The sequence below is a fragment of the Loxodonta africana genome, chromosome 8 (assembly GCF_030014295.1).
Source record: "Loxodonta africana isolate mLoxAfr1 chromosome 8, mLoxAfr1.hap2, whole genome shotgun sequence".
In the NCBI taxonomy this organism is placed as follows: Eukaryota; Metazoa; Chordata; class Mammalia; order Proboscidea; family Elephantidae; genus Loxodonta; species Loxodonta africana.
Window position 1 is genome coordinate 19,625,910 of NC_087349.1, and position 144,179 is coordinate 19,770,088.

Below are 144,179 nucleotides of genomic sequence, written 5' to 3' on the forward strand. Positions count from 1 at the left end.
GAACTGGGTACCTCATGCTATTTAGGGCTGGGAGCCATTAAAAATTCTAATCCTAGATTGTAATTAACTTTCCTTGCTCTGCCGCCCCGCTCACTAACCAACCTTCTGATTATAATTTGGCTTCCCATATATCTTGCCTACAGGGAGAGAATGTACCGTTCAGGTCGACGTGAGGCTCCAATCCACTCAATAGTTACACGCCATGGTGTAAATTAATAAATTTGTATTCTGATTTTATCATCTGTCGCCTGAGCTGCATAGGCGTGAGTCAGCAACCCTGAGTCTAATCAACGCAGACACTGAGAATATTAAGCTTGTGAGCTGAGACACTAGGAGCTAGACCCAGGATCAGAGCGAAATCACCAGGGTAACACTGCCCCAGAGGCCCCCTGGCCCCATGGAGAAGGCCTTCCCACCTGCCACGCGACAGGGACAGGGACTAGCATTGACTTCTGACATTACAAAGAGCTGCAGATTCAAAAGCATGGCTCAGTTCTGCTCAGGTGAAGGGGAATAGGAGATGATCACGACATTCATATTGAACATTATTTATTGGCTTCTGAGCACACGCCAGATCCTGTGTGAATCCTAGACAGGAAGAAAGATCCACAGTCAGGTGACGAAAAACAAAAACAACCCAAAAGGCCAACAATGAGTGTGGAGGAGAAAGGGAAACAAGAGGACTCTGCTGGTGAATTCCTGGCCCACCTAAGTGCTCATGGTCCAGGATACAAAATAAAAGAAGGCAACTTTAAAGGCCAAAAAAAAAAAAAAAAACCAAAAAGCCAAGAGAAAGAAACCCAGGGAATGGCAGAGTGAGGACAGGAATGTGGCCAGACTTGAGACTCTCCAGCCGGAGGAGTGATTTAGGGCCTATAGGGCGAGGGCAAGCTCTTTGAAGTGAGTTCAAACAGCAAAGGGGAGATGAGCCCTTTAGGGCCAGCAGGGCTAATTTAGCATCCTGCCATCTAAAAGATCACCACTTCGCCCTGGGTTTCTGGGTGACCAGAATCTAGAATGCCACAGATTCCCTTCTGGGATCCCAGTTATATCAAACAATGAAGGGAAGGAAGTGATAAGAACTATAACAAAAATTAACCCATTGCCATTGAGTCGGTTCCGACTCATAGCGACCCGATAGGGCAGAGTAAAACTGTCTGGTAGGGTTTCCTAGGCTGTAATCTTTACAGAAGCAGACTGCCATATCTTTCTGCCATGGAGCTGCTGGTGTGTTCCACCGCAGACCTTCCAATTAGCAGCCGAGCGCTTAACCACTGTGCCACCAGGGCTCCTGATAAGAACTACAGTATCTGGGAACTCTTGGCTCAGTGATGGGAGGCGGCCCTCTACTTTGTATTCTGGCCCCCTCTTCCCCCTGCAAAAAAGAAGGTCAATACTGACGACCGTAAAGGATTTGTTGCTTAAAGAATAATATGTTCAAGGAGAGAGCTAAATTCAAGGAAGCTCTGCATCATCTTTTTGACTTTGATCTAAAGGCAAGCATTGTGTCCTTCAGTGCCTCCCTTGGGCCCCACCGGACCAAGGTCACAGGTTTGGATGGATGTGGAGGAGGTTAAAGAACCACCTCAGTAGCTCTTTGTTCTAAAAATGAGGTAGAGGTAGGAGTGTGGAAAGAGAGACATACAAAATGCTCAAATAGCAGGACTAACATACAGTAGGGAGGTAGAGCACTCCCCACTGGAGCATCAGCAGAATGCACCAGCTCCAGGGAGGGGGGCTGCAGAGGGTCTGCCGTGTTCTTGACAAAGCCTGAGAGCCCTGAGTCTAAAGTGGAGGAATTAGCCTCTTTAACTAAGGTTGCTGCGTGTGCGCACCTGTGGGTATAATTATATGTAAGCGAGTGGTGGTCCTGGTCTAGTAGAGGTGGTTCCGCACATGCTCCATGATGACCTTCAAACCCAGCCAGGTCTCCTCTGCAGTGGAGATGATTTGGTTGGCTGGCAGCAGGAAGCCATAACGCCCAGTATCTCTCAACTCGAATGCGAAGGCATACTTGATGCCGTTATCGTATGCCCAGTCGGTGCTGCTCCCGCTAGCTGGGTCTGTAAGTTAGAAGAGAGAACACCTTTGAAGCCTGGTTCCCTTCAGGGTTAGGTGGGGAGGGGCCAGAAGCTCTGCCTGCTGGAGGTTCCTTAGGGATCCAGAGTCCTTGCTACAAGTCATCAAGCCTATAACGCATAAACCTGAACCTGATCCAGTCTTCACCAGCATCCAACAAGAGACTTTAAATGCTCATTCCCACCTTGGCAGTAATTCACTGTAGAGACACCTGCAGGTCACTGAAAACCAATCTACAGGGAGTGTGGTAGGCTGCTTCCAAGATGGCCCCAGTGATTTTTGGCTCCCAGCCTTACGCTCTGGTGCGGGCCTTCTACACTGAGTAGGGCTGACCTAACCTAACAGGATGTTGTAACTAACAGGATGTTGCCAAAATGAAGGCGTGTGACTTCCAAAGCTAGGTCATAGAAGATAGTGCCGTGTCTGCCTTGCTCTCTCTTGGATCATTCACTGTGGGGGAAGACAACTGTCGAATTGTAAGGCCACTCAACTAGTCCTATGAAGAGCACACGTGGGGAAGAACTGAGGCACCCTGTCGATCACCAGCACTGACACGCCAGGTATCTGAATGGGCCACCTTGGAAGGAGAGCCTCCAGTCCCAGTCAAGCTTTTGGATGACTGATGACTATAGCCCTGGGAGACATCTTGACTAAAATTTTGTGAGAAGCCCAGAGCCAGGGCCTCCCAGCTAAGCTGCTCCTGAATTCCTGACCCACAGAAACAATGTGAGGAAATGAATGTCTGCTATTTAAACTGCTAAGCTTTGGGGTAATTTTTTATGTAGCAATAGATAACTGATACGTGGAGAAAAGGAAGCACAGCCCTTGGGACTTCCTTTTGCCAAAAGCCTTGGGGAAGGCAAGAGGCCTGTTTTTCTGCTTCTACCCAGTCAAGCTCTGTTGTTGTTGTTGTTAGGTGCCGTGGAGTCAATTTCAACTTACAGCGACCCCATGTGACAGAGCAGAACTGCCCCATATGGTTTTCTTGTCTGTCATCTTTATGGAGCCCTTGTGGCACAGTCGTTAGGAGCTTGGCTGCTAATCAAAAAGTCAGCAGTTCGAATCCACCAGATGCTCATTGGAAACCTCACAGGACAGTTCTACTCTGTCATCCTTATGGAAGCAGATTGCTAAGTCTTTCTCCCGAAGAGTCTCTGGGTAGGTTCGAACTGCCAACCTTTCAGTTAGCAGCTGAGTGCTTAACCATTGCACCACCAGGACTTCAGTCAAACTCTATTAGAGCAGAAATTGGCTAAAAGCGCAAAGTGTAGATGATATTGAATAATAAAATAATGATGCCAATACCTGTAAAACCCACTGCCATTAAGTTGATTCTGACTCATAGTGTATCTATAGGACAGAGTAGAACTGCCCCATAGGGTTTCCAAGGAGCGGTTGGTGGATCTGAATGGCTGACCTCTTGGTTAGCAGCTGAATGCTTAACCACTGCGCCACCCAGTCTCCATGATGCCAACAGCATCTATCATTTATTAAGCATCTACCACGAGTCAGTCATTATATTAGAAACTTTACATTTATGATCTCATTTAATCTTTAAAAACTCAGTGAGGTAGGTATTATTGTCCTTGTTAAACGGATGAGGAAGTCCAGGCTCAGAATGGGTAATTTACCTAAGGAAAAAGAGATGGTAAGTGGCAGAGCTGGAATTTAAACCCAGGCCCATTTGATCGCAAAGCCTATGCTTCCCTCAGCTTACTCTAGGACCATTTGATATATTACATTTCTGTTAAATGAAAATATGGGTCCCTTTGCTTAGCCCTGGTGGCACAGTGGTTAAGCCTTGGGCTGCTAACCAAAAGGTCAATAGTTCAAACCCACCAGCTGCTCCGCGGGAGAAAGATGTAGCAGTCTGCTTCCATAAAGATTACAGCCTTGGCAACCCTGTCCTATAGGGTCACTATGAGTCAGAATTGACTAGACTAAAGTGGGTTTGCTTTTCCATTGTTCCTAAGGGTCGTTTCTCATGAAACGGCTGTGGGTTTTCTATAAATGTTGCTTCCTGTGAGGTTACGTGCTCCCCGAGGGTACGGAACTGGCTTTCCTATACTCTCCACAATCCCTGCGTGACTCTCAGGCCATAGCCTTTCTCTATCCTGAGAAAATGCCAAATAAACAACAGATAATGGCGCCAGAAGGTTCTAGGGTTTATTTCTATGGCAAGCTCAAGTATTTCAGAATACACCTAAGATTGAGGCAGGAGGCAAAAAGGCCTCTGCTGAGCTGTCAAAGCGGCCGAGTTCATGAACTTCACTCTACTTGCCCCCCTGCTCAAACCCACCTATTCCTTCTTTAAACACAAGCAGGAACATACTATAAACACCGTTGTGCATGCAGCATTTTTCAGTTCACAACTGAAGGTTTTTCCCTATCAGCGTAGAATGTTCCGTCTGTATGAACGCGCCAGATCTATTTATTAAGCACTCTACTGATGGGCATTTAGATTCTTACCAGCCTTTTGCTACTCTAAATAATGCTGCCATGAACATGCTTAATATTCACGATTTAGACTAACCGACCACAAGTATCCCAGCCTCCACCAAACTGAGTCCAGCACGACTAGATGATGCCTGGCTACCACGCCACTGACTGCTCCGACAAGGATCATAATAGAAGGTCCTGGACAGAGGTGGAGAAAAGTGGAAAACAAAATTCTAACTCACACACACACACAAAAGACCAGGCTTACCGGTCTGACGGAGACTGGAGAAGCCCCGAGAGTATGGCCCCCGGACACCCTTTTACCTCAGTACCGACATTGCTCCTGAGGTTCACCCTTCAACCACAGATTAGACAGGCCCATAAAACTAAATGAGCACACCAGCCCAGGGGCAAGAACAAGAAGACAGGAGGGGACAGGAAACTGGTAATGGGGAACTCAAGGCCTAAAAGGAGAGAGTATTCACATGTCATGGGACTGGCAACTAATGTCACAAAACAATGTTATTAATTGTTTAATGAGAAACTCATTTGCTCTGCAAACCTTCACCTAAAGCGCAATTTAAAATATATATGTATATTTATATTCACGATTTATCCACAAGTCAAACAAGCCCAAAGAACTTGTTTCCAAGCCCTCCGTAGGTCCGAATCAGTGAAGAGGTGGGGAAAGGACTGCTAGAGGTAGTTAGTTGGCCTGACAGCAGTTCAAGCCTGACATGAGGAAGAAGACATAAATACTTTCAAAGCAGAGATAAGATTTAAAAAAGCAAAAGAGGCTGTGGCCACTTAGCACAGGGAGAGAACAATCCCATAGGGCACAGTAGGTCTTCAGGATATCATAGATATGTAATAATGGATGCTCAGCAGACCACTTGCTCATGAAGAAAGGGGCTCAAATCTCTTCTACATGCTGTTGAAGAAGGCAGGAAAGTATGAAACCCATGTTAGAATTATTTTCATTTAAAATGGTTAATACAGGAAAAGTTCCAGTACTTGAAGGGAAAAACATCAATTATTTATGTAGCACAGACCATGACGCAGGGGGTTAGAGAGAGTACTGTTGGGCAAACACTGATGACTTTTTTGGGAAGCAAGGAGGGCAGACAGTCCACAAAGAACACAAAGGAGGGACTTTTGAAAGCGGTAAGGAGTTTTCTGTATCCCAGACAATCCTCCGGAGACCCTCCCTCTTCTTCTGTCGGTGGAATCTGGTAAGCATCTCTGAGCTTTTTCGCTGGGGAGAATGTCTTTGATGAGGGAGGACAAGGCCCTTACTTAAACTGGTGTTTGGCCCCAAAGCCTGGACCCTAGTGACCCACAAAGATCTTTCAAGAAGACCTCCTCCTCTGAGGGCTTGCACGAGGCTCTTAACACTCTTTAAAAAACCCCAGTGCCTTCGAGTCAATTCTGACTCATAGCGACCCTATAGGACATAGTAGAACTGCCCTATAGAGTTCTTTAGTCCCTGTCTAAGTTCTGACTAATTAAGCAGAGGGTGGAGAAACCCCCCTGACGTGTTCTCTGGAGAGCTCCATTTAACAACAACAATAATAATAAACCATGAATAATTAATGGCTGTTGCTGCAATTAGCGACACAAACACCAACATCATGCTAATGGCTTCATGCAGCCTGGTGGCATAGGAAACACAGACAAGAGTGAGGAGATCAGAGTGGAGAGGAGGGCCGGGTGGGATGGACCCCTGAAGGGAACGGCTAGGGAGGTGAAGCAGGTAGGGTGGGCAAGTGAGCTCAAGAATCGAAGAGAAAATAAATGTCAGCAAGTTTGCAGGGGCTCTGAGGGTGGAATAACTGTTGGAAAACAGTTGGAGGAGGAGGCACAAGAAGAGAAAAGAAGGCACTAGCTTGAAAAAGGAGGGAAGAGGTGCTTCAGTGGTAGAACTCTTGCCCTTCACCCAGGAGACCCAGGTTTAATTCCCAGCCAATGCGCCCCATGCTCAGTCACCACCTGTCTGTCCTTGGAGGCTTGCATGTTGCTATGATGCTGAACAGGTTTCAGTGGAGCTTCCAGACTAAAACGGACTAGGAAGAAAGGCCTGGTGATCTGCTTCCAAAAACCAGCCAATGAAAACCCTATGGATCACAACAGCCCCATCCCACTGTGTGTGGGGTCCCCATGAGTCAGGGGTCAACTTGAAGGAAGCTAACAACAGCTTGAAAGAAATCAGAGCTGTGCTTCCTGTTCCTATGTTCATGTTTGTATTCCCATTTACAGCTGGGCTTGTGGAGAATTGCTGCATTTTTTCCAAAGGGAACATTTCAAGACAGACTCACAAAAGAAGAGACCTGGAAGGATCTCAGCAGGAACTGACCAAATCGCTGAGATGAAATCAGGGCTTCAAACCAGTTTTGTTCTGGCTCAAACCCCTGCTGATAATTTGCGTTTCTAACAAGTTCCCAGGAAGTTATACATAAGAATCACTGGAGATCTTATTAAAATAGGTTCTGATTCAATATACCTGGGGTGGAAACGCAAATTCTCAGCAGGGGTTCGAACCGGAATGAACTGGTTCAAACAGCTGGATGAAACATCTCTGCGAGAAACCAAAACAAAGGCACCTCTTTCCTCAAAGTGAGCTTGTGGTAATGAGCCTCTAGCCCAGGTTTGGGGACTTGGTAGATTTGGGAGTTTTGGGGGGTTTTTTTGGCTTGATGCTAACCCATGTTGGGGGCCCCCACCCCAGCTCTTTCTGCTCCAACACTTGTTCATTTTTGATAAAAGGTGAGGCCATCTCTCCTACTCCTCCAGCCCTACCCCCATCTGTCTGCCAATCCAAAGCTGAGTTTCCTCTGAAAATGGAATGGGCTTGAGGACATTTTGGTAAACTACGTCAGGATCTTTAATGCCAGGTAAAGAATGCAGACTCTACTATGCTGGAGGACTGAACTCCTCCTGGGCAAGAGGTAAACAGAATAATAGTGGTGGTAATCGTGACGAAGACCACTGCAGAGGCCACTGTAACGCAGGCTTGACGTAAATTCCATCTATTACTAACAACAAAAACAATCACAGGAAGTCCAGCTGGCAGCTCTCTCCCACTCCATTTCGAGATCCCCCTCAAGCATTTTCTAAGTAACTAATCAGGACAGCAAGTACTTACAGACAGTGGTGCAGATGGGACCCACTTGGTACTGAGTGCCCGACAAGGAAGCCAGAGCTTTGGCTGCACGCCTCGCCACCTCATCCTGAGAGAGAGAATCAGCAGAGTGAGAAAGAATGGATCCTGTTAGCCCGACATTCCTTCGCTGCTCTGTACTGTGATGGTTTGGAAGAGTCTCTGCACCCTTCCCAATTTTCCCTTCTGGTTTCTTCTTTCCCACCCAACCAGAGCCCCGTCAACCAAAAACCCCAGTACTGTCAAGTCGATTCCAACTCATAGCAACCCTACAGGACAGAGTAGAACTGCCCTATAGGGTTTCCAAGGAGTGGCTGGTGGGTTCAAACCGATGACCTTTTGGTTAGCAGCTGAACTCTTAACCACTGCACCACCAGGGCTCAAGCCTGATTATAAATGAGGGACATCGGCTGCTTCCTTCAACTCCCTCTCCTGCCACAAGCTCAGTTCTTCACTTCCAGTTTGAGGAAAGTAGTGGAGAAGGGTAAAGAGAGGTGCAAGATGGCGGTAAGTACTCGGCAAGCGTGAGTATTGCAGACTCAGATTGGAAGAGCTGTGTTCAAGCTCTCCAAAGATCTGCAGGGCTGCTACCCAACCCATTAAGAATATGACAAAGGCACCATCACCTCCACCTGCCCTGACGGAGGGGAATGTCCTGTCCATGACATGAGAGAAGGTCATGTACATTCAAGAGGAAACCATCTAAGAGGTGGGTATTCCAAAGTAGAGGTGGAAGCAGGGCCACCCCATATGGATGTGCCCTGCTCAGGCACCTGCTGAAGAAGACCAGTGGAGGCCTAATTGAGTCCACACCTAGCCATGAGCCCTGGGTCGGCGTGTATCTACTTAGAGGTTCATGGGCCTATGGGGCCTTGAGCAGAGGGGTGCACTCAAGCCGACTGGCACAGAGGCAGTGGCTGTCGTCACCCTGCAAATGTGATCCCTACTCCACCCCAAGTGCCTCTCTGCGTCCTGGGGCGCATCTCTGTAACTGACACAGAGTGCCCTCCTCACACCCTCCTCAACAGGAACAAGGAACATCTCCCCCTGCCCAGTGCATTGCCGAGCAGTGGGCCCTCGATATGTTTCAGTCAGACAAACAAGCGAGAAGGAAAGGCAGGTAGGCAGGTGTGGCTCGTGGAACTCACAGCAGACACAGAAATGAAGAACACCATCTTCTTCCTGTCCCCAGGAAGCCTGATGGCACTTTCCAAAGAGCAGGGAGAGAAGAATCAAAACCAGATGCCATTCACTGAGTCAATTTCAACTCACAGAGACCCCATGTGTGTCAGAGTAGAACTGTGCTCCATATGGTTTTCAACAGCTGATTTTTCAGAAGTAGATATCCAGGCCTTTCTCCTGAGATGCCTCCGAATAGACTCAAACCTCCCACCTTTCAGTTAGCAGCTGAGTGCTTAGTCGTTTGCACCACTCAGGGAGAGAAGACAGGACCCTTAATGAACCAACCCCGGGCTTCTGACTTTCTCTATGAAGATGTAGACCGACCACTTTGGCAACACCTGGAGGGTAAGGCAGGCTGGGTTTGGGTGGAAGGAAGCCACTTACCAGCTCCTCAGCATCTGGGGCCTTGCTGACCGTGTACCCATATGGGTACATCAGCAGCTGTGAATAGCTGTGCAGGTCAATGAAGCATTTGAAATTCCCATGTTCTTGGATGAAATTTACCACCGATTTCACCTCCACTTCTGAATTGGCATGGGGCCCATGGTACACTTCAGAGCATGGGTTGTCACTGGATCCCTCTCCTGTGGGTGAGCCCAAGAAGAAACATCAACCCATAGGCCAAGGAAACGGATGCAAGACACTCAATTAAGAGGAGGGCTACGGAGGTATCAGCAATGGGCAGGCCACTGCTAGGCCCTCCTGAGAACCTGCCGGGTGGTGCTATATAGGGGGCAGGGCACAAGAGGGGGCTGCTGGGGTATTGCTATGCTAGAGCTAAGAGGAAAAACTGCTATGACTCCTTTAAATGGATAACGTTGACCTTCTCTTGCACCAATAACAGCTGTTATGAATAATTAATATCGTACTTGACAATGAGTTGTAATTAAGTATTCTAGATAGTTAATATGAATACCAATTAATAGTGAAAATGACTCCATTTATCCTAGCGTCAACTCATTTTCTTGGTTCAGATCCTAACAGCCAAGTGCTGCCAAAAATAATCTATTGTTGTGGCTGAAATCTCTTGATTATTTGACATGTATTTAGAAATACTGTCTTCTGTATTACTTCACAATACAGCTCCCCAAGGTATCCGGTATCCAGCAGAAGGACTAGCTGGCCTCGCTTGGATGCCCTCAGTTCCCACATTTGTATCAGCTCCTTCCCCTCAGTCACAACGTTTTCCCCTCACTGGTTTTTGTGGTATTTGTAGGCAAGTATGAGAAGAAGGCAACAGAAACAAAACATCGTGCTGCTGACAAGTAGTGAAGGAGAACTACATGCATTTGGCATTGGAAGGTAGGTTTGGAGCCATATGATCTTGAGATTGTTTCTGACCACCATGTTTTTATTTCTGATAATGTAATTCATTCACGAAAGAAGAATAAATAAGAAATAAATAAGATAAGATATGAGAAAGTCGCAGGCACTTTTGTAGGGGTGTGGTCTTTAAACAGCTGGAACTCAGAACTCAGGTCTCTAACTCTCATTCTCTTTCCATAACGTTAAGTTGCCAACGTTCATACATATTCACACATCGAAGGGTAAACTGCTGGACTTTGATCTTCATGACACGACCTGACGCCCTAACAGTGGGAACTGTTCTGTTCTCTTTGAAGTTGCTTCCAGGAGCCCCCTACCCAGCCCCCCACGCCCCAACCCCCCACCCCCCACAGCAACTTGCCCAGGAGAAGGTGATATGGCCAGGGAATAAAGAAGGCCCTGGAGTTTGTACATCTAAGACTACAACAGTGGGTTATAAAAGATTAGGGGAAAAAAAAAAGGTGCCATTGACTTCAACTCATTGCAACCCCACGTGTGTCAGGGTAGAACTATGCTTTTGTTATGAATTGAATTGTGTCCCCCAAAAATGTGTGTTGTAAATCCTAGCCTAGGGTGGTTATAATCCCATTTGGGAATGGGTTGTCTTTTTTACTTTAATGAAACAGGGTTAATGTGGGGTGTGTCTTTTGAGATATAAAAAGAGATTAAACAAGCAATTGAAAGGAGGAGAGATGGGGTAAGATAGATGCCAAGACACATGGAGATCTCCAAGGAGCCAAGAAGCAGAAGCTGAAGAGACAAGCACCTTCCTCCAGAGACTAGAGAAAGTAAGCCTTCCTCTAGGGCTGGTGCTCTGAATTCAGACTTCTAGCCTCCTGAACTGTGAGAAGATAAATTTCTGTTTGTTAAAGTCATCCACTTGTGGTATTTCTGTTATAGCAGCACTAGATAACTAAGGTTTCAATAGCTGACTTTTCAGAAATAGATTGCCAGGCCTTTCTTTCAAGGTGTCTCTGAGTTGACTCAACCCTCCAACCTTTCAGTTAGCAGCCAAGTACATTAACCATTTGCTCCACCCAGGAAGACCATAAACATTAGTGTACATTGTAATCCCAATGCAAAGAGGCTCTGGCCACCATTCTCTCAGAAGGGCAGGAATTCCTCAATTATTCCCTTTCAAAATTAGAAAAATAAGATAAAAAAATCAAACCAGTTCCCCCCAAAGTCTCTGAATGAATCAGCAATGGAGCTAGACTGGAAGCTGGTTCCTCACTGGAGCTCAGGGTCCTAGTAGAACAGGCTACTCCAGTGGTAGCAGGATTTGAGAACAGTCCTCCCTCCTACCTGCAAAACTGGCATTCCAATTTCTGTTTGGGTCGGCACCAATGCAGTTGCTTCCAGGATTTCGGGACCGTGTCTTCCTCCAGAACCGGTTCTGAAAAATCCATGAAACATTCAGAGATCGGTCAGGGTGCTTGAGAGGGGTCCACAATGGAAAGAGCACTGGACAGGCAAGCTGCTGGGGCTCTGGATGCCCGAGGATGCACTGAGCAGTCTCCTTTCACCCCCAGAGAGAGGAGGGGTAGCCGTCTCTGGTGCTAAGAGAGGCATACCCCAAAACTCCCTGATGAGAATTCAAAATGCCAGGACCAGGCTGACACCACCTAAACCCATCGACCAATTCTTGGTTTTAGACAGACATCATGTGCTTCCATCATCAGGGAGGCAGAGCTCCAATTTCATTCTTGCTGAAAAAACTGAACCCGAATCAAATGCAGCCTCCAGATGTGACCTCCTGTTATAGGAAATAAGGTGATAAGGAGATTAAATGGCACAAAGCAGCCAGTGGCCAAATTCCAAACATGAGACATTCTGTAGGGCAAATCACTTGGTTTCTCTAGCAAATGAGGGGCTTTTGGAAACGGCATGGGAAGGAAGGCCTTTGGTAGAATAAGAGAGACTTCAGAGACAGACCAACCAAATGCAGTGCACAGACCTTGTTTGTATCCTGACTGGAACAAACTGCCTCTTAAAAGACATTTTTAAGACAACTGGTGTTATTAGACAACATTAAAGAACTGGCTCTGTTTTAAAGCTGATAGTGGTGAGATGTCTTTTTTTTTTTTTTTTTTCCTTAAGGTAGAGATGCATACCAAAGTATTCTTGGGTGGGATAACATGATGTCTGGGTTTGCTTTAAAATACTTCAAGAAAAAAATGTGGGAGCGGGAAATGGACTGAAAGAATATTGGGAAAATGTGGATAACTGTCTGGTGGTGTAGTGGTTAAGTGCTAAGGCTGCTAACCTAAGGGTTGGCAGTTCGAATCCGCCAGGCGCTCCATTGGAAACTCTATAGGGCAGTTCTACTCTGTCCTATAGGGTCGCTATGAGTCGGAATCGACTAGACGGCACTGGATACTGGGTGGGTCTAAGATGGTGTCAAGGGGGTTCATTACGCTTTATTCTCGCTAAGAAAAATGATTTCCTGGTGATTCCCAACTGTGAGAATGACTGGCAAATGAAATCCCAAGGAAACTGATGACGAGCTTATCCGTGGAAATATTCTCCTGGGTCATAATGCTGCTTAGGGACAAAGCAAGATATTCATCAAGAGCCTTAAGTTCACGCCCAGCCCAGTTGGGTTGACTCACTTTGGTCTGAGTGTATACATATCCATCGGGATTGGCCACGGGCAGCAAGAAAATGTCCATTTTCTCCAGGATGGAGGTGACGGCTGGGTCCTTCTTGTAGTCAGATACAATCTGAGCACGGACAGGCTTGTCAGCTATGCCTTGTCTATGCACCTCCCCCACCCCCCAGATGCCCAGCTCTGAGAACAGCACCCTGGGAGCCTCGCTGCCTCCCTCCCAGCTCTCTGCCAAACCCTCTGAACCATCACTCCCTGCGTGGAACACAGCTGCATGAGTGACATCTCCCTCAGTCAGTCCTGGGGCCCAGGCTAGTCGTTCCTTCCGGAGTAGGGGCGCCGTCGAGTTGATTCCAATTCATGGCAACCCCATGTGTTACAAGAGTAGAACTGATACATAGGGTTTTCTTGGCTGTAATCTTTATGAAAGTAGATCGCCAGGCTTTTCTTCCACAGTGCTGCTGGATGGATTCAAACCACCAAGCTTCTGGTTAGTTGTCAAGCACAAACTGTTTGTACTACCCAGGGACCTTTAGGAATCTTATTCCCTATTGCTGAGCTGAAAGGGTCCCGGCCTACTGCACCTGGACCGAGCACCTCGTCCCCTACACCCAGCCATGTGGGACGCTGCGGGGGAACCCCAGGCCCACCAGAACTCCTGGCTAATCCCAGGAGGCATGACCTTCCTCGCCGTCCAGATGCCTGTGGCCTGGGAGATCCACTCTCGGGAATGGATGCCTGCATTCAGCCAGATGGCCGGCCGCCGCTCACCCGCTCCAGTGCTGAACTGTGGCAGGAAAAAGGGCAGAAGTGACCGCCAGGCCGCGTCTCCACCTCCCTCTCCCATCGCACTCCTTTTCATTTAATCCATTTAAGACCATTCAGAAACCAAGTGTTCTGGAGGGCACCATCTATTCATTGGGCTGCTCAATTGTTTGGTGGGGCTGAGCCCCAGCTCCAGGCAGCTGGAGCATCTCCCATTGCAAGCACCCGTGGAAGGAAAACAAACGCTATTGTGGACTGTAATGACACTGTGATTAGCGATAATACGTCTCTTTGTCAATGGCATTAATGGACTCTGTCTCCTGCCTTTGCCATGGTCAGAGCTTGGAGCTATCGAAGCCAGGGTCTCCATCAGTCTAAATGCAATTATTTTACAGCGACCAGCTCAGTGGCACATACCCTCTCACTGGAAATTTGCTGATTGCTGTAAGTCTGTGTTCTTCTGGGCTTAGAGGATTCTAAGGGTTTGGCAAATTGTTCGCACCATCAGTTAGTTGTCCGATGGTTGGTATCTCCAAATTTCTTGTCACTCATTGGACTGGATTATTTACATACAGTAAAACCAGTGAAAGCCAGAACCTGTGTAAGGCAGAAACCTGTCGGGAGAAGGAAAACTCAAATATTCTCCACTAAAAAGAGCAATAGTAAAGTGGTAAGACTGCACCCTATCAAAGACGGAAAATTTATAAGACCCACAAAAGCAAGACAGTCCTGTTGAGTTCCGGCTCTCACAGGTTTCGCTATAACTTATATAATGATCATTGTTCTCTATCTCCTTTGCCAATATAACCTGAATCTGTTAGAAATATCTGGAAATTAGGCTTTGTGCAGCCAAGGGCCCATAGGCTAAAATTAGCATCCGAGGTTGTTTTTCCAATAAGCCAAACCAAACCGGAGGCTGGTAACACAGTGGTTAAGAGCTACAGTGAGTTTTGGTTGCTAACCAAAACGTCAACAGTTCGAATCCACCACCCGCTCCTTGGAAGTCCTGTCGGGCAGTTCTACTCTGTTCCATAGGGTTGCTACGAGTCGGAATCGACCCGACGGCAACAGGTTTTTTGTTTTTGAAACCAAACCAGTTACCATCAAGCCAACTCTGACTCATGGAGATTCCACGTGCTTCCCGGTAGGACTGCTTGCCCCAGGGTTTTCAGTGGCTGTGAGATTTTGGAAGTAGGTCACCAGACCTTTCTTCCAAGGCACTTCTGGGTGGACTCGAACCACCAATCTTTCAGTTAGTAGCCAAGTGCATTAACTGTTTGCGTCACCTAGGGACTCTGCTTTTCCGGTGTTGTTGTTAGGTGCCATCGAGTCGGTTCCGACTCATAGTGACCCCATGCACAACAGAACGAAACACTGCCCAGTCCTGCACCATCCTCACAATTGTTGTTATGCTTGAGTCCATTTTTTTGCAGCCACTGTGTCAATCCATCTCGTTGAGGGTCTTCCTCCTTTCCGCCGACCCTCTACTTTACCAAGCATGATGTCCTTCTCCAGGGACTGATCCCTCCCGATAACATGTCCAAAGTATGTGAGACGAAGTCTCACCATCCTTCCTTCTGAGGAGTTTTCTGGTTGTACTTCCAAGACAGATTTGTTAGTTCTTTTGGCAGTCCATGGTATACACAATAATCTTTGTCAACACCACAATTCAAAGGTGTCAATTCTTCGGTCCGCCTTATTCATCATCCAGCTTTGGCATGCCTATGAGCAACTGAAAACATCATGGCTTGAGTCAGGCGCACCTTAGTCCTCAGGCTGATGTCTTTGCTTTCCAACACTTTAAAGGGTCTTTTGCAGCAGATTTGCCCAATGCAATGCGTCTTTTGATTTCTTGACTGCTGCTTCCATGAGTGTTGATTGCGGATCTAAATAAAATGAAATCCTTGACAACCTCAATTTTTTCTCCCTTTGTCATGATATTGCTTATTGGTCCAGTTGTGAGGATTTTTGTGTTCTGTCTGTTGAGGTGTAATCCATACTGAAGGCTGTGGTCTTTGAGCTTCATCAGTAAGAGCTTAAGTCCTCATCACTTTCAGCAAGCAAGGCTGTGTCATCTGCATAACACAGATCGTTCATGAGTCTTCCTCCAATCCTGATGTAGTCCAGCTTCTCAGATTATTTGCTCAGCAGACAGATTGAATAGGTATGGTGAAAGAGTACAACCCTGACACATACCTTTCCTGACTTTAAACCACGTAGTATCCCCTTGTTCTGTTTGAACGACTGCCTCTTGATCCACGTACAGACTCCTCCTGAGCACAATTAAATGTTCCAGAATTCCCATTCTCCACAATGTTATCCATAATTTGCTATGATCCACACAGTCGAATGCCTTTGCATAGTAAATAAAACACAGGTAGACATCTTTCTGGTATTCCCTGCTTTCAGCCAGGATCCATCTGACATCAGCAATCATGTCCCTGGCTCCATGTCCTTTCTAAATCTGGCTTGAATTTCTGGCAGTTCCCTGTCAATACACTGCTGTAGCCACTTTTGAATGATCTCCAGAAAAACTTTGCTTGCATGAGATATTAATGATATTGTTCAATAATTTCTGCATTCCATTGGATCACTTTTATTGGGAATAGGCATAAATATGGATCTTTTCCAGTCGGTTAGCCAGGTAGCTGTCTTCCAAATTTCTTGGCATAGACAAGTGAGCACTTCCAATGCTACATCCATTTGTTGAAACATCTCAATTAGCATTCCGTCAATTCCTGGAGGCTTGTTTTTTGACAATGTCTTCAGTGAAGCTTGGACTAACCTTCAGTACAATTGGTCCCTGATCATATGTTAACTCCTGAAATGGCTGAATGTTGACCAATTCTTTTTGGTATCAAGACTGTGTAGTCCTTCTAACTTCCTTTGATGCTTCCTGCATTGTTTAATATCTTCCCCGTAGAATCCTTCAGTATTGCAACTCGAGGCTTGAATTTTTTCTTCAGTTCTTCCAGCTTGAGAAATGCTGAGCATGTTCTTCCCTTCTGGTTTTCTATCTCTAGGTCTTTGCACATGTCATCATAATACTTTACTTTGTCTTCTCGAGCCGCCCTTTGAAATCTTCTATTCAGTTCTTTTACTTCATCATTTTTTCCTCTTGCTTTAGCTACTCAACATTCAAGAGCAAGTTTCAGAGTCTCTTCTGACATCCATTTTGGTCTTTTTTTTCTTTCCTGTCTTTTTAATGACCTCTTGCTTTCTTTATGTGTGATGTCTTTGATGTCATTCTACAACTCATCCCATCTTCGGTCATTAGTGTTCAACACATCAAATCTATTCTTAAGATGGTCTCTAATATACTAAAGGTCATACTTTGGCTCTTGTGGACTTGTTCTAATTTTTTCAGTTTCAGCTTGAACCTGCATATGAGTAATTGATGGTCTGATCCGCAGTCGGCCCCTAGCCTTGTTCTGACTGATTATATTGAGCTTTTCCATTGTCTCTTTCCACAGATGTAGTTGATTTTATTCCTTTGTACTCCATCTGGGTTCATATGTATACTCGCTGTGGTATTTGCAATGAAGAAGTCACTGATCTTGCAAAAGTCTATCATGCTGTCTCCGGTACTGTTTCTATCACCAAGGCCATATTTTCCAGGTACCAATCCTTCTTCTTTGTTTCCAACTTATGAATTCCAATCAGCAGTAATTATCAGTGCATACTGATTGCATGTTCGATCAATTTCAGACTGCAGAAGTTGGTAAAAATCTTCAATTTCTTCATCTTTGGCCTTATCGGTTGGTGAGTAAATTTGAATAAAAATTGTATTAACTAGTCTTCCTTGTAGGCATATGGATATTATCCTATCACTGAAAGCGTTGTACTTCAGGATAGATCTTGAAATGTTCTTTTTGATGATGAATGCAATGCCATTCCTCTTCAAGTTGTCATTCGTGGCATAGTAGACCGTATGATTGTCTGATTCAGAATGACCAATACCAGTCCATTTCAGCTCACCAATGCCTAGGATATCATTTTTGAAGATTTCCAATTTTCCTAGATTCATACTTCATACATTCCAGGTTCTGATTATTAATGGATGCTTGCAGCTGTTTCTTCTCGTTTTGAGTCATGCCACATCAGCAAACAAAGGTCCCAAAAGCTCAACTCCATCCATGTCATTAAGGTCGACTCCACTTTGAGGAGGCAGCTCTTCCCCAGTCATCTTTTGAGTCCTTTCCTACCTGAGGGACTCATCTTCCGACATTATATTATATCAGACAATGTTCCACCACTATTCATAAAATTTTCACTGGCTAATTCTTTTCAGAAGTAGGCCACTGGGTCCCTCTTCCTCGTCTGCCTTAGTCTGGAAGCTCAGCTGAAACCTGTCTGCCATGGGTGACCCTGCTGGCATTTGAATACCTGTGGCATAGCTTCCAGCATCACAGCAACAAACAAGCCCCCCAGGACAACAAACTGACAGATGCGTGGGGGGCTTTTCCAGTAACCACCCCTAAAAGCAGAGTAGAGTTTGTAGAACTATTCCAGTTTGTCTTGCTATTTAAAGAAGATGGGAATGAAGGGAAATACTGTGGTCCATCTGAGAGCTTTCTGGGATACTCATCCCTCTCCACTGATCTTGCCTTTCAGTCAACTCTTAGTAGGGGGTGTGCTCATTCTAACTCTCCACACGAAAGGCAAAAGGAGGGGACTCAGTCAGACCAAATCCTAACCTGGGTAAGATGTCTTCCAACCTTGCTCTCCTCCCTGACACCAGGGAGATCCTGACAAGCTGCCTCCTTCAGAGGCCTGAGGCCTGGATCCTGGAAGTGCCTGGGGCCTCACCTTCAATACATACAGTGGCCGGTTCTCAAACGAATGTCCGATCTTCAGCCTGCTCACAAAGTCAGGGAAATCTGCAGCCATGCTGGCCATCTCGCGGTAAATCTGAGGTGGAAAAAGCGAACCCAAGGGTATTTAAAAAAATCTGTTCAGCTCTGAGTGGGTGCTTATGAACTTTTATCTTGTCGGTCTTAGTGATTTCTTCCCTAGCCTTGGGGTTGACAATATCATCAGCATGGAATCCTTATTCTAGGGAAACTACCTAAAGAGTCCTTTACAATTTTCTAGAGAATTACACATTTTATTCGCCCACAAAATTGTAGTCCTCTAAACTAGAGAGATTTATGCAAATATTCCTCCAACAGCTGCGGTCCTCTGCACCTCAAGAGACTGAATAACAACTACAGCCCCACTTAGCCAAGGTTCTTGAAAGCAATACTCTCTCAAGTTTTTCATCATTTTCTCCATCAGATAAAAAAAAATTAACATGCACTATATATATATTTTTTGTATATAGATGGAACCCTCGTGGCACAGTGGTTAAGAGCTCCCTTGCGAACCAAAATGTCCAACCTCACCAGCTGCTCCTTGGAAACCCTCTGTTCTATAGGGTTGCTATGAGTTGGAATCAACTCGACAGTAATGGGTTTGGTTTTTTTATATAGATAGATAGATAAAGACAGACATACATATAGCTGTTAGTTGCCATCAAGTCGATTCTGACTCATGGCAACCCATGTGTACAGAGTAGAACTGTTCCATACGGTTTTCAAGGCTGTGACTTTTCAGAAGCAGATCGACAGGCCTGTCTTCCACGGCACCTCTGGGTGGGTTCAAACTGCCAACCTTTTGGCTAGTAATCCAGTGCTTAACTGTTTGTGCCACCCAGGGATTTTCTCTCTGTCTCTTTATACATGTATATATGCACATATATATAATATATATATTATGCACAAAAAATAGAAATAAAAAGGTTGAGTTCATAATAAAGATAAATACCTGTACAAATATAGATAGAACTTGTAACCGTTTCTTCCTCCATCCCAATGGACCATCCTGCTTATACCCTGCAGTAGAGGTACCCCAGTAAGGAAATTTCTCGAAAGGCTTTATGAGAGCAAGGGAAAAACTGTGAACAGTGGCTAAGAAAGCTTTCATTTGCTTTCAGGGAAAAAAAAAAAAAAAGTATTCACCCATCTTAGTTGCTCAAGCCTTTTGAGGGTCAACAGCAGGAAATGGAAATAAACATACATATTTAGTCCTTAAAACTGGAAGAAGCAGCTATATAGAGGAGGAAAATGTGCAGTCAATATAGAATAAAATCAAATGTAAGGCTTTATCAGACTTGCAGTCAATATGGCAGACTGAACAGAAGCAGGAAACCCTCCCAAACACACAGGCAAGCCAGATAATATACAATCACAATGTTTCAAATGCACAATCGAGTTTAAAATAAAAAAAGCAGCACATGTAGGTGCCAGAGGGGAGGGCGAGAGATGAAGCCGCAAGGCCATCTTTCTGCCTCAGGAATAGGAGTAAGGGACATTGGACCCAGTGTGGGGCAAGAGCTGCAACTGAGCTCCTTACACAAAAGCAAGAGCTGGGAATTGGCAGTTCCAGCCATGAAGGGGGCCTGGAAAACTCTACCCACTGACCCTAGAAAGTGAAGCAAAAGTAGGATGCCTCCCTGAGCCATGAGAGAAAAGAGGGTCAGCCAGGAAAAGTTAAAGCATCATACTGTGTCCAGAAGTGGGCTCACATTCACACTGCCAGCACCAGGGGAAACAAGAAACTAATAAAAATAACAACAATCACAGCAACCACCCCAAAAAGTCTATATCCAGAAACCCTGGCAAAGATAAACTGAAATTCCCATGAAAGAACTAAGAAAGCCCGAGTGCCTGGAAGTTGTTTTCAGAAAGCACTGAACATGATCAAGCTAGGAGAGAGACAAGACTCCAAAATGCACAGCAAAAGGCCTCACATGAAATGAGAGAAAGCTATAAAAGAGATTGCAATGGGCACCGAAAGCCAGAGAACCAGAAGTGAGTGTCTGATAAGAAAGTGAGGCTCCAGGAGCAGGCAGGTGAGGGGATGGGCCTTCCTGAGTCTTTGGTGCCCTTTGTGACTGGTTAGCTCAGCTGGGGAGTGCTCCATGTTAATGAGGCACACATCATGGGCTTGATTCCTGTGTGGGCCCATTCACTCTGCTTTTGTCCATGGCCCCAGACTGAACTCCTAACTTCATCCAGCTGTTCTGCAGATGTGTGTCACTGGTCACAAGAGAGATCAAGGGGCAGTGCAGTTGGAAGTATGCACAATAAACAAAACTTCCAATAACCATGGGAAAGGAGTGGAAACAGTTGGTCAACCTTTGAAACAACCTCATCTAGAAAAAAAACAGCTTAAAGTATATTGCCTTAAGAAAAGGATATAGGAACACCATCTCTGTATATAAAGAGCCTCATGTATTAAGGTATATTCAGGATAATACCAGCTTAGGTCTGGGATGTGTTCCTGAGCTCTGGAGAGTTCACAGACTAATGGAGAAGACAGTGGGGGACATAAGAGAGCTATGAGGTGTGTGTCACAGTTCCAGCACAATATCATATTAAATGACTCTGCTTCAAGCTTTTCATTTGAAGGGTTGACTTACCTTGAAAGTCAGTCAGTCATCTATGTAAAGTGGTTTCTAACTAAACACAGAACCAAAACACATTATGGAACAAATACACGTTGTAAGTGGTTGTGATAAATGAATGGAAATATTTGGTTAACCTTGGAAGTAACCACTTGTCTAGCTGCCTGGAATAACTAACATTTTATCCTGAGTGAATAAAATAGATGGTGGTGGGTATAAGAAGGTTGAATTACAAGGACTGGAAATGATTGCAATTATTTCATGGCTTCCTTTAAGGGGTTGCTTAAGAAATGAAGGACACATGTTGGAGAAGTGTCCAGTTTGTGTGTCACCAGGGACGGATTACCCAATAAGCAAGGAACGCACAGGCTTATCTGTGCCTACTTACTAATCTACAGTGCACAATTTCACCAGTTTTCACCACAAACCCATGTGAAACTGTGCAATACAGATTAGTAAGTAAACACAATTAAGCCCATGTGTACCTGCTTACTGTAGGCCCATGTGTACCTGCTTACTGTAGGCCCATGTGTACCTTGCTTACTGTAGGCCCATGCATACCTTGCTTACTGTAAACCCGTGTGTACCTTGCTTGCTGTAAGCCCCTGCATACCTTGCTTACTGTAAACCTGTGCGTATTGTGCTTCCTGGTTAATCTGCCCCAATCACTGTGCTCTTAGGTGCTGGTGGGAGTCAAACTACCCAAGACTTAGCATGGAATGATATTGTGCCAAACAGTAGTATCTCCTAGAGGTAAGGAGAGGGGCTGTACAAACGCAGGAGGCAGATAAACTTGATAACCTACTCTGAAGCACTTACCGCTGACAGAGAATGGTAGGCCCCATAGTTGAAATTATCACCACTCCGTTCTTTCCTTTCATTGTGTTGCATTTCGTCATCTTCATCATCTAAAAGGGACTAAAACAGGCACGGCAACTTTGTGAGAGTGGCCCGTGGAGATAGAGTTTCCTGTTTTTTCTACCATCTCCTAGAGTGTGGGCTGACCAAAATGGCGGCACCGTCAGTACACATATCAAGCAGCACAAATATCAAAGTTTAAAAGGGGTCAGATTTCTTCCATATATTTATAAAAATCTTACTTCTTGGTACCCAACTTACATCACCCCATTCAAAATCCACTTACTCCCTGGAAGCAACATATGTGCTATTTGGTTATTCTACACTACGAATTCTCTAGACATCAGCCCGCATCTGGTATCCAGTGCCTCTGAAGTACACCACTTGGGAAACCATTCAGAAACAAAGAAATTCTTATAACCACTCATACTTTGAAGGTTCCTGGCAGATGTCTGTGACATATGAAGATGATTAATAAGCTCACAGCTGCTCACGCCATCAGGAAACTCCGAGCCAAATCACCAATTAGTCCATAACCCACCTCGGTGAGGGAGAGAACATGACACTGCCCTGCTGTTCAGATATAGGACATGAGGCCAGTATCTGGCTTGGACGGTGATGTTCCCTCTGCTGGGGGCTGTTGGTAACATCCCCCTTTCTCAGAGGGTGCATTTTATGACTGGTCTCCCACACCCTCTCCCTACTCTGCTCCTCCCCCTGACTTCAGATAAGAAGAGGGAGAAAACAATATCTGTGGGGCATCTATGATATACCAGACACTGTTCAACATTCTAATCACTTAATCGTCTCAATAATCCTGCGAAGTAGGTGTCACTGTTACCATTTTACTGATGAAGAAAACTGAGGCTCAAGAGGTTAATAGTTTGTCCGAAGTCACATAGCTAGTAGTTAGCAAAATCAGGGTTTGGATCCAGATTAGTATGTTTTCATAACCTATGTATGCCCTTTCTACTAAAACATGTTGTTCCTCGAACACGTCACTGATTTACTTTCAGATACCTCAGTTTTTTTCAGCTGTAAAATGCAGAAGGGTTGGACCAGAACTTGAAAGTCTCTCAAATACACTTTGGATTGGCTGAAAGACCAGTGAGGGGTCCTGGCCTACCCACCTGCAGGTCTTCAATCATCACTGAGTACTCTATGCCCTGGGACTTTAGGAAGGATTTGAGTGGCAGCAGACTGACAGACGGGACCAGGACATCCACAGGATGACCAAAGGTGGAGGGAGTGTTCCAGAAGTTGAGCTGAACAGAAGAGAAACAAAAACAGGGTAAAGGACAGTTCAGGTAAAAGGCACAATGAGCTTATTCTTCTAGAACCACTGCCAAATGACAGGGTGATCCCTGATGGGTTGGCTGTCCAAGAGCAAACTCTGCCCATTTCATATTGTATCTGGCCAGTCCTGCCCAGTTCAGTCCAAGAACCAATAAGCCCATGTCAGACAGCAGGATGGAGCCCACGACTTATGCCTCCCATCTCCAGGACAGCACTGCTGACCAACCACACCTCTCCCCCATGACTGTCTCAACATGTAAATGGCATACTGACTAATACAGTATTATGCACAGAAAATCTTCAGGCATAATCATGATCACAATGCCGGTGGCACGGAAGTCTTCTCCCACCAAAGTCAGAAGATGCCCAAGAGGACTAAGAAGAAGAAGGTACCATAAAGTTGTTCGAATTCACTAGCCGAGTCAGTTTGTCGATCTTGTCTTCATTTCTGACATTGATCCTAAAAACTTGGTCCCTGGAGGGGGAAGAAAAAGGAAGCAGAAAATAATGGTGAGCTTGCAGCTGGCAAATAAGCCCAAACCTACTACCCCAGACATAACTGGGCTGAATAAGAGGAAATAGTCTGGTCTTTGGTTATAACATATAGCCATTAAAAATAAGACTACGTGGCAAATATGAAAAAGCACTTATGGTATAACTTTAAGGGAAATATTAAGTGAAAGAGCAGGACACGAAATTGTATGTATGCCATGATTACAAGTATGGAAAAAGCAGATGCACTGGAAGAAAAACAGACAACGGAAATATACCAAATGCTGACAGTGCTTATGTTCGGGTCATGGGATTATGGATGACTTACTCTTTTTTTCCCCCTTGTATCTGTGTTCTGTAATGTGGTCATATTACTTTATAATGAAAAACATATATATTTTCCAGAAAGGAATGTTCCTGAGTCACACGCAAAGCTAACTCAAGACATAAAGAAGCACTTCGTCAATGTCAGGGGCCAGGGCTGAAATGTTGGCGGAATCACCAGGCTGGGAGGGGCTAGGGGAGAGAACAGAGCCTGTACCCTTGGAGGTTTAGCTACTCTCCTGTTAGAAGAGAGCAGAGATGGGGGGGCACTAGGGGAGGGGAGCCCTCAATCCCTTCGGCTCCAGAATTCTATACAAATGTGGATTACATAGGGCCGTGAATATTGCCCAAGGGTACTGATGCCGGGCACCTGTGACAGATTCTCCCTACAGCACCCTGAGAGGGCCTGAGGGGACCTCCCCCGGCCAGACCTGCCTTTGCTGTTTGTCCTGCACTTGTTTGGTATACACGCCATTCAGCAACAGGGGAAGAGGCCCCCAAAGCCTGGGTGTGGGTGGGAGAAGGCCGAGCCTGAAAAGCTGCCTTTGTGTTCCACGCCTGCTCAGGGAGCCAGGGGATCCATTAGGCCGTTGCTAGGTGACAGCCCGAATGAATCCGCACTCGACGCTGTCACATGCGTCATCACTTTGACACGAATGAACGCAGGAAGAGCGGCTAGAGAGGGCTGTGGGCTGAAGGACCTGTTGACAGAGAAAATGGGTCTGTCACCAGGAACTAACCATGCAGCCTCACGTGGCAGCTCAGCCTCTCTCTCCCTGTCAAAAAACTGGCTCCATCCAGATAGGCCTCAGGGCCTAACTTTGTTCTGGAAGGATTTGGGGGCTCTGGGGAAGACTTGGTGGTGCAGTGGTTGCTTGGCTGCTAAGCAAAAAGTCAGCAGTTCAAATCTACCAGCTGCTCATTGGAAACCCTATGGGGCAGTTCTACTCTGTCCTATAGGGTTGCTATGAATCGGAATCGACTCATTGGGTTTGTTTTTTTTATTTTTTTCTGCTTGAGGGGGAGGTCCAAGCCAGCCCCAAGGAGGCAGGCCAGGTCTACTGCAGAGCTGCTGCCATTACAGATAGCAGGTCTAGAGGAGCTACCAGGGCTAAAGTTTCCCTTGAACGACTCATTGTCTCCATAAGGTCCTGCAAGCGGGTAGCCCATCTGCATCCTCTGAGAGCTGCGGAGGCGTCTTGGAGAAACCACTGGCTGGGCAGGCCTCAGTCTACACCCAATAGGCTTGTCCAGAGCTTGACCACAGCCCTGGGACTGTGGGACCAGGGTATGGTAGATGACGGACCAGACTACCATTCCCTGACATAAGCAAGCAGCTTCACAAAAGACGGACAGGTTGAAAACAGAGGGAATCTCTCATTCCTGACTGAACACCAAGGCCAGTTATCCAAACTCATGCTCTGTCACAACCTACACCCAACAATTCAGAAAAAGGAGTGTATTAAAGATGAGCAATCCAGACTCAAACTGCTATGCGTACACCAATATTCACTGCAGCATTATTGACAATATTGACAAAAGGCAGTAACAACCCAAACATCCATCAATGGATGAATAGATACACAAAATGTGGACTATACACTGTTGTGGCTGTTGAGTTGACCCTGGCTCATGGTGACCCCACATACAACAGAACAAAATGCCTGGTCCAGTTCCATCTTCATGATTGCTGGTATACTTGAGTCCATTGTTGTGGACACTGTGTATTTTGAGTGCTTTCCAACCTACGGGGCTCATCTTCTAGCACCGTATCAGACAATGTTCTGTTGTGATCCCTAAGATTTTCATTGCCTAATTTTCAAAAGTAGATCACCAGGCCTTTCTCCCTAGTCTGTCTGAGTCTGAAAGCTCTGCTTAAACCTGTCCACCGTGGGTGACTCTGCTGATATTCGAAATACCAGTGGTGTAGATTCCACATCATATTAACACACAAGCTACAATACAACAAACTGACAGACGGGTGGTGAGGTATATACATACAATGGAATACTATACAGCCATAAAAAGGTATAAAGTTCTGATACATGCTACAACATGGACCTTGAAAACATTAGGCTAAGTGAAATAAGCCAGACACAAAAGGGCAAATATTGAATGATCCCATTTAGATGAGAAATCTAGAATAGGCAAGTTCATAGAGACAGAAAGTACAACAGAGGTTACCAGGGGCTTGGAGGAGGAGAAATGGGGGATTATTGTTTCATGGCCACAGAGTTTCCGTTTGGAGTGATGCGAAAGATCTGGAAATGGATAGTAGTGATGGGTACACAACATTGTGAATGTTCTTAATGCCACTGAATTGTACCTGCAAAAATGGTTAAAATGATGAATTTTATGTTGCATAAAATAAAAAAAAAAATTATTTTATTTTACTACTATTTAAAAAATGGGCATTCTAGAAAGAGTCTGTGACTTGACATCTCCACCAGCAAAATTCTTGTTGAGGTTGTCGGTTGTCACAGAGTCAATTCTGACTCATGGCAACCCCATATGTACAGAATAGGCATTTGTAAAATACAACACTGCCCAGAACTATAACAAAAAAAGAAGGGAGGGAGAAGGAACAGGAAGAAAAAAGAGAGGAACGTAACAATAAGTTCTTTGGAATATGAAAACCCTGCTGCACATCCACCTAGATAACGTATTTTGCATTTCCCGAGGTGAAGACTTCATACTAGAATATGCATACTCTGGAGCGCAGACCGCAGCAATGCAACACAGCGAAATCTGTGACTCTAGCTGGCCCAGATGGTAATTAAATCCACTACGCATTTCATCATGCTGTCATCAGTCAAGATACAGACGCTAAAGAAACACGCGTAATGCACAGAAGGGCAAAATGCAAAGGCTGGTGCCTCTGCCCCTCGTCCACCTCTCTCCTCTACACCCTCTTAGCTCCAGCCTCCTGAGACTCCCACATCACCATGTACTTTTGCCCTCCTATGCCTCTGCACAACTTGTGGGTGACAAAAATGGTTTGTGCTCAACTGGTAACCAAAAGGTTGGCAGTTTGAGCCCACCCAGTGGCACCATTCAAGAAAAGGCCTGGAGATCTATTTCTGCAAAGATTACAACCTCAGAAACCCTTTGGAACAGTTCTACTCTGTAACATACAAGGTTGCCATGAGTCAGAATCGACTCGATGGCACAAGACAACAACAACAAATGCCTTTGCACGTGCTTGTTCCCTCTGCCTGCCTGCCTGCCCATCTCTTCTCCTTATCTGCCTGGCAATCTCCCATCCAGTCTTTACGACTTAACTCCCATCATCCATGAAGCTTTCTCTGCTGAGGCAGACTTAGATACTGTCTTCAGATGGTCTACCAATTGGGGGAAAGATCTACCATTATCCCTATGAACATAAGCACATCAATACCTGAAAGTGGAGAGAAAATAAGTGGGGTGCCATAGGAAGGGCAGCCTTTTTCTTGCCTTCATTGGCCTTATCCCTGTTTCAAAAATGCCTGCGCAGGTCATGAGTGTGGATGGTTGAGCACAGTCTGTCTCCACTGTCTGGCAATGCACTGTAGACCTTAGGTCCTTTCTGAAGATGGAAGACTGGCCTAGGGGGCTGGGGAGCATGTTGGGATTTGCAGGTAGCCATGTCCACCCCTCCTGCTCTCTGCTCTATGGGTGTTCTTACGGCTTTTCTTAAGTCTTTCCCTCTTCTGTACCCAGTGCCGTCCAGCTGTGCCAACGTAATGGTTGGTGAGACCCTCTCACTCACCCTCATACTTGTCCCATGTTCTGGATAGTCAATAATCACCTGGTGACTGAGCTTCTATCACTCCCTTGTACCAAGCAGGCGGCCAAGGGTGATGTTCTTTGGGTCTTTCTTACCTATTCTTTGTCTCTTTCTCACCTGCATACTCAGCCAGGCTTAGCAGCCACCCTAAGTACTGAGATGGTCTCACACAACTCTGAAACATCTCCCAGGTGCTGCTGAGGCTACATCCAGTTCCGTAACTACTTCCTGCCCTCTGCCTGCTCCCCACCTCTAGGCACCTGGCCACCATCCATCCTTCAGGTGACTGAGGACCAGGTCAGAATACACCAGCTGAGCAAGAGAGACTGGGGAGGTGTACAAGTTGGGTGGAAGGAAGACTGGTTGGTGAGGAGAAACCCCCATCTTCATCTCAATTGCCATTCCACCCCTCAAAGCCAATCTAAGTCCTGGCTTCCCCACCAGCCACCCAAGGGGAAGGCCAGCTTCCCCTTGCTCTAAATGTTTATTGAGCCAGGTGTCGGGGACATATCTGTGGGCCCCAAGAAGGATTCCACAACCTTTATGGGTTCCCTACTGTGAGAAGAAAACAGATTCTGGGAAGAGGACGACACTCTTGGTTAAAACCAACCGCGATTAGCTCAGGCGCCAGCCCCATCCATGCAGAATGGCGGTGAACGTTCCAGGCCCAGCCCAGCTGTCTCAGGGCCAGGTGTCTGCGCTTTGTAAGAGAGGCCTATGTCCTGAGAAACAGAGGTTTTTCAGGCACATGAAGAGCCACAGTGGGCGCCTGACAGCTCTGTACATCAACCCACATGGCAGCGAGGGTAGCTATTACACACCTCCTGCTGGGCTGCCAATGGAAAAATCTTCTTCTCAGGCCACCTGCTACACCTAACCCCTCCGAGCTATTTGAATAGAGACACAGGTGTGTTCAGAAGTCATCACCATAAAAATTGCTCAATCCCATATAAGTCATTACCTGAATAAAGGACCACAAAGTCCCTTTAGCCTGATAGTGATAATAGAGAGTAAGCTAACAACCACAGTTAGATCTGTGAGATACAGGACTCTTTGTGGAGGGTAACTTGTGTTCCAGCATAAGGTTATGGAATCTTGTTTTGCATTCTGAGTTCCAGCTCCCCTGTTTACCAGCTAAGTGGCCTTTCTGAGGCTGACTTTTTTCATGTTTAAATTGAGGAAAATAACACCCCTGCCTGGCAGGGTTGTTGTGTGATCCAAAAGATAATGTACATGAAAGCTTTTTGCAAATGGCAAAGTATTACGTGGTAATGAGTTATTATAATTCCATCTTCTAGCAGGGCACCGTGGCATCCTTTCATCTGTCCCACCTCCTGAGTGTCCTCTCCTCTGCATACTTCAAAGCATTCTGTGTGGAGCGTGTTGAGCAAGTGTGCACACACACACAACGTACCGGTGTGTCCTTGCACGTCAATTTTCAACGCTGGGGTGAGGTAAGACCAATCAAATCCCAAATCCCCAAAGCCAAACAAAAAGCACCCGTTAAACGCCCTCACAGTTAACAGAGAGGTGAAACCAAGAGTCTGAGATTCAGGTTTTCCCTTCAGTATGGCAGAAATTAGAAACGATTTCTGGCAATTAGTCACGTAGGAGGAAAAAAGCAGATGATGCCTGCAACTATACAAATAAGAACTAGGAAGAAGACGACAAATTGGCAGGAGGCTAGAGAGCTGGGAAGGGACCATGGAGATCACATTGTCCTAACTTCACAGATGAGGAAATCACGCCTCAGAGAAGAAAAGTAACTTGTCTAAGAGGATGCAGTGGCTGAGTGGGGTCAGAAGCCAAGGTCTTCTTTCCCCAACACCATACGGTTCGAGGGATAACCAGCTGTTCATTTTCAATTTCATTTGTTTCCCATGTTTCTGAACTAATCAAATAAGTCCAAAAAAAACTTACCCAAAAAACTTCTCTCGGCTGCAGATGCTGGGTCCAATAAGGGCCCCAAAGACAAGTATCCACCTCATGTCCCAGGAGTATCAATCACACACTGGCTGAGTCAAGCAGTATTTATAAGGAGTCTGAAGCAGACTCATGTCCTCAAAAATGCTAATGTCTTTGCCAAGCACCTTTACGGCTCTGACTGTAGGCAGGCTGGCCCCTGCCATTCCTTTTGCATGATAAAGGTCAAGCCACATCATTTACAATTCAGGAACCTGCTCCACAGGCTGGAAAAGTCTGTGCCAAGGGTACCATGTTGCTCATCCCTTGGCATTTAAATAGTGTTTTTTTTTTTTAGTAAATAGGAAAGTCCCACAGTGCTGGATTGGAGTTCATACTGATAGGAGAAGTCAGACTGTCAACCTGGGATGGAGTTATTCTAGAGTAATATAAAAGTGAAGAGTATCAAAGCAACCCAGTTTCCAAGGCCACACCAGAGCAAGTCATAACGAGGTCCCTGGGTGGCACAAACCATTTGCCCTAGACTACTAACTAAAAGGTTGGCTGCTTTGTGGAAGAAAGGCCTGGCAATCTGCTTCCGTAAAGATCACAGTCAAGAACACCCTATGGAGTTCAGTTCTACTCTGTAACAGATGGGGTCGCCATGAGTCAGAACCAACTCAACGGCAATGGGTTCGGTTTTTTCGGGTTTGGGTCCTAATGAAGAAAGTGGTGGACTCTGTTACAAATCTGGAGCCTGATTTTTATGACTCCACTAAGAAAGCAGAAATGTATGAGGTAACTGGTATAGGAAGAATACGTTACTCTGAATAAATTACCGGTTTCCTTTGGGGTCTCAGCTAAAAATAAGGCTTAATGATATTATTATTAATAAGACATTTTTACATTGGCTAGACTTTGAGTCTAGTGGTCTTTCCATCAAGTCCAATAGAATAAACAGAAAACAGTCATGATCTCCAGAACTTCCTCAAGAGCTCTGGGACCTTTGGGTCTGTCCTGGGAGCCTCAGTATTCACAAGTCTCCCCTATCCCACCATCCCCACAGTCTATATTCATGCCCAAGGGGAGTGGACACCATCAACGGTCATAGTTGGGAGCTGTGGAGCTGGGGCCTCTAGCTCTTCTCCCTCCCTCAGGGCTCTTTTGTCCTTCCAACACTGAAATTGTACCCCTACATCCACCCTGTCCCCACAAAGGTTGGGCTCTACTTTACCGAGAGATTTCAGCTTTGAAGCCAGTAACAAGAGAAAACTGAGACCTGGCTCTGCAAGAGATGTGAAGATAAAGAATCAAGTACCCAGAATTCTAGGCAAGCTGAAATTCATTTCCCACTCTTCTCTCCCAGGGAAAACCATCAACATGAAGAAAATCTAAATCCTGAATGGAAGTGAATGTCTACAGAGAAATCGTGTGAGATGAGACTCAGACTCGACAGGGCAACCGGGGCAAGGAGTGTTGTTTTCTTTGGTCCCCGCCAGTTTTTATAATGCAAGAAATGGAAAAGCAAAAGGCAACAATAGGGGCTAGAGGGCCCAGCCCCTAGAACAATGCCTGGCACAGTGCAGCTGCTTAATCAGCATTTATGGGGTAAATGTACTCTAAAGTCCCTTTACAGCTCCAAACCAAAACCAAAGCAGTTGCCCATCGAGTTGATTCTGACTCATGGCGACCCTAGATGTTACAGAGTAAAACTGTGCTCTGTAGGGTTTTAGGGCAGACTTCCAAGGTGCCTCTGGATGGGTTTGAATTGCCAGCCTTTCGTTTAGTAGTCAAGCACTTAACCATTTACAAAAAAGCTCTAAAGACTGCTCTGTTAGGATGAACGGGTAACGTAGAGTGGCTCGGTGAGTTTTATGCCAGCATAAATGGAAGAAATGATGCTCCCTGATCAGGATTAGAAATAGGAATGATCACAGTCCAACTCTGATTCAAACCAAAGACATTTTAATGGTGTTCACTTCCCGGAACCCTAATATGGGTGGTCTCGCACGTGCTCCGTGATCTTCTTTAGGCCCAGCCAGGTCTCTTCTGCTGTGGGCAAGATTTGATTGGCTGGCAGAAGGAAGCCATAGTGGCCCGTGTCTCTCAGCTCAAAGGCAAATGAGTATTTGATGCCATAGTCATAGGACCAGTCAATGCTTCCGCCACTGGCTTGGTCTGAAGAGCAAAAGAAAATAAAGTCTGGTTATGCTTTGCTGAAGATCATTTCAAAGAGGCTGCAGCAGTGTATCGACAGGGAACTGCCAGAAATTCAAGCCAGATTTAGAAGAGGACATGGAACTAGGGATATCATTGCTGCTGTTAGATGGAGCCTGGCTGAAAGCAGAGAACACCAGAAAGATGTTTACCTGTGTTTTATTGACTATGCTAAGACATTTGACTGTGTGGATCATAACAAATTATGGATAACATTGCGAAGAATGGGAATTCCAGACCACTTAATTGTGCTCATGAGCAATCTGTACGTGGATCAAGAGGCAGTCATTCAAAGAGAACAAGGGGATACTGCACAGTTTAAAGTCAGGAAAGGTGTGCATCAGGGTTGTATCCTTTCACCAGACCTATTCAATCTGTATGCTGAGCAAATAGTCCGAGAAGCTGGGCTATACGAAGAAGAATGGGGCATCAGGATTGGAGGAAGACTCATTAACAACCTGCATTGTGCAGATAATACAATCTTGCTCGCTGACAGTGAAAGGGACTTGAAGCACTTACTGATGAAGATCAAAGACCACAGCCTTCAGTATAGATTACACCCCAACATAAGGAAAACAAAAATCCTCACAACTGGACCAATGAGCAACATCATGATAAATGGAGAAAAGACTGAAGTTGTCAAGGATTTCATTTTACTTGGATCCACAATCAACACCCTTGGAAGCAGTAGTCAAGAAATCAAAAGACACATTGCATTGGGCAAATCTGCTGCAAAAGAACTCTTTGAAGTGTTGAAAAGCAAAGATGTCACCTTGAGGACTAAGGTGCGCCTGACCCAAGCCATGGTGTTTTCAATCACCTCATATGCATGTGAAAGCTGGACGATGAATAAAGAAAACTGAAGAATTGATGCCTTTGAATTGTGGTGTTGGTGGAGAATACTGAAGAACCAAGGACTGCCAAAAGAACGAACAAATCTGTCTTGGAAGAAGTACAACCAGAACACTCTTTAGAAGCAAGGACGGCGAGACTACATCTCACATACTTTGGACATGTTATCAGGAGGGATCAGTCCCTGGAGAAGAACATCATGCTTGGCAAAGTAGAGGGTCAGTGAAAAAGAGGAAGACTCTCCACGAGATGGATTGACAAAATGGCTGCAACAATGGGCTCAAGCATTGCAACAACTGTGAGGATGGCACAGGACCGGGCAGTTGTTTCATTCTGTTGTGCATAGGGTACCTATGAGTTGGAGCCAATTCAATAGTACCTAACAACAAAAACAACATGCTATGCCCACTGGCCCCTCACAACCACATAAACTCTATATTCAGTTCCACTACCATCACAGATAAGTTAGGCCCCTATGGTTGTGGACTACGAGAGCAAGGACAGTTTATTAGAGAGTTGTGCTTATGAGAAAATACAAGAATAATTTGAAAAACAAAAAGCATTATTCAAATGGACACTCTACCTAGCCTTCCTTTGGTGTTCTTGGGAGGCCCTGACTTCACCCACCCATCTGGAACCCTGATTCCTCTCCTAATTGGCATCTTCTGCACCTTAGGAAGGCCACACCACTTCCCAAAGTCCTTCTCTAGACCCGTGCTAGGCTTACCCATTGTCTTCTCTCAGAGGAGGAACTACAAATGGATTAAGAGATTTGGCCCCTGCCTTCAGGGAACTTTCAGTACAAGGGTGGGGTGGGCTCTGCACCGATACGAAATAACAAGCCCAGCGCTATCGAGTGATGAGTTGAACCTATACAGTAATGTGCACCTGAGATATGTGTCACCGCTGACATGACAGATAATGAGGGAAGATGGCATTAGCCTACAAAGGCTTGGAGCAATGACTTGGATCAGCTGAGCAATGGACTGGCCTGGGGGCCTCTCCCGCAGAGGGCAGATGGAGGGCATGGCTGGGGCAGATGGAGGAAGCCAGCTAGTCCCTGAAGAACGTGGCCGGATGAAGGGGCAGACCAGAGAGGTTGTACTGGGAAAAGTAGGGCTAGCGGTTAATTGTCAATTAACCCTGTGAAGGCCAGTGACAATGTCTTTATCTTCACCCACAGCAGCTATGGTAAAAAAAAATAAAACACCTGATAAATAACAAACACTAAATGGTTGCTGACTTGAACTGAACCTGCCCTGGGTACCAAAATTACTTACATCTTTTTTTTTTGGTGCGGCTACACGACACAGCTGATCCCATTGACAGGTCTATACCCGTAACCCACTGTCATCAAGTCTATTCCAACTCACAGCCACCCTATAAGACAGAGTAGAACTGCCCCATAGCGTTTCCAAGGAGTGGCTGGTGAATGCAAACTGCCGGTCTTTTGGTTAGCAGCCGAACTCTTAACCACTGCACCACCAGGGCTCTGACAGTTCTACAGTGGACACAATACTGGCTTCAGATTGAATCCTGACTCTGCAAATCATTAGCTAGGTGGCCTGAGGCAAATCAGTTCATCTCTCTGAGTTTCCTGTTGCTTCGTCTGTCAAATAAGGGTAACAATATTATTTATTTCACAGGGCAGTGAGGATTAAATGGGAAATGGTTATGATTACAACACTTGTTGAACGCTTACTAAATGTGCTAGGCTTTATGCTAGACACTTGCTCTGCACTGGCTTATTTAACTCCCAGCTCAGTCAGGAGAAAAGTACTAGTATTATTGCCATTTTACAGATGAGGAAACTGAGATTCAGAGAGATGAAGTGAAAGAGCTATGATAATGTACAGAGTAAGTATTCAACACATGTCAGTTATAACTATCATTATCTGTACATGACTAGGATCCTACCAGAAAGGCTGGGCCACAGTAAGGATCAGCTGTGTCTGGTGGAAAGCCGTTCACCAGGAAACCAAGAATCAATATTCATATCATGCTGTAGAGTTAGTGAACACTTTTATTCTACATTCTATCTTTGGAGACTCTCAACAACCCATTTCACAGATGAAGAAACCGAAGAAAGTTGAGCGACCTGCCCAAGGTTACTTGGTCCCAAACTGGCAGAGCTATAACTCAGACCCAGGCTTCTGTTCCTGAGGTCTGGGTTTTTCCCCCCACCTCTCCCTGCAAAAAGAACACAAGAAACTTCTCCTGGACCAAACACTGACTGTGCAGGTCCACAAAGCCCCTCCAGCCTGGAAGCTGCATGGGAAGTGTCTCAGCCACCACAGAAGCACAGCCATCTTGGGTGGAGTGAGGAGGCAGGTGTTCAGCCCTGGGCTGCATACCAACCTGGGGCAGGAGGCAAAGAGGACTTAATTGGGACTGAGGCAGTGTTTGTCCAGGCTGGGATGAGGCCAGGATAACAGACCAGCCATGCGTAGGGCTGCAGCCAGAACCTGCTTGGCCATTTATGGTCACGTTCCAAAGGCTCACACAGCAAACTCTTCTGCTAGTCTGAGATTTGCCTGTTAGAAATAGCTCAGTTCTCTCTCTCATCCGACCTTAGCAAGGAAGACGTACTAAACCTCAGCCTTTCCAAGTCCATCTTGTCTGTAAATACCTCCAGAACCAAAACCAGGTGCTGTGGCATCGACTCACAAATCATAGGGCTGTTCTCACAGGGCTTTCAATGGCTGATTTTTTGGAAGTAGATCACCAAACGTTCTTCTGAAGTACCCCTGGTTGGTCTTGAACTCTCAATCTTCTGGTTAGAGGCTGAGCGCATTAACCACACTACCCATGAACATCACCTCCAGATAAGGAGTGTGAAAAACTAGATTCCTTGGACTAAAATGAATGAGACCCTATGTGAGGGTCTTAGTGGTGTATGGTGCCATCCTGCTAACGTTCTGGACTTCATCCCCGACTCTGAGGCTGTCAACCAGAGAAGGACACAGACCTTTCAGCCCAAAGTTGTCATCACGGTCGCCAGCTTGGACAAAGTCTCCCCCTTCTTCCCCACCTCCACGTTCAGAGGTCTCCCCTTCCTGGTTTCTCCCAATGAAGCGAGAACAATCCTACATGGACCATGGTGAAAAAGATCTGGGCTACGCTAAGCAGCTGAGTTTTCCCAGAGAATGTACCAATGCCTAAAAAATGTGTGACAAGAGCTCCGAAGTTGTACATTCCACATGATTTGGTAACCTTGCCTTGGAAATACACTCCCAAGAGAGAATCTAAAAGGTAAAGGAATTTGTACAAAGATGTTCACTACAGCCCTATCTTGCAAAAAGCTGAAACGAAAGGCTCAATAATTGGGATATAGCAAAATAATGGAATAAGAAATACCTCAACTGTAAATACATGCAATGATATAGGAAATAATGTTAACGGAAAAAAGCTGGCCACAAAATAGAACACAAATGTTGATTACAACTAGATAAATGTACTTGTGTTCGTTGACAAAAACCATAAATGAAATTAAAAGTGAGAAAATATAATGGTCATTGGGTTATTTTTCTATAAAGTCTCTTAAATGCATCACAATAGCCAAATAATAATAACAATAATCTGGGGGTACGGGGCATAAAGGAAACTTTGTAATCTATAATTTTACCAGATCAGTTGTGTTTGCATTTCCATTAGGTGACCCAGTCAGTGTTGTGATTATGGTATGTAAAATATTTCTCCTCCGCTCTCCAAGACTCCCGTTTAGCAAAGCTAACAGGTGTGCATTCCCTCAGCTCACCACCCCCACCCCACCTACAGGTGTAGCAACAGCTGGGCCCACAGCATGTCTGAAGACTTACTCCTCTTGGTCAAGCCTGATCTATCCACCTCTGCCTACCTCTGCCCACCTCTATCCACTCCTGTCCATATCTGCTCACCTCTGCCCACCTCTGCCCAATTCTACCTTCCTCTGCCCACCTCTGTCCATCTCTGCCCACTTCTGTCCATCTCTGCCCACCTCTACCCACATCTGCTCACCTCTACCCACTGCTATCCACCTCTGCCTGCTTCTACTCACCTCTACCCACCTCTGTCTACCTCTGCCCACTTCTGCCTGCCTCTATCCACCTCTATCCACGTCTTCCCATATCTACCTACCTCTACCCACCTCTGCCTACCTCTGCCCACCTCTACCCACCTCTTCCCACCTCCATCCAACTCTGCCCACATCTGTCCACCTCTATCCACCTCTGTCCGTCTCTGCCTACCTCTGCCCACCTCTACTCACCTCTTCCCACCTCTGTCCACCTCTGTCCATCTCTGCCTCTCTCTGCCCACCTCTAACCACCTCTTCTTACGAGTCCACCTCTACCCACCTCTGCCCACCTCTACCCACCTGTCTGCCTCTGTCCACCTCTGCCTACCTCTACCTACCTCTGCCCCTGCCCACCTCTGTCCACCTGTGTCCACCCCTGCCCAGCTCTGTCCATCTCTGTCCATCTCTGCCCACCTCTGTCCATCTCTGCCCACCTCTACTTACCTCTGCCCACCTCTACCCACCTCTGTCTACCTCTGTCCACCTCTGCCCACCTCTACCTACTTCTGCCCCGCCCACCTCTGTCTACCTATGTCTGCCTCTGCCCAACTCTGTCCATCTCTGCCTGCCTCCACCCGCCTCCGTCTGCCTACGTTCACCTCTGTCCGCCTCTGCCTACCTATGCCTACCTCTGCTTGTTCTGTCCCAGCCCATCCTCCTCAGCTCTGGAACTGTTACTTCACTGGTGATTCCCCCCTCTCCTGTAATTTTCACATCTTCTACTCGTTTAGTTCTTTCCCACCATCAATAAGTATATTTCATATCTCAAAAACCAAGTCTTCCATTTTTCTCTCATTCCTTCCCTTCTCATCTAGGCTCCCTGAAAGAGTAGTCTCCGTACCGTCCCCACTTCCTCCTCCCATGCATACTTCCAGCTGCCCTCACCACTCTTCAGAAACTGCTCTGGTTACCTGGTTATCATCACCAATAAGCTAGTGGTAAAAAATCCAGCAGAAAGTGTTCTGTCCTTGTCTTCTTTGGCCTTTCTGTGGCCTTTGTCATTGTTAACCATTGCCCCTCTTTTTAACAATTGCTTCTCCCCTGAAATCCAGGTTCTCTGCTTCTTTGCCTGGCCCTGCTGTGTCTCACTCCCTCGCTGTAACCTCTGTCTGCCTGGCACCTGGTCCCCTCCTCCATCCCCCATCCTTCTCACTCCAATATTCTCATGCTGTCCTATCCCAATCACTCTCCCTGTGTCAACTACTCCCAAATCTTTCTCCGCAGAATCCAGGGCCACGTTGCCCAGCGCCTGTGAACATCTCTGCCTGAATGCCCAAGTCCCTTGTTATGCATTGAATTGTGTCCCCTCAGAATATGTGCTGTAATCTTAACTCCTGTACCTGTGGATGGAAACCCTGGTGGCATAGTGGTTAAGAGCTACGGCTACTAATCAAAAGTTCGGCAGTTCGAATCCACCAGGTGCTCCTTGAAAACCCTATGGGACAGTTTAGGGTCACCATAAGTCAGAATCGACTCAACGGCAATGGGTTTGGTTTTGGGTTTTTTTTTATATCTGTGGATGTAATCCCATTTGGGAGTGGGTTTTCTTTGTTATGTTAATGAGGAGGTATTAGTGTAGGATGTGCCTTGAGTCAATTTCTTTTGAGATACAAAAAAAGCAGATTAGGCATAGAGAAGCAAGCAGAGATGAGGGAAGACAGATGCCAGGCCACATGAAGATCACCAAGGAGCCAAGGAATAGAAGCTGAAGAGACAAGGACCTTCCCCCAGAGTTGACAGAGAAAGCCTTCCCCCAGAGCCAGTGCCCTGAATTCAGACTTCTAGCCTCCTAAACTATGAGAAAATAAATTTCTGTTTGTTAAAGCCAGCCACTTGTGGTATTTCTGTTATAGTAGCACTAGGTAACTAAGACAGCCCTCAAGCTCAATCTGTCTAGAACTGAGCTCTTACCCTTCTCACCCTACCCCTCTGTCACTTCCCCGGAGCCTTTCCCAGTTAATGGCACCACGCAATGTCCTTCAGTGAGAAACTCCACATGCAGTAAATGACCAACACCACAACACCTCCCCCATCCTCATGGCACTGCTCTGGTGGGGGCCGTCACTGTCTCCTGAGCTCCTCCAGGATCACCCCTCCTTCCAGCCCACCATCACTCCACTCTCCATACTGCTGCTCACTCACTCATGCCCTGCTAAAAACTTTCCAGTGGCTTCCAGAATCCTCTAGTAAAATGCTAAACTCCTTAACACAGCACACAAAAGCCTTCACTCCCACACTCCCCTCCTTATATTCATTCCAGCAGCCCCCAACACACTCATAGTTCCCAGAGCTGATCATGCAATTTCATACTTGTATGCCTTTGCATGTGCTGCTAACTGGCCAGAATGCTCCCTCCCTTTTCGCCTTCTCTAACTACCTGGTGGTCAACCTTCAGAACCCTGCCCTCCTCCCGTATGATGCTTTTCCTGATTGCCGCTGCCACTGTCAAAGCTTCACAACTTTCTAATAGTTTGGTACCATGTTTAGTCTACTATCGCACACATCACTGTAAATTTCATTGGTTTTCCTGTTTATCTCCCACATTGAACAGTGAGTTCTTTATAAGTCCAGTACATCTCTAACATTTGGCATGTTTAGCATATGGTGGTGGTGGTGGTGGTGTTGTGTGCCCTCAAATCAATTTCCACTCATAGCAATCCCATGTAACAGACAAGAACTGCCCCACGGTAGATGCTTGATAAAAGTGGGATGAAACAGTGTAGGTTCCTACAAGAGGCATTTGTTTCCAGAGGATCCTCTGGCATGGGTTGTTGTTGTTGTTAGGTGCCATCGAGTCAATTCCAACTCATAACAACTCTATGTACAATAGAACAAAACGCTTCCTAGTCCTGTGCCACCCTCACAATTGTTGCTATGCTTGAGCCCATTGTTGCAGCCACTGTGTCAATTCATCTCGTTGAGAGTCTTCCTGTCTTTCACTGACCCTCTACTTTACCAAGCATGATGTCCTTCTCCAGGGACTGGTCCCTCTTGGCAACACGTCCAAAGCACATGAGATGAAGTCTCACCATCCTTGCTTCTAAGGAGCATTCTGGCTGTGCTTCTTCCAAGACAGATTTGTTCGTTCCTCTGATAGTCCATGGTATATTCAATTTTCTTTGCCAACACCATAATTCAGAAGCACCAAGTCTTCTTCGGTCTTCCTTATTCATTGTCCAGCTTTCACAGGTATATGAGGGGATTGAAAATACCATGGCTTGGGTCAGGCACATCTTGGTCCTCAAGGTGATATCTTTGCTTTTTAATACTTTAAAGAGGTCTTTTGCAGCAGATTTGCTCAAGGCAATGTGTCTTTTGATTTCTTGACTGCTGTTTCCAAGGGTGTTGATGGTGGATCCAAGTAAAATGAAATCCTTGACAACTTCAATCTTTTCTCTATCATGATGTTGCTTATTGATGCAGTCATGAGGATTTCTGTTTTCTTTATGTTGAGGTGTAATTCATACTGAAGGCTAAAGTCCTTGATCTTCATCAGTAAGTGCTTCAAGTTCTCTTCACTTTCAGCAAGCAAGATTATGTCATCTGCGGAGCACAGGCTGTTAATGAGTCTTCCTCCAATCCTGATGCCACGTTCTTCTTCATATAGTCCAGCTTCTCAGATTATTTGCTCAGCAAACAGACTGAATAAGTATGGTGAAAGGATACAACTCTGACACACACCTTTCCTGATTTTAAACCATGCAGTATCCCCTGTTCTGTTCAAACAACTGCCTCTTGGTCTATGTACCGGTTCCTCATGTGCACAATTAAGTGTTCTGGAAGTCCCATTCTTCACAATGTTATCCATAGTCTGTTATAATCCACACAGTTGGATGCCTCTGCATAGTCAATAAAACACAGGTAAGCATCTTTCTGGTATTCTCTGCTTTCAGCCAAGATCTATCTGACATCAGCAATGATATCACTCATTCCACATCCTCGACTGAATCCGGCTTGAATTTCTAGCAGTTCTAGCAGTTGAGTTTCTAGCAGTTCCCCGTCAATGTACTGCTGTAACTGCTTTTGAATTATCTTCAGCAAAATTTGACTTACGTGTGACAAAAAAAGAAAATTACAGACCAATATCTCTCATGAATAAAGATGCAAAATTTCTCAATAAAATTCTAGCCAATAGAATTCAGCATCATATCAAAAAATAATACAACCTGACCAAAGGGATTCATACCAGGTGTGCAAGGATGGTTCACCATTAGAAAATCAATCAATGCAATCTACTGCATAAATAACTCAAAAGAAAAGAATCACATGATTATCTCAATCGACATAGAAAAGGCATTTGATAAAATCCAACACCCATTCCTGAGAAAATTTTTTTAAAAAGGCCAAACGCATTGCCGTTGAGTCATTTCTGACTCATAGTGACCCTACATCAGTCACATAGGCATAGATGGGAAATTCCTCAACATAATAAAGGGTATCTATACAAAACCAACAGCCAACATCATTCTAAACAGAGAGAGGCTGAAAACATTTCCCTGAGAACAGGAACAAAACAGGATGCCCTTTATCACCACTCCTACTTAACATTGTGCTAGAAGTCCTAACTAGAGCAATAAAGCAAGAAAAAGAAATAAAAGGCACCCAAATTGGTAAGGAGGAAATAAAACTATCCCTATTTGTCCCTATTTAGGGTCGTTATGAGTCGGAATTGACTTGACGGCAATGTGTTTGGTTTTTGATTGGTTTATTTGTGGGTAACATGATACTACACATACAGAACACAAAAGATTCCATAAGAAAACTACTGGAACTAATAGACTCAGCAAAGTAGCAGGATACAAGCTCAACATACAAAAATCAGTTGGATTCCTATACACCAATAATGAGAACTACAAAAAGGAACACAGGAAAGCAATACCATTTATAATAGCCAGTAAAAAAATAAAACACTTAGGAATAACTCTAACCAGCGGCATAAAAGACCTATAAAAAGGAAACTACAAAACACAACTGCAAGAAACCAAAAGAGACCTACATAAATGAAAAAACATACCATGCTTATGGGTAGGTAGACTCAACATTATGAAAATGTCAATTCTACCCAAAGTAACCTACAAATACGATGCATTCACGTAAGTCAAAGAAAAAAAAATTTTTAACATAAGCTCTTGATTTTCTTTCCTTTTTTTTATTGTACTTTAGATGAGATGAAGATTTACAGAGCACATTAGTTTCTCATTAAACAATTAATACACATATTGTTTTCTGACATTGTTTGCCAACCCAAGACATGTCAACACTCTACCCTTCTTGACCTTGAGTTCCCCATTACTAGCTTTCCTGTTCCCTCTTGCCTTCTGATCCTTGCCCCTGGCTGGTGTGCCCATTTAGTCTCATTTTGCTTTATGGGCCTGTCTAATCTTTGGCTGAAGGGTGAACCTCAGGAGTGACTTCAGCACTGAGTTTAAAGGGTGTCTGGGGGCCATACTCTCAAGGTTTCTGTAGTCTCTGTCAGACCAGTAAGTCTGGTCTTTTTTTGTGAGTTAGAATTTTTTTCTACATTTCCCACCATCTCTGTCTTGAACCCTCTATAACGATCCCTGTCAGAGCAGTTGGTGGTGTTAGCCAGGCACCATCTAGTTATGCTGGACTCAGTCTGGTGGAGGCTGTGGTAGTTGTGGTCCACGAGTCCTTTGGACTAACCTTTCCCTTGTGTCTTTGGTTTTTTTCATTCTCCCTTAATCTAGTCAGGGTGTGACCAGTGGAGTATCTTAGATGGCCACTCGGAAGCTTTTAAGACCCCAGACGCTATTCACCAAAGTAGGATGTGGAACGTTTTCTTTATAAACTATGTGTCATGGATTGTGTGTCCCCCAAAAGTATGTGTATCAATTTGGCTAAGCCATGATTCCCAGTATTGTGTGATTATCCACCATTTTGTCATCTGATGTGATTTTCCTATGTGTTATATATCCTATCTCTATGACGTTAATGAGATGGGATTAGTGGCTATCACGTTAATGAGGCAGGACTCAAGCTACAAGACTGGATTGTGTCTTGAGCCAATCTCTCTCGAGATATAAAAGAGATAAGTGAGCAGAGAGACATGGGGACCTCATACCACCAAGAAACAAGCATTAGAAGAATATCTCCGGGGGGAGATTGATGACAAGGACCTTCCATCTTCTTTTGATGCTTTCTGCATCGTTCAATATTTTGCCCATAGAATCCGTCAGTGTTGCAACTCAATGCTTGAATTTTTTCTTCAGTTCTTTCAGCTTGAGAAATGCCTAGCATGTTCTTCCTTTTTGGTCTTCTAACTTCAAGTCTTTGCAGATTTCATTGTAATACCTTACTTTGTCTTATCAAGCCACCCTTTGAAATTTCCTGTTCAGTTCTTTTACTTCATCTTTTCATCCTTTTTCATCTATTTGCTTTAGCTACTCTATGCTCAAGGGCAAGGGAACTCTGGGACATTCAGCTATGGGTCTTAAGCTTCTGGATTTGTCTATAAGGAATGGATTGTGCCTTTGGGAAGGAGTTCTGGTGGCGCACAAGTCAGGGGGGTAGAAGGGGGTACTTGCCCCATGCACAAGTCCAAGGGGGCACCTGACAAAGTGTGGAATCACATTCCGAGGCACCACAAATATGAAAGACACCTGACTGAGACAGCAGGACAAGAGGAAGTAAGGTGTTTCGGCTGACGTGTTGCTGCTATCAATGTCTGTTCATCTTGAAATGGGGGGCAGGGGTATCATGACTTAGAGATTGCTCCTGGGTGCTCAAATGGAGGGGGGTGCAATTTAGAGGTAGTCCCTGGGTGCTTGTTACCCTCACTATACCCCTGTGGTGGCGCAGTGGTTAAACGCTCAGCTGTTAACCGAAAGGTTGGTGGTTTGAACCCAACAGCTGCTCCTCAGGAGAAAGATATGGTAGTCTGCTTCCATAAAGATTACAGCCTTGGAAACCCTATGGGGGCCATTCTACTCTGTCCTATAGAGTCACCATGAATCGGAATCGACTTGACGGCAATGGTTTAGTTTTTTTGTGTATGTGCTTTTGGAAGAAATCCCTGGGTAGCAAATGGTTAACATGCTCATTCCTAGACAAGAGGGTGGTGGTTCCAGTCCACCCAGAAGCTCCTTGGAAGAAAGGCCTGGCCATCTACTTGCAAAAAATCAGCTATGAGTCAAAATCTACTCAACGGCAACTAACATCAACAGCAACAACAAAAACCCTAAGGAGCAAGGTTCTACTCTGACATACATAGGGTCACCATGAGTCAGAGTGGACCTGACAGCAACGGGTTTAGTTTTTGGTTTCGTAGCTTTGGGGGATTCAGAATCTGCACGAGGATGCATTAGGATCGCCCACAGCACGGCCAGTAGTTTCTTGTTTTTATCCTCATCCACTGCTGTATCGAGAGAAGGGAGTCTCTGAAAGTCTGACAGCAGGCAGCCCAGACTTATCCCTGACTTTGCCCTTATTCCTGACTTGTCCTTTTTGTCTTCCACACTCAGCAGGGACAAATGGCTGCCACAGAGTCTATCCACTGCACCATCTGGGTCCTCTTAGAGTCAGACCCCCGTGTCCCCAGGCACTGTCCATGGGATATACAGGGTATGAACCCCTTTCAGCCAGGGAAGGGGAAACCAATAAAGGAGCAGGAGTTTGGACCAGATGTCAGCAAAGGCCCATTTCCAGCCAAAAGATTCCACATAATGAGAGTGGGCTCTAAGGATTTCGACAAGCATAGCAGCAAGCACAACACCCAAACATTCAGGAAGTTCTTTGCTCTAGATATCACACGATTAGTATCTCCTGGAGGAGAGCTTGCCTTACTGAGGGCAAGTGGGGAATGCTGGGGTCCATGCATGAAGGCCTATCCCTTTCACAGCAGGGCATTTAAAGGCTTTGGCTCAAACTCCCGTGGTGCGTGCCATCTTAGTGGGTCATTTGTAAAAACTTCCAGCACATTAGATACTTACAGATGACCGAGCAGATAGGTCCCACTTTATAACTGGTACCATGCAGGCTCGTCACCAACTTGGCAGCCTTTTGGGCCACTTCATCCTAGAGCGAGAGAACCAACGAGACATAGATGGATAGTGTTGTCTCGGGAAAATGGATGCCCATCAGCAGACTGTAGACTGGGATGGTTTGATTAACTGAACTCTCTGGTTAACTGAGGCTTAAACACAACACCCTTTTCATTTCAACCATTTTTACAGAGAAGTACGCACAAGTTCACTTTTGCAGGCTTTGAAAGTGCAACATAAAGACCCTAGTTGTTTATTGGATCATCCAGGTACAATATACCCAGGGTCATTATTTTACCACCAGCTCTCTTTGTTCGGGACTGTGGGTAGAAACAGGATTGGTGTAAGAGGCTAAGGAGGATGTATACTGACCCCAGGATGTACCTAGGAAGTTGTATTTTTTTTTTTTTTTTACTATATCCCTACACTGGCTTGTTTCCTTGTGACTTTCTTTTTCCAAGAAGTAGAGCTCAGCAAAATATTTTCCATTATTTGAGGGTTCCAATTTTGACTGATTGAGGCTTTACTGTCCTTGCTAGGGATAAATGTAAGGTCTTGAACTTGGGTCCAGGAAAACAACTGTACAATTACCAGATGGGGGAATTCTGGCTCAGCAGTAGCCTCGGAGAGCTTGGGGGTTTCAGCTGTCAATGAGCCCAACATGAGTCAACGGCACGGTGCTACTGCCAAAAAACTAATGTGACCCTCGACTGCGCAAGCAGAAGTGCACGGTCTAGATGAGGGCAGTTATGGTCACGTTCAGCTCCATGCTGATTAACCCCTAGTCCAGGGTCTCCATTCACTGCTGGGAGCTAGCCTTAAAGAACACAGACAAACCAAAGCATGTCTGGAAAACAGCAACCAGAATGGTGAGGGAACTTGCAGCCATATTGTGAGTGCTTGAAGGAACCAGGGGTGCTTAGTAGGGCTAAGAGGCCTTGGTGGTTCCATGGTGAAATTCTCACCTCCCACGCAGGAGACCCGAGTTCAATACCCTGCCAATGCACCTCATGGGCAGCCGCCACCCACCTGTCAGTGGAGGCTTGCCTGTTGCTGTGATTCTGAACAGGTTTCAGCAGAGCTTCCAGACTAAAGCAGACTAGAAAGACCTGGCGATCTACCTCTGAAAAATCAGCCAGTGAAAACCCTATGGATCCCAACGGTCTGATCCCATTGTGCATGGGGTCACCATGAGTCGGGGGATGACTTGAGGGCAGCTAACAACAACAACAAGTAGGGATAAGGAAACATCTAGGGGAGTAGGTTACTGGTTTTCCAGTAAGAATGGGTTTGCCTCTCAAAGGGAAATATATTTGGTCTATGAAGCCAGAAGATATATCAGGGCTGATAGGTAGAAACCACAGGTGGAAGGTTTTGGCCCTCCATAAGGAAGAACTCCAATAATTAAGCCTGTGCCAACATGAAACATGCTTCCTCGGAGGCAGGAAGCTGTCCCTTCTTGAGGTATTCAATCATTGGCTAGATGACTGGTAAGTTTTAATACCAGCTTGAGATAATTTAAGATTATCTAGATCTACTTACAACCCGCAATATGCAGATGAAAACAACTTTGATTGTTGAAAGGAAGAGGACTTAAATCACTTACTGATGAAGATCAGTATGGATTACACTTCAACATAAAGAAAACAAAAATCCTCACAAATGGAACAATAAGCAACATCATGATAAACTGAGAAAAGTTTGACGTTGTCAAGAATTTCATTTTACTTGGATCCACAATCAATGCCCATGAAATCAAACAACGTATCGCATTGGGCAATCTGCTGTAAAAGACCTCTTTAAAGTGTTAAAAAAAAAACAACAACAACAACAACAAAGATGTCACCTTGAGGACTAAGGTGTGCTTGGCCCAAGCCATGGCATTTTCAGTCACCTCAACTGCATGTGAAAACAGGACAATGGATAAGGAAGACAGCAGAACTGATGCCTTTGAATTATGCTGTTGGCTAATGTTATGAATTGAATTATGGCCCCCCAAAACGTGCATCAACTTGGCTAGGCTATGAATGCCAGTACTGTGTGGTTGTCCTCTGTTTTGTGATCTGATGTGATTATCCTATGTGTTGTAAATCCTGGTGGCGCAGTGGTTAAATGTTTGGCTGCTAACCAAAAGGTCAGCAGTTCTAATCCACCAACATCTCCTTGGAAACCCTATAGGGCAGTTTTACTCTGTCCTATCGGGTTGCTATGACTTGGAATCAACTTAATGGCAACAGTTTTTGTTTTTGTTTTTTTTTTGGTCTTTTTATGTCTGTGGTTATGATCCTCTTTGGGACTGAGCTGTTACGTTAATGAGGCAGGACACAATCTACAGGATTAGGTTGTGTCTTGAGTCCATCTCTTTTGAGATATAAAAGAGAGAACCAAGCAGAGAGGACTGGGACCTCGTTACCACCAAGTAAGAAGAGTCAGGGGCACAGCATGTCCTTTGGACTGGGGGTCCCTGTACTGAGAAGCTCCTTGCCCAGGGAGAGATTGATGACAAGGACCTTCCCCCAGAGGCAACAGAAAGAGAAAGGCTTCCTCTAGGGGTGGTGCCCTGAATCCAGACTTCTAGCCTCCTAAACTGTGAGAGAATAGATTTCTCTTTGTTAAAGCCATTCGCTCGTGGTATTTTCTGTTACAGCAGCACTAGATAACTAAGACAGTGAAAAATATTGAATATACCATGGACTACCAGAAAAACAAACAAATCTGTCTTGGAAGAAGTATAGCCAGAATGCCCCTTAGAAACACAGTGAGGATAGTGGATAAGAGGATAGTGAGATTTTTGTCTCGCTTGCTTTGGACATGTTATCAGGAGGGGCCAGTGTAGAAGGACACCATGCTTGGTAAAGTAGAGGATCAGTGAAAAAGAGGAAGACCCTCAGTGAGATAGACTGACGCAGTGGCTGCAACAATGGGCTCAAATATAGCAACGATTGTGAGAATGTTCAGGCAGTGTTTCGTTCTGTTGTGTGTAGGGTCGTTATGAGTCATGGGGTCGTTATGAGTCAGAACTGACTCAACAGCACCTAACAACAATAACAAAAGGTCTACTTAAGATACCTTTTAGGTTGCTTCCAACCCTGAAATTCTTTTTCTGTAATTAAAAAAAAAAAAAATACTCACCATCAGAACCCTGAAAGCTGCCCTCCTGGGCTAAAATCCAACTGATGAGATGGAAAACATACCTGAATTGCCATAATAAATTCCATTTCTGCCTGGAGCTGCTGACCATATCTATTTGAAGGTAAAATTGATCAACAGGTGCCATCTGAGGGCTTATCCCTAGTGGTTATCCCTAACATACAGGTCTCAAAAACCAAGCCTAAAAGCGTAGTTAAAAATATTGGCACATACTCTTTGGCTGTGGATAGCTCTTGCTATCAACAGCCCCCTGAGATGTTACCACCTGATCTAAGGCCACTACCAGTCTAATTACTCCTGAAATGAGAAAGATGGCAGAAGGCATCAAGTTAAGGAAGTGAGTGTTTTACTCCCAATATCATATACCAGTGCATCATGATGGCAGGTCCTGGGCCAAAAGCACCACAAAAATAATAAGCTAGGAGCTGAAATAGGGCATTGCTTAGCATAAGCATCTGACTACACATCCAAGAGCCTCAGGTGCAATCCAAGTAGTTATTTCCTAAGCAACAGAAAGCACACCCTGGGAATTTAGGGTCTAATCGAGCTCTGCTCATCCAGTTAAGGCAACAATAGTATCATGAATTCTATTTCCCAAGGAAATGTAATTTAGGAAAGTTCATAATCAGTCTTTCAAACCTTTGCCTGCATCATAATCTTCTCAGTGGTTGGACTTATGTCTCATTCATCTTTGTAACCTATCACTAGTATACCGTGACCTAGCACCTTACTTTATGACTGAAACATAGCTGTCCACACAGTGGATATTTGTTGCTGAACTGAAATGAAGTTTCAGTAACTTACCAGCTCATCAAAATTATCCGTCTTCGTGCATGTGTACCCATAGGGGAACATCAGCAGCTGAGAATAGCTGTGGAGGGTAATGAAGGCCTTGACATTTCTATGAGTCTTGATGAAGTCCACAATGGATTTCACTTCAATTTCAGAGTTGGCACTGGGTCCATGGTAGGAATCAGAGCAAGGGTTGCTACTGGCTCCAGGTCCTGATAGGATACAGAAGAAGCCCAGTGAGAACAGAGAGCTTTAGGGGATGTTATATGGAGGCAATGACCACACATCATTAAATTCCTCCTCTGGAATTCAGAGTAAGATTGTCATTGCATTAGACCAAGTCGCTACCTACGACATAGTCAAGAAGCCTAAATAAAATGACTCTGGCCTTCTCTCTGTTGTTAAAAAAAATATGGCTCCTCTACGTGGCAAAAAGAGTTATCAGATTAATCACCTTTCTGTGGAAGCCACTGGAAGAAAAGCTAGTTTTAATATTGTAGATGGAACTCCTGCATTGGTGGGAGTTTAGCAAGTTCATCTCTGGGATCACTTCCAATTCCTGGAGTCCAAGAGTAAAAGATTCTATACATCTGTACTCTAAGGCACAAAGCCACAAATGCAAGGAACCTCTGACACTCTTTCTACAGTGAGGAAATCACAACTACATAAGACCACAAAGCCATCTTTAGGGTAATGGGACCTTCTGCCTAAATTCTCCAGCAACTAGAGTTTCTCATGACTACTGGAATGAGTCCAACGTAGGCCTGGCCAGGGCTCTGCAGGCTACAGAACCTCTGAGAGGACAGCCAGGAACTGGGATTTCCCAGGATCTCAAGTGATATTGACAGTGTAGATATGACTTTTGTCACCTTATTTAAAGATTATTTTACAGGAATAATAACATTTCAGGAAAAATTCTGACATTGAATTTCTGAGTATTATTCAATATTTGGATCTGATGTTTTGATTTCTTTTCTCCTACACTAAAAAAATATTTTGTAAAAGCAATGAATGAAGTTGCCACTCATCCATCCAAAAAAACCCAAACCCACTGCCGTCCAGTCAATTCCAACTCATAGTGACCCTATAGGACAGAGCAGAACTGCCCATAGAGTTTCCAAGGAGTGCCTGGCGGATTCAAACTGCTGACCCTTTGGTTAGCAACTGTAGCACTTAACCACTATGCCACCAGGGTTTCCCACTCATCCATACCCTGTCCCAATTCCCTGATGTGTTCATATTGGTCCCACTAAAAAAAAAAAAAAAAAGCAAACAGAACAAATAGAATGGAAATAATGAGAATGTTGGCACATTGTGAAAATGGTAACCAATGTCACAGAACACCTTGTATAAATATTGTTAAATGAGAACCTAATTTGCTGTGTAAACTTTCACCTAAAACACAATAAAATATTATTTAAAAAAAAAAAAAAAACAGTTGCTATCACTTTGATTCCGACTCCTGATAATCCCATATGTTTCAGAGTAGAACTGTGTTCCACAGGGTTTTCAATGGACGTGATCTTGTGGAAGTAGATCGCTAGGCCTTTCTTCTTAGATGTCTCCGGGTGAACTTGAACCTTCTCGAACCTCCAACCTTTCAGTTAGTAGCTGGGCGCGTCACTGTTTGCACCATGCAGGAACATCTCTTGGTTCCACGCCACTCATTAATTCACTTGTTTTTCAAATATTTAGTGACTGTCTTCTACATTCTAGACACCGTGCTAGGTGTTGGGAATACGATAGTGAAAAAGACGCAGTTCTTAACCTCACTGTTACCATAGCCTAGTGAGGAAAACGAACAAATTTCAGTTCTGAAATTAATGAAACATAATGGGGTTTTAAGGTGGTGCCTGGAAGCAGAAAAGAGGCCTCCTCGCCAGCCTGTCACTGGGCTCTGAACAGTTAACAGAGCTAGGGCAGCAAGTTAGTATTTTATCTACTCTGAACCTATTCTGAAAATCAATGTTTTAATCCTATTTGTAATTCTTTTTGGTTTTCTTTCTGGAAGCATCCACAGATGATGTAATTCTTCTCCTCTGAGCAGCTCCTCATGCCCCCTAGTGGTTGGTTTGGGGTTTCTGGAGGCCTTCCATCATTGCGCAAAGCCTGGCTCTTGTAGCTTGGAAGCAGACCCAGACCTGGGCTACAGCTAGTGGGAAAACCAAGATGTGAGATGAAATATATGAAACGCTGCTCAGAGCTCTATAACAGCACTTGCATGCCTGTGAAGGGAAGTAAGGATTTCTCAAACAGGTTTTTAAATGGCTTGAATCCTGAATGGGCTTTGCAAGCTGACAGCACTGCAGAGTGAGGCAAGATAGCTAGGTGGCCAGACAACAATCTGACCAGCCCTGGGGACAAGGCCTTGTGCTCACCTCCAAAACCTGCATCCCAGTTCCGGTTAGGATCAACACCCACACAGAGGCATCCAGGGATCTTGGACCGGGTCTTCCGCCACATTCGATTCTTTAAAATTCAGGAAAAAAGAATATGGGGGGAAAAAAAAGCTAGTCATTCTGCCTGATGAGAAGGTCCCTTTAGAATTCTGGTAACTTCCCTTGCTCCCTCCTGAGAAGGCCCCTTTGGAATTGTGCTAATTTCTCCTGCTCACAAAGGTGCCACTAGTCCTTATCCAGGGTTCTGCTTGGAGCTTCTCAGCCATCCCAAAGAGAAGTGGATATTCCCTCACCTCCTCAAATTAATACCTACGAAACCACGTTCCCTAAAGCACCGGTTCTGTTCAATGCTAACCAAAGAGAAAAAAGGGAGAGGGTGCGGAGGGTTCTGTGATAGAATATTTTAGGAACACATGGGGCCAAATAGGTTAATGTACTTCCGAACTTCTAAGGATTTTTAATGCTTTCATGCTTTTTATGAACCCCAAGAGAGGAAAACAGTGGGTGGCAGTTCCCAGACTTGCATACAGAGCCCGTTATTCCCTAGGGTCTCTCACAGGATTAGTACTGGTATTAACACAAGTTCCTTTGAAAAATGCTCCCATAATCAACCCTTTCCAAAAATAAACTTGAAGCTCTGATTAATTTTGAATATACTTCGGGTGACAGTTGCCACAATGGTGTTCTGTAATGAGATTTCAAAGAAAAAAAAAGCGGTATAACTGTTTTTAGTGATATTACAAAGGATTTCGTCTACAGATCGTGAGTAAAACATTAGCTGCATTAGACTGCTACCTAAATCCTAGTGCAATCTAATTGTCAGCAGGTAACATCCGCCTCCTCTTTTCTATCAATCCTGTCACGAAAATGCAGAGATAATTGGAACAAATCTCCTAGGTGACTCACCATGAGCACTGAGAGCTCTGATAGCCCAGCACAGCAGCTGAAATGGGCTGCGACATGGAAAGCCACCGAGTGCCAGGGTAAGAAGTGATTATCAGCCCCTCTACATGCCTCGATTCAGGGCCACTACTGAGAGATTAGGTGTTCCGTTCAGGCTAAATTAAGAACAGAAAGATTCCTTTCATTTTGTTTTTGACATTCCTACACAACTCCTAAAATCCTTGCTGCAGAAGAGAAAAGGTCCCAGCTTACGTTGGTTTGAGAGAACACATATCCATCGGGGTTTGTAACCGGCAGCAGGAAGATATCCATTGTGTCCAAAATGGAGGTGATGGAAGGATCATTTCCATAATCAGAGGCAATCTGCGCAAAGGCGACACACACGTCAATCTCACACTCCCCTTTTGTCAGGGAACACGAGCAGAGAATATTAAGGCGATGTATTTTGTTTTTCCAAATGTGAATTCAAGATCACTGCTGGTGAACGGCAATGTTCCAGGTATAGCACAATCCGGTCTCCCGTAGCATTAATGTATTTAATATGCCAGTGTCTATGCTTTTTACTTCTGGTCTGAATAATTTACTTATATTAAATACGAAATCAAGTAGGACTTGTCAGTTGTTTCTCAAAAGTAGTAGCATTCTTCCTATGACTTCTGGTGAGGAATTTTGCAATGGTGGGTGACAGTCTATGTGGCTTGTGGAGATCTTTAATACCACCAGGGCAATAAAGAATTCAAAGAAATTTTCTGATTTTCCTTAATCACCACACAGGGTAGCTTTCCAAAAGAACTCACAACCAACAGCTGATTACTTAAACATGCCAGGACTTTTCTAAAGATCCAGAGAACTGGTGAAATTCCATTTGGGAAATCCTGATCGATTGCAGTGGAGTCAAAGTTTCTGCTGGATTAAAATTTATTCATTTCCTGTGCTCAGCCATCCTAAGGCATTATTATTCAGCTGTTAAATATCCATTTCAAAATACCCTAAAGGTAAATGCATTTTAATTGAAGGGAAAAATGTATCAGCCGGTTTGCACGTGGTGGCACATGCTTGAATGATCTGGGAGTGGATTGATTGCCTCTGCTCATGAATTAACATTCTGATTTATAGCATGCCATTTTTGAATTACTTAAGAAATACCTTTTTTTTTTTTTAAGAAATACCAGACTAGGGCACACCCAGCCCGGTGTCCTGACTATGAGTCCCAGGAACGTGTTGAAGAGAGGTATTGCTATATCCTGACTTCAAAATCAGATTGAGGAAATTTTTCAGAACAAACCAAACACCTTTAACTAATTTCACTGTGACTCTGTGGGTCAAAGTGAACTCTTCTTGGACCTGTTCATGTTTGTTGTCTGACCTCCTTCTGGGTTGTATGGATTTCTGGCCCATCTGCCTCCCTTCCAGGCAGCAAAGCCATGTTTCTCCAGGCTGTTCTTAGGCTGAAATCCAAGGTCCCTACCTCCCACCCTCTTGATCTCTTCTAGCTCACTGTCTTTGAAGAGTGCAAGCTGTGGAGGGGCAGGAGAGGGAGGAGGGGGGTGTGCCAGGATGCTGGGTGGGGCGACACCCAAATAGTTGGCAGGATCTGTTTCCCGCCTGTGTGGTAGAGGGTTTGAGCTGAGAGGGCTGCTATGTGGTTAGAAGGTCCTGACCTCAGAAAGTGACAATTATCGAGGAATTTTAGGCACAATGACCTTATTTGCGGTCCACAGTGCGGTCGCTTGTGTAACCCACTCGCGAGCATGGATCCCGGCATCCAGCCAGATGGCCGGCTTGTTCCCTCCCGTGCTGAACTGCAAAAACAAGCGAGAAAATGTGAACGGCTCCCCCGCGGCAGCCACCGCCTCCAGTCCCCTCCCCGTCCTCTCGGTCCCCCTATCTGTGTTTGACATGAAAGAGAGAACTAGGCAGCTATGCTGTCAATTAACGGTTAACTCCTCTCATTTCCGGTGACTTTTTTTTTTTTTTTGGTCCCCTTCTTTAATGGAAGCGTAGATGCAGACGAACAAGAGGGGTAGACTTTTTCTCCCTTTGATGTTTGTAAAAAAAAAAAAAATCTTTGCAGATAATGTAATGACATGAAAATATGTTCATCTTATGTTGTAGACTGGAAAAAAACGTTACGGAACAGTATGGTGCCATTTTTTTTTTTTTAAGGCATATAGATATATAGACAGAGATAGATACACAGACATATATTGGATACTGGTATATATAAACGGTGAGAGGAAGGGAGAGAAGGGAGAAGAAAAAAAGGGAGCAAGAAGGAAAAAATATAAAACAAAATGTTAATAGCTACTATCCCATAGTTGTTGAATTAGAATTACCAGGACTCCACGCTCCCTCCCCTTTTTTTGTTGTTTCTCTATTTTCCAAATTTATGCAGTGATTGTATTATTTTTGTAATAGAAATGTTTGCTAAGCTATTGAGTTCTTCATAAAAACGGGTTGGAAGGCTCTAGCAGTGCTTCCCAGACTTTAACTTTTCGGACTGAAGTTACTTCATCTTATTTGGAACAGTGACTTTGCCAATTGGATTAGTAAACGGGGAGGAAAAGATTATTTTTGCACCATCGACTTCTATCTCTGTGCAGCATTCCAAACATAGCAGATAAGGTAAATGAGAAATGCAAATCCTCGCCAAAAATCACTTCATTTCATGAGTTTGGAGAGTTTGGCTTGTGAGTGTTTTGTGCTTTTTCCTCCAAAGAGCTCAATCGTAAAAAGGTGGGAACTTTCAAAAACAAACATAGAACATTCTCAACCACGTAACTGCCCAGGGGAAGGAAAGCCAGGGGAGGGGAGAACCTGAGGTTTGGTGACCCAGCCCAAGGAGAAACAGGAAAGGGGAAATAGGAGGGTAATAAACATTAGCAAATGTGCCCCAGGATCAAGTAGGCAAACTACTTCTCTTGGGTCTGCTCTGGCAAAAAATGCTCTTGAAAAACCCATTTGTCCCAGTGAGTCAGTTGGTTCCCAGCCACAACTTTTCCAAATTTAGCAGGGAGTTGTGACATTAACTTTTTTTTTTTTCCCCCTTAAACTCTTTCTAGGAAATCTGGGAAAATAATTTCCACTCTTGTTCAGAGCAAGGTGAAGATGCTTAAAAATTATCAGCACTAAGGCTATTACAGTTTATAGGTAAACTCTTTAACATTTTTTCAATGATTACTTTAAAAAAATGCAAACCTTAAACCAAAAATAACCCCTTAAGTCTTCTTCAGACCAAACAAGTTAGCTTAACTAGTAAAGAAGGTCTGCCTGGAGCCTTGTGCTCTGTTAAAAACTATATGGGATCAAACTGACAATAGCAACTCGAAGGTTAGACAGGAAATTTAGGGGCAAGGAGATTATGTTAATAGGGAAGAATGTGGAGGGGAGGACGGTGAGAATGGGTTCACAACGTGAAGACCGTGATCGACCTGAACTGGTGAATATTCTTCTAGGTATATTCTCAACAACAACAAAAATAAAATAAATTTTAAAATGCCTTCATTTCAGGACATTTGCTGCGGCAGCTTGGTTACCCGCCATCGTTCTGCACGATGCAGCAACTCTTTTTAAATGCAGCTCAGTCAGGTACTCAGTGCTCTTCCCCCCGACCCTACCCCCCCCACCCCATTTGGCTAATTTAAGAAAAAAAAAAAAAAAGCTAAAGAAAGAGGACAAGAAAAAGAAAAGGGCTGACCTCTCCCCTCCGTTAATTACACACGCCCTCCGCCCGCCCTCGCTTCCCCGAGCGAGTCCCTCACGCTGGAGCACTCGTTCACCCCATTGACTCGCAGACCAGCTCAGCCTGCAGGAAACCCGAAACCGGGAAAGAAAGGGCGGTGGGAAGGGGGAGATTCAAAACCAGCAAAGACCGGTTAGGAGAAGAAAAAAAAAAAAAAGGACGCGCTCTGCTGTGCTGGCTGAGCCGGCACTGCCTGGTAGAAGCAGGATTCTAGAAGCCTGGAGAGGAAAGCCGCCCTCCCCGGGTCCAGGGTACCTTGAAAGCATTTATGGACCGATTTTCAAAAGAATGGCCAATCTTCACTTTCCTCACTAGACCAGGGTACTCAGCCACGAGGTGATCCATTTCTTGGGAAATCTGAAATGTTTCCAGTGAATACATAAAAAAACATAGACATGTTTAAATACATAATCTGATGCATCAGTTAGTGACTTTTTTGTTTGTTTCCTTTCCCCCATTTTCATTCTCTGGGGAGAAAGTGGAGAGGGCAGCCTGGCTGAAGCTCCAGAACTGGGATGTTTGCATCAAAGCTGAGAGATGATGAGTCACCGCGTCTGCAGGGGCTGCAAAGGGAGACGCCATTTTGCAGCCAATCTTTGCGGTTTTGTGCCTCCACAAAATGGCAGGTCTCTGCCTTGCCTATGGTTTTCCTCAACTCCAGCAATGGGAGGGAGCTTCCCCTGCCAGAAAACTCCTCGCCCTCACCAGCAGAGGAATGCAAGTGGTAGTGACACACACAGAAGAGTGGATTTAAAGGCTGGCACTCCACAATATAGCAGGGCCACTCAGGCCACAGGACACGGGCGCCTGCCTCGGGGCACTTCAGTCATCAGCTCCTTTCCTCTGACTCCTATTTTCAAGGCTAATTGAAATTCTGTGCCTCAGGGGCACCCAAGCTGTGTCCATTGCTGGGATTGAGGTCTGTCTCAGCGTGTCTGAAGAGTTACGGGATGAAAACAGCTTTTTGTCAGCGTTTTCTCTCCATAGGGCACAGACACCATGTCATGGGACCAGGCAAAGAGAAGAGATCATCTTGTTTTCTCCACTCCCTTTTCTTCTTCAGACTTTTGGTACTGGTCCACAGTCCCTTATCCGAAATCTTTGGGGCCATGTGTATTTCCAACTCAGAATTTTTGAGGGATTTTAGAAAAGTAATAGGAAGCATATAGTGTGTATTATACATGCAGGATTGCTCCATATTCGAACCCATTCATATTTCTGGCAGTGAAACAGATGAATAAATAGCATGTCAGTTCAGGTCAGATTTTGCCCCCAAATGCGTTCAGATCAGGTCAGGTTTTGTCACCAAATAAATGAGGAGAAAAATTGTTTTCAGAGCAATTTGCATTTTAGAATAGCTGATTTAGGGGATCTGTTTTGTACCTATAAGAGGAGCCCTGGTGGCCCATTAGTTAAGAATTTGGCTGCTAACCAAAAGTTCGAATCCACCAACATTCCTTGTAAACCCTATGGGGTGTTTCTACTCTGTCCTATAGGGTTGCTATGAGTTGCAATACCCTCCATGGCAGCGGGTGGGTACCTAGAAGATATGTTTTCTGGGGCTCTGTTCTACTTCTCCCACCCCACCCACCCTTCAAAATCAGTCAATATAACTAGACCCCAGTGGGCCCCCAAAAGAGCTCCATGTCACAAATGGGCAAAAGCAGCACTGCCCTGGTGCCCAGATGCCAGGATGTGACCCAGGTGGAGGAAGGGGGCATTCTTCACAGACCAGTAAAACTCAGGAAAGACAGCAGAAACTGTACAAGGCTTTGCTACTGTGAGGTCTTGGTGCCTTGGCAGGTTGGGAGACCCTGGCCTTGGCCAGAAATCAGAAGAGTCAAGGCAGCCCTTGATCCCATCCTCAATGGCAGCCATGGCTTTCAAATGGCTTTGTAGGCAGCACAGTTAAGAAACCAGCAAGGAGGCCTTAGTGGAAGAGCAGGGGCAGGAGAAGGGTATCTTCGTGCTGCTGAAGATTGCTTAGATGCTTCCGGAATGGATGGGTTGCTGTTGAGATGAGCAGCTGGGCATTATGCCCTGCAGTAAGCAAGAGTAGGCATGAAGCCAGTGACACTAATACAGCCTGTGAAATCCTAGGGAAACTTGGGGAAGTTAGGAAACAAGATGGAAATACTTTCTAAGTCATTAAGTCACCAGTAGGTATCTAGGCTGTGTCATGGAAGGAGAGAATGGCCAATCTCTGATGTTCATTTTTAAACACTCACCTCTTCCAAGCTATGGTAGGCCCCAAAGTTGAAGTTACTATTTCGTTCTGTTCTCCGATTTAATAGCATTTCTTCATTCTCTTTATCCAGTAGAACCTAAGACAAATCAGTTATACCTGTGATTAATTTAGCAATGCATTTCAGTCTATACTCATGAAGGAAATGGTGACACTCAGGTCCCCAGTGCCAAGCTTTCCTTTTCCTGTCCTGTGGGCTGTGGGGTCATGCCTTTCCCTTATTCTTGCAGAGCCCTGAGCAAACTTTGGAGAACTATGGCAAGAAAAGTACCCTGATCCCAAAGGGGATGGGACATCAGTGGGACTTCTGGCCAGCCAGATGCTGTAGATATAGGAGGAAGTCAGTCCTATGGTGGGCTTGCAGGCACAGGCAGGGTGTGACCTGACCTTGTCTTATGGCTCATCCTACCTTCCTGGCCACCTGGGACCCAGAGTAACCTCCAGTTGAAAATAAATAGCAGCTGCTTTTCCCTACGTTGACTAAGACCCTTCAGGTTGCACCTTATATTCTATGCTATAGCCTCTCCTTTGCTCTTTCTCTTAAATTTTTTTGTTACCATATTCCAGTTATGCCGAATGCAAAAGGGAGAGGGACAGTGCCTCCCTGTCCACCCTGCAGGAGTAGCCCTCACACAGGACAGCCCTAGTGGCACACACAGGTCCCTGCCCTAACAAAGAGTACCCAAGGAGAAAAGACTTTCCATTCATGTGGACCAGGATGACCTGTGAGATATTTACCTGGACATCTTCAATCATAATGGAATAAGCAAACCCCTGGGACTCCAAGAAAACTTTGACTGCCTGGAGGCTGACAAAGGGAACCCGGACATGGGCTGTCTGGCCTGGGGTGGTGGCTGATTTCCAGAAATCAAGCTGAAAGGGATAAAAGGCCAAACCAAGACAATGAGTATGTTATTCCAGGGAAATGGACAGTTGAACATTAATATGTTTCAGTAAATCAATTTGTATGTATTATATCTTGAGACTCCCAAGACTAAGTCATTGTGGAATCCCTATGATGTCGCAATGGGAGTTTTAAATGTCCAAGCATCAGCAGATATGTTACATTGTTTTTCCCTGTATGGTTGGATGCTAAAACTAACAGAAGGAAAAGATTATTTAAAATTATAGCGGTTTTTTAAAAAGCTGGCATTCAAGTGATCCAAGTCATTTCATAACAGGATATTAATACTATAAATTATTTTAGGAAAGAAATAATGCATTAAAGGTGTTCAACAATTTTTCAAAGTCACTTTCACATTTGACCTCTCTTTTCATTCTGACAGTAAACCTGTGAGATAGGTGAATAGTGTATTTACCTCCATCTTATCGATAGGGAAAACGAGACATAAGGAAGATAGGTGACTTGCCCCATGTCACACAATTGGGACTAGAGCTGGTCTTACTTATCCTAGTTCTGTGAGTTAGCATTCCATGCTATGCCAGAGGAGATGAGCTATAGTCTAAAGTAAAAGACCTCAATCATGTCTAACTGTAGAGAACTCACTGTAGGAAATAGAGACTCCCGCCAGGACAAATACCTGAAGATGTTCTTCAGCCTCCAGTACCTCTAGCTTTTTTATTTGTTCTTCATTCCTTGGTATGATCTCAAGAACTTGGTCTCTAAAGAATATTGAACCACAGACATGACCTTAAAAACAAAATCTGGACACTAATTCCTGTTGCTTTCTGCTCCAGTTGGTCTCTGCATGTAAGAAGTTAATGCAACAGTCAATAATCTCTTTGACAGTCCAGAAACTAATAAATAGTACGCTGACCCACATCCCAGAATGAGGACTTGATTGAATGGCTTTATTTTCCCCAAGGCAATATTATCTAAGTAATAATTAAGAGGTGTACCTGCTCCTAGCAGGAAGCTTGCCATTAAAGTTGTCTTTCCTTTAGCTAATGATTATTTGTCAGATAACACCTGCTGCTCATAAAACAATGACTTTAAAACATGATTGTTCCTGGTTTTCAGAAATAAGTTTTGTTTTGTTTTTTAATGGAATAATTAAATGGTGCTTGCAAGAGGAATCAAATTCCCATCTAGAGTAGACCTAGTGGGTTTTATTTTATTTATGTATTTGTCAATCGCTAAAGCATCAGAGTTCCATCTCCAAACCCCATTCATACATCCCAAATCTGAGGTATGGCTAGGGGCAACTGAGACTCAGACAAATCATGGTGTGCCTCTCTTGGTGTTTGCACGTGCACACACGTGCAAAATGAGGAATAAAGATTATCTAGGACACCTTAATTCCCATGCATCTGTCAGTTTGTTGTACTGTGGGGGCTTGTGTGTTGCTGGAAGCTATGCCAAACCAAAAAAACCAAACCACTGCCATTGAGTTGATTCCAGCTCAGAACAACCCCATAAGACAGAGTAGAACTGCCCCATAGGGTTTCCAAGGAGTGCCTGGGGGATTCATACTGCCGACCTTTTGGTTAGCAGCTGTCATTCTTAACCACTACACCACCAGGAAGCTATGCCACCGTTATTCAAATATCAGCAGGGTCATCCATGGCAGACAGGTTTCAGCTGAGCTTCCAGACTAAGACAGACTAGAAAGAAGGACCCGGTAGTCTACTTCTGAAAAGAATTAGCCAGTGAAAACCTCGTGAATAGGAGCAGAACATTGTCTGATATAGTGCTGGAAGATGAGCCCCTCAAGTTGGAAGGCTCTCAAAAGATAACTGGGGAAGAGCTGCATCCTCAAAGTAGAGTCGACCTTAATGACGTGGATGGAGTCAAGCCTTCAGGACCTTAACTTGCTGATGTGGCATGACTCAAAATGGAAGAAACAGCTGCAAGCATCCATTAATAATTGGAACATGGAATGTACAAAGTATGAATCTAGGAAAATTGGAAATTACCAAAAATGAAATGGAACACATAAAGATCAATATCCTAGGCATTAGTGAGCTGAAATGGACTGGTATTCGTCATTTTGAATCAGACAATCATATGGTCTACTACGCTAGAAATGATAGCTTGAAGAGGAGCGGTGTTGCATTCATTGTCAAAAAGAACATTTCAAGATCTATCCTGAAGTACAATGTTGTCAGTGTTAAGAAAATATCCATATGCCTACAAGGAAGACCAGTTAATACAACTGTTATTCAAATTTACTCATCAACCACTAAGGCCAAAGATGAATAAATTGAAGATTTTTACCAACCTCTGCAGTCCGAAATTGATAGAACATGCAATCAGGATGCACTGATAATTACTGGTGATTGGAATTTGAAAGCTGGAAACAAAGAAGAAGGATTGCTATTTGGAAAATAAGCCCTTTTTGATAGTAACAATGCCAGAGATCGCATGATTGAATTTTGTGAGACCAATGACTTCATTGCAAATACCTTTTTCAGGGACATAAATGGTGACTATACACATGGACCTTGCCAGATGGAATATGCAGGAATCAAATCGAATACATCTGTGGAAAGAGATGATAGAAAAGCTCAGTATCAGTCAGAACAAGGGCAGGGGTCAACTGTGGATTAGGCCATCAATTATTCATATGCAAGTTCAAGTTGAAACTGAAGAAAATTAGAACTGGCCCATGAGAGCCAAAGTGCGACCTTGAGTATATTCCACCTGAATTTAGAGACCATCTCAAGAATAGATTTGAAGCATTGAACACTAATAACCAAAGACCAGACAAGTTGTGGAATGACATCAAGGACATTATACTTGAAGAAAGCAAGAGGTCATTAAAAGACAAGAGAGAAAGAAAAGACCTAAATGGATGTCAGATGAGACTCTGAAACTTGCTGTTGAAAGTCGAGTAGCTCAAGAACAAGGAAAAATGATGAAGTAAAAGAATGCAACAGAAAATTTCAAATGGCAGCTCGAGAAGACAAAGTAAAGTAACATAACGACATGTGCAAGGACCTGGAGATAGAAAACCAGAAGGGAAGAACATGCTCAGCATTTCTCAAGCTGAAAGAGCTGAAGAAAAAATTCAAGCCTAAGTTGCAATACTGAAAGATTCTATGGGAAAAATATTAAGCAACACAGGAAGCATCGAAAGAAGATGGAAGGAATACACAGTCACTATACCAAAAAGAATCGGTCGAAGTTCAACCATTTCAGGAGGTAGCATAAGATCAGGAACCGATAGTACTGAAGGAAGAAGTCCAAGCCACACTGCAGACATTGGCAAAAAACAAGGCTCCAGGAACTGATGGAATACCAATTGAGATGTTTCAACAAATGGATGCAGCATTGGAAGTGCTCACTCGTCTATGCCAAGAAATTTGGAAGACAGCTACCTAGCCAACTGACTGGAAGAGATCCTACTCTCAAGAAAGGTGGTCCAACCGAATGTGGATATTATCAAACAGTATCATTAATATCACATGCAAGCAAAATTTGCTGAAGATCATTCAAAAGTGGCTGTAACAGTACATCAACAGGGACTTGCCAGCAATTCAAGCCAGATTTAGAAAGGACATGGTACCAGGGACATCATTGCCGATGTCAGATGGATCCTGGCTGAAAGCAGGGAATACCAGAAAGATGTCTACCTGTGTTTTATTTACTATGCAAAGGCATTCGACTGTGTGGATCATAGCAAATTATGGATAACATTGTGGAGAACGGGAATTCCAGAACACTTAATTGTGCTCTTGAGGGGTCCGTACATGGATCAAGAGGCAGTTGTTCGAACAGAACAAGGGGATACTACGTGGTTTAAAGTCAGGAAAGGTATGTGTCAGGGTTGTATTCTTTCACCATACCTATTCAATCTGTCTGCTGAGCAAATAAACTGAGAAGCTGGGCTACGTCGGGATTGGAGGAAGACTCATTAACCTGTGTTATGCACATAACACAACCTTGCTTGCTGAAAGTGATGAGGACTTGAAGCACTTACTAATGAAGCTCAAGGTCCATAGCCTTCAGTATGGATTACACCTCAACATAAAGAAAATAAAAATCCTTACAAATGGACCAATAATCAACATCATGATAAACGGAGGAAAGATTGAGGTTGTCAAAGATTTCATTTTACTTGGATCCACAATTAATACTCATGGAAGCAGCAGTCAAGAAATCAAAAGACGCATTGTACTGGGCAAATCAGCTACAAGAGATCTCTTTAAAGTATTAAAAAGCAAAGATGTCAACTTTGAGGACTAAGGTGCGCCTGACCCGAGCCATGGTGCTTTCAATCGCCTCATATGTGTGCGAAAGTTGGACAATTAATAAGAAAGACTGAAGAAGAATTGACACCTTTGAATTGTGGCACTGGTGAAGAATATTGAATATACCATGGACGGCCAAAAGAACGAATAAATCTGTCTTGGAAGACATACAACCAGAATGCTCCTTAGAAGCAAGGATGGTAAGACTGTGCCTTACATACTTTGGACATGTTGTCAGTCAGGAGGGCTCAGTCCCTGGAGAAGGACATCATGCTTGGTAAAGTACAGGATCAACGAAAAAGAGGAAGACCCTCAACAAGAAGGATTGACACAGTGGCTGAAACAATGGGCTCAAGCATAGCAACAATTGTGAGGAAGGCACAGGACTGGCAGTGTTTCATTCTGTTGTTCATAGGGTCTGTATGAGTCAGAACTGACTCAATGGCACCTAATAACAACAACAGGACACCTTGAGGAGCCCTGGCGATGCAGCGTTTAAGAGCTATGGCTGCTAACCAAAAGGCAAGCAGTTCCAATCCACCAGCTGTCCTTGGTAACCCTATGGAGCTGTTCTACTCTGTCCTTATAGGATCACTATGAGTCAGAATTGACTCAGTGGCAATAGGTTTGGGTTTTTTTGCTTAGGACACCTTTAAGAAGACTTGGTGGCACAATGGTTAAGTGCTCGGCTGCTAAATCAAAGTTCATGGGTTAGAACCCACCTGCTGCTCTGTGAAAGAAAGGTCCTGGCGACCTACTCCCATCAAGATTTCAGCCTAGGAAACCCTCTGGGGCAGTTCTGCTCTGTCCTGTAGGGTCACTATGAGACAGAATCAACTCAATGGCATACAACAACAACAACAACAGGACACCTTGGCTGAGTTGCTGGGTAGCACAAATGGCTAAGTGTTCCACTACTAAGTGAAAGGTTGGTGATTTGAAACCACTCAGAGGCACCTAAGAAGAAAGGCCTGGTGATCTTTTTCCAAAAGGTCACAGCCTTGGAAACCCTACAGAGAACAGTTCTATACTGCAACGCATGCGGTCACCATGAATTGGAATCAACTCGAAGGCAACTGGTTTAGGACACCTTGGCAAGAAAGGGAAGTCTCAAAACAAGCAAGTGCATATCCTTAGAGAAGAAATGAGCAGTATAGCTGAATTCTTAGAGGCTTCTCCTTGGTGACAGAGGTTCCTCCTCTATCCCAGTCACTGCAGTGGCGAAGAGATGATTGGTACAATGAGTCATATGCAGGGGCCAGATTCTAAGTCTTCTGAAACCAAGCCCCAGGCAATTGCCAGTGAACTCCAGTGGAATATATGTCACTGAATGTGAAATCTTCAAGGTTCTCCTGCCTCCGATATCCACCTGCTACAAATGGTCTGAAAATCTTTCTATTTGAGTCTTATTCTGTTTGGTTAATACATGGCCACTCCCGAGGAGAGTCCTCTTTTAAAACGGGAAGACCCTGGGGAAAGTAATACATTAGGCTAATGTTTCCCGGGATGTGTTCTAAGGAATAGTAGCCCTTTGAGTTACTCTGCAAAAACAAAAATAAAAGGGGGGGAGTCTGATAATTGAAGAAAATCATTGGGTAAATGCTGCAACCTATATCCCCTCTCATAGATTGACAATGCACACTAATTTGGTAAAATTTCCTAGAAATTGTATCATTTTTTAAAACCCTGTTATTCCCAAATTTATCTGACCAAAAAAAACCCAGTGCTGTCGATTTTTATCTGACCAGAGTAAATAAATTTGACCACCTAATTTTTGGACCAAAGTTATTTGACCCCTTCATTCATTCCCTGGAACACTGTGCAAGGAATGCTGCCTAGAGCCATTGACAGAATCTTGGAACCAAAGTTCTTTGGAGTAAGAATGTCTCCTCATCCTGAGATTTACGAAACCACAATATAAGTTGAAGCTAAAATCTTCAGCCCTGGTTCTCCCACCTCATGAGGTTCTACTACCGGGCCCTAGATGTAAAGAGAGGGGACAATGGTTGACACGGAGGATAAAGCCCAGAAAGGTGGGGAGGAAGAGATGGGAGAGTAACCTTCAAGCACCCAAACAACGTGATTTTCACTAATGTCTGTCATCCCTACATTCTCATCTTTGGAGGAAAAACTGAAGTCCAGACAGAGAGAAACACGGCTATATGTGTTTAGTTTTCATTTTGTTTTGCTTTATTTTTTCTTTAAACATCATTCACCTCTTTTTGATCACCCCACTCCTATTATCCCCACCAGTCACCACCCCTACCCAATTGAAGAGTTGTGGCTGGGTACCATCAAGTCAATTCCAACTCATAGTATGACCCCATGTGACAGAGTAGAATTGCCACATAAGGTTTTCTGGGCCATAATCTTTACAGAAGCAGATCTCCAAATCTTTCTCCTGTGGACCCCGTCGGGGGGTTCCAACTGCCAACCTTTTGGTTAGCAGCTGAGTGCTTAACTGTCTGTGCCAACAGGCCTCCTTCGGTCTAAGAGAACGTCTCTGAAAATGCTGAATACTTAGGCACGTTACTCTGCAACAATCAAGGGAGAATTTCAGGTTCATGGAGCCTAACCATGAGTCAGGTCAGCAAAATTCAAACAGGCACCAGAAAGGACAACTTACCCCACAAATGTTTCTCGACAGTAGATATGCCCCAAAAGGGCGCCAAAAAACAGGATCAACTTCATGGTCTAAGGGCTTTCAAGAATCCAGAACTCAGAGTCCCTCCTGAACTTTATTTATGAGGACCCACGGCTGAGCCATTGGCCATCGGAGAACTTGAGTGAATTCCCACATGGTAAAATTCCCACCTGCGTATGAAATGTTCAAGATTACAGACACCCACCTGTGCGATATCACCAACTCATACACTTTCCATTCCTAGGATGAGATAACGAACCTCAATGGAAACTAAACAAAACTGCTAGATCATATCAAGGACAAATCATATATTATGATTTAGAACATGAAGTGCCACTAGCTCTGGCCTGTGATAGAAGCCAGATTAACAGACCTAGAGGTTAAAGTCCTTTCTGGGTCTCTGACAAAGAAAAGGGCACAGCATTTATAGTAATTACTCTAGCATCCTGTCTATCACATTCCATTAGCTTGCTCGTTTGTTTATTTTTATAATGTTTGCCCTGAAACACTGCATTCACTCAGGCCACATCTGTGGAAACTCCCTGTAGACGGCCCACTCCAGTCTTCACTCTATATTAAAACACAACAGAAGGTCTTTTAATATTCAATTTTGGATTGTCTCTAAAGTGATCCATCTGCATTTGCACTAAATTAATATCCCTGTTTCTGTGACTTTCCCCAAAATGAAAATATCTTTCTTTCTGATTATAACAATAAAACTACTTATTATGGAAAGTTGGCATAAAAAAGTAAGTGTTCTGTTTAATCACCAATAATTCCTCTACCCGAAGAAAACCTTTGGTATATAGCTTTCCAAATGTTTTTCTAAGCAAAGGTCTTTTAGACAATGGTGATCTTTCCGTATCAATAAATATAGATGAACATTACTCTGACTTTGTTTTTCATCCCCTAAGATAAAAATACATCTACCTATTTTTAGGAAGCACGCTTTATTGCATTTTAATAATTTGTGCATATTATATTCAGTCTAACAAGAATCAACCACAAACAGCTACAAGGAAATTTTCTTTTGTCCTCTGTTAAATTCTTCATCAACATACACTTCAAATCCCTGGGTTAGAATTCACAAATACCTACCTGAATGGCGAAGGTGTATATATATATATATATATGTCTCTGGTTTAAGAAATTCCTGGATTAGTTTTCTCTTGGGAGTGAGGGTGAAGACAGAATCCAAGAGGCAGAGACCGTAATTCATCCTCATGTCACCAGTACCTATCAATAAACAGTAGTCAAATTGAAATGAAGGTACTTGGAGACCCAGTAAAAGTTTCTTGGAAAAGATGGGGCTTGAGCTGAGTCTGAGGGCAGGTAGGACTTGCCAAGGCAAATGTGAGGAGAGCCTGGATTTCTGGTAGTAAAGAAACATGAGAAAATAAGAGAACTGGGAAAGCACGTGACGTATAGTAGGAGTAAGGAAGAAAATTGCCACACTGGACCACAGACTTGACACTGGCAGTGATGGGAAAGATAGAATAAGAGAAGGTAGGACTCAATGGTAGAGGGCCTCATTATCCAAGCAGAGGAGTTTACGCCTGATGAAATGGAGACAAGAGAGTCTCAGAAAGTTTTTGAGCAGGTGAGTGATTGATGAAGGCAGTATTGAGAGTGATAAATCTTGCAGGATTGGTTGCAGTGGAAAGACAATGTAAGCAGGGAGTCACTTGAGGCTTTTGGAGAAATCCAGATTTAAGAAGACACACCTGGACTAGGTGGTAGCAGAGGGAATATATAAGACAGGCTAGCAGTGGTATTTTAGTGGAAGAAAGCCATGTCCGTGTAAGTAACTGGTGCCTGGCTGGGTATAAAAAAAAAAAAGTATAGAAGTTGGGAAAGGGCGCTTTCTAGTAGGCGTTATAAAAGGGTCAAATAGCCATCTCCATGGCTACCCCTCAACATCTCCCCACTCCATTATCACACTGTGTGAAGTTCCACTTTAAGAATTTGTTCCAATTATCTCCTCTACAGGTAAGCTTTCAAAGAGGAATTATTGCTGAGAAGTACTTCCCAATGAATTGAATTCACCGCGAGTGTTAGAAACATGATAGCTCCTTTTTCTTTACGTAAAAGAAAATGAGGATGAGCCTAGAGCTACAGTGAGAGAAAAGAAGATGGAGACAGGGAAGGGCAAAGAGGTCCAAGAGCTTTGCCACCCTCACTGCCGAGCCTAGTGCAATCCAAAGGGGAGCAACTCCAGGATGATGCCTGAGGTGTGGAAAATACATATTCCCTGGAATGGATGAAAATAGAGATTTAAAAAATAAATCGAAGTTGGAGGAAGAGAAAGCACAAGCCTTGATAGGAGTCTGTAGCGAAAATTCCAGAAAGCAGTATTATTTCTCTGTGACAATATAAACAATTCCATATCCTTTTACCTCCTCAATACTTCTTGAGGAATATTTGCCTCTACTCATTAACTACGGGCCAGGGATCATTCTAAAAGCTGGGGAAAAAAAAATTTTTTTTTACAGCTTTATTAAGGTACACATGACACACAGTATCCTGCATATATTAAAAATATTCAACTTGATAAGTTTGGGCGTATGTATACACCTATGAAGCCACTGCCACAATCAACATCAGGAATATAGCCATTACTCCAATAAAATCTGTTTTTGAGAATCACTGAGAAAATCTCCAGCTAGAAAGTGATCACTGAAGCCTCTTGTTTTACATTTGAGGAAATGAGGCCTGAGAGGAAGTGACTTCAGGAAGCCCCAGGGCTAGTCAGGGGTGGAATGGGCACTAGATGCTCGTGCTCAGACCCTGCTTCATTACACTATTCTGACACTCCTAACTGCCCAATTATCCAAGGTAATTCTATTCTGCTCTAGGAAAAGACCATTTTAGACCAAATACTTCTTTATCAGGCTACCCCCGGGAAAGCTGTAATTCAGAAAGAGAAAGATAGTAGCTCTTTTTAGAAAAGTGCTCCAATGGCATGTTACTCCCTGTGATGGCTAATGTCATGTGTCAACTTGGGCAGGCCATGATTCCCAGTATTGTGTGGTTGTCCTCCATTTTGTGCTCTGATATAATTTTCCTCCATTTTGTGTTATTATGTAATTATTCTCCGTTTTATGTGTTGTAAACCCTAACTTCTATATGTTAATGAGGCAGGATTAGTGTCAGGTATATATTCAGTCACAACTTTACAAGAGGCTCGATTCTCGTCACAGTCTTATTCAAGTCACACCCTTACTCAGGTTACATCCTTACTCAAGTCATACCCTTACTCTGATGAATGGGGATGTTCCTTGGGGGTGTGGCTTGTACCCAACATATATAAGGCTGCTCTGGCAAGGTTCTCCCTTGCTCTAAATCCCATATCCAGCTTGTTGTCATCTGACTTCCACTTCTTGGGACTTGAGCCTGTCATCTGACCTGCCGAGTCTGGGATTCACCAGCTTCTGCAGCCCCGTGAGCCAACAGCCTACTGTCCGGCCTACCAGCTGTGGGTTCATCAGCCCTTGCAACCATGTGAGTTAAGAGAAGCCTCCAGCCTGACACCTGACCCATGGATTTGGGACTTGCCAGCCTTCACAACCACATAAGCCATTTCCTTTAGATAAACTCTCTCTGTGTCCCTGTCTCTTTCTCTGTCTGTCTCTCTCTCTCTATATATACATATACTTCACTGGTTTTGCTTCTCTAAAGAACCCAGGCTAAGACACCCCCTATGAAGAACATGGTAGACACACTTCTCACTTTTGCTCTTTAACCCCAGAAAGTGAGATAGCCTAATAGGGAGAGTAGGACACTATATGGAACCATCAAGAAACAGCTAAGAAGTAAATCTTTTAGGAGTATTATTGAACTCCAAAGCATTGTAAAAACCAAAACTCTGAATGCCTTTGCCTACAGAAATACTGTTTTTCATAGTAAAATAAGTTTTTCAGTACTATTTATAAGCTGCCAATAATATATTTCAGCACATTATAGATTAAATAAACTTCTGCACCCTGATTGGGAAACACACAAAATCATTGTTTCTGTGGGAAAACAAAAAAAAAAGTGCTCCAAATTTCAATCAAGGAAGCTTTAAACAAAATTTGTGCATCATAGGAAGATAAAGATTGTATTAGGGTTGCTTGCTTCTCCACTGCACAGGAACAAGACACCTTTAAAACCTTATGGGACCCCCGAAGTCTTCTTAAAACCAAACAGTAGTATAGCTTAACTAGTAAAGAATGTCTGCCTGGAGCATTGTGCTCTTTCAAGACCTATTTATATGGGATCAAATTGACGACAGCAACTCGAAAGCTTAGATAGGAAATTTAGGGGGCAGTGAGTTTATGTTAATGGAGGAAGAACAACTCAGAAAAGGAGGGTGAGAATGGTTGCACAAATCAAAGAATGTAATCAATGTCACTGAACTGTACATGTAGAAACTGTTGAATTTGTGTATGTTTTGCTGTATATATTCTCAACAACAACAACAACAAAACCTTACAGGAGTTTTTTATTTTGACAAATGTTGCATGATTATAGATTATATAAAAGGTTAACATTGGGGGAACTTGAGTGAAAAATATATAGGAGCTCTCCGTACTATCCTAGCAAATTTTCTGTAAATCTAAAATTATTCCAAAAATTTCTCCGAAGTTAAAAGGTTTGTTTTAAAAAATAAAGCCTTATGGGAAGTCACATGCAAAAACAATTAAGAGGCAAACAATGTACTACCACCAGTTCCCTTCAAGTCAATCCCAACTCATGGCGACCCCATTTGTGTCAGGGTGAAACTGTGTTCCATAGAGTTTTTAATGGCTGATTTTTATAAAGTAGATCACTGGGCATTTCTTCCAAGGCACCTCTGGGTGGACTCAAAACTCCAAGCTACCCATTAACAGCGGGGTGAGAACTGTTTTCACTACCCAAGGACTCCTAAACGATGCACAGGGGGAAATATTTGCAGCATATACTATGAAAAGTTAGCATCCTTACCAGATTGCGAGCACTTACAAAACTCTAAAGAAAAAGACAAACATCCCAAGAGGAAATGAGCAATGATAGAAATGGGCAGGCCTCTCTCACATATAAACATACACACGTTTGTTGTTGATAGGTGCCATGGAGTCAATTTCGACTCATAGTGACCCCATGTGACAGAGTTGAACTACACCAAGGGTTTTCTTGACTGTAATCTTTTTGGGAGCAGGTCACCTAGACTTTCTCCTGCAGAGTCACTGGGTGGGTTCTAGCTGTCAACCTTTCCATTAGCAGCCGAGAGTTTAACCATTCCACCACCAGGACTCCCTGGGGCTCTTTAAACCAGACCCGTTGCCGTTGAGTCAATTCCAACTCCTAGCAACCTATGAGACAGGGTAGAACTGCCCCATAGGGTTTCCAAGGAGCAGCTGGTGGATTCCAACTCCCAGCCTTTTGGCTAGCAGCCATAGCTCTTAACCACTGCGCCACCAGGGCTCCCCCAAATATTTACGTATATAAAATATTCAACATCTGTAGTAATCAAAGAAAAGCTTTTTTTTTTTTTTTTAATGAGATGCCATTTTTTCACCGATCAGATTAGCAAGATTGTTGGGTTTTTTGGTTGTGGTAGGTTTTGTTTGTCTGCGGTATTACTGAGAGTTGGTGAGGGTTTGGGAAAGTGGGCACTCCAGGAAGAGCGGACCTCGTTACAGCCCTCCCACTGACAGATTTGGCAATTCAAATCCAGAAACATACAGACACGGACCTCTGGCCCTACTATTCCACTTCCAGGAATTTATTTTAAGGAAATTATCATGTATTTACACAAAGATTAAGGAGCTCTAGTGACTCAGTGGTTAAGTGTTCAGCTGCTAATCGAAAAGTCAGTGGTTTGAACCCCCACAGCCACTCTGTGGGAAAAGAGACCTGGCAATCTGCTCCCGTACCTGTAAGGATTTCAGCCGAGGAAAACCTATGAAGCAGCTTTACTCTGCCCTATAACATTTGAGTCAAAATCAACTTGATGGGAAAATGATTTATACACAAAGATTTCCCTAGTATTTATTGCAGCATGGTTTAAAATTGTGAAAAAAGAAAAATCCTGGTGCCTTATAACCAATGGTTGGTAAATCAAGCAGAACAAATTCACACAGCCAAGGATGAGGTGACCATAAAAATGACGCTGTGTAAGAATACCAAGACTACTGGAAGCCCCGGGAAGATGTGCACGGTTAGGCAGTTTCGGGGAAAAAGTTTCCTGTGAAACAAAATATGCATTCAAAGTGATGATTAGATGGCAAGGGGATACGCTAAAGAGCTAGCCCGGAGATCTGGCTGCACAAACCGCCCAAACCTCTGAGTGGTTAATAGTAATTTTAGTTTTCTTCTTTTGGCTTACAATTTAAAAGGGAGGGAGGGAGGAAAGGACAGAGGAAGAAAGGATGGAAGGAAGGAAGGAAGGAGGGAAGGAGGGAAGGAGGGAGGGAGGGAAGGAGGGAAGGAGGGAAGCAGGGAAGAAAGGATGGAAGGAAGGGAGGAAGGGAGGAAGGGAGGAAGGGAGGAAGGGAGGGAGGGAGGAAGGGAGGGAGGGAGGAAGGGAGGGAGGGAGGGAGGGAAGGAGGGAAGGAAGGGAGGAAGGGAGGAAGGGAGGAAGGGAGGAAGGAGGGAAGGAGGGAAGGAGGGAAGGAGGGAAGGAGGGAAGGAGGGAAGGACGGAGGGAGGGAGGGAGGGAGGGAGGGAGGGAGGGAGGGAGGGAGGGAGAAAAGAAAAGATCAAATATCCCTTTGAGGTGGAATGGGGAACCATATATTCTTTCCTTGTACATTGATCCCAACTTGGTTTGGCTTTCCCTCTTGATGCTGTGATTTCTAGCCTGGCTTTCCTTTTGGCCTGTGAGCTTCTGACTTGGGTTCACCCTAAAACTCTACTGGAAACCCTGGTGGTGCAGCTGTTAAATCCACCAGGAACTCTTTGAAAACTGTATGGGGCAGTTCTACTCTGGTCTGGTCACTATGAGTCAGAATCGACTCGAAGGGAAAGGGTTTGGTTTTGTTTTGTTTTTTAAAGACTCCATTTTTTTTTTTTTTTTTTTTTTAATAAAAATAATTTTCCCACCTAACTCAGAACTGCAGAGCGTGTGCACCCATCCTTTGGGGCTCCCCGGAGATCACCACCCTGGCAGCTCTCTGCTGCTCCCTCCTGCCACAAGCAGACAACCACTGGGTCAATCCACCTGGAACCAGTTTACACTGGGCTATCACACCTTGCCATTCCAATGACAGCCTTTGCAAAAATGGCTCCTGTTAACAAATTGCTTGGGTCAAAAGTCTCTTACACTCATTCTTTTTTATATTAAGTCAGTTAGAAAGAACAAACTGACTTCACAAATCATTTGCTTTTTGCAACAGCGAGCTCAAAAGACCTCCAAGTATGACAATTATTTCTCCTGCCTCAGAAGCAGGTAAATAGGGCTACTCAACACCATGTTATGAAGATTTGTCTTCTTATCCTTCCTTTCTGCATCAGTTTTCCATTCATGATATCCCCAGCCTGGGATCCATGAGTGTATTCTTCATTTTTGACACCTACTATGTAACCAGAAACCCTGGTAGTGTAGTGGTTAAGCGTTTGGCTGCTAACCAAAAGGTCAACAGTTCAAATCCACCAAGTGCACCTTGGAAACCCTATGGGGTAGTTCTACCCTGTCCTATAGGGTCACTGTGAGTTGGAATCAACTCGACGGCAATGGGTTCAGTTTTTTTGGTGTACTATGTGACCAAACCCACTGCTGTCAAGTCAATTCCAACTCAATGACCCTATAGGACAGAGTAGAACTGCCCCATAGAGTTTCCAAGGCTGTGATCTTTACAGAAGCAGACTGCCACAGCTTTCTTCCATGGAGCAGCTGGTGGGTTCAAATCAATGACCTTTTGGTTAGCACCTGAGCACGTAACCATTGCATCATCAGGGCTCCTTTTACTATATGACCCAAAACCAAAAACCAAACCCAGTGCTGCCAAGTCAATTCCGACTCATAGCGACCCTAGAGGACAGAGTAGAACTCCCCCATAGAGTTTCCAAGGAGCACCTGGCAGATTCGAACTGCCGACCGTTTTGGTTAGCAGCCATAGCACTTAACCACTACGCCACCAGGGTTTCCTACTATATGACTATGACAGGCACTGTTAATTCATAGGGATACGAACATGAATAAGACAGATTTTATCTGTCAAGAGCTGAATGTCTAGACCAGCACTGTCCAGTAGAATTTTCTGGAAATGTTTTGTATCTGCATTGTCTAATACTATAGCCACTAGTCATGTGTAGGTATTGCGCACTTGAAATGTGACTACTGTGACTAGGGAAATGAATTTTTTACTTTATCTAATTTTAATTATTTTTCATTTAAAAACCCATGGGGCATTGAATTTATGTTAATGTTGTTACTGTCAGTTGCCTTTGTGTCAATTCATAGTGACCCCATGTGACAAAATAGAACTGCCCCATAGGGTTTTCTTGGTTACAAACTTTAAAGAAGCAGATTGCCAGCTCTTTCTCCCACAGAGCTGCTAGATGGATTCAAACTGTCAAACTTTCAGTTACAAGTCATGCTCTTAGACACTAGGGGGATGATTCTCAGCCCCCTGCCTTGTTCAGAGCGTGACCCCCTGCAGCAACCAGAAACCGGTACCTATACAAATCACCCTTGCCTCTCTAAGACGGTAGGACAGAACATGTACCACACACTTGATAATCAGTTACCTGGACACCTGAACTAAATTCATACAAGAAAAGTGAATGGACTCCTAGACTGATATACCTAATAACAGCTCTAGCCATCTGGGGACAGGACGTCAGAGCTCCAAAGGTAAAAATAATCAAGCTAGCTCACTCAAGCAACCCATTTGGGCATATCAAAACAAAACAAAGCAAGAAGCTGTGATACAGTAAGCAAACACAAAATAAACCAATACAATAACTTATAGATGGCTCAGAGACAACAGTCAATATCAAGTCACATAAAGAAACAGACCATGATCACCTCAACAAGCTTTCAAAACAAAGAATCAAGGGATCCTCTAGATGAAAGTGCCTTCCTGGAGTTACCGGAAACAGATTACAAAAGATTAATATACAGAACCCTTCAAGACATCAGGAAGCAAATGAGGCAATACGTAGAACAAGCCAAGGAACACATAGATTAAGCAGTTGAAAAAATTAAAAAGGTTATTCAGGAACATAATGAAAAATTTAATAAGCTGGAAAAATCCATAGACGGCAACCAGAAATTCAGAAGATTAACAAAAAAATTAAAGAAGTAGACAACTCAATAGAAAGAGGACCAGAATTGAGCAATTGGAAGGCAGAATTTGTGAACTTGAAGATAAATCACTTGGCACCAATATATTTGAAGAAAAATCAGATAAAAGAATTAAAAAAAACGAAGAAACCTTAAGAATCATGTGGGACTCTATCAAGAGAAATAACCTACAAGTGATTGGAGTACCAGAGCAGAAAAGGATAACAGAAAATACAGAGAGAATTGTTGAAGATTTGTTGGCAGAAAACTTCCCTGATATCACAAAAGATGAGAAGATATCTATCCAAGATGCCCATCGAACTCCACATAAGGTAGATGTTAAAAGAAAGTCACCAAGACACATTATAATCAAACTTGCCAAAACCAAAGATGAAGAGAGAATTTTAAGAGCAGCTAGGGATAAACAAAAAGTCATCTACAAAGGAGAGTCAATAAGAATAAGCTCGGACTACTCAGCAGAAACTGTGCAGGCAAGAAGGCAATGGGATGACTTATATAAAAAATTGAAGGAAAAAAATTGCCAACTGAGAATCATATATCCAGCAAAACTGCCTCTCAAATATGAAGGTGAAATTAGGACATTTCCAGATAAACAGAAGTTTAGGGAATTCGTAAAAACCAAACCAAAACTACCAGAAATACTAAAGGGAGTCCTTTGGTTAGAAAATCAATAATATCAGGTATCAACCCAAGACTAGAACACTGGGCAGAGCAATCAGATATCAACCCAGACAGGGAAATCATAAAAATAAATCAAGATTTAAAAAAATGCTCAAAACAGGGAAGCAACAATGTTATAATGTAAAAGAAGACAACATGAAAACAATGAAGAGGGACTAAGAAATGTAGTCATAGATCTTTCATATGGAGAGGAAGACAAGGCAATACAAAGAAATAAAAGTTAAATTTAAATTTAGAAAAATAGGGGTAAATAATAAGGTGTCCATGAAGGAGACAAACTATCCTACACATTAAAATAAAATACAAGGAAAAAAAATAGAGACTCAGAAGAAACAAAATCAACAACAACGAATATGAGGAAAAGACAATATATAAAGATAATCTACTCACCATAAAAAATCAAGTGGGTTAAGGAGGGAATAAAGAAATTCACAGAATGCAACGAGAATGAAAACACTTCCTATTAAAACCTCTGGGACACAGCAAAAGCAGAGAGCAATTTATATCGATAAATGCACACATACAAAAAGAAGAAAGACCCAAGATCAGAGAACTGTCCCTACAACTTGAACAAATAGAAAGTGAGCAACAAAAGAATCCATCAGGCACCAGAAGAAAACAAATAATAAAAATTAGAGCTGAACTAAATGAATTAGAGAACAGAAAAACAATTGAAAGAATTAACAAAGCCAAAAGCTGGTTCTTTGAAAAAATTAACAAAATTGATAAACCATTGGCCAGACTGACTAAAGAAATACAGGAAAGGAAACAAATAACCTGAATAAGAAACGAGATGGGCCACACCACAACGGACCCAAGTGAAATTAAAAGAATCATATCAGATTATTACGAAAAATTGTACTCTAACCAATTTGCAAACCTAGAAGAAATGGATGAATTCCTAGAAAAACACTACCTACCTAAACTAACACAATCAGGAGTAGAACAACTAAATAGAGCGATAACAAAAAAAGAGATTGAAACGGTAATCAAAAAACTCCCAACAAAAAAAGCCCTGGCCCAGATGGCTTTACTGCAGGGTTCTGCCAAACTTTCAGAGAAGAGTTAACACCATTACTACTAAAGGTATTTCAAAGCATAGAAAATGACGGAATACTACCTAACTCATTCTATGAAGCCACCATATCCCTGATACCAAAACCAAGTAAAGACATCACAAAAAAAGAAAATTACAGACCTATATCCCTCATGAACATAGATGCAAAAATTCTCAACAAAATTCTAGCCAATAGAATTCACCAACATATCAAAAAAATAACCCACCACGACCAAGTGGGATTTATACCAGGTATGCAACGCTGGTTTAATATTAGAAAAACCATCAATGTAATCCACCATATAAATAAAACAAAAGACAAAAACCACATGATCTTATCAATTGATGCAGATAAGGCGTTTGACAAAGTCCAACACCCATTTATGATAAAAACTCTCACCAAAATAGGAATTGAAGGAAAATTCCTCAACATAATAAAGGGCATCTATTTTATACAAAGCCAACAGCCAACATCACTCTAAATGGAGAGGGCCTGAAAGTATTTCCCTTGAGAACGGGAACCAGACGTGGATGCCCTTTATCACCGCTCTTATTCAACATTGTGCTAGAGGTCCTAGCCAGAGCGATTAGGCTAGACAAAGAAATAAAGGGCATCCAGATTGGCAAGGAGGAAGTAAAATTATCTCTGTTTGCAGATGACATGATCTTATACACAGAAAACCCTAAGGAATCCTCCAGAAAACTACTGAAACTAATAGAAGAGTTTGGCAGAGTCTCAGGTTATAAGATAAACTTACAAAAATCACTTGGATTCCTCTACATCAACAAAAAGAACATCGAAGAGGAAATCACCAAATCAATACCATTCACAGTAGCCCCCAAGAAGATAAAATACTTAGGAATAAATCTTACCAAAGATGTAAAAGACCTATACAAAGAAAACTACAAAGTACTACTGCAAGAAACTAAAAAGGACCTACTTAAGTGGAAAAACATGCCTTGCTCATGGATAGAAAGACTTAACATAGTAAAAATGTCTATTCTACCAAAAGCCATCTGTACACACAACGCACTTCCGATCCAAATTCCAATGACATTTTTTAATGTGGAGGAGAAACAAATCATCAACTTCATATGGAAGGGAAAGAAGCCCCGGATAAGTAAAGCATTACTGAAAAAGAAGAAGAAAGTGGGAGGCCTCACTCTACCTGATTTTAAAACATATTATACAGCCACAGTAGTCAAAACAGCCTGGTACTGGTACAACAACAGGCACATAGACCAACGGAACAGAATTGAGAACCCAGATATAAATCCATCCACATATGAGCAGCTGATATTTGACAAAGGCCCAGTGTCAGTTAATTGGGGAAAAGATAGTCTTTTTAACAAATGGTGCTGGCATAACTGGATATCCATTTGCAAAAAAATGAAACAGGACCCATACCTCACACCATGCACAAAAACTAACTGCAAGTGGATCAAAGACCTAAACATAAAGACTAAAACGATAAAGATCATGGAAGAAAAAATAGGGACAACCTTAGGAGCCCTAATACAAGACATAAACAGAATACAAAACATTACCAAAAATGACGAAGAGAAACCAGATAACTGCGAGCTCCTAAAAATCCAACACCTATGCTCACCTAAAGACTTCACCAAAAGAGTAAAAAGACCACCTACAGATTGGGAAAGAATTTTCAGCTATGACACCTCCGACCAGCGCCTGATCTCTAAAATCTATATGATTCTGTTAAAACTCAACCACAAAAAGACAAACAACCCAATCAAGAAGTGGGCAAAGGATATGAACACGCACTTCACTAAAGAAGATATTCAGGCAGCTAACAGATACATGAGAAAATGTTCTCGATCATTAGCCATTAGAGAAATGAAAATTAAAACTACGATGAGATTCCATCTCACTCCAACAAGGCTGGCATTAATCCAAAAAACACAAAATAATAAATGTTGGAGAGGCTGCGGAGAGATTGGACCTCTTATACACTGCTGGTGGGAATGTAAAATGGTACAACCACTTCAGAAATCTATCTGGCGTTTTCTTAAAAAGTTAGAAATAGAACTACCATACAACCCAGAAATCCCACTCCTCAGAATATACCCTAGAGAAATAAGAGCCTTCACAAGAACAGATATATGCACACCCATGTTTATTGCAGCTCTGTTTACAATAGCAAAAAGCTGGAAGCAACCAAGGTGTCCATCAGTGGATGAATGGTTAAATAAATTGTGGTATATTCACACAATGGAATACTACGCATCGATAAAGAACAGTGACGAATCTGTGAAACATTTCATAACATGGAGGAACCTGGAAGGCATTATGCTGAGCGAAATGAGTCAGAGGCAAAAGGACAAATATTGTATAAGACCACTATTATAAGATTTTGAGAAATAGTATAAATTGAGAAGAACACATACTTTTGTGGTTATGGGGCGGGGAGGGAGGGAGGGTGGGAGAGGGTTATTTACTGATTAGTTAGTAGATAAGAACTACTTTAGGTGAAGGGAAGGACAATACTCAATACACAGAAGGTCAGCTCAACTGGACTGGACCAAAAGCAAAGAAGTTTCCGGGATAAAATGAATGCTTCAAAGGTCAGCGGAGCAAGGGCAGGGGTTTGGGGACTATGGCTTAAGGGGACTTCTAAGTCAATTGGCAAAATAATTCTAGTACGAAAACATTCTCCATCCCACTTTGAAAAGTGGCGTCTGGGGTCTAAAATGCTAACAAGCGGACATCTAAGATGCATCAATTGGTCTCAATCCACCTGGATCAAAGGAGAATGAAGAACACCAAGGTCACACGATAACTATGAGCCCAAGAGACAGAAAGGGCCACATGAACCAGAGACTTACATCATCCTGAGACCAGAAGAACTAGATGGTGCCTGGCCACAACCGATGACTGCCCTGACAGGGAGCACAACAGAGAACCCCTGAGGGAGCAGGAGATCAGTGGGATGCAGACCCCAAATTCTCATAAAAAGACCAGACTTAATGGTCTGACTGAGACTAGAGGAATCCCGGCGGTCATGGTCCCCAAACCTTCTGTTGGCCCAGGGCAGGAACCATTCCTGAAGACAACTCGTCAGACATGGAAGGGACTGGACAATGGGTTGGAGAGAGATGCTGATGAAGAGTGAGCTACTTGTATCAGGTGGACACTTGAGACTGTGTTGGCATCTTCTGTCTGGAGGGGAGATAGGAGGGTAGAGAGGGTTAGAAACTGGCAAAATTGTCACGAAAGGAGAGACTGGAAGGAGGGAGCGGGCTGACTCATTAGGGGGAGAGTAAGTGGGAGTATGGAGTAAGGTGTATATAAGCTTATATGTGACAGACTGACTTGATTTGTAAACTTTCACTTAAAGCACAATAAAAATTATTAAAAGAAACAAAATTTTGATATATGCTACAACATGGATGAACCTTGAAAACCTTATGCTGACTGAAATAAGTCAGACACAAAAGGACAAATATTGGATGATTACACTTATATAAGGTAGCTAGAAAAAAAAAAAGTATCTAGAATGGGAATATTCATAGATATAGAAAGTAGAATGGAAGTTTCCAGGGACTGAGGGGAACAGGAAATAGGGCATCATTGTTTAATGGATTCAGAGTTTCTGTTGGGGATGATGACAAAAATTCTAGAAATAGGTAGTAGTGGTAGTTATACAACATTGTGGATGCTACTGAACTGTACACACTTAGAAATGATTAAAATGGCAAATTTCGTGTTATGTATGTTTTACCACAATAAAAAAAATAAAAGAAAAAAATTTTTTTAAAAATCAAGTGGGAAAAAGAAACTGTCAAGAACACACAAAAAAAGACATCAGAATGATAGCACTAAATTCGTACCTAGCCATAATTACACTGAATGTAAATGGACTAAATGAACCAATAAAGAGACAGAGAGTGGCAGAATGGATTAAAAAACATGATCCGTCTATATGCTGCCTACAAGAGACACACTTTAGACTTAGAGACACAAACAAACTAAAACTCAAAGGATGGAAAAAAAATACATCAAGCAAACAACAATCAAGAAAGAGTAGGAATGGCAATATTAATATCTGACAAAATAGAAGTCATGCTCTTAACTATTTGCGCCACCCGGGCTTCTTTTACGTGAATGGTGATGGAGTAATTTGGAAAAGGATAGCAATAGAGGTTGCACAACATGAAGAATCTAATCAATGTCACTGAATTGTACATGTGAAAACTGGTGAATTGGTGAAGGTTTTGTTGTGTACAATGTCACCACAATAAAAACAAAATCGAAGTGGTGTAAAATATTTTTCCTTTAAATACGCTATTGTTTTGGTAGGACAATTTTTTTTCCCCTCAGGTACAAAAGGTTTATTGATTACAAAAACAAGTTACCTACCATGACGACGGATGTAAACAGAGTGCTCATTCGTATGACAACAACTCACAAAATGACATAAAACGCAGATCCAGAAGGACTGACTCACTGAAGAACTTGCTGCATAACTTTCTTACATTATGTTCTAAAAAAGGTCTACCTTTCCTTCTAGACAAGGGTTAATATATATAATTAGTCCCTTCGACCACAAAGATGGAATCTGTTTTTTAAGAGGCTTAGCCTTAATACACAATATCCTATTTTACAAAAGGAAGGGAACAGCTGTATTGAGATTTGAACAGTCAAGAACCCTCAGAGCCATCAATATTCCTTCAGGCTTGTCTGGGAAGGTATCAGATAGGGATCTGCATGCCAACCTGGGGGAGAAGTGGGGCTGAAGTGGGGTTACTGTTGGCAGATGTAATGGAAGGCTTCGAGAGTTCAGAAATCCCTCCACTTGGGGGGAAGGCCATCTTGCAGCGTTGGCATGGGGCCTGAAACAGCTTTATGTAACTTCTTAACCAGGTCATGAAGGATCTGACCACGACGTCTGGAATCTGGGACAACTGATAGTGAAGCACGGCACTAGTGGCATGGTCTGTCACCTTTTGGAACACTTGATAGTTAGATTTGGACCATACATCAAGCTTGCCATCTTTGTAAACATTTTTGTTATATCCCTTTACCATTGTTCCATCAATGAATACGCTCCACATGATGACAATCACTTTCAACACCTTTCCCAAAGTCACCAGATGCATTGCTGAGGTTCCATTGGGTCTGGGTAAGTGGACTGACACTTCAGGAAACATCTTGTCAGTGTGGCTGATCACATCATCAACATACTGAGGAGGTAAGACAAGAGTCGCGGGTTGAGCCTTTTGTCTGTTTAGCAGATACTCCCACATGGTTAGCAGAATGTTTCAACAACTGTCAATTCAAAAGGCCAGATGCTAGACCTGCGTGGTACTGCAACTTGTTTGACCATTTATATGCTTGAAGGAGCTGACTACAGAGAGGAGTTTTGTCCTGCACAGGATCCACCTTAAAAGGGAGGATCGTTCTGAGATGGCTTACCTACCAAGTTGCTCAGACGTTTCAGCTCACTTGCTACGCAACCTTAGCTGCTCTCCCGCTAATGTGACAGCACGCTCCTCCTCTCCACCCTGTATTCCCCGTGTCCATTCAACCAGCTCCTGTCTTCCTCTGCCTTCTCATCTCGCCTCCAAACCGGAGCTGCCCACATAGTCTTATGTGTCTACCTTGGGCAAGAAGCTCACTCCTTACCAGTATCACTCGCTGTCTTATAGTCCAGTCCAATCTCTGTCTGAAGAGTTGGCTTCGGGAATGATTTCAGTCTTGGGCTAACAGAGGGTCCGGGGGCCATGACCTCTGGGGACCCTCCAGTCTCAGTCAGACCATTAAGTCTGGTCTTTTTATGAGAATTTGAGGTCTGCATCCCACTGTTCTCCAGCTCCACTGGGGATTTTCTGATGTGTTCCCTGTCAGGGCAGTCATCAGAGGTAGCCGGGCACAATCTAGTTCTTCCGGTCTCAGGCTGATGTAGTCTCTGGCTTATGTGGCCCTTTCTCTCTCTTGGGCTCATATTTACCTTGTGTCTTCGGTGTTCTTCATTTTCCTTTGCTCCAGGTGGGTTAAGACCAATTTTGGTAAGACAATTTTATCTGTTGAAAATTTAGTGTCCAAATTGAGATATGCTGTACATGTAAGGTACACATCAGACTCAATAACTTGGTGTGGAAATAAGAATTTAAAAGATTTCACTAATAATTTTTATATTTGTTACATGTTGAAATGATAATATTTTGGGTATATTGGGTTAAATAAAATATATTATTGCAATTAATTACACTGGTTTCCTTTTATCTTTTTTTAAAGTGGTCATTAACCCAAACCCATTGTTTTTGAGTCAATTCAGACTCATAGCAATCCTATAGGACGGAGTAGAACTGCCCCATAGGGTTTCCAAGAAGCAGCTGGTGGGTTCGAACTGCCAACCTTTTGGCTAGCAGCCAGGCTCTTAACCACTGCATCACTAGGGTTCAAAGTGGTTATTAGAAAATTTAAAATTGCATATGTGGCTTGCATTATATTTCTTTTGGACAGTACTTGTCTAGAGAGAAAATTAGATGCCTAAACAGTCTGCAAAGATGTCACTGTAAGAACTAAGGTGTGCCTTACCCAAACCATGGTGTTTTCAATCCCCTCATATGCATGTGAAACCTGGACAATGAACAAGGAAGACCAAAGAAGAATCAGTGCCTTTGAATTATGGTGTTGGTGAAGAATATTGACTATACCATGGACTGCCAGAAGAACTTGGAACAAGTACCGCCAGAGGCCTCCTTGGAAGCAATGATGGGGAGAGTTTTCTCACGTACTTTGGACATGTTATCAAAAGGGACCAGTCCCTGAAGAAGGACATCATGCTTGGTAGAGAGTCAGTGAAAAAGAGGAAGACCTTCAATGAGATGGATTGACACAGTGGCTGCAACAATGGGCTCAAGCATAACAACAATTATGAGGATGGCACAGGACCAAGCAGTGCTTTGTTCTGTTGCACACAGAGTCACTATGAGTTGGAACCGACTCAACAGAACATAACAATAACAATCTGCTACTATCGTGCACAGTGGGTTCCTAGATATTCATACAAAAGTCTGATGTGTAAACATTAAACAACAGACTTACCCAAATATGCTGGGGGAGGTTAATTCTGAAGAACTAAAAAAAAAAAAAAACCATATAATCCCGGTTTCAATATACATTATAGAATAGCCTTTTATCCCAACAGCAAAAGTAGTTCACTTGGCTTAACAAGAATTAAAGCAGTACAGAAAAAAATAACTCAAAAACTTAAGGTATCCCTCAGAAAAGCACCTATACCAGTTTGATCTATCTAAAAACATATTGTTACTATTGGTTATTTTTATAAGTGTGGAATTGTACTGTATTTTCAGGGGAGTAGAACTGTATTCCACTATGTGGATATACTGTAATTGACTCAATCAATCCTGTGTTTATTACATCTGAATTATATCCAGTTTTGCACTATTTCAAAGTAGAATACAAAGAACATTCCTGTACATGCCATTATACACTTTTTATATTTATTTTTTCTGCATCTAACATAATATTCTCGTAGTAAAAACATTCGAACATATTGCTCCCCTCCCCCGCTCCAATCTGTGCCTCTAATAATTATTAACAGTTGGATATATGGTCTATCAGATTTTTTTTCCTGTGTATATATTAACCAGCTTATCATTTCATTTTACAAAATGTTAGACATACTGTAGGGTCGCTATGAGTCAAAATCGACTTGACAGCATCCAGTTTAGGTTTTTTTTTTTTAGTTTTTATACTGCCAAAGAACGAACAAATCTGTCTTGGAAGAAGTACAACCAGAAGGCTCCTTAGAAGCAAGGATGGTAAGACAACATCTCACATACTTCGGACAAGTTATCAGGAGAGATCGGCCCCTGGAGAAGGACGTCATGCTTGGTAAAGCAGAGGATCAGTGAAAAAAAGGAAGATCCTCAACGAGATGGATTGACACAATGGCTGCAACCATGGGCTCAAGCATAGCAACAACTGAGGATGGCACAGGACCAGGCAGTGTTTCATTCTGTTGTTCATAGCATGGCTATGGCTCAGAATGACTTGATGGCACCTAACAACAACAACATACATATTATCCAGGGCTCTGGTGACACAGTGGTTGAACAGCTCTGTTGCTAACCAAAAGGTTGGCAGTTCAAATCCACCAGCCACTCCTTGGAAACCCTATGGGGCAGTTCTCCTCTGTTCTATACGGTTGCTATGAGTCGGAATCGACTTGACTGCAACAGGTTTGGCTTTATACATATTATCCAAATTAAATTCTAACTTAAAAATATTTTTTGAACTTTTTCCATACCAATAAATATATTATCAATAAGGAATTAGTTAAACAAATCATGATATACCTATATGATGCAATACTGTGCAACCATTAATAACAAATGAGATAGATCTTTCTGAGCTCACACAGAAAAACATCCATGTTATATAAATATATGTTTTGTGATATATTTATATACTTACAATGCAAAAAATAAACTTATAAAGCAAAAAAGGCAAGTTGTTGACTAGTGTACATAACAATTCAACTTTCATAAGAGAAAAAATATTTGTACAATTATCCCTGGCTATCCAAATCTGCTTATTTCTACATTCAGACAGCAAGAGCTAAAGTTTGGATAATGAATTCAGATAGTGAAGTATTCTTCAGTATGTTTTCAAAAGTATTTAGCGCCTAAGTTTCGAATAGCCGGTAACAAGAGTTTGGATGTAGACAAATGCGTTTCTGAATCTATTCAGCTTCTACATTTGGAAAGAGAGAGTTCGGATTATTACATTTGCTTACGCACAAAAAGGGCCTGGAAATAATACGCATTGAACTATTAAGAAGGAACCCTGGTGGCACAGTGGTTAAGGGTTCAGCTGCTAATTGAGAGGTCGGCAGTTTGAACACGCCAGACATTCCATGGGAGAAAGATGTGGCAGCCTGCTTCCGTAAAGATTATAGCCTTGGAAGCCCTATGGGGCAGCTCTACTCTGTCCTGCAGGGCCGCTCTGATTCGGAATTAACTCAATGGCGATGGGTTTGGTTTTTTTGAATCGTTAACAGTAACCATGTCTGGGAGTGGAATTTTCTTTCTACTGGAAAATAACTGTGTTCTTTGAATTTCCTGCAATGAACATGGGCTCTTCTCACCAGAAAACACACACACATTAAAAATGTCATTTTTAAAAAGTGGATCCCAGGAACTTGGCAAGCTAAGTACAGATAATACTGCAGTGAGTATTCTTGGGTGTGTATCCGTATTTTTGGTGCATCTGAAAAGATATTTCTGTTGGACAAATTCTTAGTAGTGGAATTGTGGGGTCATAGGGTATGAACATTTTTGATACACACAGGTTGGCTTCCAAAGAAATTATACCAATTTTCTTTCCCACTGACAGCATTTGAAAGGGCACGCTTTCCACATCTTCCTGATGATACCGGTATCTTCAAAGCTTGGACCTACACCAATCTAAAAAAAGAAAAATAGTCACAGTTTTATTTTGTATTTCTTCAATATTTTGTGAAGTTGAGCGTCTTCTGTTGTATTTATTGGTCATTTGGAATTCCTCTTCTGTAAGCTTCTTATTCACATATCCAACCATTTTTCTACTAAATCGTTTGGCTTTATCTTATTTTTCAAAAACTCTATATTAGGGAAATTAGGGGTTGCTCTAATTTTGTGTTCCAAAAATTTTCCTGGTTTGTCTTTTTTACTTTATTTACTGAGTTTTGGCTTTTTCTTCCTCTCTTTTTCTACAGAGGTCTAAATCCCTTCATGCAGGCCAAAGTATTACTCTTTGCCTTTAAGGGTTCTGGTTTTCATTTAAATTATGCTTGGAAAAATCTTCCCTACTTCAAGATCAGGAAAACTTTTTGCCAGTGGTTTTTTTTGTTTTTTTTTTTTCTAGTACATTTAAGGTTTCCTTGTTTTATCTTTCAATTTTGTGTTATCTGGAACTGATTTTTATATAAGGAATTAGTTCACATCACCTTTGAGATATATTCTTCAAGGATATATTTTCAGTATTTTATATGTGTTCTTTCATTTTGATCTTTTTTTTTCTTTTTCACAAATGAACAACGTCAACAGGCTTAAGTCCAAAGATGTGATTGATGCTAAAATGCACCACTTCCAGCATGTCTAATGATTTCCAGCTTTGTCTCAATGGAACTAAGTTTATGAGATCTACTCCTCTTATCACTAACATCAACATGTTCATTTTTCCATGTGTAAGATGTCAAGGACTAAAAATTCAAATACATGCACAAACACCAATGCACAGAGATATCGGTGCTGTTGAAACTGAACAATGCAGTCATTTGAAGTGTTCATTCATAAGCTCAAGTGCAAAAATCCAAACTCTGGTGTTTAAGGGTGTCAAGGTACAAAGTCCAAAAGTTCCAATTCTTTGAAATCAAACAAATAAAAGGAGATCTTGGCAGCCATTATGGTAAAATGTGACCAGGCTACAGCAGGACTCTGATATACAACAGGGAACCCAGCTTTCCTGGAGAGTCACAGTGTTACAAAGGGGTGAACTTTGAGGCTGGTCTTCAAATGCAAGGGGAATTCAACATTTAAAGATTTGGAGATTGGCGTTCCAGCCAGAGGCCTTCTTATGGCCCTGACAGCATCTTTCTGAGCTCTTCCAGCCTCCCCTCATCAAAGCTGGGAAGGATCTGGTACCAGCCAATTTATTCTGGTGGCTTATTTGTCCTCTTTCACAATAAAAGTGTTACTTCAACCTCGATACGCAGTTAATCCTCTTGTCTTATCTCTGTATAATGAAAGGCTTTTCTCTGGCCAAAGGAATTCAGAATAAAGCAAAGCAAGTCAGGGGATTTTAGAAGAGATGGCCCAAGGACTTTAGTTCTTTGTTGGTGTGGGGCCTGGGGTGCCAGGCAGTCCAGGACTTCTCATCCCAGACTGTCCCTCCTCACCTCACACAGAGCAACCTCTTCCACACACTCCCAGGTGCACTCCCAGCCCCTCCTCAGTACGAGCCCACACCGAGTCAAACAGCAAGAGTTGCTCTCAAGTCATTCTGACCCGTGGCGACCCCGTGGGTGTCACGGTAGAGCTGTGCTCCACAGGGTTTTCAATAGCTGATTTTTCAGAAGTAGATGGCCCGGGCTTTCTTCTGAGGCACCTGTAGGTGGACTCAAACCTCCAACATTTTGATTAGCATTTAAGCTTTTTAGCTGTTTGCACCACTCAGGGACTCCTAAAGCCCCCTAAACCCATTGCCCTCAAGTCAATTCCAATTCATAATGACCCTACAGGACAGGGATGAGTGGGAATCAACTTGACAGCCAGACGTTTGGTTTTGGTCTAATTTTTATCGAAGCAGACTGCTGCATCTTTCACCCACAGAGCGGCTGGTGGATTCCAACTGCTGACAGATATTTCAGTTAGCAGCCGAACGCTTAACCACTGCATCACCAGGGCTGCTTACAAGCTCCCTACCTCCCTCATATTCTCAATACATACAAAAGCATTATTATACCCCAAAAGGACTTTTTCAATACGATTAAAAACTTAATTCTACTTCCTCTACTCCTTGAGCCCCAAGACTCTTCACATTTGAAATTAATTAAAAGATTTTTTATACCAAAATTCCCCACTTAGCTGCCATCAGCATATACCCCTGAACCTCCCCCGTAACATATGAATTTTCTGCAACATGAGTTGCCTCTGTACCCTGCAGGAGGTGGTGGGCTGGGGTCGTCTCAGACTGACTCACCAGAACCGAGGTACAGGTTCCTTCCCAACCGCGCCTTCAGTGATGTCATGACGGAATCTTGAAATAAGTGACAGTGGGAGTATTTATATCACGAAGGTAGGCAAATGATACAAAACCAGGGCTCTTCTCCTCCCCAGAGAGCCCCCTGTTAAACATTTACCAGCATGCCACTGTTCTGAGGATTCTTTTGGTTTCCTTTCTTCCTGGCGTGACTTCATCTGGAAGCTCGGCTGAAACCCGTTCAGCATCATGGCAACATGCAAGCCTCCACCGGTAGATGGGTGGCGGCTGTGCCTGAGGTTCACATACCAGAAATGGAACCCAGGTCTCCAACACGGAAGGTGCAAACTCTAGCTATGAACTTACTCTAGCTTAAGCAAAAAGGGGGAATTTATTGTAAGAATATGCATATCCTGAAACCTGAAAGCGTAAACAGATGGGCCTTCGAAATGAACTGGAAGCTGGGACTTAAAAACCATCAGATCTTTCTGTCTCTTCTCTCTGCCCCTCTCTTTGTTTCACTCTTTTCTTTCTGTTACCACTTGATTCCTCTGATTCCCGATCAACGTGCAGAGAAATGTGGGCATGTGGGTGCTGAAAACTTGCTCTTGGTCCAGTCACCCAGAGAGAGAATGATCTCTCCCCTGGTCTCCATTTCAAACTCTCAGGATGGGACTGGAATTGGAAGAGAGCTCTATACCAATCAATGCCTGGTATGGGCTAGGGGTAGAGAGGGAGGGGATAGTAACATCACACTGTACAAACATTCATGAGAATGGGGGGAAGAGGAGGCTTTTAGGAAAGAAACGGATTGAGACAGTCAACCCCCAAAAGCCCACAACGTGTATTAAAGCCTTTTCCCGCTATTAATGGCTCCCAGCCCCACCATCATCAGCACCACAGGCAAAGCCACAGGCTCCCATCAAGAGAGCTGTCATTGTTAGCTGCAGTCAAATCGGCCCACAGATCATGGCAACCCCATGCACAACTGAACGAAACGCTGCCTGGTCCTGTGCCATCCTCATGATCATTTGCGGATCAGACTGTTGTGATCCTCAGAGTTTCTGTTGGCTGGTTTTCAGAAGTAGATCACCACGCCTTTCTTCCTAATCTGTTTTAGTCTGGAAGCTTCACTGAAACCTGCTTAGCATCACAGCAACATGGAGGCCTTCACTGACAGGCCGGTAATGGAGTCCTGGTCTCCTGCCTGGAAGGCAGAATTTTACCTCTGAACCACCACTGCCCCCATCAAATATAAAAGCTTTGTTCAGCACTTAACACCTTAAGCATTATAAAACACCTTTTATGTAAAAGGAGTGCTCTAGAAATTACAGACAACAAGGTAACTACCCATTGATACCCATTGCCCTCCAGGCCGTATATCAGCTGTAAGTAACAGGAAAAAAAAAAAAAAAGCTTCAACAATAAGAGGCAGAGTCATCTTGACTATCACGAAGTCCAGAAGGATGTTTCCAGAGTTTGTTAATTCAGTAACTCGAGACCCAGTCTTTCCCACATTTCCACTCTGTCATAGGCAGGCTAACTCCCTCATGGACACAAGATGGCTGTCACAGTTTCAGTCATCACATGCAGACTCAGAAACATCCACCCAAAGAGGAGGGACTGTTTCTTCCCTGTGCATGTCTTTTTTTTGAGACTGAAGAAACTTCTCTCAGAATGTCCCAGAATGAGATGACACGCCCAAGCTTGAAGCGTTCATGACAAGGGGAATGAATGGTACCACCATGGTTGGTTTAGGCCTATCAGGGCCTAACTCTAAGTCATGTAAGGGAAGGGGGGAACAAAATGGGGCTCTACGAGAATGGAAAAAAGGAAAGCAATCAACGGAGTTTACTCCAAACCCTTTCTGTATTTAAAGGGGTGCAGTCAGAAAAAATAGACACAAAGCTCTGGCCCTAAGCGGCATTTCTGCAGGCTCTTTGGTCCCTTCCTCAGCTCTCCAGCCTGCCACTTGGTCTTTCTAACCCTGGCTGCAGACCCTTCCACAGGGACCTGGTTTTTATCTCCCTGCCTACCCCCTTTTGATTTATACTAATTAGTAGCAGAGTTGGCTCCTTGCCTGGAGTTCTCACTGTTAAATCAAGATTTTGAACACACGAAGCTTCCCGGTGACAGAGGGCTCTAATAAACAAAGACAATTATAGACAACAGGCCCCAGTAATGAGGCAGCTCGAGGAATCGCCTGTGAGAGGGGCCAAGTTCCAAGATAAACGATAAATACTAGAAAACAGGATTGCCCAGGGTTAGAAAACGTTAGTTTGTTGGGGGGCGGGGGGAAGTACCTTATGCATTTCTTCTTGTGCACTGAGCAGTAATGCTTAACGAGAAATAAAAGTTATTCAAAAAGGCCGAGGACTATTTTATTTGTAACGCACTTTTTCCTCTGCCAGCTTCCCTCGGCCTTCCTAATAACTTCCAGTCTAAATGCACAACCGCCCCGTTTTCTATTTTCAAGCACATCTGTAGCTTTGTCAAATTCAGATATAAAGCGTAGCTCTACTTTACACCCACAAGTTCCTATAATTTTAATATATTCAGCTGGTATGTAGGGGAAACTATTTTTTAAAAAGTATTTCTCCCTTTTGTCTCCCATCACTGTCCCTGCAGGTTTGTGCCTGATTTGTGCCCCTCCTCCAGCCTCCCATCACCCCTGTGACCACATGCGCCTGACAGATAGAGAATATCCAGGTGGCCCGGTGCTTGGAAACTTGTCAGATGTTATTCAGAGCAGTAAAGCACACATCACACAACTCTTGGGTATATAGTTACAGGGAAACCCTGTTTAGAATTCGTTAATTGGGAATTTGTGATAATTTGAGGAAGGGCTGGCTGAAGTTAACCTTTGTACTATCTACAGGGAAGAAAAGAGTTCACTAAAGTTCTGAATAGTGTAAACAAGATTGGAAAGGGGATGATTATCTACTTAAAAGAGCCAGTTGTTTTGAAAAGCTTTGGAAGTATCCTTTTACATACAAACAGGGTAATTATGACTTAAACAAAGGCTGGCCTGTTTCTTAGGCTTCTTTGAAATGTCAATTAGGAATTACTGTGGTCTATTATTGACCAAGGCAAAACCCACCCCTGCTGACCAGGCAACAGTTGGTTAGCTTGCTTTCACTTACTCTATTAGAAAATAATAAACCCGGAGTTCTTTTAAAGCAGTGTAATTTAATTCAAGCTTTTCACTAGACAGTTGGTCCATCCCATAGTCTGAGTGAGGGTTTGCTAATTACCAGCATAGAACAATAAGCAATGCAGGGAGAGCCTATAGCCTTCACTAACTTAGTGGCATGGCTGGCTAACAGGGGGAAATCTACAAAGGAAGCTACTCTGGAGCAGTGGCTTTTTGTTTTTGTTTTTTCTCTTATTGTAGTGAGAAACACAATCTGCATTGCAGCCAGTACATGCCAGCAACACAGGAACAAAAACAATGCCCTTATTATGTGTGATGCGCTCTGTTATTTTCTATATATATTTTTTATAGACGCTAGTCACAACCCACTAAAGTTGATTTCACAATCCATTATTGGGTCGCTGGTTTGAAAACACTCCTCTAGGAAAGGCGTAGCGTTGGGGAAGAGCCAGAAGTTGCTGTTTGATTTGCTTGACATTGTCCAGCTTGGGGCAACATCTGCTGGGAGCACCTGCCTTGAGATGCAGCAGGGTGCCCCATGCACACAAGAGTTCTCATTCAGCTTTCTGGCCCTTTCTGAAACGGGGCCCTCTCCCCATTCTTGCTGTCTCAAACCCTTGGCCACCAACCTCGCTACTCTAGTCACTACTGCTTCTTGTTTCTCGGCATTCGGTGCAAAGTTCATTCCTGCCCTTATCAACCCTTCTCTTTAGTGTAGACCACCCTGGGTTTCTGTCTGCCTGACCTACCCAGAAGCTGGCCAGGTGCACCCATCCACTGCAGATAAAGCAAAAGACGCTTTAAGGCTTCGCCAGGGTATACCCACTCCAGCTCACTTCTAACCACCCCTATCTCTGCTGGGTTTCTTACCCTTGGCTGGTTTCCCATTAACTGTCCTTCTCTGGTCTCTCTGGATTTGGTTCTGTATTTGGTATTAGGTCTAGCAAGATTTTTCTCTAATTGCTCTCTATTAAGAACATGGATAATATATTACCACCATAGTAAAAAGAAAATATTTATGGTCAGACAGAACCCAGGACCCAGCTCCCCCACACTGACCAGCTAGCTGTATGACCCTGGGTATGTTATTCCACTTCCCTAAGCTCAAGTTTCATCAACTGTAAAATTAGGAAAATACCTATCTTACAGCCTTGTGAAGTGCAAATAAACCAAAACCAAACCCGTTGCCGTCAAGTTGATTCCAACTGATGGTGACCCTGTGTGTACAGAGTAGGACTGTGCTCTGTAGGGTTTTCATGACTGGCCTTTCGGAAGTTGATCACCAGGCCTTTTTTCTGAAGTGCCTCTGGGTAAGTTTGAACTGCTAACCTCTTAAAAAATATGCCTTATAAAATACTTGCCTCTGTACCTGGCATATAGCAAGCACTCTTTAAATGTTACCTCTTATCATTATTGTAAATGTTGTTGCTGTTATTATTGGTTTAGATTTAAACTCTTGGTTCATCTCTCCTCCCATCAAAACCAAACCACCCTGTCCTAGCTCAGAGTTTGAGGCCATCTACCCTGTAGATTTTAATTCCCAGCTCCCCCATTCCCTAACCCTTCTCCAAACACTTCCTATGTGTATAACCTCATCTTTGGCCATATCTGTTTCAGTGGGATGCTTCCCTGCATCCCATAGTTCCCCACCATCCCAGTTCCTGATAAGAGTTATGATACTTGATGTAGATGAACACTGCCATGGAGCTCAGTTCTGATACTTAGCTGCATGGATGGGCTAGAGAGAGCAGGCAAGCCCAAGAATCCTACGCCTCACCTCAAGCAAGCCACCCAAACAGGTTACTGTCTTCTACCATAAAAATCAGAGAAGGCTTAGGGTTATCTCATCCAGTAAGGAGGGAACCGTTATCCAGCCCAGCAGCCCCACCCTGACAATCACACCAGGCTTTGCATAAAAGCAACTTCCCAGCCAAGGCTGGTGTCTGCAGCCCCAGTTTCATGAACTGTGTCCCGCCTTACCAGTCCTGTTCCTTGCTCGCACATACTATTGCTCCTCAACCTACCATGTCCTTGCCTTATCCCTTTGACTTGGTGTCATTCCCTCTTGGCTCTGGATATTCTCCTAGCCATGTTTTGGCATCTGTTTCTGATTTAACATACTTAGAGATGACCTGATGAACTCCTCCAGACATACAGCTTGTGGTTCAACTCAACCCTTCTTCCTACAGGCAGCCATCTCCCACCTCCCAACTCTGATCTGGTCTAGCCTGGTGGATGAGATAAGGGAAGGCAACAGTCTTTATATAAATGACTCTTGGGGTAATAGTGGCATTGGTTAGCATTGTAAATACACAAGCAAAACATTTGGGACGTGGGCCCTTACTTTGTTATCTGAAAAGTAGCTTTGGTCCTCATTTTACCATAGACCTTGGTGAGGCTGATGCTTGGACATCATTTATGGCTGTGTGGGAGGTGGTGGTTAACTCCCCTTGAAGTTAACTCCCATCTTCAGAGAATAACGGCTATGATCATAATAATTAAGAGCCTGCATTCTGAAGCCAGGTGACTTAGGTCTAACCTTGCCTCTGCAACTTCCTGTATTTTTAGTTTGCTGTTTTGGTTCTATTTAGATAAACAGGATAATTTAAACACCATCTCGATCATATCCAGCTAGACATATCAGAATCATTCACTAAGTTTTGGATATCAGGCCCCCTGCTGTACTTCCTCTGCCTCTGCTTTTCCTGGGAGCTCCCCCTTTTTGCATTCCTGAATCCACCTATATACTGACTCAACTGCATTACTCATCTGTCATGTCATCTGGCATTGTGCTGGACCTCAGAGTTGCAAAGGTGACAAATCATGGACTCTACCTTTAAGGGTGGGTAAATATAGATAAGGGACAAAAAGAGACTTGCAAACATTCATTCATTAAAATGCTAAGGGTGATGAGGTAGAGAACTTTGGGGGGTACACTGGGGCATGAGGGGGGACATGGTGAGTTCCGTCTGAGAGAGCAAGCTGAAAGAGGGTATCAAGGAGTAAAGCCTTCATGGAAAAGGTTGATGCTCGAGCTGAATCTTGACATTCTCCTGCAGCCTCCTGAGGCAATCTGGATAAGGCAAAGTCCTCACAAGTAGGCTAAGAAATGTCACCCCAAGTCCTAGATTCTAGTGGCCTGGTTCCAATGGTTGGGGCTCCCGCATTGCTCCCAGGTCTCTTTGTTGAGGTCAGTTAATGACTTCTGAGCCAGGTCACAGGTCTCTAGTCTCTCTCCTCATCCCCTCCTGTCCCCCATGAAAGGCTCAGTCCATTGTATTAGGCTCTAGTCTTAATCGTGTATAGTACGCAAGTGCTTCCACAAGACTTAACCCCTTCTCTGAACTCTGGCTCGGTGACCAGAGTTCCTGCTGCTTTACCTTGTCCTTGCCAACTCTTCCTCTGGGCCAGCTGGGGTTCTGCCATCCACAGAAGAATCTGCAGAATGGCCACCCATCTACCTAGGCCTGCCCGAATTCCCCACAGCTGGGGGCCCCACTTAACTAGAAAACCCAGCCCCAACTATTCCTGGATTGTGGCTAACTTGCCATGCCCTTTGGATAACAACCGTGGACTGCACCTCTGGTTCATGGTGCCTGTCCTCCCTGGTCTACTCTAGGAATTAGATCTTATTACAGCTTCTCCATCTCCTCTTCCTCCCTAGCCCCTAGCTGACACATATGGCAATATAGTCCTGTTGCTAGTGGGGTAACCTGAAAACATGACACTAGAGAGGACAGACAATTCTATTCCAACTAACTCATCGCCATAGAGTCAATTCCAGCTCAAGGCAATCCCATGCTTTACAGAACAGAACTGCTCCATAGGGTTTTCTTGGCTGTAATCTTTATGGAGGCAGATTGCCAGGCCTTTTTTCCGTGGCACCACTGGGCAGGTTCAAATTGCCAACCTTTAGGTTAGTAGTTGAGTGCAAACTGTTTGCAGCACCCAGGGACCTTTCTATTCCAACTAACTTTGCCCAAATCATTCATTCAGTCAGATCATCCAAATATATGAGTAAATTTAAATCATTTCTCAAATAGTATAATTTCAAAGAGGTTCCTTATTTGTATTGCAGACATAAACAAAATACATACATTCAAGGCATAAAATATATGCCTTGTGCTCTTTTAAGTAGAAATTACAGTGGATACAGATCTTTGATGTTCCAGTGGTGCCATAAACAAATTCACGGGTCTGTTTTTAGACAAAGATTTGTCTGAAATTTTACCTCTTGGGTTCCAAGTGCATTTTTTGTTAGTTGAGAGACTTTATTGTAAAAGTCTCTTTACCTAGAGCTCTGGTGGGTTTTCGTGTTTTAGTCACCTCTTTCATTTGGCTTCAAGTAAGGTAAAGAGTTCGTAAAGCTCAAAATTTACTGAATTTTGTGTTAATGTCAGGTATAGAATTTTCCTCTTCAGTATCTGCCTTCTTTAGAGTTGCTACTGAAGTGTTTTGAAGGAAATGGCGCGTCAACCACTCATTGGTTCTCATGGCTTTGCAGTGGAGGCAGGGCCTCTCCCTGATCTGGTAACTTCCCAGATTCTTTTGCCTCTGTACTATTTTTCTCCTCTTGATACCGGCTGGTGATGGCTGGTGTTCACTTGCACTCTCCTTCCACGAGGAGGGTCCAGAGTTAGATTCTTCACTGTCATACTCGGTAGTATCACTGTCATGTTGGATCTGATTCCTCTGGTTAAGTTGAGAATGGCGCCCGGCTCGTCTTTGTTCAAGATAGGCATTGATCAAAGCCACTTCTGAGTCAGTTACAGGGGTCAGATGGACATGCTTTGGTTTCTTCATTGTTTGTAAAGAGTCCCAGGTAGCATCTTTGCTGTGCTCCTTATAGGAAGCATCTTTGCTTGCTAAAAACCAACAAAACAAATCAACAAGTCAGGCAAATTGTTGGCTACTATAACTTCATATGACCTAAGGAAATCTAGGGGTGTGTGGGCTTACTCTTAGTGGCCAGCTGCCAAGCCACCACTTTTCTTGAGTCATTTGCAGCGTTGGCAGCTGACTGCATTGTCCAGTACCAGACCCCATCTCCTACAGACCAGATGGGTCAGAGAGGGGCTTGACATATCACTTTAGAAGTTTTGTGGACCCTCAATATAAGATCAAGGGGAAAGGTCTCTAAACTTTTCAGAAAGTTCTGTCTTTTTTTTCCTTTGCCCTGAATTTTTGAGGCTTCAAGTGTAATACGAATGTGATTTAGTTGGCAGGAAACTAAAAACAATCATTCTCTATGCAGTGGTGTGCTGGAGCTGGCTCAAACCAGCTCATAAGAGCTGATAAAGTTTCAGGAATTTTGCAAGAGAGTTGTTAAACAGTCATTATTAAAAAAATTATATAAACTTACTATTAAATCAATTTATTAAAAATAAAGTTAATATACTCAAAACCCATCACTTTCTAATTATTTTACTATATCTTATTATGATTTATGCTCTTAAAGGTATCTCTGTCTGTTGTATCTGGTTGGTGGAAACACTATGCAATGGTGCACTACTGCACATGTCTTCCCAACATCAAGAAACATCCAGAAACACCACGTTGGTAGCTTGAGATCCGCTTTGGTGGGAATACTTACACCATAAAAATTAGCAAGCACTCAAAATTGGGGCTTGATTAATAATTTTGTTGATTGTCTAGGCTTAAGTGATGCAGAACAGGTTACTAACGCAGATGACATTTAAATGTGTCATGCCTGTAGCTACTACATGTGAATAAAAAAAATAGCACACACAAAAAAATGAGGAAATTTTCTTCCAGTATTCTATAACTCAACGAGATGGGCTGACACAGTGGCTACAACAATAGGCTTAAACACAACAACCCTTGTGAAGATGGTGCAGGATCGGGCGGTGTTTTTACTCTGCTGTACGTAGAGTCTCTATAAGTCAGAACCAACTCGATGGCACCTAACAACAATATTCTAAAACTTTTCGAACTCAACAAAATCACTCACATCACTGACAACCCGGTCAAGTTCTAACATACATCTTCCTGTTTCACTTCCCTCTTACTCCTTCACTTAAAGTAACATCCACGTTGGAACTACACTTGTTCACCAATCACAGCTATAGGTTGCCTAGGGATGCAAGTGTTTGGCAAAAATCAAGGAAAGCCTTTTGTGAGAATCAAATGGCTATACGCAACAATCACATAAAAGTATTACATATTTTATTATTTGTAAATTGTATTTTATGATATATATCCTTTATGTCAGTAAAAATTTTAGTAAACATATGTATTTTTTTTAATGTATATACACACACACACATTTTTGGAGAGCCAGTTGATAAACATTTACCAGCACAGCACCTATTAGAGGTTTTATTTTAATTGGGGGGGGTGAATTTATTTTAATTTTGATGAAAATAAACACAGTAGAACATATGCCCATTCATCCATTTCTACATGTACAATTCAATAACATTAGTTACATTCTTCATGTTGTGTCACCATTCTCACTGTCTCTACCCATATGGTTTCACTACCATTGACTGAGACTCACTACCCCCAAAATTTCTCATCTGTGCTTTAGAGTTGCAGTTGATAATTTGATCTCATGTAGATAATTCTTTAAAAGAGTGCAATGTTCATGGCAAACATTCCTTACCAATTTAACTAAACAGTGCTTACTCATGAGACCAGAAGAACTGGATAGTGCCCAGCTACCATTATTGACCATTTTGATCAAGGAATAAGTAGATGAATCCTGATCAAAAGGTGGAAAAATAAGGAACAGAATTCTAAACTCTTTCAGAATTCAGACTTGCTGGATCATTGACACTGAAGGAACCCCTGAATCTATCACTCTGAGAAAAACTTTCAAATCATGAGTCAAAATTATCCCATTAAGTCATCTTTAAACTAAACAACTGTTTAGCTTATAGGTTATTGAAAAAGATGTTATTGTATGTAGCTCTTAATCCTGTAGTAACACCAGCGATAAAGGAATGAGAAGGCTGTGTGATGGGAGAATGCTGAGGAGTGAAAGAGAACTTGAGCTCTGCCTACCAGTCAGTCATGCCCTCTAGCAGCTCTGCCAGAGCAGCTAAACTGACCTTCTGCACTATTGTGTGTTGTTAGGGACCTTCAAGTCAATTCCGACTCATAGTGACCAAGGAGCTTGCCCAACAGGATTCCACTGGTGTGGAGAGGCCCTACAACACTCTTAGCTGTTCACCTCTTTTGTCTACTTTCCACACTCAGAACATATTTCTCTCATCACAGCCTAACACCAAATATGTACTGGCTCTCACCTTTACTTACTGAAGCGCTGGTCCCACTGTCTCCATCTTTTTTGTTTTTCGCAGAAATCTGTGTTGGAAATGTAGATTAGTAATGGTGATTCTCAGTCTGTTGTTTTTCACTATTGTTAAGAAATACTATTGCCTTAGGCCCTTCGACAATGTTTAATTTTAAACACTCAGTGCCGTTCAGTGAGTATTTTTTGAGTTCTTGTCTGTAGTGGTCCTATTTCTGCCAAATATTAGGAAGACTAAAATTTGATAATACAGTCTGCCAAAATGTTTTGAACCAAGCAAAATACAACAAAGACTTGAAATAAAATAATATCGGTACGGCAGAATAGATTATAAAGTTTTCCTGGACCCGTTTACATTACAGAACAATTTGGTTTAAAAATAGATCTGATAGTACTCCAGATTACTTAAAACTACTTTTTTAAGGACATATGATTAGGTCACATTACTGATAGTTCTTTAAGCAAGATGTCTGATTCAAGACATCTAAATACATTCAATATCTTTGCCTGAATTCACGTACTTAATGGAAACCCTGGCGGTGTAGTGGTTAAGTGCTATGGCTGCTAAGCAAAAGGTCAGCAGTTCAAATCCACCAGGTGCTCCTTGGAAAGTCTATCGGGCAGTTCTACTCTGTCCTATAGGGTCGCTATGAGTCGGAATCAATTCGACAGCAATGGGTTTTTTGAGTTAGTATCTCCTAAATCCTTCGGTAAGTTTCCTCCAAAATGTAACCATAATGTATTATCTGTGAATATCGTAACTAGAAGAAATAGATTTCTCTGAAGAGATGTAATTTCAAATATTCTCCTCTAAAATTCCATAAATAAATTTGTTCCGTTTCTCAGACCAGTGTCCCAATTTTTGATGCTGAAAATGATGATGCCATAAGACACAAATGTAAAGCAATTCTTTTCGGATGTATCAAAAATTTTAGAAATATTCATAACTTCTCTGATACATAATTCTTCTTCGGGGGACTCTATCATGAGGAAATAATCCCCCACAGAAATATTCATCACAGTATAAAGTCCAAAATTCAAAAGTAGGCAACAGTTAAGCAAATTATACTACAGTCATATAATATAACCCGAAACCCATTGCCGTCAAGTCCATTCCGACTCATAGCAACCCTACAGGACAGAGTAGCACTGCCCCACCGAGTTTCCAAGGAGTGCCTGGTGGATTCGAACTGCTGACCTTTTGGTTAGCAGACGTAGCTCTTAACCACTACACCACCAGGGTTTCCAGTCATATAATATACGGTTATAAAAATGATAATAAAAGAATGTTGTAACATGAGAAAATAAGTGTTACCACACGAAGTTAAAAATCAAGATGCAAATTTGTACATGCAGTATCTCCACAATTTAGCTACAAGCTTGAAAAGAAAAAAGACCTTATGCAATGCACGCAAGTGTTAACAATGGTTGCCTTTGAGTAGTGAAGCCGTGAATTTTTTTTCCTTCTAATATTTCAAGTTTTCTACAACAAGGAAAACAGGATCATGGTTGGGTATTCATTCATAACTGCAATCTAGATCCCTGCCCCATTCCTTTCTCAATATTTGATCTCTACAGTGGTGAGCAAGTACCTCTAAGGGACTCCTCTTGCTTTTTGGGTTACAGTAACCATACTCTGAAAACTATAAGTACTCTTTTAAGATAGCAACAATTGTGAGAATGGCGCAGGATCAGGCAGTATCTCGTTCTGTTGTACATAGGGTCACTATGAGTTGGAACTGACTTGATGACACCTAACAACAACTTTTTAAAAATTTCTTTTGCGGAAGTCTCAAATATTTTAAACGTAATACGTATGGAAATAATCATTAAAAGATTAAGTTTATAAACCTAGAAGTTAACAGTAGTTGGGAGGTATTGTTAGTTGCTGTTGAGTCAGTTCTGACTTAGGGCAAGGCGTGGTAATCTGCTTCCTAAAGGCCACAGGCTTGAAAACCCTGTAGAGTTCTACTCTGCACCTATAGAGTCACCATGAGTCAGAATTGACTCGACAGCGGCTAACAACACAACCAACTGCTGTTAACTTTCAGGTTTATAAGCTTAAACTAAGTTTAATCTTACAACTTAAACTTTTAGATTATAAACTAAGAGAATGGTTACTGTAACCCAAAAAAGCAAGAGGAATGGTTGATTAGTTTTATGTAATCTGGAGGGATTTTTATTTTGTTCTTTGTACTTTTCCTGTTTTCTATAATGCACAAACTTTTGTGATGGGGAGAGGTACTTAAAAACAGATATTATGTTAAGATTATTTTCACAAAAAGCTTCCACATTTGATGTCAAATGGAAATCTAATCCCAAAATCAAAAGAAAGACTTTGCATCAAGCTAAGTGAAATCATATGAACTGTGGTTACCAAAAGCATTTTTATGAACCTGTCTTTATGTGTGACTTAGTGAGTAAAAACAACAGCCGTGCCTGCCCTAAGGGGCAGAGTAGAACAGTGGAGAAACTTGGGCTATGACTCTGCCTCTCTGCCCCTAATCAACTCGGTGATCTTATCAAGCCACCTACTACATCTGAAGTTCAGTTTCCACATCCGTAAAATGAGGAGTTTGAACCAGTATTACTGAAAAATACCAACACTAGCAGTCTAAACAAACACTAAACAAATGCATGAACTAAACTTAATACTTATAGTCTGTGAAAGCAAAAGAGCAAACGCACCTAAACAGTGGCAAACTCAGAGGAAATCGGTGTGCTTCACGTTGGAGGATAATTACCACCATATTTCCAGCACGCTTTTGCCATTACTTCAAGGTTTGTAAATAAAGGCTCATAGTTGACCAGAGAAAATGAAGTTCAAAGTGAAGGAAAAATTCCACCCTCCTTGACTAGTTCTCATATGGGTCTCAGATTTCAAATCTGGGACCCTTGAAGCAGTCCAGTTGACTGTAGTTGCCATAAGGATACAAAGTGAAAGATGAAACCTCTAAAATAATTAAAGTTTTAATGCACACTGAATAGATATAATTCAACATTTCAAACTATGCTTCGAAGCAAACAATGTGAAGGAAACCGGGGTCTATTCCCCCCTCTGCCACGAATCAATTGTGCGACATTGGACAAGTCAATTTCTTGGGACCTTATCAATAAAAAAGGGAATAACGGTATCTTACTTGCCTACAAACAGGAGGCTGGACCACATGGTCTCCTGAGGTCCTTACAGCTCAGGGCTCTGTTACTCCAAAGAGCTGATACAAGCAAGAAAGCAGAGGAATAGCTCAGACCTCTTAAGTAGGCTTCATGATGAAATTGCCAGTGATCAATCTCAATTTTTGGTTAATTTTCTAAAGTAGCTTTTCTTGCCAGGCCAGACAAATTCAATATACTTAGCTAGGGAGTCCAAGATGTGTATAAGCTATCACTATTCTAAACCTCCCTTTGCAAAGTATTTACCTTAAGAAGCATTTAGGACTTTAGTTGAAACTTTTTCTTGGGGGAGAGGGGAGATCCTTTAATTATTCAAATGGAATCCAGCTGGCATACACACAGGAAGTCTTCCCCTCACCATCTTGGCTGCGCATTCTGGCTGTAATGCTAAATGATGGTGGTTTGATTAATCATCAGCCTGGGATTAATGGCCAGCCGGGATTTCACGTCAGCGATTTATAAGAGCTCAGTTACCCACAATAACGTTGGAGCCTCACAGTCCTGATAAGGTGGGTTATCTCATTCCTCAGAGGATGGCATTTCTTCTCCTGATAGATGTTCTAGAGGGTGACTTTAGTTCTGTTTAGTTCTGCATCTTACAGAGAGTGTATTGCCTCTTTCTAAAAAGGTCACAATCCTACAACATGTCACCTATAAATATAATGACAACTTTTGTATGATGGCTGCAAAAGGAGTTTGGAGGTCATTGACCAGTTGAGAGGTTTATCCCAGCATTACATAGCATATGGATAGACTGCAAGCAAACTATCTGTCTCAAAATTGCAGAATTTTTAAAATTTATATTATGCAGTCATAAAAAGCATTGCTGTATGAATGGGGAAGTTAAGACAGCAGGATATTAAATACAATGTAACACCAATTATGTAAGATCAAAGATAGAGAGGTGGATAGAGATAAATTGGTAAAGAGAATAAGAAAAACAAAACTAGAAGAACATGCTCCAAAAAGTTAACAGTGGTTATCTCTGGCTAATAGGATTACAATCATTTAAACTGTCTTCTTCAAAGTTTTCTACATTTTTCTAGAATGCAGTGGCGTCATTTTTAAAACTAGAAAACGAACTTTTAAAAAGAGTAGTTTCATCAAAGTAAAGTGAATTTATTTTATGGACAATCCCCTGTTATACAGTAACCCGTTACTATCCCGTCCATTGCAACTCACAACGACCCTATGGGTAGAGTAGAACTGCCCCATAGGGTTGTGGCATAGGGTTTCCTAGTCTGTAATCTTTACAGGAGCAGATCACCAGGTCTGTCTCCCACAGAAAGGCTGACGGGTTCCAACCGGTGACTTTTCGGTTAGCAGCTAAGGTCTTATAACCATCATGCTACCAGGTCTCCTCAGCCTTACACTGTTGTTGTACGCCATCAAGTCGATTCTGATTCATAGCTACTCTGTATGACACAGTAGAACTGCCCCATAGGGCTTCCAAGGCTGTAAATCTTTACAGAAGAAGATTGCCAACATCTTTCTCCAGAACGGAGGATAGGGGTTCCAACATCAACTCTTCGGTTAGCAGACTAGCAGCCAAGCGCTTAACCACTGCACCACCAGGGCTCCTGGCAAGGGCCTAACTACAGAAAATAGTGCCTAGGGTAATGAGCGTCAAACTGCTGAATGATCTCTGACAGCTGGGGACAGAAACTATGATGGCCAATTAAAAAAAAAAAAAAAAAAACACTGCCATCGAGTCGATTCTGACTCATAATGACACTGTAGGACAGAGTAGAGCTGCCCCATAGAGTTTCCAAGGAGCGCCTGGTGGATTAGAACTATTGACCTCAACCACCACACCACCGCCCAGAGCACAGCGCACTAGCTGCCCCGCCCACCCAGTTACTCCTCAGAGAATAGGGTTTCCAAGGCCGGTGAGTTCAACCGCGGGCCCTCCGGTTAGCGGCTGAGCGCTTATCAACTACGCTACCGGGGCTCCTTGTATACAGTAAACATATTTTAAACGACAAAGGATATCCTACCCAGACAGAAGTCCTAGAGAAGAACATCAGGACCGAGATAATGGCAAAGTACCAAAGCAGGAAGCTCCCTATTGCCACACAAGAGTCATCCTTCTGGCATTCATAATCCTGATTTGGAATGGTTAGAGTTAAAGGTTTGGGAGGAGGATCCATCTCCCAAAATAAGGAAAAAAGGTCTCCCATGATGGCGTCTTGCTTAAAACTAAGAAAACATGTTCAAAGGGAAGAGGATGACTGGGAAGTATTTCCATCCACGATGTATGACAACTTCCTTGGCAACCTATTATGACATGCACTTTAGCAACCGTGACAGAAACTGACCAGTGCTTCTTGGATTCCTAAAAGGTTTTGGAAGGATTTATCTACATTCTGCAAATGTCTATATGGTATTTTTCCCTGTACCTCAATATTGGCGCATTCTGTTTTAACCTTTTTTCTCCCTGAAACCTGTATACACCGTATTGTTGTTTTTAAAATCTAAGCCTCTAAGGTATCAGTTCATTTTTTTTAGTCTTTTTATATGCATAATACCATTATAAATTAACACATGCAGTTCTAGTGCCAACTGTACATCAGATTTGGATGGTAGTGCTTAAGCCTTGAATAAATTCACAAAGACTTATATGCCCATTGTCGAGTCGATTCCGACTCATAGCGACCCTATAGGACAGAGTAGAACTGCCCTGTAGAGTTTCCAAGGAGGGTCTGGTGGATTTGAACTGCCAACCTTTTGATTAGCAGCCTTAGCACTTAACCATTAGGCTACCAGAGTTTCCCAAAAACTTAGAGATCACATTAAAAAGGAAAATAGAGATGACATCAAATGTGTACAATTGTATACATTTGATGTATACAATTTCCTAGGAAAGGAGGGGGTAAGTATTCTAATTTGTAGGTAGAACCCTTTCACCATTTTCAAGTTGGTTCATCTCTAAATCTAGTGCAAAACACCGCTGCTGTTAAGGCAATCTAAAAATAATATTTTTTAAAAAACCCACTTAAAAAAAATGTTAGATCTTTAAAAGTATAGCATACCTGAGGATTTTCATTAATATGCAACACTGCAAGAAGATTACTTCATTTTCTTGTATTTGAACTTGAGCATTTTGGGAATAATTTGGTCATTGGGATGTGAGTGATATAAAAATCCACTAACTTGTGACATGGCACGAGGTTTTTACAGGGGCTCCCTTCTCCGTATCCCCAACTGTGAGTCCCTGTGCCCTGCGTTTCCGGGCCGCTGGATGTCTGCCTTAGCTCTGCGTGGCCTCCTCCAGGAAGCCCATGGGCGAAGCCCACCCCACCTGCCCTTCTTGCACACTTCGGGCTGAGCTCCTCCAGGCAGTAACCATGGGGCTCCTATTTTCATAGCCCCTCGTCTGGTCAGGGCCCATTGTAGGCGTTTCTATGTGTTAAGTAAAACCAAACTCAACTCCCTAACTGACATTTTCCTCAGGATTAGAAGTTCTACCAAAGGATATGCAGGGGAAAAAAAATTTTTTTTAAACCTCAAAACTGCTTACAACGTCAAGAATAGAACATTTATCTGGAGATTATGGGTTTTCTTGTTATTGCTGCACCCTGGTTACATGGATATTTAAGAATTTACATTGGGTCAGAACACTTGATTTTTTTGTTCTGTGTTCTCACAGGGAGGTAAGAATAGCTTTGTCATTGCTGATGGTGTCCGGACACATTATCACGTACTCTATATCCTACTATTAACCACCTGCTTAATAAAATCCGCAAAAAAATGTGCTCGTAGATGCCCTAAAGAAGCTAAAATTTTGTATAATTATATATATGCATATTTTTTTATAGTTATATAGATATGCATATAAATATATACACGACGGCAGTGGGTTTGGTTTGGTTTTGTTTTCTTAGAATTATTACTTTTTACTGCTGATGAGAACCAGGTCTCAACGCAGGGTTCAGTTTTCTTCCCCAGAAGCTGAGCAGCAGCAAGAGGCCCCAGAGCTGTTTCCTTGGTAACGTTCCTAGCCTCCATCCCGCCCCCACCTCCCTCTTCTCGCGAGAAGAGGAGATCCAGTCCTTCCGGTAACCGCCACGCCGGCCTCTCCAGGCTTAGCACTGTTTTGCGCATGTGCAGTAGGGAGTGTCGCGAGCCCGCGGCTTCCCGCCGAAGACTATGGTGCGTTTTCGGGGTCATCTTTGTCATTCTTGGACGTGGAGTCCACGCGGGTTGTGGAAGTTCCGCGCCTGCTGATCTGCGGGGGTCTCAGCTAAGGGAGAATGTAGCAGGCGTTCCGCCACCCTTATTGGGAGGAAAGAAGCAATGGGGGTTGCTAAAGTTTGTGTCGAGGGAGCCGGCGAAGGAAGCTCGCGCAATGGGATCTTTCACGCGGGGCTGCGTGGCGGGAAGGGGACGGCTCTGTACCCAGTAGGGTACGACTCTATATAGTTGGAACAAGTTTTACCCTTGTCCCCAAGAGTAGAGGCCTGGCAAAACAAAGGAAATAAAAATCCCAATGTGAACCAAAACAGTGCACTCCCTCTCCCTTCACACCGTGGGTACTTGCCCTTCTCAAAACTTAATATGGACAACCCCTATAGTTTTATCAGCAGCACAAAACGGAGGTCCTTGGTATACACCGCCGAGGGCAGAGTGTTTCCTAGTGGCTTTATGAAGATGTAAGAGGAGAGCCTTTAGGGCTTATATTAAATATTTTCTCCTCATACTTGGTATTTTGAGTTTCTTAAATTCGCCTTTGGGCTAGTTCTTGTGACACTCCAAAAATAAAATACGGTGTAGTTGCAGACGTACTTACCAATCCCGAAATTACAAAATAAAGTGTTTTATTTATTGGAAGCACTGAATTGTTCTCTGAAGGAATCAGCCAGTTCTCTGTTGATTATAGTGCCTTTGAAGGCATGCTTTAGGGTTCCCGTTTCATATATCAATATGTAAAAGGTCTTGGTAAGACATTTCTTAAATGAATACGTATGTGCCATTTTTAGTTACCTTTTGTTACACAGGGTTTTTGTTGTTTTATAAAGGACAAAGGTTTGATTTCTTACATGGGGAGGCAGTTTGTTTTTTTAATTCCTGGGCTTTTTTGTCTTCAAATAGATGAAAGGGGAACCCAACCCTAGTGCTTCCCTTATTGACAGAACCATCAAGATGAGGAAAGAAACCGAAGCCAGGAAAGTGGTTTTAGCCTGGGGACTCCTTAATGTATCTATGGCTGGAATGATATATACAGAAATGTAAGTTAATTAACCGAAAAGAAAATGTAAGAAGCCAGTGGTTGGTTCCACAGGATTTTGTGGTTTTGTTTTTTAAAATAATGAAAAAGGCTTTCTGATTTTTTTCAGGACTGGAAAATTGATAAGTTCATATTATAATGTGACATACTGGCCCCTCTGGTATATTGGTAAGTAATCAATTTTCACTGTAATTTAGATTTACTTTATCAATGAAAAACTGCATCAGGTTTAATTCAGCTTAGTATTCATTCTTTAATTCAACAAATATTTGATTTCCACTATGTTCCAAAAACTGGGAATACAACAGGAAGGGAACAAGATAAACCCTGCCCTCATGGAAGGAACATTGGAAGAAACAATCAAATTAATGAGCAGTACAATTTCAGATAATCCTGAGTTCTGTGAGGAAAAATAAAGTTTGGAGATGCTGGGATTTGTATTTGTTACTCTCCCTCAAATACCCTCCCTACTTCCCTGTCTAGTGAAAATCTTTTCATTTTTCAAGACTACCCCAGGCATCTACTCCCTTGATGCTTTCCTCAATTTCCTTTTTACCTCCTCTGTCTGTTCTTCCACAGTCCCTGGGTATAAAGAGTTTTCATGGATGTTAAAGTGAATCTCATAGTCTAATACGTACTTTAAAATCTGTGGTAGAGAGATGATGTGGCAAGAGGAAGACCAAGGGCTTTAGAATCTGGAGACTTGAGTTAGAATGGTGGTTTCACTAACTGGCTGTGGGCTCTCACCAAGTCACTTGGCTTCTCTGAGACTATTCACTGGTCTTTAAAATCAAAGTGATAATATTTATCGTACAAGATTTAAGGATTAATGATAATAGTTTGCAAGTCACTAGTAAATGCCCTACATAGAATAGATATTCATTAAATGGTGGCTGTTATGAGGAATAAGGAGTTGGTTTTAAAGCTTTTGTTGTTAGTGTTAATTTGCTGGAGTATGGAGGGTTTTGTCTCCCCCCCCCCACCCCCATGTCTTTTTTAAAAAATAAATTATTGTTCTCTTCTAGAGCTTGCCCTTGCATCTCTCTTCAGCCTGAATGCGTTATTTGATTTTTGGAGATACTTTAAATATACCGTGGCACCAACAAGTCTGGTTGTTAGCCCTGGACAGCAAACACTTTTAGGGTTGAAAACAGCTGGTAGGTGTTTTACATCTCTTGCAAAAGTGAGGAAAGGTTGGCAATAAATCTTTCTCAGTTAAATGTTCCCTTTTCTTGGACTCAGAGCTGGAAGGGACTTCTAAGGCCATCTAATTCAACTATATTAATCACGTCTACAATAAATTGTCTTAAGGCCAGTGATTATCATTCCTGTTTGTATAAATGGAATGGAACAAACATTCAACAGCCTTATGGAAGTTTGTTCCATTGTTTAATTAAAATTAAATGACTAACCGTTGCCAATTTCTTATGATTCTAACTCAATGAAAACAGTAAACTGATTTGTGTTCTTTGGTAATAATACTTCATGTAATTTAACAACCAAGTCTTCTCATTACTCTCCTTTTTCTTGAAGAACAAGACTCAGTTCCTTAAATCTGTTTTCAGATTCTTTTTGTGTTTTTTTTTTTTTCTTTCTTTCTAGTTGTGCAAACGACTCCTCCACATGACCTTGCAGCAACTCAAATCCCTCCCTCTCCACCTTCCCCTTCAATTCAAGGTCAGAGTGTATTGAGTTATAGCCCCTCTCGTTCACCCAGCACCAGCCCCAAGTTCACCACCAGCTGTATGGCTGGATATAGCCCTCAACTGCAAGGTCTGTCGTCAGGTAGCAGTGGTTCGTACAGCCCTGGAGTGACCTACTCACCTATCAGTGGTTATAATAAGGTAATAACTCTTTTCTTTTGGCTAGTCACGTTAGTTTAGAATTGGGAGTTACCTGCAGAAACATCTAGTGAGTCAAAACTTCTCATTTTATGTATGAGGAAATTGAGGAACAGTAGGAAGTTGACTTGCCAAAATCACCCATTTAGTAAAGAGCTAAGATTTCCTGATACCTAGTCGGAAGTTCTTCACATGTCTTAAAATGGACAAGAAAAAATTTAGCATTTGCAATGATAACCAACCGAGGTTCACCATCTAGAGCTTTCAGTTTTAAAAAAGTTGAAGCTATAATGTTGTACTTTAATTTCCTTTCCTCACGTTTTCCCTCTTTCTTTGCTTCTTTATGTGAAGCCTTAAAAAAAAAATTTTTTTTTTTTTTTTTGCGTATCTGTATTGAACTGTAATGCTTTTCTTCCTGTTAGAGTGTCTTCTAAACTAAAAACGGGTTGTCATGTAGTTTGACTCTTGATCTGGCCTTTTCCCTATGAGATAAGTAGAAACCTTCATTCCAACTTCCACAGTAATGTGGGCTTTTGTTCTAATTTTTAGGCTTGATAGAAGCAGAATTCACAAATTTGAAATCATGACTCCTATCTGAAGCATATGCCTTTAAAAACCCATAACTAACTGGTTGCTGTTGAGTCAATTTTGACTCATAGTGACCCTGTAGAACAGAGTAGAACTGCCCCATAGAGTTTCCAAGGAGTGCCTGGCGGATTCGAACTACTGACCCTTTGGTTAGCAGCCGTAGCTCTTAACCACTATGCCACCAGGGTTTCAAACCCATAAAAAAGAGGAACATCTGGAAATAAAACCGATACCATATTTGCCTTTGCCCTTTTGTGTAATATTTCTATATCCATTTCCTTATAATATTTAACTTCTACAGAGTTCTCTAGATTTTATTACCTGGGTAACTTGTAGTATGGAATTTTAGCACAGAGATAGGAGTATAACTTAGTGCAACATTTTCATTTGGTAGAGTAGGAATATGAATTAAAAACGTTCATGTGCGTTGACTAAATAATTTCAGTTTTAGTAATCTGTCCTAAAGGAAGTCATCAAAAATTCAAGTAAAGACTTACGTACAAAGGTGTTCATCATAATATTTACAGTAGCCAAAACTTGCAGGAAGTCTAAATGTCCAGAATAAGAGAATGCAAAAAGAAACTGTGGTATATTCATACAATAAAGTATAGCCAGTAAGGATAATGTTTATAAGGATTTTTTTGGAAAATATTTAATTAAAAAAAAAAAGATATAAAGTTGAATGGTATTGTTTCAATTATGTAAAAACAAAAATACATTGATATTACCATTTTAAAGATTTAAAATACATAAAATGTGTAAAAGGATTATATCATCTCTGGGTAAAAAAAAAAAAAGGTTATAGGTGTTACTTATTTTCTTTATACTTTTTATCTTTTTAAATATGCATATGTTACTTTTACAGTCAAGCAAAACAGTATATTTTCAGTCAAAGAAAAATAAAGTTCTTTTTTTTATGGTGGTAAAAATATAACAAAACATTTGCCAATTCACTATTTTCTACATGTGTAAGACAGTGGCATTGGTTATGTTCATCATGTTGCGCAACTACTACCAACGTCCCTTAGGGTCGCTGTGACTTGGCATCCACTTGATGGCAGTGGGTTTGGTTTGGTTTTTGGTTTCCAAATTATTCTGCTACCGTAAATAGAAACTTAGTGTCCCCTAAGCAATGACTCTCCCTTTCCCCTTCTCTCCCACTCCTGGCAACCAATGATCTTTGATCTCTATATATTTGCCTATTTCATATAAGTGGGATTGTATATTTGTCCTTTTGTGACTGACTTATTTCACTCAGCATAATGCTTTTAAAATCCATTCACCCATGCTGTATCATGTATCACAAATAAGGGTCTTTTGTTTTGTGTAGTTGACAAGCTACAGTCCCTCTTCCTCTTCTCCATACCCTACCACTGTTGGACCAGTGGAGAGCAGCGGGTTGAGATCTCGCTACCGTTCTTCACCCACCGTCTATAACTCACCTACGGACAAAGAAGACTACATGACAGACCTCCGAACTTTGGATACTTTTCTGAGAAGTGAAGAAGAGAAGCAGCATAGAGTTAAGCTGGGTACATACATATTTTATTTAGATCTAATGTACACATTTTTTATGTCACTTTACATAATTCTTAGACTATTATTTTCATTACTTTGATACCTATATATGAATTTTACCCCTCTTGGCCAGATGATGATCTTTTTTTTTTTTCCCTCATTTTTAAAAAAAATTTTATTGTACTTTAGGCGAAAGTTTATAGCTCAAGTTAATTTCTCATTCAAAAATTTGTATACATATTATTTTGTGACATTGGTTGCAGTTCTTACAATGTGACATCATGTTCCCCCTTTTCACCCCAGGTTGCCTGTTTCCATTTGTCCAATTCCTGTCCATTCCTGCCTTTTCTTCTTGTTTTTGGGCAGAAGTTACCCATATGGTCTCGTATATTTGAACTAAGAAGCATGTTGCTCACATGTGTCATTGGTTTATAGGCTTATCTAATCTTTGTCTAAAATGTAGGCTTTGGGAATGGTTTCAGTTCTGGGTTATGTATATAAATTTTTAAATCTCTTTTACTAGCAGACCTTTATGTAGTTTAGGGGAGAAATACGTTTTATTTTACCTTATGTGTAATATAAATTTTATGCAGTTAGAATTAAGTTCACCAAATTTAAGAAGCAAAGTATAGCTGAACTAACTGAAGAATCATTAACCTTTCATCTAGAATAGATTGAAAGCTTTTTCATATAATGCAAGTTACAGTTTCTACTTAAAAGTCATGGCTATGAAATAACGTTTTCAAAGTCATACATAGCAGATTGTTTGAGTGATAGTTGTCTCTTTTCAGGGTAGTCCTTTGGAAGGTTGGGGTGGAGGAAGGTAAGGGTGGAAGGAAATATTAGCGGGAGAGAGAGCCTGAGTTTAGTGTAGAAGTGCTGCTGTTTTTCAGAACAGTTTTTAACTTGTCTTTTAGTATTTCCTTAAAGCCCGTAGTTTACCTTGGGAAACAATGTTTAGCAAATCTTAATCTGTTTGGGTAGATTTGATTATTACAAAGTCAATTGTTAGAAACCAAATTAGGTTATTGAGCTGAGCAATGATTTTCCCTCTCGGGAATGTCTGTAGAAAGCACAGCAGGAGCTAAAGCCTGGAGGAACCGAGGAGCCAGTTATTGGACCATGGCTCTTTGTGTCACTTGAAGTCTCCAGTGACTTTTAATTTAATTTTGCCTGCAAGTGCCACATATGTCAAAGAAAGAAATCAGTATTATCTTTGTTATTTTTGATACATGTTTTTTTTCCTTTTAAAATTTTTGAAATATTTTAAGTATACCAGAAATCACAGGGCATAAAACAAAGAACAGCCTGTGCGCCTTCTACACATCTTTGTCATATCCCTCTATTTTTTTTATTTCCATTTTCACTTCTTCATTGACCCATCGGAGTTATTGAGAAATGTTGGTATTATTGTTTGAAAGTATATTGGTATTGCTTTTCATTTGCAAACATATGAAGAAGATTGATTATCTTCATTTATTTTCCAGCTTAATTGTACTGTGGTTATAGATTCTGATCTCTCTTATTTTTTGACATTTTTTTGAGACTTGTTTTTAGGCCTGCTGTATGGGCACTTTTGGCATATGGCTCTTGGTGCATTGAAAAGAAGGTATACTTTAAATATTGGGCTTCATGTTTTACATTGAATCAAGTTTGTTGATGCTGTTCTTAAGTTCTTTATCTTACTAATTTTTATCTGGTTGATCTGTCAGTTGCTAATACGTTAAAAGCTCCCATTGATTGTCTCCCATTAAATGTTTCCTTCTGTCAAATTTGCTAAGTATATATGAGATTATGTTAAGTGCATATAAATTCAATGAAATAGATTGACACAGTGGCTACAACAATGGGCTCAAACAGCAACAATAATGAGGATGGAGTAGAACTGAGCAGTGTTTAATTGTGTTGTTCATAGGGTTGCTATGAATTGGAACTGACTTGACAGTACCTCACAACTACATAAAAATTCAGAACTGTTCTATCATTCTGGTGAATTATTTCTTTTATCTTTATGTAGGAATCTTTTTTTTATCTCTTAGGCTTTATGCCTTAAAGTCTATTTTGGCTGTTACTAACACAGCTATCCTAATTTTCTTTTGGTTAGTCCATCCCTTTACTTTTAACCTTTCTGTGATGATACTTAGAAATGAATATTTCTGATATCCTGATTGTTACTAGGGTGTCATTGCTTCTAGGCTTCCTCATCAGACACCCAGAAAATATATGTATACACAGACAGATTATGAACACATGCGTCTATATTTATTTCTGTATTTATCCATCTATATATATTATAAGGAAACCCTGCTGGTGTAGTGGTTAAGTGCTGTGTCTGCTAACCAAAAAAGTGGCAGTTCAAATCCACCAGGTGCTCCTTGGAAACTCTATGGGGCAGTTCTACTCTGTCCTGTAGGGTCACTATGAGTCGGAATCGACGGCAACAGGTTTGGGGTTTTTTTTTTATATATGTAATAAACCATGAGTTCATATTGATACCTCTAGTTCCAATCCAGCCATACAGGGTATATTCTCACTTCCCTCTTTCCATAATTGTAACTACTTTCTCCAGTACTGAGAAACCTCATAATGCTCAAAGTATTCATCTATTTGTTCAGGCCCCCTGTGAGCAACCACTCTGACCATGTTGGTCTGTAGATTGTCTTTTTCTGATCTTTTTTTTGCACTACTACCAAATGTCTTAGGCTGAGTTCTCTAGAGGAGCAAAACTAGTGAAGAATATATATACATATAAATATACAGAGAGAGAGAGAGAGATCTAGCTTAAGGAAATGGCTCGCGCAGTTGTAGAGGCTGACAAGTCCCAAATCCGTGGGTCAAAGGTCAGGTGGAGGCTTCTTGTGACTCATGTGGTTGCAGGAGCTGACGAATCAATATCAGCAGGTCAGGCTGAAGGCTGTTGGCTCATGGAATTGCGGGAGCTGGTAAATTCCAAGATCTGCAGGTCCGGCGGCAGGCTGCTGGCTTATGTCCCAGGAGCTGGAATTCAGAGGATAACAAGTCAGATGCAGGATCCAGAGCACATAAGCTTTGCCGGCATATCCGTATGTATTGGATGCAGGCCACACCCCTAAAGAAGCTCCCTTTTCAATTGATTGGCTGCTTACATCAGATCACAAAATGGGGAGTGACAACATCATATTACAAAATGGAAGATGATTACATTATGGCATGACTGCCAAATTACTGAGAATCATGACCCAGCCAAGTTGACACACAACCTTAACCATCACAGTCCACCCCTTGTCAACTTAGCACCTGTGCATATCTCCTGCACAACAAATATCAAGACTTCCTGTTTACATTCATTATCTAAAGACAGTCTTCACTGAAATTTTTCTCAAGTTCAGATTTTCTCTCAGAAAGCTTGATTGCCATTCTTAAAGTTCATAGAATGATTCATCAAAGTAGTACAGTGTCCTGTGCTCTGTCATGACCATGTCTCTTACCTTCCTTTTTTATTCCCTATTTTTTTTTATCTATTAAATCTTTTATGTTGGTTTAAAACTTATTTTCTTGACATTATTTCATTCCTCTGAGTCAATTTTGTAAGAAGTCCTACTTGGAAATTTCAGTTCACATGAAGTGTGATAATTCTTTATTGTACATAACTATTTATTTTTATGCCAGCCTAAAACTTTTTTTTTTTTTTAACATACCATTAGTCACCAAAACTACTAGCGCAAGACTGGCTAACCCTTAAGGTTTTAGGGCTGTGAATTGAAATGTTGACTCATATCCCTTTCATGATTTCTCATCCCTTGTGCCTGTAAACATAACAAGAAAACCAGTTTTATTATTTTACAGTCAGAATTCTCATCTTGAAAATTCTGCTAAGAAAAAAAAAAAAATCCATTTCCATTCATAATTTTTGTATGTGGGTATGAAGTAGTGATTGATATTTTTTATATCAGTTAAACTCTGAAAAAATCATCTAAGCCATTCCTATAATATGATTGTCACTGAAAACTTGCCATTTATCAACTACTGTGCTAGATGCAGGAGCCCCAGTGGCACAGTGGTTAAAGCACTCAGCCGTTAATCGAAAGATTGTCAGTTCAAACCCACCAGCTGCTTCATGGGAGAAAGATGTGGCGGTCTGCTTCCGTAAAGATTTACAGCCTTGGAAACCTTATGGGGTAGTTCTGTTCTGTCCTATAGGGTTGCTATGAGTCAGAATTGACTCAATGGCAGTGGGTTTGGTTTTTTTTTTTGGTTTTGGTGTACACGATGGTAGGGAAAAAATATTTACTGCCCTTAAGGAACTCAAATTCTGTTTGGGAAAACTGATGAACTGTAACCTCAAAATATGGTAAGTACTCTGGTAGAGGCCTCTGTTGGAGGAGATTCCTAAATGTAACATTTTTATATTTCCTGAAAGTCAATTTATAAATTCAGATGTGTGGCCAGCAGATAGTCCTTTAATACAGTGTGAGAATTATGACAGGTCATTAAACGGAACACAGTATGGTACAGGGACAAGTCAGTTTAGCCTATATCCCAGAGCAGTGATTTGTTCATGGTAGTTACGCCATGTAAAAGGAGCTTCTAAAAATTCAAGCAAGGAACTTGCTTAACCTATTTATTTCTAAAGAAATTCATCTTCCATTTGTTTCTCTCTGACTTGTTAGATTTTTGATAGTATTCCCACTGGTAACTCTGTTTTAAAAAAAAAAAAAAAGAGCCAAATTCTGTCTGGGGAAAAATGGGGAGTGAAAGGAAAGAAAGGGTAAATGACCTGAACACTGTTGCAGTTCATTTCAAGCCTTAGAGAAGGAGACAGGCTTAATGCTACAGTAAAAGTAAACAGACACTTGTGGTTGTTAGGGCTCTTAAATTCATACTGCTCAGAATGTTCTTTTGAATTTTATAACTCTAGATGTAAAAATTGCTGCAACGGACTGATAGTCTTTAAATTAATCATCACAGGGAGCCCAGATTCTACCTCTCCTTCTACCAGTCCTACTTTCTGGAACTACAGCCGTTCTGTGGGGGATTATGCACAAACTTTAAAGAAGTTTCAATATCAGCTCGCCTGTAGGTCACAGGCCCCATGTGCTAACAAAGATGAAGCTGATCTCAGCTCCAAACAAGCTGCAGAAGAGGTAAATGGAAAATGAAAATGACCATTAATATTTATGATTTACAGATGGTTACAAGGTGGCCTACTTCTGGAACATTTTTTTTTCTTCTGAAACCTCCACTTTTACTGTATAAAAACATAAATTTGGTACACATTAAACAGTGGAAAGGCTCCTGTCTTACTTTGTATACCTAATACTGAATTAGATGGTATATTTTACTTTTTATCACACATAGTTGACATTCGTGTCCTAAAACATTTTTCTGTATGCATTATAAAAAGGCTGTGAAGTATTTAATTGTTCTTGACATATACAAGCCTCTTGCTATTAAAATACATTTGAATGAGAACATTTGGCAGTCTGTAACTTCATCAGTTTAATACCAAATGTAGGTTTTTTATTTTGTTCATAAAAGCGAGAAGAATGTTGTTTAAACATACCAGTGCAGGGAACTTTTAAAGACACACCTGTGCCTGGAGAGCATCCATAAGGGGGTTAATCATAAGAAAACTGTTACGTTTGAATTAGATGAATATTGACGTTTGTAAAGATTTTTTCAGAGTTCATCAGATCTTCTTGAGGGTGGGAGAAAAAATAAGGTTTTTCCTCACCGATTATTCATTTTGAACATATATTTTTAATAGGTTTGGGCAAGAGTGACAATGAATAGACAACTTCTTGATCATATGGATTCATGGACAGCTAAGTTTAGAAATGTAAGTTCTGACGTTACTCTTTGGACAATATTGTTGCCTCTTAATATGCAAAATATGTTACTAGAATATTAGAATTATTTCCTGGAATATTAGAATTATTGTTAAAATAGAGTATGAATGGTACATATGTAATGATAAACATGACACAAAGTGTCCATTTTCTTGGGAATTTTTTTCCTACGTACTTAGTAAATTAATGTATTTTGAGAGAATAAAGGCACAACGTGTTTACTTATCAAGAATTTCCTCCCTTTCCCAACTTCTCAATTTTATCTTTCAAAGAGCTTTTCTGTCAGGGCCTAGAATTGTGAAGGAAAGAAAAATAGGGTCCTTGCCCTCCAAAAACATAAAGAGAGAAATAAGATAATATGTGCTTGTAGCTACTTCAAACTATATAATTTGTTGGATATTTCTAGAAAAGAATCCTCTACCCTTTGGCCTGGTCACAACTGTTTCATATAGTGAGTGAGTGAGTTCTTTATTTTCAGCTCTCTTGGTCGTAGCTGGCTGGCCCAGATTCTGCTGGGCAGAGTGGCCCTCTCCACTGCAGGGAGGTCCACTTATAGTCTAGGCCACCACTTCCTCTGTCGCTCTATCCTTCAACACTCAGCCACCACTCTACGTTTTCTAGAAATTTGTTGAAGTACTTCTTTTTTATTCTTTTACTATACTTTAAATAGAGTGTTGGGAGAGGGGTAAAAAATGCAGCCAACTTTCTTGAGCCAGAAGCCTGACTTTTTAAAAAAAATTAAAATTCCCAGGTCCAGCCCCACCACTACTCAAGCAGAATTTTGGGGGGTGAAGTCTAGACCTCTCTCCTGCCGCCTTAGGTAATTCTGTTGCAGCCAAAGAATAGCTGGTGGATAAAAGAAAAAAAAAGATAGGAGGCACTTATTCGGTGTTCGAAGAATGAGCGATGTCCTCGAACTGTATTCACTTTTATTTCCACTTAAAGGCTTATCTTAAAATGCTAATATATTTAAAATATATAAAGTCTTGGTCAGGAATATTAACCTCATAGAAGAAATTATACACACAATCCCTTACCTGAATTCCTTAGGCTACGGTGTTCTGAAATTCAGAGGTTTTTGTTTTTTTTTTTCAAAAAGCAGTGTGCATGTTCCGTATATTTTGTAGCAGCACTGGTGAGGTCTGGGATAGCACCCAGTAATCAACCACTTATAATATTTCTGCAACAAAATGTATGAATAGTCACACTAAGTGGGATAAGGTCTAAAACTTGCTTCATGTAAATTCAGTTCAATTCTCATCAACAAATCAAATTTTCTTTGCTAAATGGATTACAAAAAAACTTTGTGTTCAGTTTTTTGTGTTTTTTTTTTCCCCCCTTCAAAAGTATTTATAAAGAATGTGGATTTGTATTTCATCTGAAACTTTTTTAATCCATTTATTTCATCGTTAAATGAAAGCATGGAAACACAAGTGGTGGTTGAAGTTGCTGCCAACACACAAACACACATGCATGTACACGTACATGCACATGCAGACAGCACGTAACACATAAGCCAAGCTGGATTTTTCCTTGGACAGTCTTTTCACATCCCAGAATCAGTTTGATATTGGCCATGGGAAATAGCATTTGAAATTTAATATTCACAGGCCAGTTTCAAATTTAATAAATCTTTGTTTTCAGCATGGTTGGGGAATTGGGTGAACCTCCTGAGAGTTAATTAATTATGCTAGTTTGAAAAACTGTCTCATTGATCAAAGCCATTGTAAGCATCACATGAATAATGCATGAATAATTAACACTAGAAGTGTAATCTGAAGGTTATGTATCTGTTTAGTTAAGCATAATAATCATAGAAAAATTTAAGAAAACCGTAACATAGCTGAAAGTTTTATTTTTCTTCAGAGAAAACAGGCATTTATGACGTAAGACTATGACTTAGTTAACTTACACTCCCATAGCATATTTATTTCACGTTCTCTAGACTTCAGGTTAGAGAGCTCAGCTGCTAACTGAAAGGTTGGCAATTTGAACCTACCAGCTGCTCTGCGGGAGAAAGATGTGGCAGTCTGCTCACCTAAAGATTTGCAGCATTGAAAACCCTATGGGGAGGCGCTGCTCCGTCCTAGAGGGTCGCTATGAGCCAGAATCGACTCAGCAGCAGAGGGTTTGGTTTTTGGTTTTAGACTTCAAGTAGTTGCTACTTCCGTTCTTTCTCACTATACTTTATGACTGGGTTAATGTTTAAGCACGTGACAGTAAAAATTTTCTAAAAGAGTTGCATGTAAGAATGAAATTATTTGAGAAATTCTTTGGAATTACATATGCAAATTCTCCTTTCTTCCTAGTGGATCAATGAGACCATATTAGTGCCACTTGTACAAGAGATCGAGTCTGTCAGCACACAGATGAGACGGATGGGTTGTCCAGAGCTGCAAATAGGAGGTCTGTGAAAATAGAGCCCAGCATTTGATTTACTGTCAACGAATCTGCCACGTTAGATAGTGATTAGTGCCAAAGAGAAAGAAAAAGAAAAGAACAGCATGAATCCCTAGGGGAAGGGGGCTGAAATCATAGGATGGTGAGGGATGACCTCACTGACTTTTGTGGACAGCCCTGACAGCGGTGAGGGAGCTGGCTAGGATTTGAATACTGGGGAGAAGCACTTCAGTTCCTTTAGCGACCTCGTGGAGACTCGTCTGTGTTCTGTGTGTTTTGTTTTTAACAGAGGCCAGTATTACCAGCTTGAAGCAAGCTGCCCTGGTCAAAGCCCCTCTCATCCCCACTCTGAACACCATCGTGCAGTACCTGGATCTCACGCCCAACCAGGAATACTTGTTGGAAAGGATCAAAGGTAACTATTAATTTGAAGGGGAAACAACAGGAGTTTTTCCACTACCTTGAGATTTTATAAATAAAGGTAACAAGGGAACAATTTTTGGAAAAAAAATGTAAAAAGTATGCTCTTATATTTTATAAATATACATATTTAATTATGATTTAATTAAGGCTTATACCTAACAATTTTTGGGTTTTATATTTTCTGTGCTCAGAATTGTCAAAATAGTATAGTTAGCGTTAAGTGTTGTTGTTAGGTGCCGTCGAGTCGGTTCCGACTCATAGCGACCCTGTGCACAACAGAACGAAACGCTGCCGGGTCCTGCGCCATCCTTACAGTTGTTCTTATGCTTGAGCTCATTGTTGCAGCCACTGCGTCATCTACCTCCTTAAGGGTCTTCTCTTTTCCACTGACCCTGTACTTTCCCAAGCATGATGTCCTTCTCCAGGGACTGATCCCTTCTAACAACATGTCCAAAGTATGTAAGACACAGTCTTGCCATCCTTGCTTCTAAGGAGCATTCTGATTGTACTTCTTCAAGACAGATTTTTTCATTCTTTTGGCAGTCCATGGTATATTCAATATTCTTCGCCAACACCACAACTCAAAGGCATCAATTCCTCTTTGGTCTTCCTTATTCATTGTCCAGCTTTCACATGCGTATGATGCGATTGAAAATACCATGGCTTGGGTCAGGCACATCTTAGTCCTCGAGGTGACATCTTTGCTTTTCAACACTTTACAGAGGTTCTTTGCAGCAGATTTACCCAATGCAATGGGTCTTTTGATTTCTTGACTGCTGCTTCCATGGGTGTTGATTGTGGATTCAAGTAAAATGAAATCCTTGACAACTTCAGTCTTTTCTCCGTTTATCATGATGTTGCTCATTGGTCCAGTTGTGAGGATTTTTGTTTTCTTTATGTTGAGGTGTTATCCATACTGAAGGCCATGGTCTTTGATTTTCATTGGTAAGTGCTTCAGGTCCTCTTTACTTTCACCAAGCAAGGTTGTGTCATCTGCATAACACAGGTTGTTAAGGAGTTTTCCTCCAATCCTGGTGCCCCATTGTTCTTCATATAGTCCAGCTTCTCGGATTATTTACTCAGCATACAGATTGAATAGGTATAATGAAAGGATACAACCCCAATGCACACCTTTCCTGACTTTAAACCAATTGGTATCCCCTTTTTCTGCATTAAATATGTTAACTAATAAAGGGAAACTGTTAAATATGAGCTAAATGGGCTCAAGTGAATACTTCAGTCAGTTTTCTGCTCTTAGGCTACCAAGATGACCACTATGACATTATAGTTTCAGCATGCTGATCTCAGTTTCTCTTGACTTCTTTTTATTTTGTTGTTGTTGTTTGAGAATATGCACAGCAGAACACGCACCAATTCAGCATTTCCGACTTGTACAGTTCAGTGACATTGATCACGTTCTTGGAGTCGTGCAGCCATTCTCACCTTCCTTTTTGGAGTTGTCCCTCCTCCATTGACATGTTTCCTTTAACTTTTATAATTCATATTTGATATGGTACTTCCTTATATTTTTATTATTTGGAGGCAATGTGATCCTCAGAGGAGACTTAGTTGAGAATTAGGAAATTAGCCCCCCAGCACTGCCGCACACCTCCTTTTATGCCTTTCTACTTAAGAACAGTTCAGAAAGTTAGAATTTTTTTTTTTTTAATTTGGATAAACTTTAAAAACATCTATCACTAAAACAAGTCTTAATTTAAAAATGTTATGGTGTTTCCCCTGCCCCGCAGGTTTGGGTTGTATTCAGGAATAAGTATTTCTTCATGACTTTTTAAAAACTTTTTATATAAAGAGAATTTCAGATATACACAAGACTGAATAAAATAGCATGCTCAGCCTTCCTGCATACATCACCCACCTCCAGCAGCTGTCAGTCCGTGGGCAGCCCTGCCCTGTCCATCCCCCTCATCTACTTCCTTCCTTCCTGTGTTATTCAAAGCGAATCCTATAGGTCATTATCAGTTCATCTGTAATTAATTCCACATGTATCTCTAAAAGATAAAGCTTTTTAAAAACATCCCTACAATACCACTCTCACAGCTAATTTTTTTTTTTTTAACAATTTCTTTGTATCATGAGATATCCAATCTATGTTCAAATTTCCATCCTCGTAAAACATATAGTTACATTTTTTGGTATTGTTTGTTTGAATCAAGATTCATATAACATCTACATGTTGTGATTGGTTGATATCTCTTTAAGTTTCTTTTAAGCTCCAGGTTTCTTCTCTTTTTTTTTTTTTCTTTGCAGTTTATTTGTTGAAAGAACTGGATTATTTGTCCTGTAGAATTTTCCACCATCTGGAATTTACTGGTTGCATCTCCTTGGTGTAGTTTTACATGATCCTTTGTCCTCTGTATTTCCTGTAAATTCAGATTCAGATATTCTGGCAAGATCGCTTCACAGATATCGGGGTATTCTTACACCCAAAAAACGTGTGGGTGTGTATACATATATACAAAGTACATTGTCTGTTGTGTGCCATCGAGTTAATTCCAACTCATAGGAACCCTGTAGGGCAGAGTAGAATTGCCCCATAGGGTTTCCTAGGCTGTAAATTCTATGGGAGCAGATCGCCAGGTCTTTTCTCCCAAAGAGTTGTTGGTGGGTTCGAACCACCAGCCTTTCAGTTACTAGCCAAGCACTTAACCACTGCACCACAGGACACCTTATGCAAAGTATGTAAACTGTTATTATATATGAAATACACAAGAGTTTAAAAGAATAATGCAGTGAGTGCTGTACGTTCCTTCTAGATTGAACAGTTCCAACATCTTGCCATATTTGATCCACTTTTCATATACAAACACACGTATTTTTTATTGTTGTTTTTTTATAACTTATTCACACTTTTTTTTGCTGTATTGTCTGAAAGTAAGTTGCAGACATCATTACTTTTCAGCACGCATTTCTTAAAAATAAGAACATTCACCTCCATAACTGTGATGCAGTTACTACACCTGAGAAGTTAGCAGTAATTCTGTAATATCATCTGATACACGGCTTATATTCAAATTTCCCGGTTGTCCAAAGAATGTTCTATAGCCTTATGTTTTCTAACCAGGAGATAACGTGGAGTAACTCATTGTATTGTGTTGTTCTATCTTTTTAGTCCCTTTTTCTACAACAGCTCTTCTATTGTCTTTCCCACATGACATTGACTTCTTGAACAATCCCGAATAGTAGTCTTGCCCTATATTTTGGATTTATCTGATTCTTTTTTCATGATGATGTTTAACTTGATCTTCTACATCTTGTATTTCTTTCTTTGGGTGTTTTGGTCAGGTTTTGAAGATGATAGGCTTCCCTTGTTGTAATTCCTTGACCCTTTTTCTGTATACTCAGCTTTTTTAACCTTCCCTTTGTTGCCACAGAACTCTCCCAGGGAGGCTGTATGAGCTCATTTCGATGGAACAGAGGTGGAGATTTCAAAGGACGCAAGTGGGATACAGATTTGCCCACCGATTCTGCTGTAAGTCCCTAGTTTTATTTTTTTCCAGCTTAACTTTTTTTTTTATTGGATTTATGTGTATTTTATCTTGGTTTTGCAGCTAATTAACTGTATGAGTGTGAATGATGCACTTAACAGGGAATTAGTCACCTCCTGCCTTTCTAAGGTTGCTGCAAACAAACAAAAATGGAGATCAGATATTTAGGGAATAAAAGTGGCATTTGAACACACACACTTCGGTAATTTTGTAGGCTGGAGTATTTCAACTTTTTCTTTTCAGTTTGAAAAGGAAACCTTCCTATCAAAATACAGACAAATTTGATGGCAAATGTGTTTTTCTGTTTTAAATGTTGAGTGGATTGTTTGAATTAAGCCTAGACTTACCTCTTGAATACACTGGAGCCCTTTAAGATTTAAGAGAGGAAAAAGATTCTAATTAGCAAATTTCTTATCTTTATAGGAAATAATACTCTTTATTAAAAGAATAGGTGTGCTATCTGACTTAAGTTTTTTGTACTTTTATTCTGTAGATTTCATCTCATAAGTATAACCACTTGAAAGCATTTTTTCCAAATCTCTTTTTTATGGAAAAATTAAAATTTGGGGTCATTATGAATACCAATGTTTTTAAAGGGTTCCATCCATGATAGATTTCCGTGCTGACTTTGAAAAATTGTTCCCTAATCTTCAGATCATCGTGCATGTATTTTGCACCTACCTTGATTCCAGATTGCCACCACATCCTAAGTACCCTGATGGAAAAACCTTTACTTCTCAGCACTTTGTTCAGACACCAAATAAACCAGGTATAAACCTCTACTAGGAGAATGGGATCTTCCCATGAAATATCTCTAGTGGTTTTGTTTTCTATTTTAATGTAAGATATTTCCTTTACAGATGTTACAAACGAGAATGTATTTTGCATTTACCAGAGCGCTGTCAACCCTCCCCATTATGAGCTAATCTACCAGAGTCACGTCTACAATCTTCCGAAGGTACTTTGCTGTGTGGAAGTTGCTATTATAGAATGTCATGGATGACTGGCTTTGATCATTTTTTTTTTTAATTAGATTCCCTTGTTTATGGAATAGGTAAACTTTTTAAATTAGGGAAAGTGTGTTCCTTGTATATATATATATATTTTTTTTTAACTACAGAAATAATATATGTTTAATTTGGAGAAGTATAAAGAAAAAAGAAAAGTCTCTTATTCCATTATTCAGAGGCAGCCACTGTTAACATTCGGGTATATTACTTCTTGATAAATTTCATTTTGGTCTTCCTCTGCATTTTTTTTTTATGGGTTCAAATTATACTGTTTATGTAGTGTTATAGCCTGCTTTTAAAAATTAACTTCCTAACAATTTTCCATACCACTAAAAATCTTCATAAAAATACATTTTAATGACCATAAAAAATTTCATAAGATTATAGCATAATTTATTCAACCATTCTCCTACTGTTGGACATTTTGGATGTTTCTAATTCTTCGCTATTCTAAATACTGATGAATATTCATTTTTATTCATAAAGCTATCTGTATATTTGGATCATTTCTTTAGCCCAAAGTTCCAGAAGTGGAATTCTAAGTCACAGAATACTTTCAAGGCTTTTAAAATATATAATCAAATTACTTTATAAAAAAGTTGCTTTACCAGTTTGCATGTCTGTCCAAATATTTCATCCTTGTGCAGGCATTTCTATTGATGACCTGTGTAGTTATTTTTGTTACCAGAATCTTTACCGAGACATTTTACATTGGCGATAACCGTAAATTGTGTTCTCTCATTCCCAGGAGGGGATATTTATTTCATTTTTTTCAAGTTTGACATTGTAACTTTTTAAGTGTATAAATATTTTGGGCCACTGAAGTTCCTGTGAGTACCCATGCAAATCCTTTTCTTTCTTTCATTCTTTGCTAAGAACACTCTTAAGTCCTCAGATTCTTGAGTAAAAACACTGAATTAGAATAAACAGGTAGAAAGTTAGTCAATAAATTGAAAAGCTAAATTAGGAACTGTGTATAATAATTTTGTTTAAGGGTTAGCTAAATGCTGCCTAGGAGTCCCTTGTAAGTAAAATAAATTTATATTTGAAATCTTATATACTAAGGTATACTGTCATGTATTTTGAAGTATAACTAAAACCTTTTTTAATCACATCACTCTTATTTATGCTGTTAATTTTTGGGAGAGAGCATGTTTGTATGTGTATTTATACAGTCCACCAACCTCAGAATAGTTCTCCTCTCCAGAACCAAAATTCATTTTTGTTGAGTTGATTCTGACTCATAGCGACCCCATGTGTCAGAGAACTGCCCCATAGTGTTTTCTTTGCTGTAATTTTTGTTTGTTTGTTTAGGTGAAATTTCATAGAGCAAATTAGTTTCTCATTCATCAGTTTATACACAAATTGTTTTGTGACATTGGTTGCAATCCCCACAATGTGTCAACATTCTCCCCTTCCACGCCCCAGTTCCCCATATCCATCCATCCATTTTCCTCACGTGTGTTATTGTTTGTCGTATAGACCTGTCTAATCTTTGGCTGAAGGATGAACTTCGGAAGTGACTTCAGTTCTGAGTTAAAAGGATATCCGGGGGCCATAGTCTCGGGGGTTCTTCCAGTCTCTTTCAGATGTGAATTTAAATTTTGTTCTACTTTTTCCTCCCGCTCTGCCCAGGACCCTCTATTGTGGTCCCTGTCAGCAGTTTGTCGTGGTAGCTGGGCACCATCTAGTTCTTCTGGGCTCAGGCTGTTGGAGACTGTGGTTCTTTTGGTCCATGTGCCCTTTGGATGGTTATTTCCCTTATGTCTTTGGTTTTCTTCATTCTCTTTGGCTCTGGATAGGATGAGACCAGTAGATGTGTCCTAGATGGCCATTCACAGCTTTTAAGACCCCAGACGCTACTCACTGAAGTTGGATGTGGAGCATTTCCTTTATGAACTTTGTTACACCAGTTGACCTAGATGACCCCTGAGACCTTGGCTATAATCTTTACAGGAGCAAATTGCCAGGTTGTTCTCCCATGGAGCGGCTGTTGGATTTGAACTGCTAGCCTTTTGGTTAGCAGCCAAGCACTTAACTGTTGTGCCACCAGGGCTCCCTCTTTTCTTTTTAGGCCCTCATAAATGCTGTTCTCTATGTATGGAACCTCCCAGTCTGTTTAACTGCTTCTCCTCTTTCAGGTCTCAATTTAAAAATCTCCTCCTCAGGGAGGCACATCCCCTTCCTCATCATCCCCTGTGTTCCCTCTCTGTGTCCTCATGGTACCCTGTGCCTCCTTTCTCACAGCAGCCATCGCAGCTTACTGTAACTCCCAGTTTACTATCTGGCTTTCCGGATAGACTGGAAGGTCTTGGCTATATGGATCTTCTCTGTCTTATTCACTGCAATAGTCCCACTCCGTAGCACAAAGTAGGCACTTTGTTTAATGAATGAATGACAGTCTGAATTGTCTAGCGTTCTGAGTTAATGGAATGTCAGTTAGTAGGATCTGCATTTACCTATCAGATTGAATCTTTGGTTTGGCTAAAATCTTACTGCCTTTTTTTGTCTTTGTTCCAGGGCAGAAATAACATGTTTCATACGCTGTTAATGTTCCTCTACATCATAAAGACCAAAGAATCAGGAATGCTCGGGTAGGTGCTCAGGGTTAAAATACCACTGCTTAATCGGCCACTTTTTTCCTTCCTGTGTGAAGATTCTGCAGAAGGCAGCAACATACACTGAAAAGATTTGTGGTCTGAATAACAAGAGATATGGCTCCTCGTACCACCAGCCCAGCCCTATAACCAGCTAGCTCTGTGATCTTGGGCAAGTACCCTAGCCCCTCAGAACCTCCACTTCTCTGTTGGTAAAGGGCATTTGGACCACATCATTGCCTTTAAAGCTGTGTTGTCCAGAAGAATGTCTGAGACAGATACATCAGGCTTTTGAAAATAAAAAGAAACTTGGCTCTGTTTTTTCCAGTCATTCCATTTCAGACAGCCTTCTACAAAATGTTTACACGTTCAGAGAGAATGAGTCAATACCCATTCCACAATACTGTTAACTGGGTTGGAAAAATGACCACCTGAAATCATTTACTCTTTAGATGCTTAGTAATGAAACTCAAGTATTATTACAACAAATTCAAAGGCACTATATTCTAAATTTTATTGTGTCAAGTAATATTTGAAAAAAGTAGACCCCAGCCAGAATCTTCTAGTAATGCACAGGAGTCTGAAGATGTGGGTTCTGGTTTTAGCTCCGCCCTCACTCAGTAACCTTAGCTAACAAAATGTAATGTCGAAGGGCTTGGAGCGGAAAATACCCGTGGTCACTTCCAGTTCTGATATGCTGTGCCTCTCTTAAGTTTTGTGATTTGGAGGCTATACATGCTTTAAGACTGTGGAGTGCCATACTGTAGCTGTGTCACACGTAGCACTAACCACTTGAGAAATGGCTAGTCCAAATTGAGATGTGCAGTACACGTAAGTCCATCCGCCAGCTTCTGAAGACCTAGTACGGGAAAAGAATGTAAACTATCTCTTTGAGAATTTTGTTGATTACACATTGAAGTAATATTTTGGGTATTATTGCATTAAAGGGAGTATATATCGATCCTCATTATTCACAGAGTCTGTATTTGCAAATTCACCTACTCACTAAAATTTATTTGTAACCCCAAAATCAATTCTCATGGTGCTTTTGAGGTCATGTGTGGACACGCACAGAGTGACGAAAAATTTGAGTCACCAGACTTGTACGTTCTCAGCTGACGTTGAAGAAGGTGACCTTGTTTCAGTTCTCATACTGTAAGCAGCCATCCTTCTCACGGTCTGTTTGTCTTCCATATTTCCGTGTTTTTGTTGGCAGTTTTGCTGTTTAAAGCATCCCCCAAGCTTAGTGCTGAAGTGCTGTCCAGCGTTTTAAGAGCAAGAAGGCTGAGATGGCCTCACAGAGAAGATAGGTGTCTTAGATAAGTTTCATTCATTCAGGCATGAGTTGCAGTGTGATTGGCTGTGTGTTCAGTGTTAATGAGTTAACAATGCATTTTAAATAAGATGTCTTTAAACAGAAACACACCTAAACCAAGGTTCTGTGTTGATTAGTTGATGAAAATCTTGTCACCAGAGACTCGTAGGAACCTAACCCTGTGTTTCTCCTGGGAACAGTGGTTCAGTATTCGCTAATCCAGCGTTGGCAGTGGTTTTATAGAACCTGACCACCACAAATGACGAGGACTGACTGTATTACGTAAATAGTTTTCCCTGTTTATTTTAATTTCTTTTAGGCCACTGCTAGAAAATTTAAAAAGACCTTTGTGGCTTGCATTTGTGACTCACATTATATTTCTCTTGGACAGCACCGCTCTAGAGAAAGCAAAGCTACTGTCCTTAAACATAGGAACTGCAAAGATTCAAACAGAAGTGAGCGGAACTTTACAAACAAATATAAACATTTATATATATGTTTTTTTAATGTAGGAAAGATCAAGTAGGAAACTGACTTTCATGACCCATCTAAACTAACGTAGTTCTCTTTTATTTTTAGTTACAAAAATAACACACGCTCAGTATCAGAATCTTTAGCACTGCCTCAGTGTTAAGCTAGAAAGTAAAATTTCCTCTCCGACCAGCCTCTCTCACTTCTACTCCCTCAATTTACCAAATGTGAACAGTTTTTGGTGGATGTTTCCAGACTGCTTTCTTGGGAATAAAGTTTTGCTTTTTTAAACAAAAATGTACCAAAATATATTACTTGATAACCTGCTTCTTAATTTTATTGTATATTTTAGACATTTTTCCATGTCAGTACAAATGCAGGTTTTTCCAAAATTTCTGGGAATATTTGTAAATATGTTCATCCTTTCATATAGAAAAATGGAATTTTCTTTAAATACATTATTTTGTAATTCTCCACTCATCAGTGCTTCTAACAGGCTATTTTGAAGTAAAAATTTAGAAACATTTTAAATAAACAACTAATTTTTTAATTTTAATTAAAATTTATCTTTTACTCTAGATCCACGTTGATATTTTGATGCATAAATGATTTATCATGAGAGCATGAAGCTTGTGTCAAGTGCCATTTACAATTTGTCATATGCATAAAAATGGCAAAACTTGAACAGTGCTTAGGAAGAGCAGTAATTTATTCAGAGGCCAGAAAGAATTGGTACAATTTTTTAAAGTGTGTATCTTCTCCTAATGGGCAACTTATATGTGGAAAACAAGGAAACATTTTAGACTAAAACTGATAATGTGTTATATTTATTTGGTGTTTTTTCTTTTTGTTTTTAACCAAGGGGAAAAAAACTTTGAAATTATTAACCTTTTTAATATGACTGATTAATCTTTTTTTCTAAAACAATCAAATGGTTAAAAACTGCTATAATTTAAAGGAACTAAATGAACGGTTCAAATATAGTCCTTTTTGGAAGCCTGCCCATAAAGCAACAGATTGATCCACTATATTATCAAAGCAGTGCCGGCTATCCATGCAGTTACTGGAATGAGACAAATGCTTTACTTCCAAAAGGGGGAAAAATCTAGACAGAATTGACTGCACAATAATTTAAATGCTCTGTTCAGCAAGAGACACCGTAAATGAAGTTTAAAGGGAAATGACCAACTGAAACAAAGCGCTAGAGTGGCGTCATATATAGCAGACAGAAGTTAATATGTCAGGTATAAAGAGCACATATAAATTAGTTAGAAAAGAAAATATATAGAAAAATGGGCAAAGTCATGAATAGGCAATTCACCAAAAAGTTTTGTGCGTGTGTGGCTAATAAATATAAAAAGATACTTTGCCTCATATAGAAACAAGCAAAAATTGAAACTTTTTGTCTATCAGGTTGAGGTTTATTATTCATAGTGCTGGTGAGTATGTGAAGAAATGAGAAAAGTTACCCTTTTTTAAGTGTATTTGGTAATATATATTTTTAATATTTTCTCAGAGTTAATACATACTCACAATTTAAAAAGCCGTAAAAGGCATATAGTGCTAAAACTTCATGACAAAAAATAGCAGTCCCATGTATTCCCCAACTTCACTCCCCAAAGGCAACCACTTGAAGCATTTTCTCCTGGTATTACTTCCCATTGTTCCAAAACAATAGATGTATGCTGCTCTCTCCTTTTTTTTTAAACATTTTATTGTGATTTAGGTCAAAGTTTACAGACCTAATTAGTTTCCTGTTCAACAGTTTATACACAGCTTGTTACGTGACATTGCTTGCAATCCCCTCAGCGTGTCAGTACTCTCCCCCTTCCTCCCTGCATTCCCATCCGCCCAGCTTTCCTGCCTGTCCTGCTGCCTGAACTTTGCTTTTGGGCAAATGCTACCCTTTTGGTATCATGTGGCTGATGGTCGTGAAGTGTACCTTCCTCACATATACTATTGTTCACTTTATAGGGAATGGGTTCCGTGCCAGGTTTGAAGGGTGCTGCTCTCTCTTGATTCTTCAGTTTTGAACATTGTCTGCAGTTTTCTTATTTTGTTAGCTGAGTAATTTCTCTCTCTTCTAGCCCTATTCTCCTGTACCTTCAGTACAGTTACATTACTCTCTAGAGTATTAGTATATTTTTCATTTTGGTAACCCTGGTGACATAGTGGTTAAGAGCTACAGCTGCTAGCCAAAAGGTAGGCAGTTTGAATCCTCCAGGTGCTCCTTGGAGACCCTGTGGGGCGGTTGTACTCTGTCCTGTAGGGTCGCTATGAGTGGGAATCGACTCGATGGCAACAGGTTTCTTTTTGGTATGTGCAATATGGTTTAGTTTAGGATATAGTAATAACACACACATGCAAATTCACTAAAGCATCCCTAGTAATTAGTAACTTACTCAAGTCAGTAAGGTAAAGTTCTCTAAAGACCTAACATCTCTATAGCCTCCATTTTGTAAATTTAATTTATACTTTAGTCTTTCTTCTTACTAAACTTGTTAGCTCTCTCTATTATCTGGTGTAATAATTCCTGAAGTCCGCTGAAAAATCCGTTTTCAGCACTGCGTAAATCCCTTTATTCTAAGTTTGGGTTTTAAGCACAGTGTCAGTTAAGAAAGTAATTCCTGTTCCTAGAATTCACTTGATAAACCTGCGTAACATAATCCATTGCAGAATAGCATTAAACATCATCAAACATGTATTCCTTGTACAGTCTCTTGTTTTCGTTATTAGAAAAAAATGCTTGGCAATCAACTCCACTAAAACTTTTTTTTTTTCTCTTTGTAGGAGAGTTAATCTTGGCCTATCCGGTGTGAATATTTTGTGGATATTTGGCGAGTAGCAGGTCATTTAGTTCCAAACATTTGGACTTTTATTTGAACCAGAAATTGCTGACTCTAAGCATCTCTTAGTCACTGCCTCTTCTGAAATACTATGCATATGTGTATGTGTTACAAACTCTTCAGATTTAACAAAAAAGTAGCTATTATGAAACTTCCTTGTGGAAATACGTCCTGTATCTTCCTTACCAAGAGGTATTACCTTCAATTTTATATCACATTTCAGATTTTTCAGCCACCTGCAAAACCTCAACCCTTCAGATTCTTGTTGACCAACAATAGTGCAGTTCTTCCCTAGTTAAATGGAGTCCTTTTTTGTAACTCCTTAAGTGACATCTTCCACCATGATTTTTTTTTTTTTTTTTTGCTTTCCAGTCATGTTACTTAGTATAAATACTTAGAAAGAAACAAGCGAATTGCTCATTTAGTATTTTTATCTCTGTATTTCCCCAGTCTTCTGAAAGCCAGCCCGAGGCTCACATGCAAAGAAAGGAGATTAACTTCTAAGTAATACGTTTTTAAATATTAAGAGAGGTTCAGCAATATTGGCATTACTGGATTAAATTTAGCTGGTAGAATTAACTTGTTAAGGGTCTGAGGACAGCAAAAGAGATGTTCACTGCTTTTGGTTTAAACAACTCAAATTTCACTGTTCAGTAATACTGTGTTATTTTAATAGCTCCCTTCTTTAAGAACATAGTGATAGCCCATCTAAAATTTTTAGGTGTATTCAGAATGTCCAGTGAGAAGTTACCAAGCTTGAACGTTTTGCTTGACTCCCCATCTTTATTTTCTTATATGTATATGTAGTATCTCTAAGGCTAGCTAGCAATTCTATATATATTTTTTTGATTAACATGTTATTAGAGACTGCTTCCATCACCCTATGTATACCTATAAACAGCTGACACCAGTATCTTCTGAATAACTGTATGTCAGCTTTATATTTGTATCCTATTTTGTATAATTTGTAATCCTGTTTTTCAAAAAGTTGTTCCTGTTTTTTATATGTCAGATGTCCAAAGAAAAGGAAGGTGTTGTGACTTCCTATCTTTTAAGTGTTTTTGATGCATGTTAACTACATTTGTTATATTTTAGAAGAAAGTATCGATTCAACATGTTAAATATAAGAACACGTTAAAAATCTAAGTCTGTGATTTCAGGAGTTATTCAGATGTCATGAAACAACAGTTGTTATGCTGTTAAACTGTACTGCTATGCATACCTTATTAAAAGCGATAAAGACCCAGGGCAGAAATGGGGAGAGTGCTGAAAAATTGTGGCAAAGGAAACCAAGGTCATGAAACACTTTATGTACAAACTATAGAATGGGAAACTAATTTGCTCTCTAAACTTTCACCTAAGGCACAATTTAAAAAAAAAACACTAAGAAAAATTTTAACAGTACACAAAAGGTATTTTCCTTCTCTGTAGGACTTAAGGTCACTGTTAGTTCTATAATTCAAAGCTATAGTATTTTTTAAGTGGCTATCAATAAAATACACAGTAAATATATATGTAAAAATACTAGGGGTTATACACTAGGAAAAAGAAAATGTTTTGTTTGCATACTAAGTCCAGTGTAGGTTACTGTACTCTGGGTAGCTTTCCTAGATTAACTTTTCTTTATGAATGTTTGAGCCAATTTAGACTTAAATCAGGTATGTAGCTTTTATAAAACAATCCTTTGGTGAATTAGTTTGAATGTATACTTCAGGAAGATGGTGCACTGCAGATGCAGGAGACATTTTTGGTCCTTGTGTTAAGATGAGCATATACCTACTTTTCTCAAATATTGTTTATAGGGTATTTGTCACAAGTTTTTCTTTTCGTTGCTTGATGCATCCTGTGGGATCAGTCCGTGGGCTAATCTTCTAGATCGTGTTCTTATATCATTTTTTTCTCCATGAATGCCACCCTTTACTTGAGCCAGGTTTATTTTAGGGGCGTACTTAGGTGTTTAAATTATAATTTAGTGCCCACTGAGACATAAAGGAGCTGTGTTGCTTGGCTTTCTCAGACTGATAGATACGCTGGTATTGTAACAGCAATGATGCCCCATGCATAGGGTGGCACTTCTAAACTGAGCTTTGCCATAGAAATCCTCTGGGTGTGGACTTTCCTCAGCAACTGCTGTCTGGTCATCTGTGTCACGGTGTATGCTTCTCGTCCACCATATGGCTTCATATGTCCCCTCTTTGCATTCAAGACCCTAGTTCATCATTCAGTCTGGCTCCTATCCCAGGCTCTGGTGGGACATTTCCGGTTACCTGTCAGATGTTTCCATTTGGATATCCTGCAAACTCTGTCTGTCTGAAACTGAATTCACGCCTGTTGAAACCCGCTGCCTCTTCCTACATCCCTTTTTCTGTTCATTGCACTACCAGTTGCCCACGCTCAAAACTCTGGTGTCATCTCTGATTCCTTGAGCTCCCTGGGTCCCCAGTTCATTCAGGCAGCAAACCTCATCCATTCTGTCTTAACAGTGTCTCCTGCAGCTGTCCCTTTCCGTTTCTGCCACCACCGTGCTCATTTATACCCTTACCAACTCACACAGGACTATTGAACCAGCCCAGTTAATCTCACAGCCTCCTAACTGTCGCCATGCTTCTAGGCTTTCCAATTGATTCTGCACATTCTCTTCAAATTCATCTTCCCAAAACACCTGTTTGATCATTTCATTCCCCTGACAAATTCCTTAGCCTGACATTTAAAGCCCCCTACAGTCTGGCCCCAACCTGGCCTCATTCCCCCCGCCAAACCTTGGCTCCAACCTGCGCAGGCTGCTCACTGCTTGGTGGGCCCTCTGCTTGCGGCCTTCTCATCCTCATCACTCTCTGGGGATGCCCCCTTCCGTTCCTCAGGCTGCCTGGGCCTGGAGACTTCGTTCTAATTAAACCTGCTATTTGGAGTGGGTCCTGGCCGCTCCAGCTGGAAGGCGGTGCCCCTGTGGAGTGATGAGGTCTGCGCCACTGCTTTGGCGCTTGGCAGCCATTCAGATGGGTTCACCAGTGACTTGAAGTCTCTAACAGTGGCTCCTTACATCTTTTCTCCTCACAGAAGAGCTGATTTTTTCTTACTTTGTGCTGCTGTTGAGGACTTAACAATGGCTAAAAAAAAAATCAAATGACGTGTTGCATTGGGCAAATCTGCTGCAAAAGACCACTTTGAAGTGTCAAAAAAACAAAGATGCCACTTTGAGGACCTGACCCAAGCCATGGTATTTTCAATCCCATGTACATGCGGAAGTTGAACAATGAGTGAGGAAGCCTGAAGAACTGCCGCCTCTGAATTATGATGTCGGCCGAGAATATTGCCTGTACCATGGACCGCCAGAAGAACGAACAAGTCTGTCCTGGAAGAACTACAGTCACAATGCTCCTTAGAAGCAAGGATGGGGAGACTTTGTCTCACATGCTTTGGATATGTTATTAGGAGGGACCAGTCCCTGGAGGAAGACATCATGCTTGGTAGAGAGTCAGCAAAAAAAGAGGAAGACCCACTCCCAGTGGTGCCTTTGAGCAGCTGATCCCAATGGCTCCTTTTGTGGCTAGGCGAAGCCTGGGAGGGTGCATTCCCAGGCCTGGGCAGCTGCAGCAGAATTGCTTGGAAAGTAAAGGTGTTAGGAAAGCAAGGTGATCAATTCCACATACTCTTGAGGGTCTTCCTTGTGACCTGTAGGTGAGGCCACTGCATTCATATGGAGCAGCACCTTGTTCCAGGGCCACAGGCTGCCCTGTGAGGTTCTGGGAGAGGCTGGCTGGCCCACTCATCCCTCTAGGTGGCTTCAGTCCACTGGCCTCACCAGAGTCTTTGAGGGTAAGTAGCAGAGGACTGGGCTCTGGCAGGAAGACTTCAGGGAGGATGTGTGTGCTGTTGTCTGCCCACTTAGGAGGAGGGTTTGCACATCAGCCCCTGTGCTACTTGGGCCCCAGTAGTCCCACATCTCACTGATCTGCAGGACTGCTAGGCACTTGCTCTGAGCCACGTCTCTAATTGACTCCTGGGCTATCACCAGTAGTTCCATCTCCAGTGAGCTGCACTGACTTGGGGTGGGACAAGTAATGGATTCTGGGGAGGGTGATCCCTCCGTCAGCTGGATGGGTGTCCACCTAGGAGGGCAGTGACACCAGAGACAGCTTAGCTGGTTCATATTCACACGTTCCCAGGCACTGCTATAGATGAAAATACAGGTACAAATAAATCCACTCACACACCCAAGCCAAACAAGTCTGATAGAAGAGCCGCTGGCTGAAGGGGACTGAGGCTCAGAGGACTGAGCTCTCTCCCTAACTGAGGTGGGGCAAGCCATCTTCCCCATTGTAGTTTCTGGTGATAAGGTAAAGATATTTCTCCGACCTCAGGTGATTGAGAAACTAAAAGTGAAAATAACAGACAGTGCTGTTAAGGAAAAATGGCTTTGAAAATAACAGCATAAAACTAGGAAATGGCCCCTCTGGTGTTGTGAAGCAATGATCTCATTCTTGCCTCACACTGAGATACAGATTGTCAGGGCCTGACACCCTCACCCGCCCACCCTGGCCCAGCTGTGTGCTCTTCCCTCTCCTCACCACCCAGGCCTGGCCATCTCCCAGACCTAGCCAGTACCGGCTTTTGTCTCAAAGGCTATGCTGTCTGCTGTACCAAGAAAACAGTCTCCTTCCTCTCTCCTATCTAAACCAGAGGGGAAAAACAACAACCTGACTCAGACTCTGCTTCCATGAGCTGCGCCCCATAGGAGGAAAGTCAGAAGGTGGTCACCTGCTCTGTAGGGGGCAAAACTTGATTTCTCAGGAGCAGCAGCCAGGCGTGATTCTTCCTCGGACACATGGTGTGGAGACTGGAATCAGGCAGCTCTGGGATGGTTTTGGCTCAGAATACAGGCATCAGCTTACTGAACTCAACTCCAAAGAAAGGCCCTTGTGTTCCTACTGGGTAGGGGGAGCCATCTCCCGGCCAGCCTGAGGAGGGAGGAGTCATCAAGCTAACTTGTGAAAGAAAGACTTAGCAGAAGGAAGTTTGAAGCTACCAGCCCCCAAACCTGGTGGTTTGAGAAGGTATTACATGTCTTCCATCTCAAGTTAGTTAACCACTCTTAAATCCAGTACATTTTGCTTCCAGTGAAATGTTCTTTAAACTTTTTTTTAATAACGTTTATTGTGCTTCAAGTGAAAGCCTACAAACCAAGTCAGTCTGCCACACACAAGCCTACATACACCTTACTCCATACTCCCACTTACTCTCCCCCTAATGAGTCAGCCCTTCCAGTCTCTCCTTTCGTGACAGTTTTGCCAGTTTCTAACCCTCTCCACCCTCCCATCTCCCTTCCAGACAGGAGACGCCGACACAGTCTCAAGTGTCCACCTGATACAAGTAGCCCAGTCTTCGTCAGCATCTCCCTCCAACCCATTGTCCGGTCCCTTCCATGTCTGATGAGTTGTATTCGGGAACGGTTCCTGTCCTGGGCCAACAGAAGGTTTGGGGACCATGACTGCCAGGATTCCTCCAGTCTCAGTCAGACCACTAAGTCTGGTCTTTTTATGAGAATCTGGGGTCTGCATCCCACTGATCTCCTGCTCCCTCAGGGGTTCTCTGTTGTGCTCCCTGTCAGGGCAGTCATCAGTTGTGGCCGGGTACAATCTAGTTCTTCTGGTCCCAGGATGATGTGAGTCGCTGGTTCATGTGGCCCTTTCTGTCTCTTGGGCTCATAGTCTTTAAACTTTTTTTAATGCCATCTTTTGAAAATTATTGGAGTTACAGTGGTGGTTAGGCTCCACTTAGGCCAAGTGCTTGGATGGAACTTGGAGGTGAAGTCCACATCCTAGACTACGGTGTCTCTTAAAGAGAAAGCCGAACCAAACTTGTTGAGTCGATTCCAACTCATAGCGACCGTATAGGACCCATAGGGTTTCCAAGGAGCAGCATTTGTTGATGTTCTTAGTTTATAGACAAAGCCTCACATGCTGTGTTCCTCTTGTGTGTGTGTGACTCTATTTCCCTGACTGTCTTTGTCTTTTTATAAAATGACATTCAGAAAGGATTAGGGTTAAGACCCAACCTATCCAGGTATAACTTCATTAAGTTAACTGATAAAATCTACAAAGAAAAACCGTATTTCCCCAAACAAGGTCACATTCACCAGTGCAGGGGTTAGGACTTCAGCATGTCTTTTTGAGGGGCAGAGTTTAATCTAGCAGGGCCCGTGCATTTTTCATTGTTGGGCTACATGAAAATTGATTTCAATAGTAAAGGGTAAAAAGCCATCTAGGTAATTCTCTGCCAGTAGTTTCTCAGTAGGATGCAAAATTGTTGGCATCTTGCAAGCCCTCACAGCTGGAGCTGTATTGGGGTGGATCCAGGTATGAGATGTAGGAATGATCTGACCTGCTACCAGGATGCCATGATCCTATTCAGTGAGACCTTGTAGAGTTTTCTCCAAGCGTTTGTCTACATGAACTAAAGGATGTGTTTTCTGAGCGGCTTGTCCAGAAGCTGCTTTCTCTGATGAGGAAGCCAAGGTAGCCTCAGTCTGTTCAGTCATCAGCTTTGTCTCCTGGCCAGCACACTCTCAGAGATGCACATCCTAGTTGTGTATACTTTTCATAAATGGACAAGCGTCTACAGAGTGCCTGCTATGAACAATGCCCTATGCTAAGAATGGCCAACAAGAATGCAGTAATGTGTCCCCTCAAGGAGTTTACAGTTTAGAAGTGGAGATGCCATTCGGAGAGTTTAGGATAAGTGTCCCCAAAAAGGCAAGCTTCAGCCCTCTGCAGCTGGTGGCATTGCAAATTGGTACAGCCCTTTAGGAACACAACATGGGACAATAAATGTGTCCCAGTTACTCCAGCTACATAACGAATTTCTCCAAAACAACAATAATCATTATCTCCCCCTGTGGGTCAAGAATTCAGACAAGGCACAGTGGGGAGAGCTCATCTCTGCTGTACAATGCCTGGGCCTGGAAGGTGGAATCACCTTAAAGCTTGTTCATGGCTACTGACTGGAAACCTACCTAGAGATGTTGATGAAATGCCTACATGTGGCTTCTCCATGTGGCTTGGGCTTCTTCATAACATGGTGGCTGAGTTCCAAGTTCAAGTGGAAAGAGACAGGAAGAAGCATATTGCCTTTTATGACCTAACCTTGGGAGTTCCATAACATCTCTTTTTCCCCATTCTGTTGATCAAGGCAGTTACAAAGATCTGCCCAATTTCAAGGGCAGAGAACATAAACTCCAACTCTCAAAGGAGGAATGTCCCATGTCCCAGCATGTGGGATGGGACATAAATTGGTGTGGCCATTTTGGGAAAACACAATCTGCCACCACGTGTAAAGTCCAAAAAAAAAAAAATGTTAATACCATTTGTCCCACTGATCCCAGGAAAATATTGAACAGAAAAAAAAAAAGATAGTTATGCCTAGAGGTGTTCATTGTGTTCATTTCTTCATCTGTTCAATAAATACTGATTGAAGTACTTTGCTGGGTACTTTGAAATACAAGGAAGACTTAAGATATTCTTCTTTCCCTCAGATAGCTTCTAGTCTATGATAGCTAAAAACAAAATCCATCCAAATGGTGATGAACAGTTTAGTAAATTCAACTCCATGAGATACATCTCAGGATGAGATACCTAAAGACTTTTATTTTGCCTTCTTTTTAAAATTCCTACAACTTTGAAGAGACAGAGTAGGAGGATGGGGAAAAAATGTTGAATAGACGTGAAAACAAATCAAAGTTATGTAGAAATATGCGTGAATATCGCCAAGGACTAGAGAGAAGATCCAAATGTCAACTCGTTGAAATAGGAATATGAATACTTGTTTTTCCATTTTCCATTTTTTTCTCAGTAGCATATTGCTTTGACAATTGGAAAAAATCCAAACTATCGAAAAGTGGTGCAAATAAAATTTCATAGGCGGTTAGAGAAGGAAAAGCTCGCTGAGTGAGGAGCTGAGGAGAGGCTTCATGGAAGAGGTGGCACAGGAATTTCAGCAGGCAAAGAGAGAAGCAAGAATCAAGACGTGAAGACTGAAAAGGGAAAGATGTCTTTGGAAAACTTCAAAGAAGCCAAACTGGGATGGGTTTAGAGGCACATGGAAAGATAGAACTGGAAAGAAAGGTGGACCTTAGGTGTTGGGCTAAGGATTTCAGACTATTCATAGACTTGGAAGAGATTTGGAGCTTCTTAGCAGAAGTTAACTTAAGTCAAAGTTAAGGTTTTGGGAAGATGAATCTGACTATGTCCTGAGGATGGACAGAAGCCAGAGCAGCTGCAGTAGTAGACCCAGGAAGAGGCTGCTGCAGTAACCCAGGGCCTGGACTCCAGAAAAACAAACAAACAAAAAACCCCGTTGCCATCGAGTCAATTCCGACTCATAGTGACCCTATAGCACAGAGTAGAACTGCCCCCATAGGGTTTCCAAGGAGCGGCTGGTGGATTCGAACTGACTATCTTTTGGTTAACAGCCGTAGCTCTTCACCACTGCACTATAAGATCACTATGAGTTGGAAATGACTTGACGGCAATGGATTTTTGGACTCTAGAGGTGGCAGAAAAGATTGGAGAGCATTTTTTGAAGGAAAATGGACAGAAGTGGTGCACACAACTCCAAGATTTCGGTCTGGGTGATTGGGAAGACAGCAGGTGGCACTAATAACAGAAATAAATTGAGGAAGAGGAGCAGGTTTGGAGTGGAAGAGAAATGTGAAACATGTTGAGTGTGAATTGCTATTGGGACATCCAAATGGAGATGACAACAGATAGTTGGAAATGTATGTCTGAACCCTACTTTTGGCAAAACAACTTGAATGTATCCCCTCTACCTGGAAGACTCTTCCCCCAGCCATCCGTGATAGCTCCTCTCCTCTCTTCAATCAGACCTCTACTCAAATTTCACCCTCAGACCCTTTCTTACCGCACTAAAATAACACCCCCATTGCTCACTTTCTTCTTTGCGCATATCACTGCCTTAGATTTTACTGATTCTCAGCTCCCCCCACTAGGATCCCCTTTAGAGAGGGGATGCTAGTCTTACCTTACTGGTTTGAAGAACTGAACATTACAGCACATGCTAGTTCACCCTTACATAAATCCCTATGGTGAAATGACCAAAACAAAACACACAAAACAGTCGATTCCAACTCATGGTGACCCCATGTGTGTCAGAGTAGAACTGTGCTCCATAGGGTTTTCAATGGCTGATTTTTCAAAAGTAGATCACCAGGCCTTTCTTTCAAGGCACACTTGGGTGGACTTGAACCTCAAACATTTCAGTTAGCAGAGAAGCACCTTAACCATTGGTACCACCCAGGGACTTTGATAGAACAAATAGCATATTCATTTGTAACTCCCTCAGATTTGAGTCTAAGAGTTTAAAACTTTTCTGCTATGTCATAAATCAAAAATACAGCTCAGAAGAAAGGGCACACTGCAACCATTTCTTAAGGAAGTTTCCAGATGACAGCAGATACTTCCTTGTACATCCCATTGGCCAGAACTTAATCACATGGACACATCCAGCTGCAAGGGAATCTGGGAAAAGTAAGTTTTTGTTCTCCATGGCCGTGTGTCCAGCTAGTAATCCTAGTGCTACAGAAGAAGGAAAGGATGTATACAGATGACAAGCAGAAGTCTCCGCCACTGCAGAGATGATCCCACAGAGCCTTGGCGCCCCTCTTTCCGAGGACAGTGACTGTGGATGGAGGACTCATCGGTTCCCTGGAAAAATTTAACTCTCACCAAGAGCTTCCTTAATTGGCTCACCCTCTCTCCTTTCAGGAAACCCTGGTGGTGCGGTGGTTAAGCACTACGGCTGGTAACCAAAAGGTCGGCAGTTCAAATCCATCAGGCGCTCCTTGGAAACTCTATGAGGCAGTTCTACTTTGTCCTATAGGGTCACTATTAGTTGGAATTGACTTGATGGCAATGGATTTTTTTGGTTTTCTCTCCCTTCAATGCCCATGGAAACAGCAGTCAAGAAATCAAATGACGTTTTATTGCATTGGGCAAATCTGCAAAAGACGTCTTTAAACTGTTAAAAAGCAAAGATGTCACTTTGAGGACTAAGGTGCCCCTGACCTAAGCCATGATATTTTCAGTGATCTCAAATGCACTTGAAAGCTGGACAATGAATAAGGAAGACCAAAGGAAAACTGATGCATTTGAATTATGGTGCTGGTAAAGAATGCTGAATATACCATGGACTGCCGAAAGAGCAAACAAGGCTGTCTTGGAAGAAGTATAGCCAGAACGCTCCTTAGAAGTGAGGATGGCAAGACTTCATCTCACATACTTTGGACATGTTATCAGGAGAGATCAGTCCTTGGAGAAGGATATGCTAGGTAAAGTAGAGGGTCAGTGAAAAAGAGGAAGACCTTCAATGAGACAGGTTGACACCGTAGCTGCAACACTGGGCTCGAATATAGTAACAATTGTGAGGATGGCACAGGACGGGGCAACGTCTTGTCCTCTTATACACAGGGTCACTGTGAGTCAGGACCAACTTGACCGCACCTAAGAGCAACTCTTCTTCCCCAGGCACCCAAGATGAGGAAATGTTCAAAAACTTTCTGGGTTACAGATGCCAAAATCCTTCAGACATGTCCACGCTCCTTCTCCGTAAGTATCTTCAGTCAGCACTGACTACATAATTTGCGAGACCTAGTGCAAAATAAAAATACAGGTTCCCTTGTCCAAAAAGTGGTAAGAATTTCAAGATGGAGACAGCAGAGCTTTAAGCCAAACGTGGGACCCCGTGTGAATGAGCAGGTCGTACACCCATGAAGCCAACTCTGTATGTGACCTCACAAAAGAAGGAAGCTGTTTATATCTACCATGTACCACCACATGCCATCCAGTCATAAAGAGAAGTGAAGTTCTGAGACATGCTACAACATGGATGAACCTTGAAAACATTATGCTGAGTGAAAGAAGCCAGACACAAAGGACAATATTGTATGACCCCACTTAGGAGAAATTCTTACATCTAGAACATAGAGACCAAAGTTTGTTAGTGATTACCACTAATCGCTAATCGGGGAGGGGAGGGTGGGGCGTGATTACTTAAGGGTGCTGAGTTTCTCTTTGGGGTGATAAAAGATTTGGAAATGGATAGTGGTGATGGTTGCACAATGTGATGAACATGATTAATGTCACTGAATTGTACATACAAAAATGGTTGAAACGGCAAATGTCTTGTTATATATATTTTAACCACAATAAAGAAAAACACTGCATGCAAACAGCATTGGCTTTTCCGACTGCTCCAGCTTGTAGTTGAGATTTTTTTTCCTTCTGTGTCCCACCTCAGGAAAACTGAGAAGTGGTCCTGGGGACGAAACAGTTGGGTTGTCCCATTTTACAATGATCGCACAGCCGCAAGAGGGCGTGCGAGCGCGCTGTGGTCGTGGGTGCTGGTCAGAGCCCTGCCTGGAGGTCTGGCTGAGACCGTGTGGCTGGCTGAGGAGTGGTAGTTTTTTCCTCTCAGTTTGTTCGTTTTTCCCCTCAGGCTGACTCTGGTGCCAGGACATTGACTTCATCTGACAGTCCCCTGGCCCCACCACCTCTTGGATTAGACTCTTCTTGCAGCCTCTGGCAGGCCTGTCCTACTGCCCTTTAGGGGGTTAGGGAAAGGTCATATGGCAGCCTGAGGAGGGCTGGCCTGGCACTGGCCTGGTGCCCTCTCCCACAGAGCCTCCCCCAGGAGTCTGTGTCCCTGGGTATGAGGTGGGTACAGAGGCTCCGGAGGACATCCCAGCTGGACACACAGTGCCAAAGACTCACCCTGAGGGCACTGGAGCGGGGTTGGGGACAGCACACAGGATGGAGGTTGGAGCAGGAGGGACGAGCAAGGACAGATGACTGTGCTCCCAGGGAGCCAGGGCAGGCAGGCAGGCGCCAGATGGGCATGCTTCTCTCCCGGGGCGGACAAGGGCATGTGAGCAAGCTGGAGAAGGCACGCGTCTGATCCCCTGAGCAGCACGTGTGCCCTGGCTCCCTTGGGTGTGGACTGCATGCCGGCCCCTAGCTGGCACCAGGGCCCCACTAGGCAGGGTGGGACCCAGGGGTCTAATGACCACCTGCTCTTGGCTAGAGTCCAGATTCAGCTGGTGGCCCTGGGCCCAACCTCATACCTTCTTAGCAGGGCCTCCCACCTCCCCCCATCCTTCCCCTCTTGGCCCTTATTCCTCCCCCACCTCCATGTCCCTGCCCCATCCTTTCACCACAGCCTCTCTAGAGAATTTGGTCTCCCTCCAGCACTGTCCTTGCCTGTGGGGCCCAGCCACCATGGCCCTGGAGCATGTAGTGGGGTAGGAGCTCCAGCACAGGGCTGGGTCTCCATCCCAAAGGAGGAAGGAGGCCTCTTCTTCATTCAAACAGTGCTGCCCTGCCAGCAACCCCCAAAGGCAGGGTGGTCACACCTCACGTGGCTGCCTTGCCCTCTGGTGACTTCTAGGCTGGGTTGGGGTTTT

General features: G+C 42.3%; 4 protein-coding genes and 1 pseudogene across 5 annotated transcripts; 1 reads left to right on the forward strand and 4 right to left on the reverse strand.

Annotated features, from left to right (window-relative positions):
* Positions 1 to 1,775: 1,775 nt before the first annotated feature.
* Positions 1,776 to 29,727, reverse strand: CPA4 (carboxypeptidase A4). The gene is made up of 11 exons (XM_023544626.2): positions 29,660 to 29,727; positions 23,551 to 23,632; positions 22,992 to 23,126; positions 21,823 to 21,921; positions 18,366 to 18,467; positions 13,474 to 13,578; positions 12,796 to 12,906; positions 11,489 to 11,579; positions 9,242 to 9,441; positions 7,661 to 7,745; positions 1,776 to 2,063 (listed from the first exon to the last, which is right to left on the reverse strand). Exons 1-11 carry the CDS (start codon positions 29,725 to 29,727, stop codon positions 1,876 to 1,878), a joined length of 1,266 nt encoding a protein of 421 aa, XP_023400394.2. The 3' UTR covers positions 1,776 to 1,875.
* A 1,844-nt stretch (positions 29,728 to 31,571) lies between these two features.
* On the reverse strand, positions 31,572 to 65,984 carry CPA2 (carboxypeptidase A2). The gene is made up of 11 exons (XM_003407276.4): positions 65,776 to 65,984; positions 59,537 to 59,618; positions 58,734 to 58,868; positions 57,979 to 58,074; positions 56,006 to 56,107; positions 53,712 to 53,810; positions 52,261 to 52,371; positions 51,085 to 51,175; positions 48,719 to 48,918; positions 44,714 to 44,798; positions 31,572 to 31,819 (listed from the first exon to the last, which is right to left on the reverse strand). Exons 1-11 carry the CDS (start codon positions 65,838 to 65,840, stop codon positions 31,632 to 31,634), a joined length of 1,254 nt encoding a protein of 417 aa, XP_003407324.2. The 5' UTR covers positions 65,841 to 65,984; the 3' UTR covers positions 31,572 to 31,631.
* Positions 65,985 to 81,564: 15,580 nt separating this feature from the next.
* LOC100674313 (mediator of RNA polymerase II transcription subunit 27-like) lies at positions 81,565 to 83,570 on the reverse strand (annotated as a pseudogene).
* Positions 83,571 to 96,055: 12,485 nt separating this feature from the next.
* SSMEM1 (serine rich single-pass membrane protein 1) lies at positions 96,056 to 107,234 on the reverse strand. Its single transcript, XM_003407275.3, has 3 exons — positions 104,135 to 107,234; positions 98,959 to 99,016; positions 96,056 to 96,552 (listed from the first exon to the last, which is right to left on the reverse strand). Exons 1-3 carry the CDS (start codon positions 104,315 to 104,317, stop codon positions 96,056 to 96,058), a joined length of 738 nt encoding a protein of 245 aa, XP_003407323.1. The 5' UTR covers positions 104,318 to 107,234.
* TMEM209 (transmembrane protein 209) lies at positions 106,187 to 143,390 on the forward strand. 2 transcript variants are annotated; one of them, XM_010587409.3, is made up of 15 exons: positions 106,187 to 106,289; positions 107,229 to 107,365; positions 107,474 to 107,532; positions 108,390 to 108,521; positions 108,967 to 109,208; positions 111,124 to 111,325; positions 116,259 to 116,434; positions 117,058 to 117,129; positions 119,449 to 119,545; positions 119,829 to 119,954; positions 123,355 to 123,452; positions 124,123 to 124,237; positions 124,314 to 124,426; positions 126,999 to 127,072; positions 131,652 to 143,390. In XM_010587409.3, the coding sequence occupies exons 1-15, from the start codon at positions 106,287 to 106,289 to the stop codon at positions 131,704 to 131,706; spliced, it is 1,701 nt and encodes a 566-aa protein (XP_010585711.1). In that variant the 5' UTR covers positions 106,187 to 106,286; the 3' UTR covers positions 131,707 to 143,390. The 2 variants fall into 2 exon arrangements, with proteins under 2 accessions (XP_010585711.1, XP_003407322.2); XM_003407274.4 differs by having other exon boundaries at positions 124,329 to 124,426; positions 131,652 to 143,389.
* The last annotated feature ends 789 nt before the right edge of the window (positions 143,391 to 144,179 follow it).

Coding starts and splice junctions, on each gene's coding strand:
- CPA4 (XM_023544626.2), bottom strand. CDS start 29,727: ATGAGGTGGATACTTGTCTTTGGGGCCCTTATTGGACCCAGCATCTGC. Junction 23,127..23,550: donor TGAATTCGAACAACTTTATG/GTACCTTCTTCT, acceptor TCTTCTGTTCAG/CTCAACTTCTGGAACACTCC. Junction 2,064..7,660: donor TCCCATCTGCACCACTGTCT/GTAAGTACTTGC, acceptor TCTAACTTACAG/ACCCAGCTAGCGGGAGCAGC.
- CPA2 (XM_003407276.4), bottom strand. CDS start 65,840: ATGAAGTTGATCCTGTTTTTTGGCGCCCTTTTGGGGCATATCTACTGT. Junction 58,075..58,733: donor TTATGATTGAAGATGTCCAG/GTAAATATCTCA, acceptor GATTTGTCTTAG/GTTCTACTGGATAAAGAGAA. Junction 52,372..53,711: donor CACTGTGGACCGCAAATAAG/GTCATTGTGCCT, acceptor GCCTTTGCGCAG/ATTGCCTCTGATTATGGAAA.
- SSMEM1 (XM_003407275.3), bottom strand. CDS start 104,317: ATGGGAGACCTTTTTTCCTTATTTTGGGAGATGGATCCTCCTCCCAAA. Junction 99,017..104,134: donor TCTCTAGGACTTCTGTCTGG/GTAGGATATCCT, acceptor TTTCCAACACAG/ATTTCTGCGAAAAACAAAAA. Junction 96,553..98,958: donor CAGCGCTTCAGTAAGTAAAG/GTGAGAGCCAGT, acceptor GTTGGTTTTTAG/CAAGCAAAGATGCTTCCTAT.
- TMEM209 (XM_010587409.3), top strand. Junction 107,366..107,473: donor GGAATGATATATACAGAAAT/GTAAGTTAATTA, acceptor GATTTTTTTCAG/GACTGGAAAATTGATAAGTT. Junction 117,130..119,448: donor GGACAGCTAAGTTTAGAAAT/GTAAGTTCTGAC, acceptor CTTTCTTCCTAG/TGGATCAATGAGACCATATT.